This window comes from Spermophilus citellus (genome assembly GCF_964194105.1).
Source record: "Spermophilus citellus genome assembly, chromosome: 9".
Taxonomy (NCBI): domain Eukaryota; kingdom Metazoa; phylum Chordata; class Mammalia; order Rodentia; family Sciuridae; genus Spermophilus; species Spermophilus citellus.
The window spans coordinates 67,412,203-67,556,381 of NC_138191.1; the positions used below are offsets into that span (position 1 = coordinate 67,412,203).

At 39.9% G+C, this 144,179-nt stretch overlaps 1 protein-coding gene across 1 annotated transcript; it reads left to right on the top strand.

The window, feature by feature from the left end:
- The first annotated feature begins 6,283 nt into the window (after positions 1-6,283).
- LPAR3 (lysophosphatidic acid receptor 3) lies at positions 6,284-90,271 on the top strand. Its single transcript, XM_081308127.1, has 3 exons — positions 6,284-6,461; positions 35,530-36,286; positions 89,678-90,271. The coding sequence occupies exons 2-3, from the start codon at positions 35,551-35,553 to the stop codon at positions 90,004-90,006; spliced, it is 1,065 nt and encodes a 354-aa protein (XP_081164253.1). The 5' UTR covers positions 6,284-6,461; positions 35,530-35,550; the 3' UTR covers positions 90,007-90,271.
- Positions 90,272-144,179: the final 53,908 nt, after the last annotated feature.

A 144,179-nucleotide genomic window follows, 5' to 3' on the forward strand; every position in this document is an offset into this window, starting at 1 on the left:
ACTTTTCTAGGCTTCCTGGGTCAGCCCTGGAGCCATTCCACACCCTCTTCTCTCCTGGCCATGGGATCCAGCCTGATGGAGCTGGTATTCCTGATATCAGGGTAGAGGGAAAAGAGAATAAAATGAACCTTGTCCTGCTTAGTAAATCTCACACATTATTGGCCAAAGCAAATCAAGTGGATAGGCTTGAGAGCAATGCACAGATAAGTGTAAGTCTCTCCTAGAACAGCACAGGTTACAGTTCTAAATACAACTGACCACATTGTTCCTACATTCCTGAACTGAAGGGAGGATCTAAGATTCTCTAATAACTTAACCTGAGGAGTGGTGAGATGTCAGAAACCCCACACCCCTGGCTTTCAGTGTTGTTTCTTTTCCAAATTCTCCTCCTGGAGTCAGGAAACCCTATCTGGTCTCCAGGGAGGATCGTCGGGTTCTTCATCTGTTCTCTTCTCATGGATTGTTTGTGGACAGAAAGTTCATGTTCTGCTTCTTTCTGCAGTTGGCATTTTGAAGTTCCAGAGAACCCACCTTTTGCAAATCACCAATCTTGGTGTTTAAGATTATTATTTTTGTTATGAGTTTAAGAAAACCTAATTAGGAGCCAAGTAGCTGAAAATAAGCTTTCTTTGCTCTATTTCTTTTTCTTTTAAAGATCTGTTGTTTGTCTTTTTGTTTTGTATTGTCCCTTGATTAGTGGTGGGCTGAGGAGTCTCAGGGGCAACAAAGGAAGGTAATCAAAGAAAACCTCAATTATTATCTCCAGATGCAAGTCCATCACAATGGGAAATGGTGAAGTGTCTGAATGAAGCTGCCTGGGTGCTGGTACCCTGAGTGACTTCTAGAGCTGGCTTCCCTGGGTAGTGAATTGCTGTCACCCATCCTGCCATCTCCAAGGCTCATGGTGAAGAATGTGTAAAAGATTTACAATGCTGGCTTCCTGCTTTCTTTAGGACCTTTCCTTTAAGAATGACCATATTTGTCCATGGCAGAGGACTAGCCAAGCTCACAGGTATGCTCCACTAATACTCAAGTGAACCCACATGAGATTAGACTGAAGCAGAAAATGAGTAAAACAGGAACCTCAATTTAAGAGTCTGGTTTCTTGGACCATTTAAAAGTTAGCAAACCCTCAGATCTCCATTAGACTATATACATTTTCTTTTACTTATAATTATTTGTGAATAACTTAAAATATTATTTTAAGATTTGGAGTTATCAATTTTATACATGTTTGTTACAAAACATTTTGAATATATGGAGAAGTATATAATAAACAAAATATACATAATCCCACCTCCTCCAAATAATAACATTTAACAGATAAGATTATTTATTTGTGGTGCTTTTTCTCTCATACAAATAAACATAAGCTTTTAGAAAGGGAAAAAATTGATTATGTTGTTTTGTATTCTAAAAACAGAGTGATGAATATGTTCCTATGTTATTTTACTTTCTTTGAAATGTGATTGTTATAGCTGTGTAATCTTCCATCCTGTGGATGTATGATATTTTATGTGATCAATTTTGTATTAGACTTTTTGGTTAGATGTTTATGATATTTTTAACATTTCAATTATGTAAATCATACTGAAATGTTTACATTGGTATTAAAACATTGGTGTTTTATGATAACTTCATAGAAGTGAAATTACTGGATTAAATGTTATGAACATTGTTAGGCTCTTGATATATCATAGTTCATCATACCCAAAACCTCACAAATTATAAGATGTATCTTTATTATTTATGTATTTTACATCTGTAAGAAAAAAATGACAATTAAACCTAATGCTTTCTCATCACTTTCAGCTTTTATCATTATTGAAAGAATTTTCCTTATACTTATTTAAACATAAAATTAGTTTATATTTTATTCTTGTATATCCACAAAGGAGAAGCAAAAACCCTGGTTAAGGTATTTACTCCTAAACTTCCTCATTCTGAGTCACTCTACAACTTTGTGTGGTCTATGATCTGAGTGCCATCAGAAGCGCCTTGATGCATCATTAAGCAACAACAACAAAAAAAAAAAAAAAAAAAAAAAGAAAAAAAGAAAAGAAAAGAAAGAAAGAACATGCTCCTTTCTTTGCTCTAGAATTTCCTTCCAACCACTGCCCTACATTCTTAAAATTTGGTGCACATGGACAGGCAATGGCAGCTTAGCCACAATTGCTGCCTTGATAGCAATTGTGAAGCACTACTCAATTTAGAAATATTAAATATTCTGGGATGAATGAATATGTTGTATTGCAAATTGTCCATCACAAAGATTTTACCAATTTGTACTCTCACCAGCAGCACAAGTGCTACTCATATCCTTTAATTCTTAGTCAATATGGTGGGATCCTTAAAATAAAAACACCTTTACCAATTTGATAGGTGAAAAGTGATATCTCATTTTAACTTACACTTATTGTTAGACTAGCTGAAATTTATTTTTACATATTTCTGGTCACTTGAATTTTTTCTCCTGCCAATTGTACATATAGTTGGTTAATTTTTCTGTTTTGATGTTAATCTTAACTCTTAAGAGTTCCTGCATGATTCCCAGTTAGTAATGTAGTAAGCCAGTTAATCTTTCATCTATCATATGTTACAAATAATTTTCTCTCCTAGTTTAGTTTAATTTTTACTGCAATTTCTAGGATTATTTTTGTATTTATGTACAGATATATATATATATATATATATATATATATGTAGTTAATATTTTTATTTATGATTTCTTCCCTTGTTTTTATGTTTAAAAGTTCCTACTAAACTTGAAATCAAATAAACCCTTAATCTTTATTCCTTCTAATTACTTCATGGTTCTCTCTTCTTTTTGACACAATTAATTCATTAATGTGTATTAAAATTTCTTTAAGTATCTATCCTTATTTTTCCTCAACAATGACTTGTACCAGTGCCAGTAAGACTTACCTCTCCTAATTATTTAAATTTAAGATGTCAACTTATTCAAATATACTCTTATATTTCCTAGGATTTGTATGGCATAGCTTTTCTCTAGTCTTGCCCCAGTCTTAGGTATTAGTCAAGGTAACCACATAATTTAGTAACCAAATAGATACCTTTGCAAACAAATAATGCTTAGATGATAGATACAGATCTGGATTGTCCTGGACAAACACATTATGCTTTTAGTAATTTTAATATCTGTTAAACAAGATTCCCTTCATGACTTTTATTTTCAAAACCAGCCACTCTATTCTAAAGCATAAAAATAATGCGAAATTCAGAAGTGATAGGATGAATATCTAATATGTGTTTTTATTTCTTCATATGTAAACTTCTGCCATACTTCATGTGGGACATGGTTTGCACAACCTAAATGAATTTGCATTGATTTTGATTTTTTTTTATTTATGGTCTATTTCTATAACTTCCTGCTGTCTTCCACTTGGAAGTTACTCAGATGTGGTTGAGAAATACTGCACAGGTGACCTACTTGCTTACACCACCTCTTTTTTCCTTTGGTTTCTATGTAGTTACCTGTTCAATCCATCTTTTTTCAGAACCATATAGTTAACTGTGATTTCAGGTACCACTTAGGTCTCTCACTTCACATTATTTCAGTGTCTCACACCATTCACCTGCTGTAGGCATCCTCATCCATCATTAGTACATATAAGTGAGTTTCAACAGAGCCTTGGTTCAGATGCTCCCCAAAATAAAGGACAGAAAATCTGTGAATTCCAGCCCACATGACCTCAAGTCCACATGACCTCAAGTCCATGCTGAGTCGCTGGGCAGAGGAACATAGCCCTATTTCCATAGATCCAGAGAGGAGGTATCCCTGGAGTCCCATATTGCTTCTGACTGTGGCAGGAGGCAAACAATTTAAATTTTTATTTATTTACCTTATAGCATTTGTGCTCTAACATGTAAATGCTGTCTGGCACAGGCTCTCCAAGGTATTCCTTCAGCCATTAGGTTTCTGTTCTCTCCAGCACTACAGAATGTCCTGTTTTCCTCTTATAGAAACAATTTTATGAATCTTTGCATCTCCAGGAACATAAAAACACAAGGAAGTTGATCAGCAAATGTTTTTTTGGAAAAGTTTTGAAAGACTTTCCAGTTAGTGACCACTATTGGAAAGTAAAGATCTTCAGGCTTCAGGCCTGCCAATTTTGATGTTAATTTTAATGTGTTTTTTTTTTTCTAATATAAACATTTTGGTAGAGAAATGAGATATCCCAGACCCAACTAGGACTGAAAGAAAGTTTGGGTGGCTATTTACTGAGCTTCATGCCAAAAATTGGATTTGGGGCTCATCTTTCTTTTAGTTGTCTTTTACCTTTTGCCCATTTCCCCCCCTACTCCTGCTCCCAAGTCTTTATCACTGCACCTGTTTTCCTAAGTCACTTCTTGCCTTCCCCTCACAACTTACCCACATTTGTTAAAACAAACAAACAAACAATAACAACAACAACAACAACAACAACAACAAAAAAAAAAAAAAAACCAAACAATAGTAGCTAGAATGTCTTTCTCCTTTTGCAACAATAGGTCCCCAGACCTATTTTTCTTTTCTCCTTTAGGATTCATGAGTTAAATGTAGTTGCACCTGACTCTGGAGAATGCCTGTTCTCCTTTGCAGTGTTCAAGTTCAGGAAGTTCCCAAATTGCAACATAATGTGTTTCCAAAGTGCCTTTGTTAGTAAGCTGTTTGTAACTTGGAACAAGGCTCTAAGTGGTGTTTACAGTTCCCAGGCCAGCTTACAACTTACTTAACATACTACACATTTGTTGAGTCAAGTATTCACTAAGTACTGGTGGTTGAGAATTTTATGTCCACCAGGTTGCCTTTCAGCACCGTGCTGCTTGAGTTGTGTGGTTTACTTCCCTGATCCTATTCTCATATGTCACACGCAACATTCCTGCTTGTTCTGATAAACATACATATGATCTTTATTTGGCATTAGTTTCGAAAACTGTATCTCTCTCTACACAGTTCATTTGCAAACTACCGCAGCAATTTTCTGAATTCCCAAATGAACAACAATTATTTGCACATGCATCAAATTTTTTTGCCATGGCCCCATAAAGGGATGAGATCCATGGGGTAAAGAATCTAACATTAATAGAACATTGTCTTCAATGACAGCAGAATCGGGGGCTGGGGATGTGGCTCAAGCGGTAGCGCGCTCGCCTGGTATGCGTGTGGCCCGGGTTCGATCCTCAGCACCACATACCAACAGAGATGTTGTGTCCGCCGAGAACTAAAAAATAAATATTAAAAATTCTCTCTCTCTCCTCTCTCACTCTCTTTAAAAACAAACAAAAAAAAATATTAAAAAAAAAAAAGACAGCAGAATCTCTTTGGAGGTAGGAAGCGGATTGACAGGTTGTTTCCTCTACAGTGTGGTTCTTAGTAGGTACACCAAAGGGCTCAATATCAGTGTTGAATGCACAATGAAGGGAATGGCAAAGGGGTACAGGCACATATCTGTGAACATGCTTTTAGAGTTTCCTGGGTTTGAGGTATGCATAGGAAAGACTTTTTCACCTTAGGGCATTTCCTTCTTGTGAGTTTAGAAGACTCATCTTTAAGCATCTCTGTGACCTTGATTTTGTTTTGTAGGGTCCAGACAGAACAAACTCTTTATGACATCTGTTTTACATTGCATCTTTCTTTACCAAAGGTGGGTCATTGGAGGTTTTATGTCAGCTTTGAAAAAACAATGCATCCAGTACTGTTTATCCCAGGAGGCAAGAAGAGAAACTTAAATGTTTTGTTTCCTGCTGTAATAATAATCATTTTAAAAGATGCCTAGGATAGGCTCCAGGTCAGATGTACTTCAACGTCCTGGGCCTCTGGTGGTTGCCAGCACCCCTGGGGTAGCTTTGGGGTTCCAGTTTAAGAGCATTAGGTCTGGGCCTGGCAGTGAGCCTGCCTCCCACAGGTGGCGGGTGTGGGCTGAGCTTTCTCCCTCAGCCGCTTCAAACAAATACCTCCCTGGCGAGTAAGGAGTGGGACAGAGGGATTGCGTTTCAATCTGGATAATCCTTTGAGGTATGGCTCTGTAGAGGGAATGTTGGTGGTCCTTGGGTGGACTCTCTCCTCTCCTCGGGCCATCCTCCTGAGGATCAAGCCTCAGAAGAAGTTATTCTGCAGAAGGTTGCAGTCCCCTGGCTCCTGCGGACCCCTTACCCGCGGAGGGCGCTCTCCCGTGGGAACGTTCAGATCACTCGTCAGGGCGGGTCCAGGCTGGGAGGCAGCCTCCTCCATCCCCTCCCTCGCACAGCCAGACTTTGGTCTGGCTTTAGACGCGTTGCCGCGGCCGCTGGAGAGCAGGAGCTCGGCCGATCGGCCGCCGGTTCCCGCGTCCTCCACTGCTTCTCCGTGCCGGGTCGGAGCCAAGCGCCCGGTCGCCCCGTCGCGCTCGGCCCCGAGGGCATGCGGCAGTCTCAGGGGTCCCCGCTCCGGGGCTTGGAGGTGCGGGAGAGTATAAGCGGTGAGTGCAGCACGGGACAAAGAGAGGGTTCCCAGGGCCATGGCCTGCCTGGGCGCGCGTGGGGACACCGGGCGCAGGGGTCTCCGCCGACCCCAACTCGCACCTTTTCAGGGTTACCTGGCTTGTAGCCTGGACACCCCGAGTCCACTGCGAATTCCTGGGACAGAATTCTCTTAACGGGTGTGCGACTCAGCGGTGCTCTTTTCCACTCCCCGCACCCCCAGAAGCTTTAAAAAGCAATCAAGAGGCAAACTAGAGGTTGCCTCCGACTCAGCTGTGGGCTGGTGGGCCAGGCGCAAGGCGCGGAGGCGCGGAGAGCACAGCACAGGTGGCGCTCCGCCTGGATGCGGCTTTTCCAAACTCTGCCTGATTAAGGTCCTGTGGTTCTTAGGAAACTGAGATTCTTCCCTGGATCCTAGCGAGATAACATTTTCGGCTTCCAGTGATGCCCGATGGGATGGTTTGTCCGTTGAGAAACAGCTTGAACCATTCGAAGGCATCTAACGATTGGGGAAAGTTACTAACTTATAATGCTATCAGAATTGTGATGGGTAAGTAAAAGCATGAACCATCCGGGTGGACAGAAGTGCTTTGTTTTGTAGTAATGTTACTTTATTGCTTTCCCTTGGCAAGTTGTAACTACCCAAAATCTCTTAGAAAGTTCACAGGCATGTAATTTGAGAAGTGACTGTGAATACAATTTAGTCTTATTAAGGTAATCATTAAAACAGCCCTTCAAAGCATTTATAGGTCAACTTTTAAACAGTAATTTTCACAAAATGTTTTCTCCATAATTTGTTATTGTCACTGCAACTCTTTTCTCCTTCCTTATTACTTGGTCTTATCTTGGAACGTCACTTTAGAAGAAAAGGGCTGCTCAACTTCTCATGGTTCCTACTTTCCTTACATAAGTAGGAGTATGAAGTGAATGAACATCAGTCTCAGACAGGCAATCTCTTCTTTGCAAGTAGGTGATTATTCCATGCATACGCTGCATTTCATTAATCATGAACTTTTGTATTCTTAAGGAGAGTTGTTGGGTTTTTCTAGTAGGAACTATATCAATAGTTGCTAGCCCTGTTTCCCATAAGATGTTGGATTCAGGTTGGTATGGTGGTTTGGGTTCAGTGAATAGCTCCCCCCCCCCCCCACACACACACACTTTTTTTTTTTTTTTTTTGGTCCGAAAGTAATACAGTTAGAAATACACAATCTTGGCTAAACAATCTTTGTCTAAACAAATGGGGCCATTCTAAAAAAAAAAAAAAGTCCAGCAAGCAAACTCTGCTAGTGAGGCTTGGATACTCATAAGCTTTCAGAGCTCTCTCTTGTGTCTTGAGACTATAGACCTAGTGTCATATAGAGACCCGGATGTCTAAACATCTGGACAACACTTGTATTGATTGTCACTACCATATAACTAGTAAAATAGATCATTTTGGCAAATTTTTTCTTATTTTACTTGTTGGCTTTAGAATTCAAAGGTTTGAAGCTTTGATTCAGTTACAAATGACACTTTTCTAAATCTGGTCAATGCATTCATCAACTATAGTCTCTTTATACCAGATCAGATCTATTTTAGATATCTGGCTGTTTTACAAGATGCTTGATAGAACAGATCTGCATGTGTTTCCTATGAATGAAGACTGAAATGAAAATGTTACAATAGGGGATTGTTATTTGTGTATGCTCACCAGAATCTATTTGAGATATACAACATGTTAATTTGTATCTCGTTTTTCCAGAATACCAGTGTAGAGGAACAAATGCACACATAGCAGTGTAGCCAGGCATCAACCAAGGCACACACTCTCAAAGTCAGTTGAACATACATCTTTAAGACTTGCTGCTGTTTCTTGAAGTTTCCTAACTTCCTGCTGAGGTGCAGTAATCCACCATAAATCAAGCTCAACCTCTTATTTCTTTGGGCTGGGGCAAGGGGAATCACTATAACTCCAGTGGGAATTACTATAACTCAAATTACCCATTAGCCATTCTCCTTGGAGTATACATTAGTTCAAATGCTTTCTGGTCTCTGATTATACCCAGCAGAGTGGTTAAGTCTGGTTGCAAGTGTCTAAATGGGCAGAGATCAGGCCCAAGGCATTATTAGTGTGGAATAAAGAGAAGAGCAAGGATTTTCTAGCCTTTATTCCAGAAGGGCTTTCTGACCTTGGGAACATTGTTTCACCTCCCTAAGCCTTAATTTCCTCATCTGTAAAAATGAAGACTGTATCTACCTTCTAAGATTAAAAAAGAAAGCACTTAACAGGGTCTCAGTATACAGGAAGTACTTTGTGAATGGTGGTGGTCCTCTTTTCCTCCTAGATAAACATGCAAGTGTTGACATTTGTGTAAACATGGATGTAAATGTATATTATTCTACTGATTCCCAAGTTGTGGATGTTGGAGAGATGCATGACATACTCTTTGTATGTGCTGTCCCCTTTTCTAACACACCTTTTGCTTCTTCCTTCATCATTCCTCCTGCAGATCCTAAGCCTCCTCCTTCTGGCCTTGTTGATCCTTTGTCCCTTATCCTGGATTTTGTATGTAGGTGAAGGAGTCATCTGGAACTCAGTGCTGGCATTGATGGGGTTGATGGTGGTGCAGGTAGGGAGCTGTATGCAGAAGCACGGAGAATTTGTGCTTTTACAGATAATGGACCCAAGACATTTATAGTACAAGAGTCTGGGTTCTAATCCTAGCACCACTTTTATGAACTCTTGTGACCTTCAATGTATTACTTGTCATCCTTGATCAATTTTGTCATTTATACAATTGGGATAATAATTCCTTTTCTCTTGCCTGCATGGGTTATTGATAGGTCCCATTAAGTCATGTGTCTGAAAGAGCTTTGCACCCTGTGAAGGGCCATATAAATGTTGGAATTAAAAAGCATGACATTAAAATGTGAGACAACCCAGGTAGGCTCACTCATTGGCTGGAAATGGCAGGATCACATGTGGGTATCTTGTGTGCCAACTAGGCACTACTGTAGTCCATCCACTTCCCTCTCTGCTATCCTCTGAAGTCATACTAGACTTCAAAGGGGAAATTATAACCAGGAGTTGAGAAACTGCTCTGTGGAGAATATAAGATTAATATCAGGACTGAGACTACCCAATGCTATGTGATGGATGCACGGGAAAATGTTCCAAAGAAGCCCTAATTCCTTTTTATAATTGTATGTATTATCTACTCATCTCAGTTCCTAGTGGGCAAAAACAAAGAGCTAGCTACAGACACTGTAAGTGAGGAAGAGACTAACAATGGCAGTCATCAGCATTGATGTGTCTTTTTTGCTAAATCGGGTCTTTAAGCTTCACTCTGCAAAGCAACACGACTTAAAGACAATTTACTTATTTCATTCAATCTGTAAAATGTCATGTCATCTTGCTCTCAACGTGACAGCAAGTCAGGAGAGTACCCACTGAGAGAAAGTTTCCAACATCCTGGGTGGTCTCACCCCACCTCTTCATCGTCCCCTAGATCTATTCCTCTTCTCTCTTCCCTTGGCCTGGCCTAGCTTCTGTAGCACCTGACTCCTAACCTCCTGTCCTGGTGATGCTTTGAACTCCTACCTTGCACATGATCCCGGATACTGCCCCACTCCCAGTATCCTTGTCTCCCTTCCTCAAATGTGTATTATTCATACACCAGACGGCAGGTCATTCTGGAAAATAACCTACCCTTGTAGCTCACCCCATCCCTTCCTAAGAATGTTAATTAGTCTGTTTAGTTACTCATCAGCTAGTCCTAAGTCTTTGTTGCTCCCTAAACTATAGGCTGGAGGTTCTATTAGTCCTGTCCTTGACTAAGCCATGTGCAGATTGGGGGTGTTATCAAGGAAAAGCTCAGCAGGTGGCAAGATGTGGTTGGAGGGCACATTAACTCCCTTATAAGTGCACAAAACAGTTTAGCTAAAGGACTTTCAAGTAAATATGCAGTCTAAATAGAAGCAGTATACTTGCTTTTGTAAATGAAGCTTTAAAGCAAGCCCTTATCTCTCCATTAAGCCAGGTGTTATGGTTTAGATATGTGGTATCCCCCAAAAGGTCACATGTGAGACACTGCCAGAAAGTTTAGAGGTGAAATGATTGGTTTCTAAGATCCTTAACCTAATCAATTCATTGATCCACTTGAATGATTAACTGAGAAGTGACTTGGCAGGTAGGGTGTGGTTGGAGGAGGTGGGTCACTGGAGGCATGCCTTTGGGGTTTATATTTTGTCCATGGTGAGGGGAGCGTCTCTCTCTCTCTCTCTCTCTCTCTCTCTCTCTCTCTCCTTCCTAATTGTTATGTTCTGAGCTGCTTTTCTCTGCCACACTCTTCTGCCTTGACTCTGTCATGTTTTGCCTCACCCTGGACCCAGAGCAGTGGAGTTGGCCATCTGTGTGGACCAAAAACTCCGAAACCATAAGCACCAAATGACTTTTCTTCCTCTAAAATTATTCTTGTCAGGTCTTTTGGTCACAGCAGCAAAAAAAAAAAAAAAAAAAAAAAAAAGCTGACTAAAACATCAGGTTACTACAACCTCTCCCCTTTATGGAAATTCTGGAGTTTCCCTGCTGACATATTAGTCAGAAGTGGGCAGTGGGGACATGCAGAGACATTCACTACCCAATGAGAGCTAGAAACCCAAATTCAAGACTCACAGCCTTTGGCAGTGACTAGTTATTGAAGAGCCTATTGGGAGAACATCAAGGAATCATGTCCCGCTTGATTTTTAACCCATTAAATCCCAAGTTTTCAATTCTGTAAATATTTCAATGAAATTGACCCAAGTGGGGCTGGGGATATAGCTCAGTTGGTAGCGTGCTTTCCTCGCATGCCCAAGGTCCTAGATTCAATCCCCAGCACCACAAAAAAAAGAAAAAAGAAAAAAAAAGAGACAAAGAACAAAATTAACACAGGTTCATTAAAATAGGTTGGGGACATAATCTAAATATATATATATAATCATTAAGAACAAAAATACAAATTGTCCTGTAAATAAGGCACCAGAATAATATAGTATCTGATAATTTGAAATACAGAATATTTCTGAAAATAAAAGGACAATATAGTTCTAGAAAATACTTTCATGAATGGATTTTTTTTCTTTTTCTTTTTCTTTCTTTCTTTTGGTACCAGGGATTACCTCAAGGGTACTCAACCACAGAGCCACATCCCCAGCCCTATTTTGTATTTTATTTAGAGATAGGGTCTCACTGAGTTGCTTAGTGCCTCATTTTTGCTGAGGCTGTGTTTGAACTCGTGATCCTCCTGTCTCAGCCTCTGGAGCTGCTGGGATTACAGGCATGTGCCATGGTACCCAGCCCCATGAATGCATTTCTTACATTACATATCAGTTATGAAGTATTTCATTCCATTAAATATTTAAGTAGAAATAATGTTCACAGCAAAGTTTGTCATTTTTCACAATGAATTTAAAAATATTTTCAAATGCTCTAATTGCCTATTAGTTTTCTCAGAAGAATGGACCTCTAAAAACTTAATAATTATTTTAAAATTACCTTAAGTGGTATATTTGTTGTTTAAGTTGTTATAGGTGTTCCATATCTATGGATGAGACAAAATAATATGAGTTCCTTGACCAGGGCTCTTCCTCTGGACAAAAATTAACATATGGTTCTGACAAAAAGAAAATAAGCACACTTTCCCCTATGTATCCATGCATTCCATGTTTGCAGATACAATAAAAAATATTTTGGGAAAAAACTCCATTTGTGGCGAACATATATAGTCTTTCCTCCTTTTAATTAGTCCCTAAGCAATACTTTGTAACTATTTATATTCATAGTAGTTATCATAAATAATCTAGAAATGATTTAAACTATACAGGAAGATATGTGTAAGGTTATATACAAATACTATGCCATTTTATATGAGAATAATGAATTTTGGTAAAATCTATAAGGATCTCAAAACCAGTCCTCTAAAGATACCAAGGGACAACTGTATAATCTTCTTCTGTGTTCCCATAGAATTTGGATAAAAATGTCAGTCTCTGTCTCTGTCTTTTTCTATGTAATTTCAATATAAAATATATCTTATACATCCACATATATATGTGATGATTAGTCTTTATTCTGAATATTTGGGAGTAAAGTGCAGTTGTTATTCTCCACCACCCTTGAACCTTCCAGCATCTTTTTCCCTAAAGCAAGCACATTCTCTCCTATATTACCAGAACATAAACCACCAAATTAGGAAATGGGCATTGGTCCAAAATTTTCATCCAATCCATAGTGCCAATGCAGTGTCCCAGCAGATCACTATTCCCCACGTGATCTAGGCTTCATGTAGTATCTAGTTGTCATGTGTCTTCTGGAGTGGTTCTTCAGACATTCTGTTCCTAAAGTCCTGGCAGTTGTCTAAGTAGAGGGCAGGTTTTATCCTGTAGAATGACTCTCACCTGAATCTGCTGGGTGTCTCCTTGGAACTGAGCCCCACAGCATTAGCAGGGTACCACAGAAGTGAAACTGCTCTTCTCAGCTCCTGACAACATGGTACCCACCCATTCCACCACTGGAGTATTGACCTTGGTCACCTCATTCTGTTGGTGTCCACCAGATCTTTCTGCCTTAAATCCACCACTTTTTCTTCTGAAATTTATTGGTGATTGTGGGGAAATATTCTAAGATGATGTTAATGGCCTGTTCATTAAACCTTCACCTACAGACTTACCCTTCATTAATGACTTTTGCCCAAATCAGCTTCCTCTGAAGATTGTCAAAGGGTGATTATTTTTTTCCTCCCTCAACATATATTACTTAGAATTCTACTGTATGGAAGAATCTTATTTTCTCATGGTTTTAAAATCTGTTCTTTTAAGATATACATGACAATAGAGTGTATTTTCACATATTATACATACCTGGAGTATAAGGTTTTTATTGTTATGTGTTAATATATATTAAGAAACACACATGGGTTCCTTTTGTATTCATTACATTAAAATCTTTTACTATCTTTATTTATTTTGATGCTAAAATTGTGCTCAGTTTGGCTAGTAGAAACCCTGTGAAGCTGGCTCCTGTTTCTTTGACATATGTTTATCATTCATTAAACATTTATTTATTTTATGGCATCACAGATAATCCAGGTTAATCTTGTATTTTCCCTGACCTACTTAGTCCTCCCTTTTAGCATTTTTTCCTTTTAAATTTTATACATTTAAGGAGTAAGATATAGTATTTTGATATACTAACATTGGTATTCCTATACATAGTGATATCATTACTACAGTGGAGCAAATGAACATACCCATCATCTCATATAGTTGGCTAGGTTTTTGTTGCTGTTGTTTTCTACTCTCATGGAAAATTACCAGTATACAATACAATATAATGAACAATGGTCCTCAGGTCATACATGGCAGGGGAGAGGATGGGGGAAATGTGAAGATGCAGATCAAAAAGTACAAAGTTGCAATTAGGTAGGATGAATAATTCTAGAGAGCCAACGCAGAAGCTGAGAATAGTATGAAGACACCAAGATATAAAAGGTTGAGATGTCCATTGCTTTTAGGTGTTATTGCTTTTAGATTTCTCAGAGGACAGAACTAAGAAATACATACACAATGTGTGCACACGCGCACACACACACACAGATAAATTTTTCTATATTAGATCATGCATTGTAAAATTATGTTTACACTAATACTTCCAATTTCAATTCAAGGCCCAGGGGACATTTTTATTCTTCCCTCTTTGCATGTCTGTATATATCTTCTCTGGCAGTTAGAAAGTTGACTCTCATTGTCTTCAGTATTTTTACTTATTTGCTCAGAGTAACCAGTCTCCCAGACACAGAGGCCATTTTGCCTCCTCCATGTGTCTTTTTCCATTGTCTCTTATCCTTGGCTGACAGGACTCCTAGTCTGCATCTCTGTGCAGCTTCATCATCAGCCTCTGGTCCCTCCAGCTCACTGCCCTGTGTGGCTCCCAACTGTAGCTTGTGCCTTGTGCACCTACCCACAGTCCTCTTCATCATATTGCAGTCTCAGCCATAAGCTGACTACTCTGTTCAAGGGAGGGAGGAAAGGAAGAGAGAAGATGAGGATGGAAGGAAGGCAAAAATAGGAATAGTATGTACATTAAAATCTGTTGATATACATTGCTAAATTGCCCTCCCAAAAAGTTGTTTCAGTTTACATTCTCACCAACATGTTATAAAGGTGTCATTTGCACCATATCCTTGAGTATTACTCACCTGTTTAAATGTTGTCAATCGACTAGCACTTCAATTTTATCTCTATTTCAGTTCCTACCACACTTATCCCTGTATTACACTCTTCTGTCTTACATCATTCTCTAAGTCATGATTCCTCAACCTTGCCCCTGTAGGCATTTTAGTCTGATAATTCTTTGTGTGGAGGACTGTGCTGTACCTGTGGAGCAGTATCTCTAGCCTACCACCACATGCACCCCTGGTTATGAACAGTGTAAAGGTCTCTAGACATTGCCAGGTATTCTTGGGAAGAGGAGAGACTTAACCCTGGCTGGGAACCCACTGCTCTAGATTGTGAGCTTCCTGAGGACATTTTATATCCTCCTAAATGTTCATGCACATTTCTGTCTTTGTCTTGCTTATCATGAATGATGAGAAAGCTTTAACAAAGATGGGAAGAATCACTGACTGGGTAGAACCCACTATAACAGGACCCGTAGAACTTGTCCATGACATGCATACAATCCTGCATATATGTAAGTTCCAGGGACATCCAATACAGGAAAATGAAAAGGGATGCCAGAAAAGTTAAATTTCCATGGATTGTTACCACTCATGACTAGCCTTTCTCATGTTATTTTCACCCTTTTTCTTTTAGTCAAATAATTGAAGCCCTATACCCTTGATCAAATGGTAACCTCTGTTTTGTTGGTGGAAAAGATGTTAAGAACGTTACATCATTCATTGTGCTTGATGTGAACCAAGTTGCTTCTCTTCAGAGCTTTCTCTGAAACTAAGTGACTAAGCATTGCTATTTTCTATCACGTATTTAAAGTTTTATTTTGACATTCTCATTTAATTAGATGGACCTTTTCCCATAAACTTTTATCAAAAATTCTAAGGAGAGATGCACTTACAAATTTTTATTGACATTTAACCACAATCAGATTATATTTCTTCTGGAGTCACTGTATGTTTGCAGAAGGCATTATTGTTATTATGGAGAATAAATCTACATATTTCATTTCTTATGGGAGCAGAGAATTGGCTTCCAAAAGGAGTCTCCAGTGGTCAGTGTAAGGAAAAGAGCCCTGGGCTAGAAGGAGGAAAGCAGATCAGAGTGAACTGATCTCCCGGTGATAGTTTTATTCTATGTGGAAGCTACACTGCCCATCTCACTGGGGATCAGATGGAGCGAGAGATGTGAACTCACTTGGCAAGCTGTTTGGTGAGTGCATTTTGACAGGTTACTCTAATATCCCAATGGAGCAGTCTAGAGGAGCCATGGTCATGTACAAGTACTCCTCAACTTCCAATGGGATTATGTCTTGATAGATCCATCATAAGTATAAAGTGTTGTAGGTTGAAAATGCATTTAGGACACCTGACTTCCTGAACATTCTGGCTTAGCAGCACAGCATGCTGTAGAGTTTCCATTGTGGTCACATGGCAGGCAGGGGTCTGTAGCTCGCTGCCCCTGCCCAACACCGAGGGAGTATACTAATGCAGGAAAGAACTAACTTGGGGAAGGCTCAAGACTCAGAATTCAAGTTACAGTTTCCATTGAATGTGCATCACTTTCACACCATTGTAAAGTCAAAAAATCAAGTTGAACCATCTAAGGTTGTGAACCATCAGTAGTTAGAACATCAAACTTCAGGGTTTTGGCCCGGCTGGCTATTTCCCTCTTTCCTGATTGTGCATATTCATCTGGAACTATATGTTTTCAAGGGTGGTGAAAACATACCAGCTAAGTCTCTGAACAGGGTGGAAAAGGAGAGATTGTCTTGGCTTTTCAGTAGTCTTTCCGGTGACCCACCTCATCTGGGGGAGAGGATTCCTTTTTGGTTTCTCCTCCTCAGTTTTCTCTGTTGGTATCCCCCAGCCCAATGCCCCCTCACCTCTTGGGAATGGGCTCACCCTGGAGCTCACTCCACATTCTGACTCCTCTAGACCCAGCAGTGAACTGGGGCTGTACACTTGCTCTGCCATTCACTTCATCCCAATAGCCTAAATTAGATCTTGTCTCCCTTTTACAACAAAAGAAACTAAGGCTCAAAGAGGTTAAGTAATTTTATCCAGGCCCTACTGGTAACAACAGTAACTAAATTAGCACCACCATGTGTCAGAGGTTGTTCTAACTACCTTATTTAAATCTCCCAGTAGTCTTAGGAAGAAGGTATTCTTATTATTCCCATTTTGTAGAAGAGGAAATTAAGGCACAGAGAGGCTAACTAGCTTGCTAATTAGCAGGGCTTCACACTCAGGCTGGCTAGCTCCACAGGCCATGACTGTTTGTATACATATGTCAGTTTTCCTGACACTATTTGTTGAAGAGACTCCCTTTTCTTCATTGTGTATTCTTGGTACCTTGAAGATCAGATGATTGGATATGCCTGAGTTTATTTCTAGGATCTCTACAGAGTTCTACTGATCTATACAACTGTATTTATGCCAGTATTATACTATTTTAAGTACTGTAGCTTTGTAAAGTGGTTTGAAATCAGGAAGTGTGAGGCCTCCAGCTTTCGTCTTTCTCAAGGTTGTTTTGGCTATTCTGGGTCTTGTATGGTTCCACAGTATTATTATTTTTTCTATTTCTGCAAAAGATGCCATGAGGATTCTGATAGGGATTCCATTAAATCTGTAGATAACTTTGGATATTATGGAACATTATAATATTAAGCTTTCTGATCCACGACTAAAGATGCCTTTCCATTTATTTGTGTCTTCCTTATTATTATTTTTTTAATCACTGTTTCATAATTTTCAGCATACAAGTCTTCTTCTTGGTCAAGTTTTCCCTCATTTTTTTTCTTTTTGATGATATTGTAAATGTCAATGCTTTTTAAATTTTGATTTTGAATTGTTCATTGTTAGTGTGTAGAAATGCAACTTTTGTATGTTCAATTTGTATCTTGCAACTGTACTGAATTAGTTTAGTAATTCCAAGAGGGTTTTGTTACTGTTGTAACAAAAAGTTACTGTTGTAACTCTGTAGTGTTTTCTATATAATAGGTCATGTTATCTGTAATGGAGATAATTTTACTTTTTTTCCAATCTGTATACCATTTCTTTTTCTTACTAATTATTCTGGCTAGGATGTTTAATGGAAGTGAAAACAGGGGACATCCTTGCCTTGTTTCTGATCCTAGAGGAAAGCTTTCTATTTTTCACCATTGAACATGATGTTTGCTCTGAGAAGCAGGGGGGTCCTATTCTTTAACCTCTCAACTACCTGCTTTTCTGCTAGTATTTGAACCTTGAATACAAAATCTTGTGCTCTTCTACCACAATGCATTGCCTTCTTCTCCCTCCTCTTGCTCTTTCTACTGCTGCCTCCCTGCTGTGTTTTGAGTGGCAGGTCTGAGGGTTGGTCATCGTGGCAGTAAGTCTGTACTCAAGCAAGAGAAGGGCTTTTCTGGACTATCATTATTTTAGGGTAGTGTATAGGATGACTTTGTTATCATCCCTCATTTGAGCATGAGCAGTTAAACTCTCAGAATGCCGGTTGTATATTTCATTGAATTCTTAGAAATTTTGAGTCACCTCACCTTAGGAAGAACTGTCTGCAACCTACTGAGTACTATCTGGGCTCTGGCCTAGAAGGATTGCTTTCGTTAATCCTTTCAACCGCCTGTACAGTTGCTGTAGTGATGACATCACTTTCAGAGAAGGAAAAGGTCCTGGCCATATAGGTGGGGCACAGGGTTACAGCCACTGCTGCAAGTGAGGGGCTTACAGACCCAGGTCCAGCTGATGTCTCCTCGCCATCCTGCTCCTGCTCTGCATCATACCCTGCTGTGCTTTCTCTGTAGGTTGTAAGCTACTCCAGAACTCCACGGATGTAGCTCTCTGTTCTCTAACCTCTGTTTTAAATACAAATGCTAAAACATTCTCTTTTATTTTTCCTTTGTTCTGACTGATCAACACCTACTATATCATGAAGGAACAAAAAATAAGAGAACCACAAGAATAGCTTCCATTTAGAAAAAAGGGAAACAGAATAGTCACAGGTGCCTACAAATGATGCAGCCTGCTGGGTAGGAATTATGAAGACCTCTTTGCTTTGGCAGTGAGTGGAGTAGGTTCCGTGACTGTTCCCTGCTTCTGCTCTCAGGGTCAGGCCTCCCAGAGCTCCAGACTCTGGCTTTGCTGGGAAGTCTTTCCATGTCCTTGACCCTCTGTGGCCATATCTGAAGTGAGTATTGGAAGCCTGTTCTCCTTGTGAGAGGATGAACATGGGCCTTTCCAGACCAACTATGACCTCCCTGGAAATATAGTTCCTTAAAAACTCCACAGGCCTCTGGTCTGTTGGTTTCTGGCCAGTTCCATATACCAGTCACCTCATTTCCAAATTCCATTCTGATATAATTCTCAAGCATGCTTATTTCCCAGCTTTAGAGCTTGTCCCATCTCTTTCTTCTTCTCTTTACTATCTACTTTGACTTCCTTTGAAATATGGGTGTGGATGGGAAGATACCCCCTTACTCTGATCTTTACTGAAGGCCTACCTTACTTTGTTCCACTGCAATATCAAACTGAGAGATTTTTGGGAAAAGGCCATGAGACGTAGTGCTGTTTTCTACTGTTTGGGGTTACAGAAGCAGTTAGTTTTTCTGGCCTTCCGGGACTCTTTTTTTATTGATTATTTAAAACATTACATAGCTCATGATATATCATCTTTCATACATTTGACTCAAATTGGGCTTTGAACTCCCATTTTCACCCCAAATACAGATTGTAGAATCACATCTGTTACATATTCACATTTTAACATAATGGCATATTAGTGACTGTTGTATTCTGCTACCTTTCCTATTCCCTACTATCCCCCCTCCCCTCCCCTCCCATCTTCCCTCTCTACCTCCTCTGCTGTTGTTCAATTCTTTCCCTTTTTTCCCTCCCCCTTGCCCCTCATAACCTCTTATAATTTTATGTATCATTGAAGGTCTCCTACCATTTCCATATGCTTTCCCTTCTCTCTCCCTTTCTCTCCCCCCATTTGTCTTTGTTTACTGTAGTCTTTTCCTCATGCTCTTCCTTCCTGTTCTGTTCTTAGTTGCTCTCTTTATATCAAAGCAGACATTTGGAATTTGTTTTTTAGGGCTTGGCTAGCTTCACTTAGCATAATCTGCTCTAATGCCATCCATTTCCCTGCAAATTCTATGATTTTGTCATTTCTTAGTGCTGCATAATACTCCATTGTGTATAGATGCCACATTTTTTTGCCCAGATTGAGACAGGAAGACACATACAATTTAAACAGACCAATAATAAAGGAAGAAATAGAAGAAGCCATCAAAAGACTACCAACCAAGAAAAGCCCTGGACCGGATGGGTATACAGCGGAGTTCTACAAAACCTTCAAAGAAGAATTAATACCAATACTTTTCAAGCTATTTCAAGAAATAGAAAAAGAAGGAGCTCTTCCAAATTCATTCTATGAGGCCAACATCACTTTGATCCCAAAACCAGACAAAGATACTTCAAAGAAAGAAAACTACAGACCAATATCTCTAATGAACTTGGATGCAAAAATTCTCAATAAAATTCTGGCGAATCGAATACAAAAACATATCAGAAAACTTGTGCACCATGATCAAGTAGGATTCATTCCTGGGATGCAAGGCTGGTTCAATATACGGAAATCAATAAATGCTATTCACCACATCAATAGACTTAAAGACAAGAACCATATGATCATCTTGATAGATGCAGAAAAAGCATTTGACAAAGTACAGCATCCCTTTATGTTCAAAACACTAGAAAAACTAGGGATAACAGGAACTTACCTCAACATTGTAAAAGCTATCTATGCTAAGCCTCAGGCTAGCATCATTCTGAATGGACAAAAGTTAAAGGCATTCCCTCTAAAATCTGGAACAAGACAGGGATGCCCTCTATCACCACTTCTATTCAATATAGTTCTTGAAACACTGGCCAGAGCAATTAGACAGACAAAAGAAATTAAAGGCATAAAAATAGGAAAAGAAGAAATTAAATTATCGCTATTTGCGGATGACATGATAATATACTTAACAGACCCAAAAGGGTCTACAAAGAAGCTGCTAGAGTTAATAAATGAATTAAGCAAAGTGGCAGGTTATAAAATCAACACGCATAAATCAAAGGCATTCCTGTATATCAGCAACAAAACCTTTGAAATGGAAATAAGGAAAACCACTCCATTCACAATATCCTCAAACAAAATAAGATACTTGGGAATCAACCTAACAAAAGAGGTGAAAGACTTATACAATGAAAACTACAGAACCCTAAAGAGAGAGATAGAAGAAGATCTCAGAAGATGGAAAAATGTACCCTGTTCATGGATAGGCAGAACTAACATCATCAAAATGGCGATATTACCCAAAGTTCTCTACAGGTTTAATGCGATGCCAATCAAAATCCCAACGGCATTTCTTGTACAAATAGACAAAGCAATCATGAAATTCATATGGAAAAACAAAAGACCCAGAATAGCAAAAGCAATTCTAAGCAGGAAGTGTGAATCTGGAGGTATAGCGATACCAGAGGTCAAACTGTACTACAAAGCAATAGTAACAAAAACAGCATGGTACTGGTACCAAAACAGGCAGGTGGACCAATGGTACAGAATAGAGGACACAGAGACTAATCCACAAAGTTACAACTATCTTATATTTGATAAAGGGGCTAAAAACATGCAATGGAGAAAGGATAGCATCTTCAACAAATGGTGCTGGGAAAATTGGAAATCCATATGCAACAAAATGAAATTGAATCCCTTTCTCTCGCCATCCACAAAAATTAACTCAAAATGGATCAAGGAGCTAGATATCAAACCAGAGACACTGCGTCTGATAGAAGAAAAAGTTGGCTACGATCTACATATTGTGGGGTCGGGCTCCAAATTCCTTAATAGGACACCCATAGCCCAAGAGTTAATAACAAGAATAAACAAATGGGACTTACTTAAACTAAAAAGTTTTTTCTCAGCAAGAGAAACAATAAAAGAGGTAAATAGAGAGCCTACATCCTGGGAACAAATTTTTACCCCCCACACCTCAGATAGAGCCCTAATATCCAGAATGTACAAAGAACTCAAAAAATTAAACAATAAGATAACAAATAACCCAATCAACAAATGGGCCAAGGACCTGAACAGACACTTCTCAGAGGAGGATATACAATCAATCAACAAGTACATGAAAAAATGCTCACCATCTCTAGCAATCAGAGAAATGCAAATCAAAACCACCCTAAGATACCATCTCACTCCAGTAAGATTGGCAGCCATTATGAAGTCAAACAACAATAAGTGTTGGCGAGGATGTGGGGAAAAGGGTACACTTGTACACTGCTGGTGGGACTGCAAAATGGTGAGGACAATTTGGAAAGCAGTATGGAGATTCCTGGGAAAGCTGGGAATGGATCCACCATTTGACCCAGCTATCGCCCTTCTCAGACTATTCCCTGAGGACCTTAAAAGAGCGCACTACAGGGATACTGCCACATGGATGTTCATAGCAGCACAATTCACAATAGCTAGACTGTGGAACCAACCTAGATGCCCCTCAATAGATGAATGGATAAAAAAATGTGGCATCTTCCGGGACTCTTAGTTTCTGGATTCTGTCTATTCCTTTCCACCTCTGCTTACGAACTTATAGACAGTTCTTGCCTGAGCTCATCTCTTTCTGGCCATAACTTGCTAAATGCTGCAAGAAGCAGCCAACACTTGCTCATATTCTGGTTCTTTCCTTCACCTAGAGTCACAGTCTTCTTAGGCCAAGAGGCCTCAAAGACTGACTTGAAGAAAACAGAAGTTTACTTTTCTCTCATGTTAATAGTCCAGCAGTGTTTAGATCAGAGGGTTCCTTTCATCTCATTTCTCTGCCGTGACACTAGGACACTGCTTCTCAAATGCTTTCTGGCTAAAGCCAGGTTTCCCTTATGTCTAATAAATTATTTTGTAATTTCTGCCAAAGACTAATTCCTTTGTTTTTTTCAGAGAAAAATCCACTGATGGAGCATTTGTATCTCACAGCAATGTTAAATTGCTATAAACATTTCTAAGTGTTTATTCTCAATTTTTTTTTTTTTGGTACTGATTGCCTCATTAATGGAAACGAGTCTGTGAACTACTTTGATTTGTGTTGCCTGAGGGCTTGCCATGTCTGAAGGCTGAATGCCAGATTGCAGGCCTGTTGTGTTCCAACTTGCAGGAGGGGAAGAGAGCATGGAGGGGTGCACACATGGTGATGTAGAGCTGACCTGACATAGCATGTTTCATTTATGCTCATGATGCATTAGCAAGTGCTTACTCACACAGCCACCTCAGCTGCAAGGAGGCTGGGAAATGGAGTGTTCCTTCAGCTGGATATCCTGGTGCCCAGTTACAAGTGTGTTACTCTTTAAGAAAAAGACAACATGGGGGGCTGGGGATGTGGCTCAAGCGGTAGCGCGCTCGCCTGGCATGCGTGCGGCCCGGGTTCGATCCTCAGCACCACATACCAACAAAGATGTTGTGTCCGCCGAGAACTAAAAAATAAAATATTAAAAATTCTCTCTCTCTCTCTCTCTCTCTCTCTCTCCCCCCTCTCTCACTCTCTCTTAAAAAAAAATCCTGAGAGGTAGGAAGCATTTAAAAAAAAAGACAACATGATTTAACAGTCTGTGCTGCAGAACATAAGGCTAAAAAAATAATACAGAGAAATAATTACAAGAGAAGCAACAGGACAAAATACAATTATGGGCAAATGTGTTAGAAGATTGACTGTGAGTTCAGTGTCAGAACAGGGCTAAAATGATGGTGACTTCAGGTCATGCAGAAAAGGGTTTCTAGAAAAGGAGTTTGGAGTTCTGCTGGCCCTTTAACGCAGACTGACAGTCAAATACCAATGGTGTGGCGAGGTCGATAATGGGAAGTTCCTGTCAGAAGAAGCTGAGGCCCATTCTCAGGGGAAGTCTGGAAACCAAATTACTCATGTTGGGAACAGAGTTAGATTCCACAGAGCTATAACCAGAGTGTAGATCCAAAGGCAAGGATTACTACTGGAATGAAGATCCAAAAGTGCATGAACGACACTGGCTACAGTAGTCTACCCAGAGCCCCAGTACAACACTAGAGGGGGAGAAAAATAGTCCTAGCCAGTGTGGTTAGAAGGGTTTTCCCATTCTAAACTACCCTGCCAACTTGCTAATGCTGTCCTATAAACAACTAGGGGGACCTGAAGTCTTTGACTTTGTTTGCTGGGAAGTCTTTCCATGTCCTTGCCCTCTGTGGCCATATCTGAAGTGAGTATTGGCAGTCACCATCATTTTAGCCCTTACACTTGAAACTTATTTGGTAATGTGACCCCATTTTCCATCCACTGAGCTGAAGGAGGTTGTATTTCTCAGCCATTAAAAAAAAATGGCATGCATGCTGCCCACACGGGCCTCTTGGTTTTCTCCAAGGCACCTTGGGTTCCTGACATTCAGATGGAAACTCAGCCTTCGAGAGGGTATGAGAGATGTCAGAGCTGAAGGTGATTATTTAGGATCATCCAAATACAGGAAATAATTTAAATAATAATCTTTTTGGTAAGAGAGAATTTAAAGAGAAAAGAAGAGAGGACTGAGAACTGAGTCCAAGAGTGTCTCTACTTGATGATCAGTGGAAGAATAGGAGATAGATGAGAATATTGTGGGAGAAGAACTAGGACAGTAGAATCACAGAGGCTGAGAAAGGGGAAGAGAATAACCATTGTCAGTTCCCACAGGGAGATAAAAGAAAAGAAGTACTGGAATCAGAATATGGGACTCATTCAATCAGATTGAACATATTTTTTAAAATGCGTGCCTATTACAAGCCAGATTCTGTGTTTGTGCTTCAAAACATGGAGACAGGAGGATAACAGCTCTGCTTCCAGTAAATTTAGAAGTGTGGTTAAGACAAATAAATATTTAGTAAAGTATGTGGAATGCCATAGGAGAGGCATCAAATATTTCTCAGCCAATTTTTTTTAACAGAATAACCTATGCTTTTTTTTCCTACTTCTGTAGGAAAACAATCACCTCAGCATTGTTCAACATAACATATCTGGTTTCCACCTCCTCTACTTCCAAAAACTGAGACCCACCAACTGACTAGCACAGAAATTAAATGTACATTTACCACAGCTGCTATACTGAGCATTATGTGTACAAACATGAATGTTCTTGCCCTAAGAAGCTAAGAGTCTGGTGGTAAAGATGGACAAGCAGGAAAAAAATGCTCATACAGTACAGTACCTGGGGATCCCCCCCCCCACACCCCATCAGTGACTAAAAGAGAGCCCGAATATAGTAAATATAAGTCTGCATTAGGAGAATCAATTTATATATGTATTAAAGTTCCAGATTACAAAGGACCCAAAGTTGGGAATTGCCTCTGATCTTCCCCATAAGTGTCTGTCTTCTGATGGGAAGGAGTGGTCAGAAGAGCTAAATTAGATGAGGCTGAAAGTGCAGGGGAGGGGGCTGCCTGATAGTAGGTAACCCATCAATTCACAGCCACCTGGAGGGGAAGGAACAGGGGAAAGCTGTGTCTTGACCTCAGCCTCCTCCCTCCTTCCCATCTCTGGATGGTCCTCTCATCTGCAGAAGCTGGAAAGTGAAGAAGCTGGTTGATGAAGTCCGTAAGGACCATCCCTGTAGGATCGGAGCAATCAGAGATGGGTAGGGAGAGGAGCTGGAGGCAGCAACTGACATGATCAGGCACAGCATTCAGATGTCTTTTATGTTCACATACGTGACCTGGCTGTTTTCACTACCAGACAGGCAGGTGGGAGGAGCAGGCAGACCTGAGAGTTTGAGCCTCCCACTTCCATGATGAGAACTCCTGCTTCCTGGCCCAAGCCTAGCATTCTCACAGGCCCTCTGACTTACTTGTTTAGCAGTTCATAACAAAGCATTCTCCTTTAGGGACTATGAAGCTTGACTAGAAGAATCAAGAATCATGGCCACTGCAGCTGCCATGCTTTTAAAATATTGTTTTCCTCTCTATGGAGAGCTTGAGGATTCAGCTGGGCTCTGACATGGGAGGGGAGTAGCTCCAGAAGCATGGAGCCACTGCAGGTCACTGTTGGCCTTTTGACGGTCACTGTGGGAGATTATTTGTAGAGCAAGGGACTCCTGCACATCCTTCTCAGGACTAGAGGCAGGTCACGCAAGGCATTGCATGAGGGAGTGCAATACCGTGGTTGGGTTAGGACAGCTCAGGCCTCAAGTTTGTCCATTGTCAGTTTGAGAGTTTAAAGTCATGTGGTGTGAGCAAGCACTTAGAAATTTTCCAAACTACATTTTATAGATAACAAAAGTTCTTTGGGCAAGAATATCTATTTCAGTTATGACTGTTCACATATTAAATTTTGACATCCTTGACTCCTTCCACTGGCTAAACTACTGAAATGTGATTACAGAATGGCGTAAGAATGACTTGCTGCGTCCTAGCACATGTGGAGTTCTATATAAATAATATTCAATTTAAACATTTTGATTAACATCTTTACTTTTATGAGGGTCCACGAACAAAATATACCTCATCTTTCTAGCTCAATGAGTTAAAGATTAAAATTTCATAATAGATAAAGTAAAGACAATTAAAGATTGTATTATGCTTGGATAAACTAAGGGAATTTACTGTTCGCATCAAATCTGTGTGTCACTTCTTTTATTTAGTTCTGTATGTTTCCATGCCCGTCTTCCTGTTTAATCAAGAGGCTTAAGACAGTCTTCAGTCACCAGGAACATATGGGAAACAATACCTAGGGTTGTGGTTTGTTTATTAAACAAGTCCTAGGGAAGGAGCTGTGTGTATATACCACCTACTATAAACCCACCCACTTGATGGGGAGAGAGGGCAGTAGGTGTAGCAGCTGACATATCACAGACTATCTGACTTTCCTGACTAAAAGCTCATAGATGTGCTCTGCCACAATAACCTCTTCATTCAGCTAAGCTCAGGCCACAGTTTCCCCCTGCATGTCCTCACCTCTGAGCCAAAGCTGACTTGAGACATTTAAGTTTCTCGTTTGTACACACACCAGTGGATGCTTACCTCAGCTCCTGTGGCGGCCCCTCTGGGGACCTTCCCTGAGGGTGTAGATATGGTGGAGACTTTCTTGCTACATGAAGGACAGAGACTCTGGATCAGAGTGGTTTTTAGGTGTGTGTGTGGGTGGGTGGGGGTTAAGTTTTGTTCTTTAGAAATGGAACAAACCTGAGCAAAGTTTAGTTTTCTCAAGAGAAATTGTAATGTAATAAGATAAGGAAGCAGATTTGTAAGGGCCCTACCCTTAGCAAGCACCGCTAAAGTCAACAAATTAGCTTTATCCAAGATAATCGGTGTCTCCTAATACTCTATTATGAACAATGTCTGTTTCAGTTTAATTTGCCACCAATTGCTCCTCCTCTGTAAAGTAACTGTTTGTGAAACACAGGAGTATTATTTATTTTGAAATTATTGCCGTATAATAATATAATCCTTCCTCCTCCTTCAAAAACTTTAAATCCTTATTTATAGAACAGTTTTACATTTGCAGAAAAATTGAGCAGGTCGTACACCCCACCCCTACACATAGTGTCCCCTGTGACTAAATCTTACATTCATGTGGTACATTTATTATCATTAACAAACTGATATAAATTACTTTATTCAGACTTTCTTGTTTTCCCCCAATGTCCACCCAGAAGACACAGTGTATTTTGTCTTTCTATCTCTGTAGGATTCTCTTGGCGGTGATAGTTTCTCAGATTTTCCTTGTTTTTAATGACTTTAATAGTTTTGAAGAGTGCTGGTCAGGGTGTTGTAGAATGTCCCCTGACTAATATTTGTCTGATGTTTCTCTTATGATTAGCCTAGAGTTATAGTTATTGAGAGGAAGATCACAGAGTAAATTGTTAATTCCTAATGCATCATATCAAGACTACAGACTAGTAACACAACTTAGAGCTGATGATCTTGAACTTGATCATCTGGTTGAAATTGCGATTTTCAAGTTTCTTCTCCATTGAGAAGTCACTGCCCCACCCTATTTCCATACTGTAGTCTTGGGAAGGAGGTTACTAGGTAGCCACATTTTTTTTCGTTTGAATTTGTCTCAGTTTAAAATTTTTATTTTATTGGTTCTCCTTAGTTATATATGACAGTAGAATCCATTTTGATATTCTTACAAGCATAGGCTATATCTTATTCTGATTAGGACCCCGTTCTTGGTGGGTGGGCATGATGGTGGGGTTCACTTAGGTAACTTCATATGTGCACATAGGAAAATTATGTTAGATTTGTTCCACTGTATTTCCTATTCCTGGCCCACCTCCCTTCCTTTCGTTCCCCTTTGTCTATTCTACTGAATATATATCGAATATCTATTTGTCTAGTCTACTCCCCCCCCTTATTGTGGCTTAGCTTATCAGCAAAAACATTTGACCTTTGGGTTTGGGGGACTGGCTTATTTTACTTAGCATGATATTCTCCAGATCCATCCATTTACTGGCAAATGTCATAAAGGCATTCTTCTTTATAGCTGAGTAGTAGTCTATTGTGTATATGTACCACATTTTCTTTATCCATTCAGGTGTTAAAGGGCACCTAGGTTGGTTCCATAGCTTAGCTATTGTGAATTGTGCTACTATAAACATTGACATGGCTATGTCACTATAGTATGTTGATTTTAAATCTTTTGGCTGTATAATAAAAAATGGGATAACTGGGTCAAATAGTGGTTCCACACCAAAAGGGATGTTACACTCTTCTCCTCCAGGGTGGAGTACCTATGTAATTTATTAGGTACCTAAGAGATTTGTCCTTTCATTTCCATTGATTATTTTATTTAGCAATTTATTTCTATAAGTATAGACTCATGGGTATTTATTTTGCACTTTAGATTATAATCCTGTACTGCCTTACTTGTGTTACTACTTGAATTGATCTAGCTTTGGCTGTGGGGTCCACCTTTCTTTAGAGGCTGTGTTCACAGAGAAATCCTCCTTTCTATGTCCAACTCAAGAGGAGCAGCCTGTCACGGGACTGCCTTTCAGACCACCCAGACTTCTCTGTTCTGCTTATTCTGCTGCCAGGGTCAGTGAACACCACTCCTCACACCTCTCAGTCTGCAGGGCTTGGAGCCAAGTCTATCCAGGGAAATGAAAGAGTGGTGAGATCCAAATTACAGAGCACATTATACAGAAGAAGAAAGTAATGCTGGTCAGTTTGGGTAAAAGATTGGGAACATATGGGCAAGGGTGCCCAAGGATACTTGACATAAGTCTACACTTAACAAGTATCTACTGAGAGCCTATTGTGTGTTGGGCATTGCTGCAGGGATGTGTTGCAATAGGGATGTGTGGAAATAACACAAAATCTTGGTCTTCATAAGCAAAACTTCTATTGGGAGAGATAGACCATGACCCCAACTAGATAGTGTCAGGTAGAGAGAAATGCTGTAAAGAAAAAGAAAGCAAGTTTAATGGCTTAAGTGTTGCAGGGTAGGGTGGGGTACTTTTTAGAGAGTGGCAGGGAAAGGATCTCTGATGAAGTGATATTTGTGCAAGAATGAGGTAGAGGAATGAGCTCTTTGGGTGTCTGGGGGAAGAGGCTTCTGGAAAGACAGAATGGCAAATGCAAAGGCCTTGAAACTAATGGTTAAAGCGAGCCTCAGTGGTAGATTTAGAACTCCCAAGCTGTCCTGATTTTGCAATTACCATGCATTATTAAAACAAATTCAGTGAATAAACATGATTTTATCTTGGTGGTGTACACCCATAGGTGTACAGCAACTTGAGAGGCTAAGGAAGGAAGATCTAAGTTCAAGGCTAGCCTCAGCAACTTACCAAGACCTTGTCTCAAAATTAAAATTAAAAGAAAGAGTTAGGTATGTGCCAGCATTCACTTATCAGAGATGTGATTCAGTGGTAAAGCACCCAAGAGTGTTCAATCCCAGATGCCAAACAAAAACAAGAACAAAACCAAACCATGATTGCTTATGCAGGTTTTGTTGCTAAAGTACCAACTAACCTAACCTCCAACTCACATCTGGATGGGATTTCTAAAGAGGAAAGAACTGTCATGTACTTTGGAAAGAAGATTTGCAGAGCATCAACTGACCTTGTCTTTGGTGCGCCATGTTGCTTTCCAAGAGGGAGAGGAAGGTGTTATTGGAAGCCAACTAAACAGCCAGGCAGCAACTTGTCAGATGTAGCTAGAAATAAAAGCAGCCTGAGTGGTTTCCAGATGTCTTAATTTTCATAATTGTTTCCACATTCTGGGATGGCTGGACATTTTTTTTTTCAGAGAAACAAGTTTGGGAGAGTCTAAATGAAAGGTTTGCTCATGAAGTTTTCATTTGGAATCTACATATAGACATTCTAGACCATCATTTTATGAAGTCTTAAATTACCAGAGTTTGAAGTTGTGGTAATCACTCCAGAGTTTAGCATCTTTTGTTTCTGGGTCAGAACTATTAAACCTTCTAAACCTTTAGTATAAAACAAACAAACAAACAAACAAATAAAAAACAGCTTGGGATTTGGCAGAGTAAGATTTAGCAGTGCTAATGTGGTCTTGTAATTGACCATATCGCATTTCTACTCACCATAGAAGTTGGAAGCATATTTTCAGCAAAGTGCCTTTTCTACCTTTCTCAGGACTACTTAAAAAAAAAAAGACTAAAGACTATTTAGAATGCCTTTCTATTTTTTTATAGTGCAGGACAGTCTTTGAATATGACTTGATCAGATCATTTTATTTCAATAATGCTGTAATGTAAATTTAACTATAGTTCTTGGTTTGTCTGGTGTTTTGTTTGCATAGGAAGAGAAAGGATAATGTTATAGATAAGCATGCACATTTATGGAACAAATTTAACATAAACATAAGCTTATGCCTGAACAAATTTTTCCATTACCCTGAAGTCTGACCCTTGACAGGTGCTTCGGTTTCCTCATCTGCAGAATGGGAGTAATAATAGTATCTACATTATTTTTTTGGTAGATCAAATGAAATGATCCAGGTTAGATGCTTAATATGGCACAGAGTAAAGAATTCAAGCAATAATAATTAAAAGTCAGAAGAGAGTGGAGATATGAAGTAACTCACCTGAGAACACATAGTTAGTAAGTGAGGGAGCTCTCCAATTGTTATTTAGTCAGCAAAGCACTTAGCTGAAACTTTTCACTTGAAATGGGGGTTGGGGTGGAATGGAGTAGGACAGAGGATCATTCATTTATTACACTAAACATACTGATGCTGCCAAGGGAGCATAATAGGCAGGGAGCAGAGTGGTCTAGCGGTGGGAGTTGGACCATAAGGGCAAATGCCAAAGTAAATCCTGGGCAACACACATACAGCTGGGTAGCTGCATGGAAACTTAACCAGGGCTCTCAGAAAGCAACAGGGCTGCTTTGAACTGGTTAGAGAAGGTATCTTGTGGGGAGAACTTTTAGGCTAGGACTGAAATAACTTATTAAATTGTTTCAAATCACAGAATCATGTTTTAAGGTTTGAGAGAGATCAAGTGATGATAAATTGGTCATTTATTATAAGCTCACTAAAGTTTTTAGTAAATTCCAGCTTTAAAAAATGTGATCATCTATAGTAGAGACTGTCAGCAAGAACTGACCATAGGCTTAGTAGCATATGGCCAAGGAAGGAAAAAAAAATCAGAAGTTCTCATTGGAAAACTTTTAGTTACTAATTTTTGGGAGATCTAGGGTGATTAAGGAAATGGTTTATAGGAGAACTGATGAAAGTTATGTCCTGTTATACTCACTTGCCAGCAAGAAAAGTTTTATGGTTATATGAAGTTTTAAGTAGAAAACCAGTTTCTTTTTATTGTTACTGGAACTGTAAAGTGCTGTGTGGATAAGAGTGGATTTCATGAACATGGGCAGATCTTTGATCTTTTCCTTTGAACATGGAATTTCATTTTTCAGAACTACTGTTCTACAATAAAGGTACACTACATTGAGCAGAATGGATGCTCCTAAGACAGAATTTGCAAACTAATGTTTAAAATTCTATTTATTTACTAATTACAGAAAACCCAGAAAAGAACAATCAGGAAAGAATTTATGATCCAAAATTTCATGTTTCTTAATTGTTTACATTTTAGGATTTTTTTCCTTACCTTTTTCTATAACTTTAAAAGATGGTCAACACATACACAGAACTGAATGTGTGTTTCTCTGTGTATACATTAATTATTTGTATTTGTAACTAAAATAATGATGTGCATTTATTTGTATTACCACTTCATGGTAAACATGTATTTATTTGTTGTATAGTATTTTAATTCTGTGAATTTTTTTTAAAAAAATCAGTTCCCAATAAGAACTTTCTTACTCTCATTACCTGTTTCTCTCAAAAGTAGAATCTGGGCTGGCTGGCTGTTGGGGGACTGCTTAGTGAGAGTCTGGTTAATCCTGGTCTTCTGTGATTTCTCAACTTTGTAAACCAAACTACTTGTCAGTCTCAGAACAAAGTTTGCTAAAATGTGTCTAAGAATGTACAATTTTGGTTTTGATGAGGGGAAGTTGAATTTGAAGATTTTTGAAGTAACAGTCATTGAGGTTTTAGTGCATCATACAATTACAAATTTGACCAAATGTAAGAACCAAAACTAAAATGCTAAGATCCCTTTGAAAAATTAGAAAAAAAAATTTAACAGTATTTTTTGGTAATATCTGCATACCAAAATATTTGTGACATACTAATCAAGATGTTTCAGATAAGTTAATCAAAGATAATGTAACATTGAAATATGTTCCTCCTGGCTATCTAGAGCAAAATAAAATACATAAATCATTTTAATTAGTGAAAGGACACATGAAAATTGTATCGTTATAATTTCTCATGTGGTATGTTAGCATTACTAACATTCTAACAAAAATACCTTATAATTTATAAACAATAGCAATTTATTGGTCACTTTCTGGCAGCTGAGAACTCTAAGATCAAGGTGCCAGCACATGTGGTATAATACACATTATATCATCTGTATTTTTAATTTGGGGAAATTATCACAAGATAATATAGCTATATTGGCCTACTGTATGAAGTTACTAGATATTTATAGTTAAATATTGGCAGGTGTTTGCCAAAGAAAGCAATTTTGTTTTGTCTGGTGAGGGCCTGGTCTCTACTTCAAAGATGGAATCTCCTTGCTATGTCTTCTCATGGTAGAATGGCAAAAAAGGGATTCAAACTATTGTTTATATGTCTATCTACTTACATATTAGATAAATAAGTGGGCTTTTTTTATAGCCATAGGCACTAATCTAGTTTCGAGGACTGAGCCCTTATGACCCAATCCTCCCAAAGACCCTACCTATTAGTACTACCAAAATGGAGATAAAAGTTTCAACATGCATTAGGTGGAGAGGATGCAAACATTCAGATCAAAGCTGGTGGTTTTTGCATTGTTTGTCTTAAATTTTTATATACATTCAACATGGTTGAAAGATGGTTTTTCTCGTGGGATATTTAAATTAAATTTCACTAGATTAGTATCCTCTATTAACTCTCCTATGCTGCTGATGGGAATAGAAATATGAACCCTTTCAAGCACAGTTGGGCAAAATGCATCACAAACCTTTAAGTATACTTATATCAATTTGAAATTTATGGACTATTTCTAAAGAAAGAATTGTTCATACATATAAAGGTTACTGCTCAAGAATGTAGCTTGGACTGGGCACAGTGGCACATGCCTATAATCCCAGCAGCTCAGGAGGCTGAGAAAGTAAGATCATGAGTTCAAAGTCAGCCTCAGCAACAGTGTGGGGCTAAGAAACTCAGTGAGACCCTGTCTCTAAATAAAATATGAAAGTAGGGCTGGGGATGTGGCTCAGTGATCTATTATCTCTAAGTACAATTCCTAGTACCAAAAAAAAAAAAAAAAAGAAGAATGTAGCTTTGTTTACAAAAGTGAAATCGTGGGAACAACCTTAATGTCCAACATTTAGGGATAACTAAATAAAGTATAATATACTAATATAAGGAAATATTATGAAGCTATTAAAATTATACCATCTGTATTTTTAATTTGGGGAAATTATCACAAGATTATATAGCTATATTGGCCTACTGTATGAAGTTACGGGATATGTGTAGTTAAATATTGGCAGGTGTTTGCCAAAGAAAGCAATTTTGTTTTGTCTTTATTAAAACTGAGTCCCCCTTTCTTGTAATTGAAAGCCATGATAACCATTTGTCTCTTGAGACCACTCCTTGTTTGTTTAAGCATATACAATTATATTTTACCTACCATTTGCATGAAAGAGAAGCAAGTATCTAACTCATCTAAAAGTATCATTATACCATATAAAATATAAATTAGAAAATAGATTGAGATACGTTTCTAACTTAAAATTGTTATTTGGACTGCTTATCCTGATTCTGGATGTGGTATTGGATTCCAGATTTCTCAGAACCTTTAAAAGCCAAGACTTCAACTACATTCTTCTGTTAGAGCCACTTAACTCCCACAAGTGGATGGCTCAGCACTTAGGGCTATTGGGTCTCTGGCTATCCAGTAAATAAGCTGCGGCCTTGTTCCTTGGGAGAAACCTCACCGTCCTTCCACCTAGAGGTAGACTCCTGGCTTTAAACCCCAGTCTCCTTTTGATAGGCCCCTTCCTGGCTATGGCCATACCACTGTGAGGCTGAACTCTTGATTCTCCCCACCAATCATAGATAAATGGGGGTCCTTGGAGCCTTTGCCCATCCCTTCCTTGGCAGAATCTCATTTATCTTTTAGATCAATGAGCTCTTGTACCGGGAGCATTTCTGTCTTCCCTGTCTGTCCAATTTCACACACATGCCCCAAGGACTTTCCCCCTACTTGGCAGGTGTGTTCTCACATCCATCCTGAGTTGGATTTCTGTCCAAACTCTGGGTTTCAGTCTTGCCATGGAGGTCTGTCTCATCCTCCACACCTATTTGGTGGAGAGTGCCAGGGTTGGGGGACTGACCTGAAGTGACTGAATTGGAAAATCCAGTAAACAAACTCACATTAGTAGAGTTTGGATTAGGAAACTATAAGAAAGAAGTAAACAAAAAAGGTAAGGAAAAAGTATTGAGACCCAAGCTTCCTTCCCTCTACCACATGCTTAATAAGAAAATGTAATTGTATCTTGAGACTAAAATATGATCAGAGGAGGATCTGGAGTAGAATCAAAAGTGACAGAAACTTGATCTCTTTGAGAAGTCATTTGGTCATGTGATGAATAACTCATCACCCATTATCTTGGCAGGAATGTGCCTGGTATTACCAACCTGCTCTTGAGTAATCGACACTTCCCATAGGGGCTAGGGGTATAGCTCAGTTGGTAGAGTGTTTGCCTCGCATGCACAAGATCCTGGGTTCAGTCCCCAGCACCACAAAAACAACAAACAAACAACAAAAAGTGTTCCATAAATAAGAAGTGGGCTAGAAACCACCATGGGGAAGCATTCATTAATGTTTTATGCTGTATGGTAATTGTTTCTAGTGCAGAGTAGATTTTGTAGCACTCAGTGCATTTGGCATTGATGCCTCCATGATCATCCAGTCATTCCTTCAGCCAGCCACTCAGCAGTTACCTGTCATGAAGCAGGCAGGGCAACTGGATCCTGAGGTTATTTATAATAGTGAACCAAATAAACCCAAATCCTCCCTCACTGAGCTTGCAGCCTAGCTTGGGAAACCAATAACTAACATGCAAGCTCAATGCTGGGGTAGGAGGTTGGGTAGTAGTGTATTTGAGTAAGTGATATTTATGTTGATACATGAAATATTAATAGGAATTAGCCAGAAGAAAGGACCTAGCAGTGGTAATTGGTAGCTTAGTGACGAATTTCATAAAGAGTGATATTTGTTTTTTCTTTAAATTTCTCTTCTAGGATGTTCAACTCTTCTCCACAATGAATGAGTGTCACTATGACAAACGCATGGACTTTTTTTATAATAGGAGCAACACTGACACTCCCGATGAGTGGACAGGAACAAAGCTTGTGATTGTTTTGTGTGTTGGAACATTTTTCTGCCTGTTCATTTTTTTTTCTAATTCTCTGGTCATCGCAGCAGTGATCAAAAACAGAAAGTTCCATTTCCCCTTCTACTACCTGTTGGCTAATTTAGCTGCTGCAGATTTCTTTGCTGGAATTGCCTATGTATTCCTGATGTTTAACACTGGCCCAGTTTCAAAAACTTTGACTGTCAACCGCTGGTTTCTCCGTCAGGGGCTTCTGGACACCAGCTTGACAGCTTCTCTGACCAACTTACTGGTCATTGCTGTGGAAAGGCACATGTCAATCATGAGGATGCGAGTCCACAGCAACCTGACCAAAAAGAGGGTGACACTGCTCATTCTGCTTGTGTGGGCCATCGCCATCTTCATGGGGGCAGTCCCCACACTGGGCTGGAATTGCCTCTGCAACATCTCTGCCTGCTCTTCCTTGGCCCCCATTTACAGCAGGAGTTACCTCATATTCTGGACTGTGTCCAACCTTGTGGCCTTCTTCATCATGGTGGTGGTGTACCTGCGGATCTACATGTACGTCAAGAGGAAAACCAACGTCTTGTCTCCGCATACAAGTGGGTCCATCAGCCGCCGGAGGACGCCCATGAAGCTCATGAAGACAGTGATGACTGTCTTAGGTAAGAGGAACCAGGTGATCCATTATTCCCATTCATTCAGCAAGTTTTCACAGGGTTTCTACTTATGAGGCAGTTAGAAGGCAGCAGTGAAAAAGAACAGACATGAATCCCAACCCACCTGGAGTTTATACTATAATAGGGAAAGGTGAAAATAGCTATTCTAATGGAGGTAAGCAAAACAAGTCAGCCATAAAATAAGATGAGTTCCATATGGAAAAATAAGTCAGGGAAGAGATATAAAGAGTACTAGGCAAGTATAGTTTATAATTTTAAAGATGATAGCTTTTAAGCTGAGATGTGAAAGTGTAACTAATGAGAACATTTTTTTTTTTTAAAAAGAGAGAGATGGGAAGGTATGAGGGAGCAAACCACGTGGATGACTGGTGAAGAATTCCAGGTAGAAGACCTAGTAAACACAGGAGTCCAGATAGGAAAGAGGCTGGTGTGGCTGGAGAGGAGTGAGCAAGGGTCCGAGAGCTGATGGGGAGAGGGGGAGCCTCTCAATTTATGTAGGGCCATGTATTTACAAGGACTTTGGGATTTCTGAGTGACATGGGAAGCTATTGGAAGCTTTTGAACAAGGGGGTGACATGATCCAACTTCCTTTTGAGTGATGTTTCTCTGGCTGCTGTTTTTAGAAAATGCTGTGGGTCAAGGCAAGAAGCAGGAGAACTGTTTGAGAGGGTGTTTCAAAACTGGGGAGAATCACAGCAGCCAGAGGGACGTTGGAGATGATGGTCAGATCCTGGATAGCTTTTAAAGGTAGAAGTGATAGGTGTGCTGATGACAAAGGTGAAGGAAGAAGGGGAGGTGGGGGATGTCATTAACTAAGATGGGGAAAACATAAGTTGGGAGGGAAGGGCAGGAGTTTGGTTTTGGACATGTCCAATTTAGTATTCTATTAGACATCCAAATGGAGGGTCAATCCTAGTGAGTAGGCAGTTGAACATATGAATCAGAAATCCAGTATTTGGGTCTGGGCTTATATACCTTTGAGAGTTAATGGTGGGGAGGAAATGGTACTTTGAGCCACAAGACGACACCAGCTCACCATGAAAGTGAATGTTAATGTTGAAGAGAAGAAGGTCAAGGAAGGAGCCTTGGGGAACCCTGGTTTAGGGAGGTTGGGAAGCAAGGGGCAACCATCAGAGAAACTCCATGAGATTAGGGTGGCTTAGAAGCCAAGAGAAGAAAGCAACCAGGGGAAGCAGGTACAGGCTGAGAGTCCCTGACCTAAAATGTTTGAATGTTTCAAACTTTTTATGTGTTGGTGCTCAAAAAGTTTCAGATTGTGCTGTAATATGGGTTTTGGATTTTCAGATTAGGTATGTTCAACCTGTATTATCAGTCAATGCTCCTGAGAGGTGGAAGAAGACATGGTCTTACTGGGTTTAGCAGAGTGGTGGTTGTTTGGTGACATTGAGAGGATCGAATTTGGTATAGTTGAGAGCCTGATTAGAGTAAAACTAAGAAAGAAAAGGAGGAGGTGCTTAGGACAGGGAGCTTGGACAGCTCTGAAGAGATTTGCTTTGAACAGTGAGTCCTGTCCCAAGAAGATGAATGCAGTATTCTGAACTTTTCCCTTTGTTTTGTTTCCATTGCGGGTAGCCTATTGCTCAAATTCCAGTCCTGGCTACAGGTAGATTCTGTGATGTGTGGGCACATAAAATATTTTGTGATTTTGGTTATCTTGTCTTCTAAGGCAAAGAGATCTTTGCTCACCATGAGTGGTGGCTACTGCAGTGGGGACCATTATTGAGAGGTCTAGCTGTATATTCCTGCCATGTGCCAAAAGGAAGGGACTATACAATGACCTTCAGGGACTCCATTCATCCTGGAGGATGCAGAGCATTGTGGTGTGGGATGGAAACCATCACCATGTTTGCAGTCCTGATGCTACTTATAAGGTTTGGAGATCAGCAGATGCCCAGTGTGGTTGTCAACACAATTTCAAGCAGAGGGTTAATAAACATTTAAATAGTGCTTAGTATATGTTCTTAGCATTGTCCTAAGTGTTTTTATGAATATTAGCTTGTTTAGTCCTCATGACAACCCTGTGAGGTAGGTGCTCTTATTGTCCCCATTGACCAGATGAAGAGACTGAACAGAGATTAGGCAGTGTGCCCAGAGTCGTTTCAGTATTAGTGATGGGACCCTAACTCTCTGTGCAGCTGGCCTCCAGAACACACTTGCACCCTGCAGCTAGTTTTGCTTTATTTGGACTTTTTAACTGGTATCCTCTTTATCTGGTCTTCTGCTTTGACCACCTCATTCTCCATTTATAACCTTGACAAGAACAGAAAAAGTTACGTTTGCATTCATCAATATTTCCCTGCTTCAATTAGAGATGATACTGACATCTTTGGTAAAGAGTGAAGTTTGGCATTTATAAGTAGTGCCAAAGAACTGTGGTATGCATGTTCCCTGATTAACTTGTAGGCATAATCATTTGCTTGATATTGTGTCCTGATGAATTACCTGCTTACTTAAAGAAAAAACTTTCTTCTTTCAGCACATTATAAACAGCATGTAAGAGGAGATTGAAAAGTCGTTGTCCTTCTAGATAGAGAGAACAGGACTTCGTGTGGTGGTTATAACCATTAGCTTCAGTGTCATATGTAACTTTATCTGGAACAGTTATGGAAGAGTTTAAAATAAAGGATATGTGGTTTTGACAGATGTGGTGTTGGGTAAGAGAAAAAGAGGAATAAATAATGAAATAGGTAAGTAGGATAAGAGAAGTAGTGGGATTAATATGAAACAGCACTGGGGAATTGGTTTATAGCGGGAAGACAGCTTGGTGTTGAGGGCCTAGGGAAGTTCCTCAATGGTGAGAAAGAGAGATCTGGTGGAAGATGGGAAGTTTGGGGACAGGGGAAATGAAACTGAGCTAGGTAGTTTAAAGGTTTTTAAAACCTTGAACTCCTAATTTCTTTGGATAACAGAGATTTGGGGGTTGGCTCCAACCCTTTCATTTTTCTATACGGTGATCAGAAGAACATTATTTTTTTCTGCATTAAATATTCTTATCTGAGATGGAATAAGTAATCTTCAAGTTCTTTCCAAGTTATAAAGTTCAATGATCCCATTAAAACATAATTAATCAAAGATGGGGATAAGAAGAAAGAGAGGGTATAAGGGGTAGGGGGTGTAAGTCGGAGAGAAAGGGCTGGGAGAGGATGATAGAGAATGTTGTGGGGCAGCAACCAACACAGGTCTATGGATTGACTGTGGATCAAGGCAATAAATACATTGCAAGCAGATCCTCTTTCCACGAGAGCACCTACTGCAGTATTCTCCTAGGGAAGATGTTCCCAGATGCCCTATCTAATAAATATAAAAATTCAGTTGCCTAAAATGAGCATCTCCCAAAGGATAGTATATTAGAAAAACCAACACCATTGACATCTACCATCATTATATTGGTATATGGATATCAATAACTTAATATTAATTTCTTTAAGAATTACACGATTTGAGGGCTGGGGTTCTGGCTCAGTGGTAGTGAGTGCGCTTGCCTAGCATGTGTGAAGGACTGGGTTCAATCCCCAGAACCACATTAAAAAACTAAATAAACAAAATAAAGGTATTGTGTCCATCCAAAACTAAAATATTAAAAAATTACATGTTTTAAATATCTTTATGACAAAGTGCCAAACCTTTCTAACTACTCCTTGATATATATCCTGTAGGGAAAGGTAATTTAAAACACAATCCTAATGTTTCTTACAAATACTATTCTTTTTAAATGTTAGAAAGTCAGTCAGTAAATACATATTGACTGTCTACTAAACAGCATGCAGGAGGCAAGGCGTTTCATGGATTTAATGGGCTTAATCTCAGTTCTGAGAAGGAGGGAAGGATGAGCAGGGGCTGTCAAGTTTGGGGAAGCTGCTTAGCTTGGGGTATAATCAGGAAGGATAGATGGGATTTGTTTGAGCAGGAAGAAAGAAATTCTGAGTAGGAAAAACTGCACAATGAAAAGTGTGGTAGTAGAAACATCTGAAGCTTGTGTAGTACCAAAAGGAAGGGTCCATGAACACACATGATTGTCATGGCACAGTGGGAAACAGTATAATTGTGAAGCAGAGAAGTTTTATTGTCTGCTCTCTTTGGAAGGAAAGAGGTAGACCAGAAATCCATTGTGTTTCTTTGTAGTGTAAGATTTTGTTGAACACACACAGCAGGATGAGGAGCAGACTCTTTCTTTGAGGTTGTTGGTGATGATGATGGTGGTGTGAGTTTCAAATCTGTGCATGGGTGGAAAGGCATGTAGGCATCATGTTCCCATTTTAGCAGCCCTGAGGCAGAATGCTTGCTGGCTTCTGGGTTATGATGTGTGGTAGGGTCCTTTAGATGGAGAAAGAAGAAAGGAAGGAAGGAAGGAAGGAAGGAAGGAAGGAAGGAAGGAAGGAAGGAAGGAAGGAAGGAAGGAAGGAAGGAAGGAAGGAGAGAAGAGAAAGAGAAAGAAGAAGAAGGAGGAGGAGGAGAAGGAGGAGGAGGAGGAGGAGGAGGAGAGAGAGGGAAGGAGGGAGGGAGGGAGGAAGAAACTTGCATATTGGTTCTCATTGAAAAGACACTAGAGACATATGATCCTGCTTTTCAAAGGGCACTGAGGACCTGCCTCAGAGATTTTGAAATCCTACTTACATGTCAACAAGGCTAATTAGCTTCAGTTACTAAACACACACACACACACACACACACACACACACACACACACACCCCCCTTGTCTATTGTCAAACAACACATCATGTGAAATGTGCACACAGGGATCAGAAAATGGGCTGGACTTTCTTCTATTTTGCAATGTCTTGAAATACAAAAGAAAAGAAAGGGTGAAGAATTTGTGAACCATACTTTTGGAGCCTTTCACAAACCTTCCTGGTTCTCAGGATGATGTTTTTCAGATGGTGCATTGTTTAGTCCCCAGTTGTCCATGGGAGTATGTTCCAGATCCTCTAGTGAATGCCCCAAACTGTGGATGGTACAAAGCCTATATGCAGTGTTTTATTCTGTATGTGCATACCAAATATAAAGTTTAATTTATAATAATAGCAGAGTAAGAGATTAACAACAATAGCTTACAACTTCAGCATAAAGTTTTTCTTTTCTTTCCTTGTTAAGTTGAAATATCCATCTTTTCACATAGAAGAACTCACTTTGGCTCTCTTTGGCATACTCAGATTGTTTGCATGACTACTCTTGTCCCTTGAAGCTTCTGTTAAATTAAATAAGGGTTACTTGAACACGAGCACTGTGATACCATGACAGTTGACTTGGTCACCACGATGACTAAGTGACTGACAGACAGGTAGCACATATAGTGTGGACATGCTGGACAAAGGGATGATTCACATGTCAGGTGGGATGGGGGAAATTCACATCCCAGGTGGTAAGTCTCACATACATCATGCTAATCAGAATGTCACACATAAAAAGCTTACAAATTGTTTATTTCTGGAATTTTCCATTTAATATTTTCAGACTGGAATTAACAAGGTAATTGAAACTATGAAAAGGCAAAAATAAAATGGTGGTGGTAGTGGGTAAAGTAGTGGGATTTTTAGCCAACACATTTTTTAAATGACATCAAATAAAAAGTAATGTCATCATATCTTGCATTGAATAGGTATAAGTTCGTTTCATAACCTTTCTTTTCATGTGTGCATGTATACACTGGATCATGATAAAAATGTATTTCTTGCCACAGGATATAGTCAAGAACATTTGAAAAATCACGGTTTCTTTTGGGGGCAGTAAAAGGACCAAATTGTTAAAATATGAAACATTATTATTGTTAATGGGACTTTGAAAAGTTTTATTATAGTAGTTGAAACAAGAAACTAGGTTGTTTTTCTTCTCACTTCTTCCTTTCTTCTCTTCACTTAAATTGATGGTAAACAATCAATGCACTGAATTGTTTACATGCTTTTATTTTTACCTAGAGCACTTTGAAGTTGGGAAGTGTCCCTTTTTATCTGTCTTTGTGTCCCTAACATGTACTGCTATCTCTAGCACATGCTTGTTGAGCTCATGATAGAATGGATAAATGAGGAAATTGAGATTTAGGGAAGTTAAGTGACTTTTCAAAAGCTGGAACTCAAAGAAGAACCCAGGTTTCCTCAGCTCCAGTTTGACCTGTGGCAGGCTCTGGCTGGGACATGCTGGTGAGGTAGAGAGTGGAAGGGAATGGGTGGGTTTCCTGTTTTCAGTATGAGGAACCAAGGTCTCAGAAGGGTAAGAGATGGAACTGTCTTGGGAAGGAGAAATGAAAGGACCGGTGTTGGGTGCCCCTTATTACGAAGTCAGCATGTTCCTAGCTTTAAGCATTTTGTTTCACTTAACCCTCATGATAACTCTGTGCAGATTTAGCTTACAGACAGGAAAACTTGAGTGGACTTCCATATCTTGGCCCTAGACTCACACTGGTACAAACACTGAAATTTCATATCCATTGTGTGTTTTACATTCACTTATGTGTTTTATTCCATTTAATATTCATGCCCACTGTATGAGGGAGGTTCTATTATCATTACCAGATGAGCAAACTGAGGCCCAAAGAGGTTCAGGGTCTTGATCTTGCCCAAGGTTCAAATTCAAGTTTATTGGCTCCAGGACCCCACTTTTCACAGTCAATTAATGGCCTCTTACAAGTAATGGGGCTAGAATGACCCAGACTCAAGTCATGGGTTTCATAACTTATATCTCCCCTGAATTCTAGTTATTTCTAGTTTATTCCTATAATTCTCTTCCAACATTTAACTCACTCTTGATTTGTTCTAAAGATTTTGAAAAATGGTAGTGATGGTTATAACACCTCCAGGGGACCAACAACTCCATACTTGTCATACTCCATAAATTTTGTACTTATGAAAGTAGACTGTAAGAGTATGAGCTTTGGAGTCAGGGAGGGAAGTAGATTTAAATCCTGACTTTGTCACTTCCAAGTTATGTGACCCCCTCTCAAGCAATTTACCTAACCTCTCTGAGACTTCTTTTTTCTGTCTGTAAAATGGGAATAATATTAGCACGTTTGGCATGTTTGCTTTTTAATATTTTTTGTTGTTGATGGACCTTTATTTTATTTATTTGTATGTGGTGCTGAGAATCAAAGTTTTGCCTTGTGCTGTGAGCCAACTATTGGCATGCAAGGGCCTCTCTTTTCACTGTGTAGAGTTACATCACACATGCTAGGCAAGCGCTCTACCACTGAGCCACAACCCCAGCCCCTGGCATGGTGAGGTTTTGAGGATTCAGTGAGATAATATGCATAAAGCATACAGTATAGTGCTTAGTACACAGTAAGTACTAAGTAAATATTAGCTACTCTTCTTCAACTTTGATTCTGAAGAGCTTTTGCCTATTCAAGCCGAGTACTCTTTTATTTCTGGTAATGTTACCAAGTACCTTGGAGACAGTGAGGAAAGGCCTACTGTTGGTGTCATCCCAATGGCAGATTTTGTAATATAGACAGATAGCCAAAGGAAAGCTAACCAGGTGTACTTTGCAGAGGCTGCCTAACAGCTGGCAAATGGTACCAGTTTCGTTTCCAGAAACCCAGACCAATTTGAGCGCATAGTCACCACAAAACTGAGAAGCTTTGCGCTTGCATTGCTAGTTCCTCTGAACTAACTTCTCCCCCATGAAATTCTGTTAATGATTACTGTCTCTGACAGATGATCTTGCATTAATAATTCATTTCACTTTTGCAACATTTATGAATAAAACATTGTAAATAAGACCTTGATCACCAATAATTTGCTTGATTCAAGTCCTATAGTACAGCACCAGCATCTGTGTGTAGATATACTGGACATTCCTTGTATGAAATTGTCCCCATCTTGCAGGCAAATCCTACCAGGGTGCCTTGTTAGTCAACTGCCTTTATTTCCTTTGCTAGGATTAAAAAATTTGCCCTGAGTCTGCAAAGAACTGGGACCAGAACCTAGGCCTTTTGTCATTGTTCATGGCCTTCAATCAGTGAATTGTGTTTGCCCTATTGGATAGAAAGGGAGAGAGGGAGGAAGGAAAGGAAGGAAGAAGGAAGGAACAAACAAACAAACATGTGTGCTTATGCACACACACGCACATAGACACACATGCTTAACCAAGAGGCAGGGGAAGCTAACCAGGGAACCTGGGAATTCTGAGACATTTGTTTTCAGCTTTCATGTAGATTCTTGTAGTACCTCCACAGCACAGAAGTCTGCTTTCAGTGTTAGCCACCTTGCCCTACTGAACTCATAGCTGAAAAAAAAAATGAGCTCAAGTTTTTGCCTTGTGCTGTGAGCCAACTGTTGGCATGCAGGGCCTCTCTTATCACTGTGCAGAGTTATATCAGACAGAGAAAGAGTAAATCTTTTCAGAGTGAAGCCTTTGTGGCACCATTACTTAGTACATTGTGTCCAGGGCTGTTCTCTGGTCTTGAAACAACTACTCAGAGAACCTATGTGGCAGACTGTGACCTTCCTGCATCATGACGTGGCGACGGGGAAGGACGAATCTGTTTCCTGGGCAAGTTGTGAATGAGTAGATGTCACTGACTCTCAGCTGCTGCCCCAGCAACACAGTTTTGGACATATCCTTTCCCCTTGGGTCATGAGGATTGGGAAGACCTCAATATCTGATGTTAGAAGGAAATCACCTTCACATTTAAAAAACAAAAATCCATTGTCCCATGTTACTTCATCCTGCCTTTTCAGATGGCCACCTCACTGCCTCTTCTCAGTAGCACAGCACTGTTAGGAATCTATCTTTCTCTCTCTCTCTCTCTCTCTCTCTCTCTCTCTCTCTCTCTCTCTCTCTCTCTCTCTCTCTCTCTTTCCCCTCTACCATGTGTGGCTGTTGTCATCTCCACTCTGGCTTTTATTGGTCCTTCTTCCCCATTTCCCTGCTGCTAGTGCCTCCCTTTGCAGTCAGTTTGAAAGTCATTTTTTCCAAACCATTGTCCTTGTTTCTAGTGCTGTCACTGCTCTGCCTTCTGCCTTCTTCCCTTTCTTCCACATACCCTCAAGTTCTGTTGCATTAAATGCACTTCCGGTTTTGTTGCATTATTCAACTTTCATGTTCCCTTCTTTGAAACATTTTTTTTTCCTTTGCTTTTCTTCTTTTTATTTTTTAAAATAATTTTTATTTCTACATGGACACAATATCTTTATTTTGCTTGTTTATTTTTATGTGGTGCTGAGGACCAAACCCAGTACCTCACATGTGCAAGGCAAGGATTCTGCTACTGAGCCACAACCCCAGTCTGCTTTTCTTTCTTTCTTTCTTTCTTTCTTTCTTTCTTTCTTTCTTTCTTTCTTTCTTTCTTTCTCTTTTCTTTTCTTTTCTTTTCTTTTCTTTTTTTTAAGAAAACTGAGATCTTCCTCTTCAGCAGGAACAAACAATTATTGAGTATTTTCTGAGTGCAAGGGACAGAAACATTCCTCAATTTGACCTTTTTTGAGAAGAACATGCTTGGGGGAGAAGTTCCATTACCCAAACACATCCAACCTTCCTACTAACACCTGGCCTCCTAGAAGGCTCAGAATTCTAAAACTCAGCAAAGCCCTCTCTCAGGGCCTTGATTTCTGCTAAAGGAGAAAGTGATTATTATCTGTAATATAATATATTATATATTACCTGTAATATAATATATTATCAGGTCTCACATCAGCAGGCTCACTTAACATCTAGAATATTATGGTGTATTCTGACCTATGGAATTTTATCAAATTCATGTTAGCATTGTTTATACTTTGAAAATTTTAACTAGAGACTTCTGCATTCAGTGTGTAGCTTAGGCAAAAAATGTTCAGCAGGAATCCAGAATGAGAGGTGTTTTCTAGAATGAAAGCCTCTCATGGACCTGGGGTTCAACATGGAAGCTGGGTAAAGGGAAGGAGAATCAGGAAGTCTAAGCTATGAGGACACCACAGGCAAGCAGCCCTTCCCTCCTGCTCTGACAGTTGTCCCTCCAGCCCAGACACTTGCTCTCCTTTGCCACCAGATTGTTATCATGAGACCTGTGGAGTGTGTGCAGGAAAGATCCCATTGCCTTGAGGAATTAATATCAGTTGAGAGATTTAACCAAGTTCACCTTGTAAATCGTTGCTAGCTTTGGCCAGAGTCCTGGGTTTCCTAGTTCTTGCTGCTTCTAGTGAGTTCTACCTTCTTGTCTTGGAGAAATATACCTGCTCTTAGATGTCTGAGTAGTAGCGATATAACACAAAGATTATCTGTTTTTATCAGATCAGACAGGTTACCACCCAACTGTAGGTCTATTTTATTCTTTATATTTTCTCAACAAGAGATTTCTGCTTTTTTTTTTTCCTTCATCATATACATTTATTGACTCCCTCCTAGGTTTTAGGCAGTAGATAACTCTAAGACATGGCCTCCACCCTGAAGGGATTTTGACTCTGTACTTGCTCTGGTGGTTTATGGTTGTCGGGAGATGACCAAGGCTTGTGAGTCAGCAAGTTGTGTCTTGTGACAGAGCACACACAGGCAGGTCTGCTCCATGTGGCTTTTTCTTATGCCTGACTTATAAGGAACGCTGTTTATGAGCTTATCTGAGAAAATGAGATGGCTCCCCAAAAGATAACTAAAGGAACAAAGAAATGTATGCAATGGCCAAGTGAGGGGATCCAGGAAAATAAAACAGTTTGGATGGCTTTTGGAGGCTTTCCTGAGGAGATAGGATATATACCAGATCTTAGCAGAGGAAGCAAGAGACGAGAACAAGGCCTTGAAGACAGGAGGAGTGGCAGGGCAGGAGACAGGCATCCACAGATCAAGGGAGGTCATGCCAGGCCATGGGTTAGTATTGGGCAGCACAGACTGTTTCTGGAGTAAAGAACTAAGTAGCAATGCCAATTAAGTTTTAGAGGCATCCTGGAGTCAGAGAATGGAAAGCCTTGAATTCCAAGATAGTGTGGACTTTTTTTTTTTGCCAAAGGAAGAACAAAGACCAGGAAGATACATGAGTATACAAATTGGACCTGAGGTGGGCATAATGCAGTGAGGGGTGGTACCTGTGGCCAATTAGACAGATCATGTCCTATGCAATGACATTCAGATTTCAAGTGTTGCTAAAAGATCATGCAGACCGAATTAAAGTAGGTCTGTGACCAATCTTCAGGCCCTAGTGAAACTGCCCCACCTAGCAATGGAAAACTCTGTAGGATCTTGATGGGTATTGATGGGTTAACATGAAGGTGGCGTCTGAAAAGCACAAAGCAGAGTTTTAGAAAGGTGAGAGGTAGGTGGAAGAAAGAATGATATAGGAGACTCGTGGGAGAGGCCCAGGGCCCTACAGTGGTCAGCAGCTCAGGTGCCAGAGACAGACAGAGCTGGTTCTCATAGGAACCCCTGCAGGAAGGAGCCTCTGCCAGCAGCAGCACAGTGTATACCAGAGAGACCGCCGGCCAGGGAGGCCTATCAGGGGCTGCAGGGAGCAGACAGGGAGCAGGTCAGTAGAGTGTGGGCTTCTTGGAATCCTCTGGAAACTTGGCAGGAAGCAGAGATCCCAAAAGTAGATGGTAGAAACCAGAGAAACACAGAAGTAGGATTCTATTGTGGATACTGAGAGTCAGAGGCAGAGGACAGACAAGAACTAGATTGGACTCATCAAGCTGCCACTTTCCTTAAGGACTCTGAGCTGTGTCCTCTCTCACCTCCCAGCTGGCCTTGACACCCTCCCTTCCTTCATCTGGCATGGACCTTCCTACCCCCTGTCCTTACTTTCTAATTTTCTGCTGGAACCCATTACTTCCATCCAGGAGCTGGGGAGCCTGAAGCCTGCTCTCCTGTGTGTTTAACCAGTAGAGTCCAACCTCTGACATTATCTCCTCTTCTAATTACTGTCCTGTCTCCTTGCCATCATTACCAGAGTTTTTAACCCTTCATTATCTTATTTTCTTAAGACGTCAAACTGTGACAAGCTGGCTTCTTACCCTACCGCTCTAACAACACTTCTTAATTAAGCCTCCATTGCCACATTTAGCTGCCTAATTTGACTTCCCTGTGGTGTGACTGCTGCTTCATGTGACCCTTTGATGCTTTCTGTCTCCTCCTGCTCCTTTTCTGTTGCTTGTCCAGTCTCCTCCATTTCTGGCCATCCCTGAAGTTCCCTTTGTCCCTCTCCTCAGCTTTCCAAGTGCTTTCAAGGCGATCTTCCTCCCTCTTGAGGCTTGAGCCAACACATCCCCGTGAGTGCCTCTGGAGGGAATGTCTCCATCCTTGGACTCTCACATGGTATCCAGCTCCTTCTTTCCTGCTGCCTGTTGCAGGCACATCTGGATGTGCTACAGGCATCCTACCTTTTACCCACCCTATAATCTTGTTTCTTGTGTTGCTTTGGATCTCTGCAGAGGATGCCCCATCTGCCTTGGCTTCCAAATAGGAAAGCTTGCTCACCAAATCTATATCGTCAGATCCTGCCATGCATCCTTAAGACCTTTGTCTGGATCTGGATTACTTCCTCCAGGCTTTCTTGTTCCAGTCCTCATACTACCAACTGAGGCATCTTCCTAAAAAGCAGAGTGAACCCTGATCTTTTCATGTCTCCTCTTGTAAAGTAGATGAAGCTCCAATTCCTTAGCTGGAATTCAAGGCCCCTTTCCTATTTCTGTCCCCACACCACTTCTCCCCATTCTCCCCTTCACACACATGCAGCTCCTGTCACACCAAACTTGTCACAGTTCTGCAGATGTGCAATGACTGCGTCATGCTCCTCTCAATTCTTTTTTTTAAGTATGGCAAACGCATGTCCTTCCTTCAATATCCAACTAAAAATTCTCCTGTCTCCATATTTTCTTGGATTCCCTCAGGCAGAATTAATTATCCAATGCTTCTATAGTGCACTATCTATGTATGCAAAGTATTTAACTTGTTTTGTTATAATTTGTAATAAAATAACTTAAATAATTTTTGCTAAATTCAATTAAATTATCTTTGCTAAATGTCTACATCTCTTATGAGACTGTGAGCCTGTCAGATAAGACTGTGACTATCTGTTTTTATATCTGCAATCCCTGGCACACAGTAGGTACTCAACAAGTGCTTATATAATGAACTAACAAACACATGTATTGGTGACAAATGGGGTAGGAACCAACAGTTAATGAAGAGTCTGATCACAAGAACAAAGGGACAAAGAAGGAGAAGGTAGAACAGAATTGACATTTATTGAGCACCTTGAATTGTCATGCATTTGTATGTATGATTTTCTCATTTATTTCTTTTTTATTTTTTATTTGTTCTTTTTATTTGTATATGACAGTAGAATGTATTTTGACATATTATACATACACAGAGTAACTTCCATAACTTCCCATTCTTGAGGTTGTACACGATGTGGAGTTACACTGGTCATGAACATAGGAAAGTAATGTTCGATTCATTCTACTGTCTTTTGATTGTCTCATTTCTAATAACAACCTTATCAGGAAAAAAGAGAGGATTTTTATTGAATCAAGCACCACATTGTGCTTTCTAATCCTCTTGACAGCTCTGTAGGGAAGCCTTGTTGCCACCATTTCGAATATGAGGAAACAGAGGCTCAGAGATGGAAACCTGCCCCAGGTCAGACATCAAACTGTGGCCAAGCCTCCATTCCAACCCCACTGCCTGACCAGAGAGAGCTGTGCTACCCTCACAGTGCTGGAGCCCACCTCTTAGCAGCGCCACTCAGGAAATTGGAGAGCTGTGCAGTTGGTGAGAGGCAGGACTCTTCCCTTCAGGGCTCTTCTGCCCTGAGCAGCTTCCAGAACCTCAGTCCTTGTGCTGACCTTTACTGTGGGGACAGGTTCAACATCACTAAGGACCTGCCTTACTGATTCTGGACATCATGTCATGATTGTTTCCTAGCAGATAGCCCCTATGTCCTGGATCTTACCAGGGACCATCATTTTATGAGCTGGGCGTGGGGGTGGGGCAGTTCTGGGTAGAAAACCTAATTATCCTGGGACTAGAATTGGCTTTTGTGAGTGACCCTAAAGCATGAAATGAGATTTCTTTGGAAAAGTTAGGACTAGAATTGGGGGACCTCCAGGGTCCCTGGTGATGATTAGCATGATTCCCTCCTTCACAGGGTGGTGGTTACTTGGAAAAGGGTTATATTAATACTACTACAGGGTCTGCTATGTAATTTGTGGGTCCCTTGTTCAAAAAGCAGAGGGGAAATACACTAAAGATTCTAAAACATAAAGCTCTTTCCTTGTTCTTCGCTGGTCTCCCCTGACTCTCTTATGTTCCATTGCCCCCCTTACAAAAAATAAGTAAACTCAAAATTATTGAGGATTTCAAGACAGGTTAGTAGAGCCATAAACCAAGGTTTAGCTCTTGTGGGTGCTGACATCTTGTAACTGGGCCCAGCCCATGAGGCCCTCGTGGCTGAGAGGAGCCTCTTGGTCTATGCCAGACCAGGACCAACCCTACTAGGGTCCATGGCACTAGAGGAGACTTAGCTCTCATTAAAGTAGCTCCCCAGGATTAGGAGGGCCAGCTGTGTATGTTATCTTATGATCAACCTCAATTTAGAGCAGTATTTTCTTAGAGGATTCTTGTCTTCTCCAGGGCTGATATATACTTTTTTCAGACCAAGTTTCATTACCGACAGCCTGGAGCCCTGACAAGTGGCATCCAGCACTGTGTGGTTGAGGAATCCTGCACTCAACTGGTACTCCTAGGGCTCCACTTAGAATTTCTGTGTTTCTGAGCATGCGTAACTAGACTCACCAATGAGTCAGAGGACAGTCTGTTCTCACTCTGTATCTGTTCTGAGCCTTCCTATCAGGTTCAAGACAAGGCTTATGATATAAATGTTATATCCAAACTCGTCCTCCTTGTGACTGAGTTCACCTGAAGCAAAGTCCAAGGGGACTTTTTGTACAACATGGGCAGTTCCTGCCCTGGCAGGTCAGTGTCTTCCTCCCTAGGAAATGTTCCAAGCTCTTACTCCTAGGGCTTCTTATGCTGTTGAAGGCTCTGGGTCCAAGAGATGCCCTAAGGAGTTTGCTTTTCAGGGTCTAGATGCTGAAGAACATGTGGCAAAGGCAACTGACTATTTAGGAGGGTAGCGTTTGTGTAACCTTTCCTGCCTTTTCTTTGCTGGCCTCTGAATGCAGGGCCTCCTGCCTCAGGGAGTCTTTCTGAATGTGGTCCATATGGACAATGCCAAGAACCAACCACTGGGTTCTGGACTTCTGCCAAGTGGAAGGGAAAGTGACTGGCCTCAGGGCCCATCAGGGACAGTCTGAAGGTTCAAAAGTGGAAAGCTTTCTTGGATTCCTATAAAGCCAGGAATGAGATACATGAGAGAGTCAGGCCTTGTTCTGCTCCATGTGTTAAGGGGATGGTTGGCCTTGGTCTAGGGGGATCTAGTGATTGTGATGTGGAGGGGTTGTGACTGGTGGGAAGTGGCAGAGAAGGATGGAGATTTCTAAACTGAGAACCTTACTGAGATCTGGCTCTGCAGAACCTATAAAGCCTCTAGGGCTAGGCTCCAGGATCTGGGGACTTACAGACAGCCCCAAGAGGCTCAGGGCCTCTGGACAGGGCAGCCATCTTGGATGACTTAGAGACTGACATAACTAGGTCCTGGAGGTTCAGAGGACACAAATGAACCAGCTGAGCCCATTGGGTTCATGGGCCAGAGGCAACTTTGGATAAAAGAATGGAGGGTAGGCTAGGGCTTGAGGTTGCATCAGAGAGTCCTCATTCTCATAAGGTCCCTGGAGATTTATTGGGACATACTAATGGACATCCTGTATTTACCAGTGAGCAGAGAACCCCTGGTAGTGGAAGGAGAACCCCTTTCCAAGGGAAGTGTGAGACCAGATGCAAAAAACACAGTGTGCATTTCTCCGGGGAGGTAAAGTCCTCGGCATCTCTGGGCTCTGAGTTTCCCAGAAAGATCTCTGGCCAGTCCCTCAAGATAGAGGAAAGGAGTGCCTGAAAATCTGAGGGGCCCCTTTGTGGAGCTCTTTTAATACTCCAGGACAGCAAAAAAAGGGTCAAAGGTCATGGCAGGGCCTACATTTTAGATAAAGGAAGTAGTACAGATTGAAGATGGCCCATTGAGATGGACAGCACCCTTTCTGGTGCCACTGTGATTCTGCAGCAGTGGAAAGGCTGGAGTCTCAATTCTGATCAGAATGGCCAGATAATTCAGTGGAGGGGAGGGACCAGCTCTCTCTGGGCAGATTCCTAGAGGCTGTGCCTGCCTGGAGCATGACAACTGATCAATGTAAAGTGGCAGCTCCTAGATGACAAAGCACAATAACATGTACCCTAGAATGTGTCTAGGAGCCACCAAGAAAGCATGGGGATCTGGGAATGAGAGTCAGGGAGAATGAAATGTATTTCCTAACAATCAGGTGCTTAAGGGCACTTGGCAATCAGTAGTCGGATGTCAGCATCAAGGAAACTGCAGGTGATGGGGCCTGGCCCTTCACATGGGCCAGGATGGGAATTGGGATAAGTGGACATATCATTTGGAAGGACAGTGGGAGGCCCAGCATCAGGTTGTCCTGGAGATTCTAATTAGTGGGACTAGGACAGGAAGCAGACATCCAGGTCCTGGTCAGCCAGGTCTGCTAGGCCTGGGACTCCTGATCCCTCCTCATCAAAGGAAAGTTTGCTTCCTGGGCCTGCTGATGGGCTCTGACTGGCATTTGGATTTGGAAAGTTGACATTGTAGAAATGTATCTGTAGGAGGTGATGTGACTCTTTTTTGTCAAGATCACTAGGCAACATATTTAACATGCATGAGCCTCCCCCACCACACACACACATACACACACATGCACTCACATGCACACACACGCACACACATGCACACACACACCCCAGTTTCTAATTCAATGTTCTGCTGGTAGTGTCCTGGCAGGTGTACTCTGGAGTAATGACAGAGTTGTTCTGAATGCCCTCCTCCCAGGCAGAAGCATGCGAGAGGCAAGAGTAACTGTGATGGCAGTGAGAGAGGCAAAGAAGAGTGCACCTAAAAGACAATAAAAGGGCAGAAGCCTCAGGAGGTGGAGACACACTAGGCATGAGGAGAACAGCAAGAGCATGGATTCAGTTTGACTTTTAAATTCAGTTAACTAAAGAAAACGGTGGTTTAGAAATGAAAGAATTCCAGTGAAATAGGCCCAAAGTGGAATCTCTGCTATTCCCAGGGAACATAAGATATAAGCTCTTTCTAAAACCTCAATACCTAACTCCAGCCTTAATATAAACTGTAGAGTGGACCCCCTCACCCTAAATTTCCAGATTGCACTTTGAAGTTGCACTGTTTTGTTCTATTAGGATCCATCTGTTAAGTACATTTTTTTTGTCTTCTGCCTGTATATCATAAGAAAATTCTTTCCAAATTTTTGTCATTGTCTCATTCTTTTAGTTATTAGGAATAAACTATTTTAGGTTGAAGTTAGCCAGTTTGAATTTGTGTGAGATCTCATTTGCTCTAACACAATAATCCCTCTGTGGGTAATGAAAACAATTTAATGGTATGGTCTGAAGGAGAAAGCAGTATTACTCAAGCTATTAACACCAGGGGACTTCTTGCTGACCTCTTACAGTGACCTACAAACTGTGCTTCCAATATTATAGCACACCGAGGAAGCTTGGAATGAAGTCTTGCCTGAAAATATTTTAGAGAATGCTTCGTAGAGAAGACATAAAGAAAAGCAGAGCAGTATAAGTAGCTATAAATAAGAGGCAAGAAGTGCTTTCTAGAATTATTCTGATGGCAAGTTTTACTAGTTTTGAGTGGCATGCCATCAGGGTGTCTGAATTGGGCACAGGAGCTGTCACTGCAGCATTATGCAAATAAAAATTGTGTGGGGTTCCACAGTTTTGTGTTTTGAGACTCGTTGAGAGGACTGGAATGTTCCAGTGCATGAAAACTAGGCAGAACATTTCTGACTTTAACTGGGGCAATGTGACTGGTAGTTATCTACTGATCCCTTACAAAGCTGAAGCATCTTTAAGGTAACTTTTTTTAACACTTGGGGCAACTTACATTTGAAATCATCTTGGCAGTGTTTTATGATCAACAGACACTTTCCTGAATTGTGTATTATCCTACTAGAACTCTGGAACTGGGAATTTGAGAGAACTTTGTAATACTAGACTAAAATTAGTTGCTTACCTGAAGCTTAGGGGATTGAAGTCCACCCACCCACTGACTTCATGGTAAGAGTAGCAATTTGGTATTGTGTTGTGTGGACCTGGTAGAACATGTGGTCCTTTCCCCAGGTTGGTATACCTTGATATGTATAATGGTGGCATGACTGTAATAAGCAAACTTTGACAAATTTCTTGAGGATAAAGTATCCGTTTTGCAGTTTAGTAAACAAATTTCTGCTTTTTTTTCTAAAAGTTTAATTTTCCTCCAATAAAGGCATGCTTGTTTTATCAAAACCTACATTTTCTTTCTTCCTCCTCTTTCATCCCCTTCACTTTTCTCCATCTTCTCCAGCCCTCTCTCTCACTTTTTCTATATTCTTCATCATCATCTTGAATATTATGAAGAGGTTTTCCTAAACTGTTTTGGTTTCTGGTTTGGGGTGCCTCAAAGCATATCATCTGCACATAATTAAAATGATTGACTTGTTTTGGTAATAATGGACCAACACACTTTGCAAGATAAGAAACATAATTTTTTTCAGTACAGTTTTACTTTATTTTATAGTTCAAAGCAATGTGTCACTGCCATTTACTATGATCCTAGTCCCTTTGGTCCTGAACAGGTTTATAGTCTGTAGGGCCTTTGCACTACCTGCTTTCTGGGGAATATGGGAGATGGAACAAGGGCTTAAAGATGGAGAGTTTGAATCTAGTTCTGCTTTCTAGGAAAAAAATTAATGTTTTTACACCACAGTTTCCTCATCTGTAAGAGTTGTAACAGAGTGTATTCTTAGAGATAAATTAATTAGTAATGCTAACAAAGAGCTTAAACTATATACACAAAATTGCTTGGAATTTACTTAGTGGTTTTTAAATGTTTTCCATGAAGTTGATTTAGTCACTCAGTAACCCTAAGCAGTAGACAGGCAAGTATTCCATCTTATGGATCAAGAATAAATAAAACTACAGAGGTAACAACATTTGTTCATATAAACACTGGGACTAGAGCTCAGAATTTAAATAGTTTTTTAAATATTGAAGTACTTTGGCTCCAGAATTTAAATGAAGTCTAACATCTTTACTGTTTTTGTTATTGTGAATGTCATTTGCTTATTGTGAAAATGTAGATATTACAAAACTTATGATTTAGAAAGTGGAAGTCCTTCTCAGCTCTCTATTTAGAGATTCAAAACCACTACTAACAGCTTGATGCACCATTTTGCAGACATTTTGCCTCCAATATAAATTTTGTGTGTGTGTGTGTGTGTGTGTATGTGTATGTGGGTATGTGTGCATGAGTGTGCATGTGTATGTTGAGAGTTGTGGGGGTGTGCATACTACCAATGCACACAATGATCATTTTTGTATAGAAATATGTTCTTACTGTTTATGATAGTTTTCCAGCTTGCTTTTTAAACTTGAGAATATAGTAATTTTTTTTCATGTCACTATAGACACATATCTATATCTATAATTCTATGTATATAATTCTCTTCGGTGACTATGTAAGATTACATTGTATTCCACACTGTATTGTAGCTGTGTGAATTATTGATATTTCATGGACTATTTCTAATTTTTCGCCACTAAAACAATGCTACAATGAGCTTCCTTCTATATTCTTCTCCAAGCATTCATAAGCTATTTTTATGGACTGTATTATTTAGAATTAGTAGGTCAAGAAAATACCTGTTCTACAATTTTATTAGGTATTTATAAATTGTTCTCCAGTGAATCTCATTAATCTATACTCCCACAACCAGTTCAATAAATCTTTCTCTTTATGTTTTCCATGAATACTACATTTTTATAACTCATGTACCTTTAAATGAAGGATTCCTGCTTCAACACAAGGTGTTTGAAAGGAAAGAGCTATCCATCTATTGTCCCTGTCAGCAAAAAAGGGAGGAAGCATAAAAGGGTAAATTAAAGCTGTTGGGAAGACAAGCAGATGTTACACTAGAAATTGAGGTATTTGGCTTCCATTCCTATTCATTCATTCAAGTAACACTAACTGAGGGCTGCTATGGGCCAAGCCCTGTTTAGACCCTGGGAATAAAGTGTTAAACAAGACAAAGTCCCTCCTTCATGAGCTCACATTCTAGTGTGGGTTAACCATAAATAAATTAGAATGTAACATCAAGTACTGTTAAGATCTTCAATGAGAAAGAAGACAGAGAAAGAAATTAGTGGGGTATGGTAGTGGGTGGGGGGGTAGTGAAGCTACTTTCGACAGGGTGGCCCTGACAGGTTTCTCTGCTGATGTGACCCTGGAATAGAAACCCAAGCACAGTGAAGTCTGAGCCCACTGCTGTGACCTGGGAAAGCTCCATCTAGGCAGAGCTGACAGCAGCAAGTGCAAAAGGCCTGAGAAAGAAACCAGTTTGGCAACTTCTAGAAATAGCCCTGAAGCTGCACTGACTTTGATTGTCAGAAGAGGGAAAACTGGGCTACTCACTTTCTTTGTAGAATTTCACATTCAGGCAAATGAACTTGTGAACTCCTCATGTCTCTTTAGAAGAGTAATGCTGTTAATAAAAAGCAGGATGTTAACACTTAAATCTGCCAGCAAGTCTCTGCCAACAACCAGCAGATGCTGTGTTTTGTACAACCTCTCTACCTAGTGAAAGACTGTGCATGGCGAATTATATACAAGGGCAAAACAGGCCCACTGCACCTCTAGGGCAAAAGAGGTTAGATCAATACCCTCAGGACTGATGGGTCCTTCTTCCTGCTTTCTAACCTGGAGAGAAGAAATCACAGGTGCAGATGAAGTGTATTGGAAACTGGTCACAGAGCTTCCACTGACCAGCCTTGAGTCTCAGGATGGTTACCACCCCCTCCTTAGAGATCCCAGCATTGGCTGACAGCAGCAGGAATGGATGAGGTGAAAGAAAAAGGGCTGTTTTAAATGTGAAGATGGACTTGGAATTTCCTGCAGGCAGAGCCTCCATAGCAGTGGACTTATGGCTTAACCCTGTCACAAACCCAGGCTCAATGTCTTTCAGCAGCGTTAAGACCATGTCAGAAGTTCATGTTCTCTTCAGCATTTGGTCCCAGCCTATTAAACCTATATTAAGGAGAGGATGAAATTGACTTGATAGAAAGCTTATAGAGACTGAAGTATAGCTTATTGTGTGGTTTTATTTCCTGCACACTAATTCCTCCAGGTCTCAACATGTAGGGAATCTTTTTTATTTTTTTTCTTTGCTCGTTTCTCAGAGTGTTATGCAAGAGGAATCAAACAAGAAAAACCTCCTTGTGAATACAGCAGCACCCCTGGTAGACTTTGAAATCCGTGCCAAATGTGATATTGAACTTGAAATTCAAACATAGGACTGTTATAATTATCTTCTGCTCTAAAAGCAACTCCCAAATCCACCCTCATTTACCTACATAAAGAAAAAAATGTGCTTGCTCATGAGTCCTCCAACAGATAATTTTTTAAAGTGGACAATTTTTAAAGAGTGCTATGAATAAGCCGGTTGATGAGGTTTATAATTTGCACTAATACTTTTCATTTTATCAAAATGAAAACTAATCTACTTAAGTGCATTTCTTTTAAAACATCTCTTCAAAGCTCTAACTTATGAAGCGAAAGGAAATGTTAGGAAAATGGTGTCTTCTCGTTCGTTTACATACTACAATCACCCACATACCCATGCAAACTCTCTGGAAGCACTTTTTGCCTTTGACCAGTGACTGATTCTTTTATTTGGAACTTAACAATTACAACAAATGCTTGATTTGATATAGGTGGTAATGACTTATCTGGAATAAAAAGTTTATATTTCAGTTTGGGATCCTAGACTTAAATGACTTACATGTAGAGTTTCATTCATCTATCAATCATATTTTGATTGTAAAAATAGAAACAATGCCATGTCAGAGAGGAATAGGGGTGCCTCATACAACCCAAGGGCATAGAGATTACCTTTTCAAAGAATAGCCTGGAACCAGGCTTGGAAAGACCTATGTTATCCAGAAAATTTTTCTATTCATTTCTCATTTCAATTTCTCTCCACATACTTATTTTATTCTTCCTTTGCCAACTTACACCTCCCCTCCCCCTTCTATTTAAACAGTGGAAAACATGGCATACCTAGCTCCTATGTGCATATACCAAGGTCTCTCTCTTTCTCTGATTTGCATATTCTCGACAGAGGAATCCAGCTGGTCCAGCCTAGAATCAGTCTCACACCCTTAGACCATTCAAGTCTGGCCAGAAACTGGGGTCTAGGAAAGGGACTTTTATATTGGGTCCAGTGTAAAGAAAGAAGAAACTGATTTTGGTCAGGAGTAAGATTAGGAGTCTCCCCTGTGTAATTGTATAGATGAGGATGTGAGCGTGATTAATGGAGGAGTATGCAGAGAGCAGTAGTTACCCTAGAAGTGGGAATCTTTGACTTGTAGGTGCTCATTTTCATCTCAAAACATGGAGCTATACCCACTGAAAACCTGACAAGGCAGAGACAGAAAGTTGGAGACTAACATTGCCTAGAATCTTCATGGAGGCTTCATCCTCTCAAGGACAAATTCCTTTTTACTGAAATCCAAAAACTCTCCGGAGTTGTAGTAGCAATGGGGTTTTGTTTTTCAAAAGGCTTTGATTAAATTAATGAGTATATTAAAAACCATGTTACCTGGGGTTGTCCTTGAAAATCTCTTAGGTAAATATTTTCATGATTTTGCTAACATTTTAAGCAGGTCTTAATATGTATCACAAAAAAAATGGAAAAGGATATTTCAGAATTCATGTTTGATCTGTGATCTAGGACAAAAAAGATGTGAACCTCAGTAAATGCTGTATTATTTTCATAGAACAACTGTTCAGGACTGAGGGCCTGGGTTCCATTTATAGTAAAAGTTTTGGTTATCATTTCTTCACCAGTAAGTTGGAATGTGTCACAGACATGAAGACAAAGTCTTTGGATTGCTCAGAGGAGGATCAACTCAAATCTTTCAGATTTCTGTGTCTCCTTTGGTGAGAACCAGTCACTACTCTCAGAAAGAGAAGTCTCCATTCCAGTAAAAGACAGTGTCCCCAACAAGCGATCCAGTATTTAATTACTCCCCAAAACCCTGGCACACAGTTGTTGACTCCTTTGGTTATATCTTTTCTTAAACCAAATTATTGTTTTAATGAGACATCTGCTTTACTTTGAAGAGTATACCACTAAATCCTCTGTTGAGGTCTGAGGTTGCAAATTGTTCTGAAAATTTCCCCAGAGATGAAACTTCATTGGTCCTAAACATTCTCACAAACCTAAGGAAACATTTCCTTATAAGTTTCTTGTTAATTTTGTTCTTATGTGTAGGAGTTTATCTTTCGTATGAGTAAGTGGTGTGCTTGCGCTGAATGATACTTCTAGATCATTGCCTCTTTAGAGTTTGTTAGGATCCTACTCATTCATCTGCTGTTTGTTGTTGTTTCAAAAGTCTACTGATAAGGTATTTTGTAAGGAATCCTTAGGTTAAGTATTTGATGTTTTGTAACAAATCTTTGGGTGATGATATTTAATTCTAGGACCAGCATATATTTGAGGATTGTCACTTTATCTCTGTTATTCCTCTTGCCTGTAAAACTGAGCTAATGATATTCGTTCCATTTAACAAATGCTTTTTAGTTTCTTCATTATCATTAAATGCCTATAATAGCATAGCAAACACAGAATCCTTGCTATATGCCAGGCACTTAACTAAGCACTCCACAGATATTTACCCATTTAGTTCTTCTCTGAAGTACAGATTATCATTATCCCCATTCTAAGCAGAGAAGTCAAATAATTTGCTCAAGGTCACACAGTCAGTATTGGAAGAGCTGAGATTTGAATACAAACACGTTGGTACCAGAGTATGCTCCTAACACACCATATTACAGTGTGTTGTTATCATTTATTTATTTATTTCACAAACATTCATTAAGCTCCATCTATGAAGCTACCAAGAATCAGACTTGTCTTTTCCCTTAAGGACTTACAGTCCATGGTACAGAAAATTGTGAAAACAGATCACAGTCAGTTCTATGATCAACAAGGAACTCTGGAAGCACACAGAAGGAGCACCCCTGATTAGAGATCTCACACAAGCTTCCCAGACCAAGTGTCACCTAAACTGCCTAGACATCCTCATCTGTAAAAGGGTAACATGGTCATAATACTTCAAAGCATAGATGTAAGGACTAAATAACCAACTGTACAAAACTTTTTTCAATGGGACACCCCACAGTAAGCTACTATTTTTATTAAACCAAGTGGTTTAATAATGGCCAGACCAGGACACTACAAATAACACAGAAGACAGGTCTAAGGGTGAAAAGGGGGTTACTCAGAGGAGCAAGCAGGCTGGTGGGTCAATCCATTGGAGCAAAGTCATGAAGACCTGCCTGCCAGATTGTGGACTGTTGGTCTTTTCTAGAAGACTTCTCAACAGGGAAGAAGCTTTGTCAGACTTGATTTTTGTATACACTGTGAAAGGGGAGGGTGATCTGTGAATGACTCCACCATGGGTTCAGGTGTTCATACTGGCTGCTGCAGATTTCTTAGCATTCATGCTAAGACTACTGGCATAGGGTTGCTGGCAGCAGTGATCCTCCTCCTTAAACCTCCTGCCCTAAGCATCTCCTGCTTGTCCTTTAGCCTCCAGGGCCTGCCCAGGTGGGTGGTAAGTACAACTTGTATCTCCCAAAGTTGGCCTGATGCCCTCTATGCCCCAAAACATGCTAAAATGAGTGTTTTGCTGAGCTCTGGTGTTTTACCGAGATTTGTTAAATCACATCATATTACACCAGTGGCGACCCCAGGGGCTGTCTGATTCAACCATTCAAGGAAGATATTTCACAAGTAGATGTCATAATACGGGGACCTGTGTGTATTGCAAGGATGTCATTTCTGAATCACACCATTTTTCTTCTAGCTTCAAACAACAGTCTTGTCACTGATTTTTCTGCAAATAAGGACATAAGTTTCTACACAAAAGTAGAAACCATATCCCCACTGATTTTACAGTGGGCCAGATAAGAAGTGCTATGTAGAGGAAAGTGAAGGTTGCTTACAATCTGTACAAACTCTTCTGGTCTCGCTGCACTCCTGTGTCTTTATTTTGTTATCACTGTTAGCCATCCTTTTTAGTGTCCGCAAACTGATGTATTATTTGTGAAATATCTTCCTTGAATCAGACAGCCCCTGGAGTCCCCACTGGTGTAATAGGATGTGATTTAACAAATCTCCATAGAACACCATCCTTGCTAATCCCCGTGTGATAGACATCATTATCCAAAGTACATGTATGAAGACACAAATTGGCTGTCAAAATACTTTTTATACAAAGAGAGATATGAAAAATTGTGGTATATATGTGTAATAAGAATTATAATGCATTCAGCTATCTTTTTTATTGGTTGTTCAAAAAATTACATAGTTCTTGATATATCATATTTCACACTTTGATTCAAGTGGGTTATGAACTCCCATTTTTACCCCGTATACAGATTGCAGAGTCACATCAGTTACACTTCCACTGATTTACATATTGACATACTCATGTCTGTTGTATTCTGCTGCCTTTCCTATCCTCTACTATCCCCCCTCCCCTCGCCTCCCCTCCCCTCTTCTCTCTCTACCCCCTCTACTGTAATTCATTTCTCCCCCTTGTATTATTTTTCCCTTTCCCCTCACTTCCTCTTGTATGTAATTTTGTATAACCCTAAGGGTCTCCTTCCATTTCCAAGCAATTTCCCTTCTCTCTCCCTGTCCCTCCCACCTCTCATCCCTGTTTAATGTTAGTCATCTTCTCATGCTCTTCTTCCCTACTCTGTTCTTAGTTACTCTCCTTATATCAAAGAAGACACTTGGCATTTGTTTATTAGGGATTGGCTAGCTTCACTTAGCATAATCTGCTCTAATGCCATCCATTTCCCTCCAAATTCTATAATTTTGTCATTTTTTAATGCAGAGTAATACTCCATTGTGTATAAATGCCACATTTTTTTATCCATTTGTCTATTGAAGGGCATCTAGGTTGCTTCAACAGTCTTGCTATTGTGAATTGTACTGCTATGAATATCGATGTAGCAGTGTCCCTGTAGCATGCTGTTTTTAGGTCTTTAGGGAATAGACCCAGAAGGGGAATAGCTGGGTCAAATGGTGGTTCCATTCCCAGCTTTCCAAGAAATCTCCATACTGCTTTCCAAATTGGTTGCACCAATTTGCAGTCCCACCAACAATGTACAAGTGTACCCTTTTCCCCACATCCTCGCCAGCACTTGTTGTTGTTTGACTTCATAATGGCTGCCAATCTTACTGGAGTGAGATGATATCTTAGGGTGGTTTTGATTTGCATTTCTCTGACTGCTAGAGATGGTGAGCATTTTTTCATATACTTGTTGATTGATTGTATGTCCTCCTCTGAGAAGTGTCTGTTTAGGTCCTTGGCCCATTTGTTGATTGGGTTATTTGTTATCTTATTGTCTAATTTTTTGAGTTCTTTATATACTCTGGATATTAGGGGTCTATCTGAAGTGTGAGGAGTAAAGATTTGTTCCCATGATGTAGGCTCCCTATTTACCTCTCTTATTGTTTCTTTTGCTGAGAAAAAACTTTTTAGTTTGAGCAAGTCCCATTTGTTGATTCTAGATATTAATTCTTGTGCTATGGGTGTCCTATTGAGGAATTTGGAACCCGACCCCACAGTATGTAGGTCGTAGCCAACTTTTTCTTCTATCAGATGCCTTGTTTCTGGTTTGATATCAAGCTCCTTGATCCATTTTGAGTTAACTTTTGTGCATGGCGAGAGAAAGGGATTCAGTTTCATTTTGTTGCATATGGATTTCCAGTTTTCCCAGCACCATTTGTTGAAGATGCTATCCTTCCTCCATTGCATGCTTTTAGCCCCTTTATCAAATATAAGAAAGTTGTAGTTTTGTGGGTTGGTTTCTGTGTCCTCTATTCTGTACCATTGGTCCACCCGCCTGTTTTGGTACCAATACCATGCTGTTTTTGTTACTATTGCTCTGTAGTATAGTTTGAAGTCTGGTATCACTATACCACCTGATTCACACTTCCTGCTTAGCATTGTTTTTGCTATTCTGGGTCTTTTATTTTTCCATATGAATTTCATGATTGCTTTCTCTATGTCTACAAGAAATGCTATTGGGATTTTGATTGGCATTGCATTAAACCTATAGAGAACTTTTGGTAATATCGCCATTTTGATGATGTTAGTTCTGCCTATCCATGAACAGGGTACATTTTTCCATCTTCTAAGATCTTCTTCAATTTCTCTCTTTAGGGTTCTGTAGTTTTCATTGTATAAGTCTTTCACCTCTTTTGTTAGGTTGATTCCCAAGTATTTTATTATTTTTGAGGATATTGTGAATGGAGTGGTTGTCCTCATTTCCATTTCAGAGGGTTTGTCACTGATATACAGGAATGCCTTTGATTTATGCGTGTTGATTTTATATCCTGCCACTTTGCTAAATTCATTTATTAGCTCTAATAGTTTCTTTGTAGACCCTTTTGGGTCTGCTAGGTATGGAATCATGTCATCTGCAAATAGTGATAATTTAAGTTCTTCTTTTCCTATTTTTATGCCTTTAATTTCTTTCGTCTGTCTAATTGCTCTGGCCAGTGTTTCGAGAACTATGTTGAACAGAAGTGGTGAGAGAGGGCATCCCCGTCTTGTTCCAGATTTTAGAGGGAATGCCTTCAATTTTTCTCCATTCATAATGATGCTAGCCTGGGGCTTAGCGTAGATTGCTTTTACAATGTTGAGGTATGTTCCTGTTATCCCTATTTTTTCAAGAGTTTTGAACAAAAAGGGATGCTGTACTTTGTCGAATGCTTTTTCTGCATCTATGGAGATGATCATATGGTTCTTAATTTTAAGTCTATTGATGTGGTGGATAACATTTATTGATTTCCGTATATTGAACCAGCCTTGCATCCCAGGGATGAATCCTACTTGATCATGGTGTACATTTTTTTGATATGATTTTGTATCCGATTCGCCAGAATTTTATTGAGGATTTTTGCGTCTAGGTTCATTAGAGATATAGGTCTGTAGTTTTCTTTCTTTGAAGTGTCTCTGTCTGGTTTAGGAATCAGGGTGATGTTGGCCTCGTAGAATGAATTTTGAAGTTCTCCCTCTTTTTCTATTTCCTGAAATAGCTTGAAAAGTATTGGTATTAGTTCCTCTTTAAAGGTTTTGTAAAACTCTGCTGTATACCCATCCAGTCCTGTGCTTTTCTTAGTTGGTAGTCTTTTGATGGTTTCTTCTATTTCCTCAATTGATATTGGTCTGTTTAAGTTGTCTATATCCTCCTGTCTCAATCTGGGCAGATCATATGACTTAAGAAATTTATCGATGCCTTCACTATCTTCTATTTTATTGGACTATAAGGATTCAAAATAATTTCTGATTATCTTCTGTATTTTGGAAGTGTCTGTTGTGATATTGCCTTTTTCATCCTGTATGCTAGTAATTTGAGTTCTCTCTCTTCTTCTCTTCATTAGCATGGCTAAGGGTCTGTCGATCTTATTTATTTTTTCAAAGAACCAACTTTTAGTTTTGTCAATTTTTTCAGTTGTTTCTTCTGTTTTGATTTCATTAATTTCAGCTCTGATTTTAATTATTTCTTGCCTTCTACTTCTTTTGCTGTTATTTTGCTCTTCTTTTTCTAGGATTTTGAGATGAAGTATGAGATCATTTATTTGTTGGTTTTTTCTTTTTTTAAGGAATGAACTCCATGCAATGAATTTTCCTCTTAGAACTGCTTTCAATGTGTCCCATAGATTCCGATATGTTGTGTCTGTGTTTTCATTTATCTCTAAGAATTTTTTAATTTCCTCCTTAATGTCTTCTATAACCCATTGATCATTCAGTAATCTATTGTTCATTCTCCAAGTGATGCATGATTTTTCCTTCCTTCTTTTATCATTGATTTTCAGTTTCATTCCATTATGGTCAGATAAGATGCATGGTATTATCTCTACTCCTTTATATTGTCTAAGAGTTACCCTGTGACATAATATATGATCTATTTTTGAGAAGGATCCATGTGCTGCTGAGAAAAAAGTGTAACTGCTTGATGTTGGGTGGTATATTCTATATATGTCAGTTAAGTCTAGGTTGTTAATTGTGTTATTGAGTTCTATAGTTTCCTTATTCAACTTTTGTTTGGAAGATCTGTCCAGTGGTGAGAGAGTGTGTTGAAGTCTCCCATGATTATTGTATGGTGGTCTATTAGACTCTTGAACTTGAGAAGAGTTTGTTTGATGAACATAGCTGCACCATTGTTTGGGGCATATATATTTATGATTGTTATGTCTTGTTGGTGTATGGTTCCCTTGAGCAGTATGTAGTGTCCCTCTTTATCCCTTTTGATTAACTTTGGCTTGAAATCTATTTTATTTGATATGAGTATGGACACTCCTGCTTGTTTCCGAAGTCCATATGAGTGATATGATTTTTCCCAACCTTTCACCTTCAGTCTATGTATGTCTTTTCCTATCAAATGCATCTCCTGTAGGCAGCATATTGTTGGGTCTTGTTTTGTGATCCATTCTACTAGCCTGTGTCTCTTAATTGGTGAGTTTAAGCCATTAACATTTAGGGTTATTATTGAGATATGGGTTATCCTTCCAGCCATATTTGTTTATTTATGTTACTGAATATGGTTTGTTTTCCTCTTTGATTATTTTCCCCCCTTTACTGTCCTACCTCCCACTGTTGGTTTTCATTGTTATTTTCCATTTCCTCTTCCTGTAATGTTTTGCTGAGGATTTTTTGGAGAGATGGTTTTCTAGCTGCAAATTCTTTTAACTTTTGTTTATCGTGGAAGGTTTTAATTTCATCTTCCATCTTGAAGCTTAATTTTGCTGGATACACAATTCTTGGTTGGAACCCATTTTCTTTCACTGTTTGAAATATGTTATTCCAGGATCTTCTAGCTTTCAAAGTCTGTGTTGAGAGATCAGCTGTTATCCTGATTGGTTTACCCCTAAATGTAATCTGCTTCCTTTCTCTTGTAGCTTTTAAAATTCTCTCCTTATTCTGTATGTTGGGCATCTTCATTATAATGTGTCTAGGTGTGGATCTCTTATGATTATGCACATTCGGCATCCTGTAGGCTTCTAGGATTTGGGATTCTGTCTCGTTCTTCAAGTCTGGGAAGTTTTCTCATATTATTTCATTGAATAGATTGCTCATTCCTTTGGTTTGGAGCTCTGTGCCTTCCTGTATCCCAATGACTCTTAAGTTTGGTCTTTTAATGTTATCCCATATTTCTTGGATGTTCTGCTCATGGTTTCTTAACAGTCTTGCTGAGCTGTCTAAGTTCTTTTCAAGTTGAAATACTTTGTCTTCATTGTCTGATGTTCTATCTTCTAAGTGTTCTACTCTGCTGGTAGTATTCTCAATTGAGTTTTTAAGTTGGTTTATTGCTTCCTGCCTTTCTAGGATTTCTGTTTGTTTGTTTTTTATAACCCCTATCTCCCTGTATAGTTGATCTTTTGCTTCCTGGATTTGTTTATGTATTTCATTGTTGAAGAGATCTTTCATTGTCTGATTTTGCTGTCTAATGTCTTCCTTGAGATTCCAGATCATCTGAAGCATGTATCTCCTGAATTCTTTATCTGACATTCCATCTGCTGCAGATATTACCTCTTCTAACGTTGAGTTGACCTGCATTGCTTGTGGTCCTTTCTTTCCTTGTCTCTTCATACTGTTTGCGTTTCTTTCTGCTTACTGAGACTGTTGTGTTGTTGAATTTTCCCCCTATATATTTGTATTCCTCTTGTATAGTTGCAAAGTCTCCCATGCAGGCGCGGGCAGGGGCTCTGCTCCTCCTCCAATTGGGTCACTGTGCCTACCACATCGGCAGGCAGCTGGGCCTATTCTGCTGGTTGGTAGCAGGTGCGCCTACCTTGCAGGCGCGTGGGGTGGCTCTGCCACTCCCAGGTTGCTGGGCCTGACCTGCTGGTGGGTTGCAGGTCCGGCTACCTTGCAGGCGCGGGGGGAGGGCGCACACCTATTTGTATTTAGACAGTTACGCGAAATGGAGGACGTAATGCTTGGGATGAAAGTTGGGAGGAAGGGGAAGGTAGGTGCTCTTGAAAAGAAAGAAGGAGAGGGAGATAGATAGCATAGAGGAGAATGGAAAGAGCAGTAAAACTTGGAAGGGGAGAGAGAGAGGGAAAAGGGAGAGAAAAAATTAAAATGAAATAGGAAATAAAATTAGGTCTTAGAGGTCCATTTTCTTCTCTTCCCGTAGGCAAAGCTGTGCCCTCCGGGCTGAGTTTTGCCCTCAATGTGTCAACAGCAATCCCTGTAAGACGGTTCCTGGGAGTCTCTCAATCCTGTTGGTCCAGAGCCGTTTCACTTCTACGGCCCCTCCTCCCCTTCCTCCTGCCAGCCAGCCAGGTCCTGCTCACCGGAGGCAGTTCCCCAAGGATTTGGTTACACTTTCAGCCCCACCGAGTGCTCTATTTCCCTAACTACTGAGCACTCTCGCTGTCATTCATCTAAGCCCCAGTGCTGTGGAGCTGTGGTCTGGGAGTCAATTGTTTAATTTTTCCGGACCCCTTTGGTGGGCACACCTTCGGAATCTGGCAGCTAAGACCATTGGTGTCGCTGCTGGTGGTAATAGGAGTTGGGGGTCGAGGATCCCCTCTACTTCCCTCAGCCCCTATAGTCACAACCACACTGCTGGCGGTAGGAGGAGTTGGGGGTCTGGAGTGTCCTGTTTCCCTCCGCCCCTACCGTCACACCCTCTCAGTTCGCGGTTGGGGGATTTGGGGGTGGGGAGTCTTCTCTGCTTCCCTCTGCCCCTACAGTCACGCCCTCGTCACTGGCAGTAGGGGGAGTTGGGGGTCGAGAGTCCTTTGGCCCTTACGGTCACGCCCACGGAGAGATTTTGAAGTTTCCCGGTTGTTTGTATCTGATGTGGGTGGGAGTCACACACCTGCTAAAGTAGATTCCGCTGGGAAGGAATCTCTTTGGCGGAACTTTGGTGACTTCCCCTCTCTGCTATGGTGGGCCCCTGGCTCCTTGCCGGAGTGTCCGAAGGGAGGGGTGGAACTGGCATGTCTCTGGTCTGACACAATCTCTGGTTTTAGTTCCCAGTTCGCTATTTCGTAAAGGGTTGATTAGATTCCCTTCACGCTGTCTGGGGGGGGGGGGGGAGCCGTTCGCCGAGTGGGCGGGGCTGTTAGTAGAGCCGGGAGGGCATGGGCTGTCTGCTGGGCTAGGCGGGGACACTTCTCGCTGCGCCGGGCCACCGGGGGCTGCCTGTAGAGCCGGGCAGCTGCAGCCGCGTGGCTACGAGCCTGGCAGGCGTGGTGGCCGTTCGAAGAGCGAGAGCAGGGCCTCCCCAGGACAGCGGGATGGCGGGTGCCGTCTGCGGGTTCGGGCGGGCTGCGCCGCTCTGGGCCGCTGGCCGCTTGCAGAAGCAACTGGTGGCTTCAGGACTGGACCTACGCGCCCACATGGCCGGCCAAGATCCACTTGTCTGGGACAAACTGACACTTCTAATAAACCTACCAATTCTCGGCAGGTCCCCTCTTAACGGAATTTTGCTAGAAGTTCCTCAGTAGGTAGACTGCCGCTGTTCCAATGGGTCTTTCTGATCCCGTTAATGTGGAGACATTGGAATCGCTGCTTCCTCGCTGGCGGCCATGTTGGATCCCTGTCAGCTATCATTTTTAAAAATTTTTTTTTGTTGTAATTGAACACAATATCTCTATTTTATTTATTTATGTGGTGCTGAGGATGGAACCCAGGGCCTCACACGTGTGAGGGGAGCTCTCTACCGCTGAGCCACAACTCCAGCCCCACAGCAGTCATTTAAAAAATAAATAAATAAACAAAATTCTGTAATCCACTAAAATGCATATGTATATGTGTGTGTGTGTGTGTGTGTATTATATATAAATATATACACATATACACACACACACAAAATACAGATTTTGCTAATGGGCCACATTTCCATGTTTATGAAGAGAAATTCCAACCTCGGTTTAACATTTCACACATCCCTCTGTTGACTCTTATCAGAGTTGATGTCATCTTGTTTCTTTCTAGAATGGAAAAAGACACCCAATCCTTCTTTCGTGAGTCCCAAACTGGCTCAGATCCTATGAGAAAGTATATTTACTGACTAGATGGGATCAGCCTAGGGGAATTTTCTTTTTCTTTAAATAATTAAAATGATGTGTTCATATTAAGATTTTTATTTCCTCTTTTCCTTTTGGCTAGAATTTTTTTCTTAAGAATATGGGGCTTTTTTTTTCAGAATAGATGAGCTTTTGTTGTATTATTCACTAATAAGATTTCCTTATACCTCTGTGTATCAGTTTCCTCATCTATAAAATGAGATGATTAGAAAGCATACTCATTATTGTTACTATTGAACACAATGGTTTTAACACTTTAGTATTTTACACTGAATCCCAAAAAAGTTAATATAGTTAATAGAAAATGAAATAAGTTATTATTCTTTCCCAGGACAGAGTGTATATTTAAATAAGGAATGCTACAGTTTTGAAAAATAGAACTTTAATTTTTACATTCTGACCAACATTAGAAGATTTTGAATACTTGATAAATATAAGCAGTTTTGTATAAAGTCAGAAAATTATAACATGAATGTGTATTGCTTTTCTATTTTAATATTTTAAAAAGAATCTTAACTATTCAGCAAAATTACAAAATAGATATTATTAAAGTACCACATAAGTAACAAGTTAACCCAATTTACACTTTGTGTTATGGACTCTGATCAGGTAAAGAGAATCTATAGATGCTGTGTAGTGGGTGTTGAGAAGGGCTTTGGTAGTTGGACATCATGTTCTGGTGGCCGAGAAGAATTATAGGCAGGGTGATAGAACAGTCAGGATACTCATCAATAACTGAGCAATTACACCTGAAGATGACCTGAAGAGACAGGATCAAAGTCAACAAAGCAAGAATCTTAAAGTGTGCTGGAGAACCCTGCACTTGGTAAGTATTTCCTGAGCAAAACAGCAATGATTTAGGAAAGATATAAAAATAAATAAATAAATAAAGCTGTGTGTGGCAAAATACATGGGAGGTAAAAAGGGGAAGAATAACATGTAAGATAAGATATTTCAAACAGCCATCAATGGAGCAGAATGATATCTCCCCCAAATGATAGCATTTTGTAAGAATAGATACGGCCATTAAGTTTGGATAAGATGCACTTCCCAACTACATGAACACAAAGATGAGAACTCCTAAACAACAGTGCATGTTTGGAGGACACCAAAGACCTCAGTGTTTCTGTCACCACAAGTACACGGGAGAGGGCTCTTATCATCTGAAAGGGAAAGGCAGTCGTGGGCATGTATAGAATTCTGGATTGGACAAGATATAATTTTGCTTTTTTTCTGGATACAAATTAGACTATGGTGGCTCTTAAGGCCAGTTCTGCAGCTCATAGTTTAATAGGAATTTTGTTAGTGTAGTCAGTACCAATAGGAGCTGACTGGGGTTTTGAAGGATTCAGAACATATGAAGGAATTTGAAAAGTATCTCCAAAGAAGAAAAGATCCGAGGACACAACAATTACCTTAAAACATTTAAAGAACTGTTACTTGGAAAAATGAATTATTTTATTTCACAGGTTTGGGAGTTATAACTAGGAATAAAGTATAGAAAATAGGGGAAAATATTTTATTCCATTATCAGACTTTTCTAAAAATAGAGCTGCCTGCCTAGAGGAATGAATGCTTCCTTGGGTGTTAAGGTGGCCGTTAGATGACCCTTGTACATAGTGTTAGTTAGCAGATTCTTTCATAGAGTGGGAGGACAGATAGACAACTTGTACAAATTCTGGCAAGCCTTAGAGTCTATGATTCTACCAAAAAAATTTATTAGATTTATTAGTAAGCATTTTTTATAAGTATGGAAAAAAGATTTGAGCTCATTCAAACTAGGCATAAATACTTTAATTAGGTATGTATCATCTGCATAAAGCAAAATGATCTTTCCAAGGCCTATGAAGTGCCTTTGTTCTGACTGAACTGATTAGAATTGCCAAGCACACAAGATGATTCATAATATAACCTCTGTTTAGTAAAAATAGACACACAGCAGTTGCAAAATTGAGGTTCCAGGTTATAGGAATGGCACTCTTGTTCATCTGTCTTCTCATCTGCCATTAGCTCCCATCTGGTTACCCAAGGGTCAAATGCTGGTCCATTAATATTCAAAGTTCTTGCACTTGGGCAAATATCTACATGTATCATTAAATCATCCTTACATTCACTCATGTGATCATTCATTTGTGACTAAATATTGATCAAGTTCTTGCTGTATGGCAGGCATGCTAAAAACTGGAAGTAAGAAAGTAAATTTGCTATATATGGTCCCTGTCCTTGAGATACATATGGTCCAGTGGAGAAAATTGACATGAAAACTAAATAAATAAATTTTTGTTTTTTAAAAAAGCAGCTTTGTTAGTTCTGTAATAGAAGTGTGCTGACTGGGTAGATTCAGCATTTAGGTCTTTTTCACATCTTTCCATTTGTACAGCTTTGTTCTAAACAACTAAATTTATTATTTTTTAAAATCAATACCCCTCTAGGATTCCTTAGCAAGCAACAGCTAGTTTCTGCAACTCAGATAGCTCTAGTTTCTTAGCATTTTTCCAGCTTTATCCAAACTCTTGAGTTTGATTTTGACCATTGTTAAAGTTGGAGAGCAGCATCAACACCAAAAACAGCCTTATGTATAACTAAAAAGAAACATACACACACACACACACACACACACACACACAAAGCCTCATATAAGTAAGTCACTTGGCTCTTCCAACCACCTAGCAGGTAGGCATCCTTATCATCCCCAGGTGACAGCTAGGGTAGCTGAGATACATGTGGGTTCGTAGATCAAATAAACATGGGGCAGAGTTACCCATGAGCAGTGGGTAGACCCCGGGGTCTGGCTCTAGAGGCCTGGATGTTAAAACACTGCACCATATTGTGCTTCTGTCCAACTGTCCTAGGTTGCCAAGCATCAGATCAAAACAGGCATCTGGGAGTAATAGTAAGAGAGCCAGGGCCACCATCACAATTATGAGAGGAGCCAGTGCCAGATGCCACATGGAAGGGCCTTCTACCTGCCTTCTCACTCGGTCCTCTCCAGCCCTGGAGAGGGGTTTATTGACTGATTTGTGGCTGAGGAAACAAGGCTTAGAGGGTATTATCCAAGTTTACCTAACTAGTAAATCCACCAGTTATCTCTATCAGTGGGTAAAAATACCACATCAGTCACCGTACACAACAACAAACAGTTGTTTCATGAAAATAAAAAGGAACATGTTGAAAGAGGAAGTTTTGATGTGTTCTCCATGGGGAGAGGAGTCATAAGGGACCAGAAAATGAGATTTGTGCTATTTGAGTATCAAGATGTCTTCAGCTCCATGGTTTCAGTGAGAGAGTGTCCAGACTCCCTTTGTTGAAATTAGGGCATCTGATTTTTTCCATTACCTGAACCTATGTAGACCATCTCTAATTCAGAGAAAGACTCCCTTAAACCTTGAACAATCTCTCTTAGCATCTGTTTTTATGTCATTTAGAAGTTTCTTCTTCGTTGATTAATAGTTTGCAAAATATTTATTGTTGTTTACACATTTTGACTTACTAATCTCATTTGATTACTAGTTAAGTAATCAAATACTAGTAAATGAAATACTAGTAAAGTAACTTTTTAAACAGAGGATTCTTTCAAACCGCAATGTAATGTGATTTCAGTGTGTTTGATTTGCCCAAATGTGGAAACAGAGGGACTGGAAGAAAAGCTCCAGTCGCTTCTGTTGAAATCATGATAAACTCTTTCAAAATGGGAGAAGCCCTGGCTTCCCAGGGACCTGGTAACAGTCCCCAGTTCCTTTGGGTGACATACGTACTGGGAGTTATCCCAGCTTGTCATTCTTATAGCACCATATGTGGTGCCCCATCTTGAAGATGTTTGGTATATTTATATGTTTGGCCAGGGGATAGGGGACAAAACTGTGAATATTCTTCTTCCCTAATAATTCAATTCCTGTATTTCCTTCCTGATCCCCTCATGCCCTATCTTCTCCATCATGTCTTCTTCAATGGCCCCAATGTGCAATTTTTTCTTTTGAGTTCCTGACTCATCCACCCATTCTCTTCACTTAATATGTGTCATTTATTATCTTATGACAGTTATTTTCCTGTGTGAGTCCATTTTGCCCTACTAGAAGGCAAATACTGGAAGGGCAGGAATTGTCCCTTACATCATCTTGACTTCCCAACATGTATAACAGAGATTAAAAAATGTGTCGATAGTTATGAGAAGGAACAAGAGCAAGAAGTACTTTGGCATTTTCCATTAGTGTTCTGAAATGGGATATCATGATGGTTGGCAGTGTAGCATTGCCAGTGTGAGTACTCCTCATGGTTAAGCTCCCTGCCTACTTTCTAGAACAAAGTGATAGAAACTAAGTTCAGTTGAACCAGTAGGAACAATGTCTTAATGGGGAATAGTGTTCCCATCCAAGGGCCTGGAAGTTTCAGTCTTTCTCTAGAGGAAATTTATACCAGTACTCAATGTATCAACTCAATTATATACTTATTTATATATAACATAAGGCTAATATATATATATATATATATATATATATATATATATATATTGACTTTATATGTTGTATAAAATGTAGATGTATTATTTAGGGTGAAGAGAGTATTCCATTATGTGTGTGTATGTGTGTGTGTGTGTGTGTGTGTGTGTGTGTATATATATATATAGAGAGAGAGAGATTTTAATTTGTAGGTGAGCACACTACCTTTATTTTATTTTTATGTGGTGCTAAGGATCTAATCCAGTGCCTCATGCATGCTAGGCAAACATTCTACCACTGAACCACAACCCCAGCCCATCCATTGTGGGTGTTTTTTTTTTTTTTTTGGAGGGGGAGACCATGGTGGGGGCATACTGGGGATTGAACTCAAGGGCACTCGATCTCTGAGCCACATCCCTAGTCCTATTTTGTATTTTATTTAGAGATAGGGATCCACTGATGCTTAGGGCCTTGCTAAATTGTTAAGGCTGGCTTTGAACTTGAAATTCTCCTGCCTCAGCCTCCCAAGCCACTGGGATTATAGCCCAGCTATCCATTGTGTTTTGAGATTTAGTTTATCTTGTTTTCAAATACAGAGGCATCAAATGTATCTGGAATGGTGGGAAAGGACTGAAGGGCATTGAAGAAATAACCAGAGAGAGAGAGAGAGAGAGAGAGAGCACCTGGTGGGGCCTTACACAAAGTAAGGTTCACAGTTTAGAGAATAGTATGGGAAGTTTTTCTAAATATCAGTGAGGGTAAAAAGGATATAACTTGTCAAGCATAAATCAATGAATACAACCATGGCAAATGAAATCTCTCAAAGTCTGGAATTGCTTATAAAGTAATTAACTACAGGTGAGTGAAATAGGCTTTCATGAGAGACTTATGAGCCACATATATCAGTGTCCTCATAACAAAAGTGTGCTTTGAATTCTGACCAACCAACTTGCCAAGGGTGGGAACAGACCTGGCTACTGGGGGAATTCATCAGGTGGGACTCCTGAAGCGCTGGAGCCCTGACTGCACCAAAAAGTGATCAGTTGATTGCTTGGGAACTGTTTTGTCTGAGGATGGTACAGTGGGATGAGTCATTCTTGGTGGAAAACTGGCAGGGAAAACATTTTCGTTTCCATTGTGTTACCTTTGGGTATCCTCTCTGTGACATTTCAGCTTCCACGTCCTGATTCCCTGAAAACTGAGTCACCTACTAAACATTGGGCCAGATCAGGTGTGGGATTCCAAGGTGAATTTCTGCCCTTGAGGTGCTTTCCATCTAGCTGGCTACATGGGCAATAGCCCACAGATGCTTTGGAAAGGTGGCATGGGGAACATTTGACTCATCTGGGCGAGAGTGATGGGGAAGACATCACAGAAGACGTGGCAGAGGAACTGGCCTTTAAAGAATGAGATCACCAGGCAGTAATAGTGGCAGAGGGAAGAATGTGAAGGAAGAATGGAAATCAGAACTCATTTGCCTCTTTCCTTCCTCCCTTTGGCCTACTCCCTACCCCCACCCCCATGTGTGCATGTATGTGTTTAATGAGAATACCTTTTTTTTTTAACCAAAGGAAATATAATTACCAAGGGGTTCAGATACTCAATACCTAGCAAGTCCAATTAGAATGAGAAGTTGCCTTTTGAACAGAATCAGAACAACAAAAATATCCACCCAGCCCCAAGAACAGACTGACTTTGACCAAGGACTTTTCTCCCAGAGAGAAAAGGGTCTCTGTAGACATGGCTAGCCCCCATGAGTTGCTGTAGCCTTTGGTCTGATAGCAATGGAGGTTTTGCAGTTCTGAGGTCTAGAACAGCTCTGTCTGGTGAATTTGGTTTCAGGTTTAATTCACGGGGCAACCTTTTTTCTCTCATTTCCAGGTTATCCTGGAACTCCTCAATGGCATCTGCTTGTCATGTCTGTCCTTCCTTTCCTTTCCCTTTTATCTTATTGTCCTCTCCCTCACTTTCCATCTTCTGCTTTATTCCTTCTGCTTTATTCCTTACTGTATGCTTAATCCACTTTCCACTCTTCTCCCATATTCCTACGTCAAACTTTGGAAGTTTGCTCAGTACAAATCATGAAAATATTTCCAGATAATGTGTATTTTTCCTTTTTCTGGTTGCATAGTTTGCTCATCACAGTTATCAGCAGGATCATGTTCTTTTTCTTGAGCATGAGCCTAACTGACAATGACTTTTCACAAATTCCTATCGGCTCAGGACATTCATTATTACCAAATTACATTTCACAGGAGCCTCCAGAATATCTCAGCATTGAAGACATTTTTCTTCACAGCAAAAGGACCCCTGAGAAACCATTCCCATAGTGGGATGGAAGCAGATATGATCATAGATTTTTGGATTGTAGATGAGAGTTCAAGATCTAGGTTTGTAAAACAATCGGTACTTCCCACATTCCCTTAAGCATGAGGCTCTCTTGGGCCACTCGTTAAACATTCTTACTCTTGGGCCTCACTCCAGATTCATGAAATCAGAATTTTCAGAGGAGGACTCAGTGGGACTGAACACATGGGAAGTGCCTGTAGGGTGAAATAAATGGGCAAAGTCCCCACTTTCAAGTTTACTTTGCAACTGGGGTGCTGACAATAAATCACTCAACCAACCAACCCATAAACAAAATAACTGCCTAGAGTAATACAAAGAAACCAAACAGAATAATGTTTGGGGGATCTGTTGGACTGGATACTACTTTATTTGACACAAAATAAACCTCTCCAAAGAGGCAAATTTATATCTGAACTTTGAAAAGTTGCCAATGAAGTCAGAAACTGACTGGGAGAGAGCTGGTGTCTGTCTTGTTTTCTTGTGTCCTGAACAATTAGCACTAATGTTGGCCTCTCGTAGAGGCTCATTAAATATCTGTTAGGTAATGCATGAAATCCCTAGATGCCAATGTTGTACCCAGGTTCTGAACAATGGAAGCAAGTGAGTTTCGTTTAAGTTTGACGGAGTTACCTAGTTAGGTGGGGTTGCTATCACAAATAGGATACGATCGGAATTCCCGAGGAAAAACAGAAGATGAAGAAAAGTGAATAAATAAAAACATCTGAGAAGAATAGGTGGTGGAGAAGGCAGTAGGACAGCTAAGGAGTTGAGGCAAGAGATTGGGAAAGCAGTCGGTAGGCATACCTCTGGCATTACATGCTGCCCGCTAAGAAGTTAATCAGTGATTGTGGCCGTATTCTTGGGATTGAGTACTGTGCTCTTATTAGCATTGCTTTGTATATTACAAAGTTAACTTAGAAAAATAAGTCCTTAGAAAACAAAGATGAAGTTACATTACATTTCTTTGAAGCAAATTAGGGTAAATACAGTTACAACTAGCTTCGGGAAATGTCAGATATGATCAGAAGTAACAAGTGGGAGGTATTCAATAGAATTTGAATGGTCCTTTGAATCATACCCCTGCTGAGTTAAAAGTATAGGTCCTTGTTATTTGGATTCTCCCCCCCCCCCGCCACACACACACCTCTTGGCAACAAAAAGCATTAAAAAGCAAAATGAAAGTTATTGGAGAAGCTGGTTATTTAAGAATTAGTAGTGTGTGTACTCACAACAGGCTGTCTACATCTGCGTGTGTTCAGAGCTGGCTTAGCCTACATTCATACATGTGGGCTTAAAAAAAAAAGGTGAATATGTTTTCCTATGTTCTTGTACCAGTGTCCAGAGCTCAGATGGACCTCTGGAGCTGAGCTACCAACTACTTGCTTAATAACTTTTTTTTTCCTCTTGCAATGGGGGTAAGCTGTTTTATGTTTTGTTTTGTTTTGATTTGATTTTAAGTAGTCATAATTGTGGTACATTGCTTTTCTATCTTTTATGAGAGAAAGTCTTAAAATTAACCCATAAAGAGATGGATTGTGTTTTCCTGATGCCCCTGACAATCTTCTGGCACCAGCACTCATCATGGAAAATGGTCTCCAACACAAATAGTTGTCTTGATGTCTTTCAATATGCTTTATATATGATGTCACTCTTCAGGGCCTTATTGACTTTTTAATTGCAGTTCTTAGCAAATGTGTTTGCATTATAAGCCCACTATACCTTTGAAGTGGGCAGCAGGGCTTGTTAGAGGCACCTGGACTGCTGGATGTGGATAACTGAGAGCCAAGGAACAAGGGAAAGGAAGCTGTGGAGAGATATCACTCGCTCCACAGGTAATAGATGCTCACAGTAGTGCCATGATTATCAAGAAAAGCAGACTTGTGGTCAGTAGCCTCCACTTCTCAAAGAAAAATTTTAATCTTCAATTATCTGAGAGGTGGACTTGCATGAATGATCATCCTCTGAGAATAGATAAATGAAGGAGTCTAGCATCCCTCACACCCATAATAGGCAATCTGTGGCTTCCATCTCCCTCAGCCCTGGTTTCAGAGAGTGACCAGCTATAGTTTTGCTCTTAAGGGGAGAGGAGAAGTGATCCTTCAAGTCCTTTTGGCTCAGTATATAATAGAGGATGTTTTTTATTCTTCAACTTTTGTGCTTTTAGTAACTTAATGTACAACTCGTAAAAATTTTCCATTTAATAATACATTTTTCCAATTAATAATTTTTCTAATGAATAATGACAAATCTCACTTATATAATTGATTTCATAATTGGTTCTACTTTAAGGCTTATGGCATGGTTTTACCATGCAATGATTCCTTCATACTCTTGTTTTGCATTTTCCTATTTAGTGAATTAGCTGCAGACAAAATGGAGTGATCTTGCCATTAAAAGATTCACTGGGAAAGGTACTCATGACCTTATAGATTCTCAATGTGGAATCAATCTTATGGTGTTTCTCGCAGTAGTGAGTGAAAATGTACTTATTCCCATAATGGATACAGAAATGGTTTTAGTGAAGATGTATTACTTCAAAGACAGATATGCTCATGACAAAAAAATTAAGACAATGAAAAGTGTAAAGAAGAAGATAAAAATCATTTGGATCATGCTGCTTAGAGATTGTATCTGCTAGGGTTTTTGGATATCTGTTTTAGGATCTTTCCTAAGTACACAAATATACATGATATGTGCTTTATTGATTAATCAGTCTTTTTAATAAGTTAATAATTTATTTAGGCAGGATGCTGTCTTACTGCGCATAGTGTTTTGTAGTCTGTTTTTTGTTTTTAAATACCAATAAATTATGAACATATTTCACATGAGTATTATTGCTTTCAATAGCCACATGTTGTACCACTCTTTGGATAAATCATACATATATGTTAGTTGAGCCTTCATATGCAACACATTTTTAATCTTAGCTTTCTCAGGGCACTTAGCTACATTATAAGTACCTATATTTCTAAGGATTTTTTAAAATCTTAAAAAGAAAAAAAAAAAGAAAAAAGTACTTGGGACCTGAGAAAACAACCAGAAAAGAAAAAGGAGTTTGAAGACCTGCAGTACTCTTAGAATGTTTCTGACCAAAAATCTTAACCAACGTTCTTGTTGAATTTTCTGGTCAACATTTCATCTGAAATGACAAATGTGGAATTTATAAAGTGAGTTAGTAGATATTCTCCAGACTATCTGTAAAAATTGCACCTTTTTCTTTTTGAGATACAGCTACTGAGCACTACTTAGCTATTATGTATAATATATATGTAAAAATAATTAATATTTTTATATGAAATACCCATGGAGCTATTGAGTAGTAATGTTACCATTAGCACAGAATCATTGCATTGGATGACGTCAGGGGCAGCAGCATCATTGTATTTTCTGTGAATGACATTTTCTGGAATATTACAGTGCACACCTTGTGAAGCCTTACCCGTGAGTGATGTGATGTCCATATGGTGTGTATTTGCAGGCTTTTGCATTATTTAAATAGCCTGTGGGGTTCTGTTAGTACTTAGCCTGGTTGCTTTGTAACTTTTTCTGTTCATTCATTTGTTCCTTTACCCATTGTCAGATATTTCCGAGTACTCACTGTAAGCAGGAATTGGGATCCTGAGGGCTTGCCCATGTCTCTGATGGCCAACACAGACCAGACCCTGCCTCTTTGACTTTTCTGTGAGTTAAAAATTTCTTAGTCATTATCAAGCCTGGAAATATTTTGTTTAAAGATGTACTTGAAAGCAGAGGGAGCAAATAAACATAATGAAATGGAGTTGAGACTACATAGTAGAGCAGAGAGAAGTCCAGTCCTAGGGAAGGAGCTACAGTTCAGTGGTCCCCCTTTGTGTCTCCTTTATTTATAACTCATGACCAGAGGTAGTCTTAACATTTCTACCCATTTGAAAACTCAAGTGGTGGTAACCCCTACGGAGAACATTCATTATAATGGAGACCATTAGGCCCTGTACTGACAGCACCTTGTATACACCCAGCACAATAATCCCATATCCTCTACCTCTTTGTCTTGATGTTACCTGTGATTGGCAGTGTCTGACACTGAACAAATGTTCACTGTATGTTAAATTAATGTCAACTATCTGGTGCTCCATCAAGAAAACAGTTTCTTCTGGAATCACATGATATGCATCTTAAATTTAACACAAAATTATTTTGCCTGGCACCTTGCAGAGAATCCATTTTTGCCATTTTATTCAGTTGCTTGGACTATGTATCCACTATGATTAAAGGAAATCATTGACTGTAGGAGTCAGAAAGAGCCTTACAGGTCACTCTTTTCCAATCCCATTAATATACAGATGAAGAAACTGGAAGATTTAAAAAATCATACTGTAGTTTTAAGTCTGGACTTGAATCAAGATCCTTTACTCCTTTTTTCAACAAGAATTTATTAAGTACCTAGAGGATGTGTGGCACTTGGCTAACCACTGGGTGTCCCAAGTCGAATAAGATACAAAAAGAATCTTCCCCAAGGTTCTCAGTCTAGTAGGGCAGCCAAATGAATATAGAAACAGAGAAGAATGTAATAAATTTTTTGTGTGTGCATGTGCTATGGGTTGAACATCCCCTGCAAAACTCATGCTGAACCCAACTTGAATCACCACTGTACCAGGATTAAGAGGTAGGACCTTTAAGGGGTAATTATGTTAGGAGGGCTCTGCCATCAGGTTATGGTTTGGATATGAGGTATCCCCCAAAAGTCCTGTGTAAATGCAGGAATGTCCAGAAATGAAATGATTAGATTATGGGAACTGTGACCCAATCAGTGGATTAATCCATTTGATGGATTAGTAATTTGACTAGATGACTGGTTGGTAACTATAAGCATGGCTGGAGGAAGTGGGTCACTGGAGGTGGGGTGGGGGGTGTCCTGGGAGGGTTCATCTGCCCTGTGGCCCTCTCCTTTTGTTCTCTCTGCTTCCTGGAGGGTGGGAAGCATCTTTTCTCTGCCACCCTTCTGCTATGATGTTCTACCTTGGGCATAGAGCAACGGCATTGGCCAACCATGGACTGAGAACTCTGAAACCATGAGCCCCAAATGAACTTTTCTTCCTTCTCAAAGTTGCTCTTATTGATGTCATTATTCCAGGAGTGGGTTAGTTATTTCAAGAGTGGATTTGGTGTGAGTCCATCCCTGTCTTCCTGCTCTCTGTCTCATGCTTGCTTGCTTGCCCTTCTGCCATGTTATCAGGTAACACAGATGACAGTACCATGCTCCTGGACTCCCCAACCTCCAGAATCGTGAGCCAAATAAACTTCTATTGTTGGTAATTTCCCAAGTCTGTGGCAATCATCATAACAGCAGAAAATGATCTAAGACAGCACATGAGTGTGTTCATGCACGCAGTGAGCACACAACAGCAGCTAAAGCACTTTACCAGATCTGTTTGTAAATCATGCAAGAAGCACAGCACAGGAAGTAACCAACAGTATCTGGGCAGTCAGAACTAATGTTTTCTGGGTTGGGTTCTCTCCACCTAGTATCTCATTAAATTCTCACAAAAAATCCTGTCAGGTCACATCATCATGCTCATCTCACAATTTAAAAAAAAAACGAAGGCACAGGCAAATGAACTGATTTGCCCTGCCTCCTAAACCAGGATTTCAACTCAGGATTCACTTGATTTCAAGGCTGTGCTTTTTACTCTAACAGAAATGTTAAGGAGATTTCATCTCAAGGACAAAGTCTATTTGATTGCTAGAGGTTGTTTGGGCCCTGTGCTATAAGAGATTCATGAGGAGTTAGTGAGAGTGGCCATGGAGTAGGACAGAAAATGGTAGCTCTCCCAGGACTTTCTTTTTCCTAAGCTGTGCCATGCTGTAGTTCCTTCCAAGTTCATCTCTAACCTCATCATGGTTTCAACTCCTCCATTTCCTTCTACTTCCTGTTCCCTCTCTCTGAGCTCAGAATGGTGTTTTCAAATTTTATTTTATTTTATTTCATTACTTTATTAGTTCATTTTAGTTATACATGACAGCAGAATGTATTTTGACATACAAGTATGGAATATATCTTGTTCTAATTCAGTTCCCAGTACCTCTCCTTCTTCTTCCCGCTCCCCACCCCCTGCTCCTTTCCCTCTATTTATTTTTCTGCCATTTACTGTAGTTAATTTTTTAATTAATTTCTTGTGGATTTATATGATGGTAAGATTCACCAGTTATGTCAGATATATTCCACTATCTTTTCTTTTCCTATCCCCCTCCCTTCCCTTCATTCCTCTTTATCTAGTCTACAGAATTTCTATTCTTTGCCCCCCCCCACCTTATTGCGGATTAGCTTCCACATATCAGAGAAAGAATCTGACCTTTGTTTCAGGGAATTGGTTTATTTCACTTAGCATGATATTCTCCAGATCCATCCATTTACTGGCAAATATTATAAAGTCATTCTTTATGGCTGAGTAATACTCCATTGTATGTATATATACCACATTTTCTTTATCCATTCATCTATTGAAGGGTACCTAGGTTGGTTTCATAGCTTAGCTATTGTTAATTGTGCTGCTATAAACATTGATGTGGCTGTGTCAATGCAGTATGCTGATTTTAAATCCTTTGGATGTAAACCAAGGAGTGGGATAGCTGGGTCAAATGATGGTTTCATTCCTAGTTTTTTGAGGAATCTTCATGCTGCTTTCCAGAGTGGTTGCACTAGTTTGCAGTCCCACTGACAATCTATGAGTGTACCCTTTTCTGCACATCCTTGCCAATATTTATTGTTACTTGTATTCATGCTACTTGCCATTCGGAATGGCATTTTGTACCATCTGCATGTCCAGAATCTGGGTGAACTTTCCTGTGCAGTACCCCATGCTATAATCCTTTCAAAATTTTCAACCCCATCAAGGGTATTCCTTTTACATTCCCCAAGGTCCTGTTCTGTGCTAATGACAGTTCATGTGATAAAATAACACATGCCTTCATTCAGCGTTAGGTTTCCAAGTGAAGTGCAACAGAGGTGTTCCTAATCCAAAGGAATGACTGCACAAGGAGGCACTTGAGCTCCTTGGGCAGGTGGGTAGGGATCTGTCATTCTTTAAGGCAAACAGCTGCTGCTCTGCCAATGCATGCAGCTGACCTCACACCTTTTCTTGGAAGCTGGAGAGCCCTTGATAGAATAGTTAGTGAGATGCTGAGTATTGTTGGTCAATCCATACGATGCTTAAAGTAGAATCTGGAGGTGGAGATGGTGTTTCTTATTTATACAGTTTATGGTTTCCAGCTGTTGTCTAGAATTAAAACTAGAATTAGATCTTAGCTGTGGTTTAGGCTGTCATGCCTCTGCTTTAACCTTTACCTCATAACCTCTTGGCATCAAGATTTTCAATTTTCCAAAGCTGGCCACAAATTTAAAACAAGTGTCTAAAACTGGTTGTTGGAATCAAAAGACCCACCCCACAGTCATAACAATGGTGTCAAATGAATTATTTGTGGGAAGTTTAACTGCTCATCATTTATCTCAATACTTTAGTGCTTTCTTGTATTCTGCAATAAAAATAAGTCAGATTTACTAAAAGTATACATTTTCATATTATGAAAATGTATTCTTTCAATTATTGAACTTCTAAAACGTTGTGATTGAATGTGAATTGAATGCACATCACATCTAGATGTGTTATTTTCATTTTTTAAATTTTTTAAAAAATTTTTTTGTTGTAATGAACACAATATCTTTATTTATTTTTATGTAGTGCTGAGGATCGAACCCAGTGCCTCACACATGCTAGGCGAGTGCTCTACCACTGAGCCACAACCCCAGCTCTAGATGTACTATTTTTAAATTGAACAAATTTTTTAATGTCAAAGAGCATTTTCCCTTGAATATTCTGTTAATATGACTTCCACATTATGATGCTTCCAACCCCAAACAGCTATTTACTTTAAATTTTTACTTTTAAAGTTTCTTTTCAAATAAGAACAGCACTTCCCTAGGATGAGGTTCACAACCTGATTTTTATGTAGAGCTGTAATTTTCTATTTTAGTAAATCAGACAGCCCTGTGGCTTAGTAAGTTAGTATTATTGCTTGTGCATTGCTGTTTTTTCCTGGACCAAAAACAAAGAATAACAGAGTGAACAGATTTAAAATATATCTTCCTGTTTGATGAAATTAGTAGTCCATGTGCCAAAGTGAGACTATTTTGTGTGATTGTTTTTATCATTATGGATGTTTTGTGTGCCACTCACATGTCAAGATTTTTTTTGTTGTTAATTGCATGTGTGAATTTTTAAACAAATGAAAATATGGCTACAAGTCTAACTACATGGAATAGAAAAGTATGAGTCCTGAAGATCAGGTTACATGCAACTTAAAATCCCATCTTGTGTACATCCTATCTGTCACCAAAACCCCAGGAATGCTGAACTGTCTTAAATGTATTCCAGTGAGGCCACTTCTCCCAGCTAAAGTGCTCTTCTCTCTCACTATTTCCTACACTTTGGAGGGGAGGTGTTAGCCAGGGCATTATTTGAGATGTTTTGTAAACTTCCAAATTGGGGTGGGGGACATATAGATTATTTAAACTTCATATTGATTTAGAAACTTGGAAAGATCTTTTATTTCACTTGTCACCAATATTTTCATTTATAATTGTACCATCCAAAGAGTAAAATAGTCCTTAATTTGATGTTGCTGATTACTTAAATTGAAGTCATTAGAATGTCATCTCAGTACTGTAATTGAATATTCGAGTATATGATTCACTATACTTAAAAATTAACATTGAACTCATGTTATTGATTTTTGAAAATAGCATTCCAACTAGTTTATTTGATTATTGGCAGAAAGCTCATTTGTAGTCTAATTGGACTATTAGTGAGTCTCTTACACAGGTACTGAAAGAACATAAACCACCATTAAAACTAGAAGTAACTGTATCTGATCAATATAACTGACCTGTCACTTGGCAATGGAAGGAAGTGAGACTGCTTCATTATGAAGACATTCACTTTTATTAGCTGGCACAGGGAAGATGATTGCTTAGTAAATATTTATTAATGGAAGGACATATGGATTCACTTGCCATCTATTGCTGGTGACTCCCAAGTCAACATTTGTGTTTAGAGCGCTGAGTTCTGACCCAGGATTCTGGCTGCTTCCTGCCCATGAAGGAGCCACAGATACCCTTAAGTGCCTGATGCCTAAAACTGAACCACTGTCGCCTTCTGAATCTAGTCCTCCTCTGTCTCCTCCACTTGGTTTTCACAGCCAGATGCCACCCAGTCACCTTAGATTCTTTCCTCCCCCTCACTTCCTAGATCTGAGTACTCATCAAGTCTTTAGTGCCTTCCTGTTTACTCCCCCCTCAAACCCATCCACTTCTGTCCATCTCAGTCACTACCTCTTCAGGTCCTCATTGGATCCCCTGGGATTTTAGCCCTTCTTTAGATGTGTTTCCCTGCCTGGACCAGCGGTTCTCAAATCTTACCATGCTATAGCATTTCCCAGGGAGCTGGTTAAAACTGGAAATGCCCAGATCACACCTCCATCAGTTTCTCATTTGATTAGACTTGAGAGAAGGATCAGGAATCTGCATGGAAAGCGGACATCTAGGTGATTCTAACACAGGTGGGAACAGACATCTAGTTTCACATGCCTCCTGTCCACCCTGAGCATGTGAGTAAAACTTCACTTTAAAATAAAAGATTTATCCCACCCCTGATTAGAAATCTTCAAAGAACTATCATCCTATAGCAGTAGTTTTTAGACTATGGTCAGTGGAGTTGCCAAGGGTTCCTTAGAGGTATCTCAATATACATGTGTGTATGGGCACAGCGTTTGGAGTTGGAAGATAGAGGGAATTTTGCCCTGCAGGGCTTTATCCATACCCCCTTCCCCAGCTCTTTCTTTAGTCAGAGAAACCTGGCTTTTGAGTATAATGAGAGAGCTCCTTTGGGAAAAGTATTCCTCTACTTAAAACAAACAAACAGACAAAAAGTTTGTGATCTATAGAAGTAGATTTAAAACTTTTCTTTAAAAAAAAAAAGAAAAAAAGACTCATAGTAAGAAATAGTGTACATTCTGAATCACAGACTAACACACATTTGTGTGTGTGATGGAAACAAATTTCTTGAAGTAAACTTACAGCACCCTGATGTTTTCTGTTCTATATTGTTTCTTAAAAAAACTGCTGGTTGCAATCCACTAAATGGATTTCACAATGCATCAACTTGCTACTGAGTCTGAAAGACCTTTGATCTAACCTTTTTCATTTGGGTTTGCTTATGAATCATGGAACACAAATATTGTCCTAATCCTATCAAGGATAGTATATAAATCATACCACCTAGAAGCTTGGGAAAGAAGTTAATTCTTTACGTACAGTGGATGCCTGAAGGCATTTAGGCTCCGTTCCCTGGATCAACTCCTTTTTGAAAAAGGCTCTTAGTGTCTGATCTATACAATAAATCTTAATTTTTGCATCTTGCCTATGTTTTGCACCTTGGCCTATGTTGACCTCTCAGACTTCATCTTACTTCCTCAATCACATACCTGGGTTAAAACCATCCTGAACTATTTGGAATTCCCCATATGCCTCATGGTGTTTCTCACCTCTGTGGTCATTTTTTTTTTTTTTTTTGGTACTGGGGATTGCACTCAGGGGCACTCAACCACTGAGCCACATCCCCAGCTCTGCTTTGTATTTTTTTATTTAGAGACAGGGTCTCACTGAGTTGCTTGGCACCTCACTTTTTCTGAGGCTGGCTTTGAACTTGTGATCCTCCTGTCTCAGCCTTTCAAGCCACTGGGATTACAGATGTGCACAATGGCTCCCAGCTCAAAAAACATTACTTTTTTAATTTAATTTTTCTTTCACTTTTAAAGAGAATTTGTTTGTTTATTGATGTATTTATTTATTTTTGCTGTACTAAGGTTGAACTCCAGCATTCTAGGTAAGTGCTACACTAAGCTACATCCCCAGTCCAGAAATTTATTTTTAGCTTTTTTTTTCCCCTAGAATTTACTGAGAATTAGTAGGAGACTAAATGACCTGTATCTCCCAGGATTACTCCCTCTCTCTCTCACACACACACACACACACTCCCTTCCTCTTTTAAGAATTAGGACAATTGCTCATTTGTGTATTTCTGACATCCTCTAAGAATTCTCCAAGATTACAGATCCCCAGAACCAAAACCATTCCTGACATTTTGTCTTTGAAAGATTTTGGGGTGAAGACTCATATCTAAAAACTGACATATGGAAAAAAGCTCTAAAGAATGAACTGTTAGGTTAACTGTGCCTACCTCCAGAGATGTATTTGAGCTGAAACCTTGGCCTCTGGGTACCAGAGTGTTTCCCCAGGTGACTGCCATGGAGTGTCACTCTCAGTTCATGGCCATGTCTCTGAAGCATCTGTTCCCTAGTTTAGCAGCCTGGTGTGTTGGGGCCATTCTGTCAAAGAAAACTTGTCTTTCATTGGTCTTCTGAAGCACTATGAAGACAAGATCAGCAGATTCTTATTCTCTTCTTACCCTGTATCCAGACTCTCTCGTCCCATCCTTTCCTTTCTCCTCCGCTTCCCTCCCCATTTCTTCTCCTTCTTTCCTTTTTCTGGCCAGATAATCTTTCTTTAGCATGTCAAAGCATAACTTAGTTATGATATATGCAGCTTCATGGTCAGACGTGACATACCTCAAAAGGAACTTTAGATCCAGAAGTACCCCCGTCACTCACTTTAGTAATAAGACAGTTTCTGGCCCACCACTGAGCATCCCAGCTTAGGGACAGGAGTACAGCCTCTGGTGCTAATCCTGGGTGCAAATCCCGGCTCTGACACTTGACGCTGTGGAGGATGTCACCTAACGTCTCAGGGCCTTTGCTGCTTTGAGCATACTGGTGAGCAACATTTTCCATTACCTCTGATCCCCACAACCACCCCACATAGTTAACTTTATCGTCTTATTTTTTTAAAGGAGAGAATTAAGACTCAGAAAAATGAAGTAATTTGCCTATGTTGGGTGGCTCATAAAGTGAGCTCATGGTATTTTGCTTCATATTCTGTCTCTTAGAAGGAAAATAAAGCAACAAGAAGAAACTGCCCAAGATTAATTCTAACCACTAAGAGTAACTAGTTGTTGCTATGGTTTTACAGAATTATCTGCTTATTCTTTGTCCAGCATTAGCATTTTAGCTCCCTGAGTACATGACCGTCACCTCCTTTGCTGTCTAGTAGAGCTCCTCACATGAATAAGCAAGTGTATTTGGAAATGACAAGGACATTGAAAGAAGGTAACCACATCACACTATTGGGGTCAGGTCACATGATGGTCAAGAGCATAGCCCTTGGCAAAAGATTCCCTGCATTCAAAATTAAGTGTCCCTTAAGAGCTATTAAAACAAAGGCAAATTACATAACTTTCCTGGTGTCTCCATTTCCCAGAAATAATAATAATGCCGACCTCATATGGTAGTCCTGAGTTAATCAAGGGAAGTCATTCACACCAGTGCTAGCTCACTGAGCACTGTATAAAGTCTAGCTTCTACTTGGTTATAAGAACCAAGTACAGAATATTGCATCCTTGATTTATATTTTAAAAGAAAAATTTCAGGAAACTTGCAAGTAAGGTAAGAGTGCTCCAATAGCTAGAGACTTAGGCTACAGGGTAAGAAAGACAATAAGAATCTTCTGTTCTATTGTGGAGTCTCAAAAGCACTTTTCTACCCTCCCAGGAAAATTTTATTTCTGGCCAGATGATTAAGCAGATGACCTGTGGAGATGCCAAAAAAAAAAAATACAGTGCTTACCAAGCATTGGCATGAATCTGTAAAGAATAGCATTTTTGAATGGGTGACTTAGTTAAAACCTTAGGAGATACACCATGGATGCAATGTGTCCTATTTTCAAGAAAGCATTTAGAATGTCTGATTTAGAGAACAGCAGCAGATAGGGTTGGGTGTGTGATCCTAGTGTTAGAGAGGCTTCCCCCATGTTCCCCTGGAATTGAGTCTCAGTTTCCCCATCTGTCAAATGTGGATAATGATCGCATCAGCCTTCCAGTGTGGGTGGGTCAGAGAACTGCTGGAGATCATGTGGGTATAGGGCTTCCTAAGCAGGAGATTGGTGTAAGCTCTGAACAATAACAAGACCTGGGTTAGATAGTGAAACCTATATGATTGATAATCAAGGAGGTTCCCAGCTACTTGTCTCTCACAAATCCAGGTCTCAAATGCTCAGATGAAAGCTGAAAGTTTGTTTTGCAGTTGACAAATCCTTGCGGTCCCTTAGGAGAAAAGGATCCTGAATAAGTCTGAGTCCATGTTTCTTCCTCTTCTCTCCCTCCAGGGGCGTTCGTGGTGTGCTGGACCCCAGGTCTGGTGGTTCTGCTCCTGGATGGCCTGAGCTGCACACAGTGTGGCGTGCAGCATGTGAAACGCTGGTTCCTGCTGCTGGCGCTGCTCAACTCCGTCATGAACCCCATCATCTACTCCTACAAAGATGAGGACATGTACAGCACCATGAAGAAGATGATCTGCTGCTTTTCTCAGGAGAACAACCCAGAGAGGCGTCCCTCCCGCATCCCCTCCACAGTCCTCAGCAGGAGCGACACAGGCAGCCAGTATACGGAAGATAGTATTAGCCAAAGCACAGTCTGCAACAAAAACAGCTCCTAAGCTGTGGACACCTCTCCTTCAATCCAGGCCTCCCCTGGGGAAAGAGCTGTTAAGAATGGTTACCTGTCTCTAACAAAGCCCATGCACAGTGTTATTTGAGGTCTGAATTAACCACTGGTAAATTTAAATATATATATATATATTGTTTTTCATAGTTTAAAAGCATGGGCAGGGACGAGAAGACACAATGCATTTGGTGAAAATGCACAGAAAGAGAGAAGACAGCACAGTGTCTTCCTGCTTGTCCTGTGAACTGCTCAGAGCATCTGGCTGGCCAGCTGAGCATTCTGGGCTTTGCTGCCACCTTGTAGCCATTCTCCCTGGGTTTTTAAAAGATGTTGTTAAAGGGCTTAAGCTGAAATAAATAATAAATGATGTTACTTGAGCCATCTTATTTAGCTGCTAGAAAAACCTACATAGTTCTTTCTGCATGCATTCAAAATTTTCAGAAATGCTTCAGCAATTTGTATTTTTTTCTTTCCTCAAAGAAACTAGGCCAGTAGCAAGGTGTTCAATAGGAATCTAAGAATAACAAATCAGTGAGAGCTGCAGGATAAACGTGACTTTGAACCAAAAGAACGTTCTGAGGAAACCATTTACTTAAAAATAGCAACAAAAAGGCAAAGGTTTTAAAACCTTGTTGGAAATGGGGAAGGCTTCAGTGTGGTCCTCTGCATGGGCATGCCTACAGAAGCACATCTGCTTATCATGAACTCTGTGTCTGAAGACTCCAATGACAGTGGTGGTAGTGGAAAGTCACTGGACATCTAGACTTTTCAGTCCAGGACAGTAGCTATAGAATTAACCTATTATGCTCAAAAAAAAAAAAAAAGAGAAAGAGAGAAAGAAGTGTTCATTTAAGAGCAGACTTTTTAATAACAGCATAGTAAAAGGTATATAAACAAGTAGGCAGAATCCCTTCCATATAGGATCAAGTACAAGCATGACTAGAGTCCTGATTTTCAGTTACTTCCAGGTCGCTGTTGGCTTGTTAGATTTAGTGTGTGGAATAATTTCACATTTCATATTTTGCTCAAAGTTATCAACCTACTTCAGTACTTGTCCAACTTATGAACTGAATTTTGATATGGGTTCTATTTTGAATTTTTCTTCTTCAAAGACTTACGTGGGCAACATGAAAAAGCAAACCAGTAAAAAAAAAAGGAATATGATATGATATATAATATATAGGCTACTGACCAAGGTTTTCTGTGTAAGGCAGTTAGAACATATTCTGATTTAAAATAAGAATAACTTTAAGGCACATATTATAGTATTTATGTAGTTTGCAAAAGAAGTTTACATTTTTTTGCTATTGTGATGTAACATTTATGTGCAAGAACTACTTGTAATAATAGAATTTGAGAAGTAATGCTTTTAGATATAAAATAGAGAGTATTATGATTTGCAGGTGTAGATTTCATGAGCTCTGTGTTGTAAGAAGCTTATATCAAAGACACCTATAAAAATAAAATTTTAAAAAGATCTGTTCTCTCTTGTTGAGGTACATTACTGCTATGCATTTTTTTTTCTAAATAAAGATAAAGTTTGTGGTAACTATGGCACACATTTCTATTGCAAAAGAAAAATCAAATTTGCCATGAAGTACATACTCTGGATGTTTTATGTAAGCATTTTGAATCTACAGCTGGCCAAAGGGTGGAGAATTGAAATTGAATTCCAGTCCCCAAATAGCTACTAAGGGATCTTTAAAGGTTTTATTTTGAGGAAAGAACCATTTTTACTACCCTGCAGCCAACTGTCATATTCGGAATGGTGTCTGGAGGGGATCCAAAATGTGGAAATGCAGGGTAGATATATATATATAGTTTTTGTTTTTATGCACACACATATCTCAGTGATGGTACAAGAGTAGAAAAATCATGTATATTTGGAAATGACAGAACTCATCGAGACCTCTCAGCAAACCTGGCCTTAATAGGAAAGAAAAAATTTTTTAAATAATATTCCTCTGCAAATTCTAAGATCCCAAGCTTATCTGTAAGTCATTAAGATAGTAATACTGAAAATGTCACCCAGAATTTATCAGATCAGCCCTTGACTTTAAACATAGGTTATTCCCTAACCAAACAAGATTTCATATTCTTCTTAAATTTGCAGTACTCTCCAAGGTGTTCTGATCAATCTATATTGGTAAGAGAACTTGGTTATTCATGAAGACTGCCTGCTTGGAAAGAAGTAATTTTAAAAATAATAAACTGTTAAAATTTCTTGGCAAATTTTTTTAATTGAGTAGTACATTTGGGACAAGTTTGTGATAATCCAATTACAAGTAATACAAAACCATAAAGTAAATGTAGGATTTCAACAAAGTTCTAGTTACCCTCATAGTCAGCACTTTGATGATTTTTACAAATACTAAAATTTGCCAGGCTTAGTGGTGCACATCTGTAATCCCAGCCATTTGGGAGGCTGAGGCAGGAGGACTGCAAGTATAAAGACAGCCTCAGCAACTTAGCTAGACCCTAAGCAACTTAGGGAGACCCTATCTCAAAATAAAAAAAATTAAAAGGGCTGGGGACATAGCTCAGTGGTAGAGCACCCCGGGGTTCAATCCCTTGTGCTAGGGAAAAAAATTGAAATATATCAAATTTGAGGCCAGCTTCCCTGGAAATTTGAGCACATGCAGAGTTGATGTCCCAGGACCAAGGAATTGGCTGCAACAGCATCAGGTGGTGACGAGGGTGTGGCTCTATTCCCCTGTGGATATCACCCCACGAGGCCACAGTATTTGTTGTGTTCCTTAGGTTAAAAGTATTTTGTGCTTAGTAGCTCCTTAATCCTCTAACTTGGGGAGGGGAGGCAATACGATTGCTTGACCCTCTGTTTTAACTGGTTGAACAGGTACAGTGAAGGTAAGCTTGTGAAGACACCCACAAAGGTGACTTAGTGACAAATTCAAAACCTATTAGAGCCTGGACCAAATCTACCCACAGCATTATTCTACATGATGCTGCATTTCACTGTGTACTAGAAAAAATTAATAACACACAAAAACAGATCTAACTTCTGGAAAGCTTACCATAGACTTACATCCCCTTTGTGGATCACTAAATGTCATGTTCAATTGGAAACCCCCCGGGCTTCTAATTTTACACATTGTCTTTCAGGCATAGAGTTGGAATTAGAATCACTGAAAGACATCAAAAATTTTTAAAGTAAAGGAAGCTGCACTTTGTGTGAGGAATGCTGTCCTGAATATACCACATAATTTCAAATACTCATAACGTAAGACCAGTTTTCACAGAAAAAAATGTTAGGTGGGATGCTGTTGTGGTTTTTTGGCCCTACTTCTATATATCACCTTTACATCATTTTCTCCAGTGCTTTTAAGAGTATGCTGTCTCCTAAGTTAACCGTTGTTGCAGTGGTTAGGAGTTCAAGTGTTTTATCATTGGTAAGTTCTATGCTAAAAGTTTATAGTGCAAGCAATGGTATCATGGTCACTGACTCACACTGGAAGTTGCAGTGCCCATCAACTGGAGTGTGGGTCACTCTATATTGTGTGATGCACCACCTCTGCATGATGATCCATGAATCTAGTTTGCGTTTCACTGGGTTAGCCAGTTCGGAATTTGCAATTCTCGGCAGCTTTTTAAGAGATGTGTAGTTTTTGCAGTAAAACTTTGTTTTTGTAAAGTTTTTTTTTCCTGTTTCAGCAATCTCAAATTGTATAATTCAAATTTCCATAAAATGTATCTGTACTGTATGTTAGTGAGATTAGAGCCTGTAGATTGTATGTTAATAAAAAGGTATGCTTTTTATTAAAAGCTGAGAGGGGCTGCCGACCACAAACTTGTGTTACATCTTTGTACATATTAAAAAAATAGTATCCCTTCCTCAAGGGACTTCTGCATGTTTTGAAAAGTTAATACACTAATTATGTTTGAACTTTACTGCTATCTGGTCAAAAAAAAAACGTGCTAATGCATATGCTTGTCTGCAGCATAACTGGCATGTATAAAGTTGTGTAGTTCACCACTCCCACAAATGCACATGACAACCATGTTTTAAAAAGCACTGAATTGAAATTCACATAACTGCATTCTGATTTCTGTTCTGCTCAAAACTGTCTATGAACTCTAAATGTGATTGCTGACATCCTAAATGAGAGGCTAAAATTAAATGATCTGTAAGAATCTTTGCACCTTCAAAATTCTGATTCTATGCATCATCTCTCAGATGTGGATCCTGTGAAGAGCCCTAAGGCTTTGGATTCTTTAGATTTAACTCCTTGAATGACGATTTCAAAGAAACAAAGTTCTACTTTTATTTATTGCAGTGGTTCTCAAGTTTTAGTGTACACAAGAATCACTTACGGAGATAATCTAAAATCTGTTTTAAATAGGTGTGAAAGGTATAATCATAAATCCATCATGAATACAGGGGAGAAATAAATCCTAAAATAAAATGGACAGCTAACCCATTTGGAGAAACTGAGAGGCTTATTTTAGCTGAAATTTAACTCAAATTTGAAATGTGTGAACTGCTGTTTGCTCCAACAAAACAAGTAGAAAACCACCCATTAATTTTACGTTTAATTTAACCATATTTTTTTAACATTTCCTAGGAGCTGAGGACCCTCCTCTGCACCTCCAAAAAACCTTTCCTTAAAAGAATTGACAAAACATAAATCCAATAAATACACATATACGCAGAATAAAGTAAAAGGGAGCAGAAAAATATTAGGGATGGACATGTACATATTGTATCCCCCATCCTCAGGGTATCACCTTGGAACACTGGTGATGCTCGTATGGTAATTCTTTGATCTGGCCTCTGTGTTATGATTTGTGTTGCAGTATTCTATAAGACCTGGAGAAGAAATTGCAATCACACAAATGGGTTACTTCTTGGGTTAAAAAAAATATATTGCAAATTATGGGTTAGGGATCTGGTGCTGATAATCTAAACTAGACTTCTCTGTTTTGGTATGTTTTGCTTTGCTGAGGTGAATGCCTGACCACAGGTTTGCGTAAATACAAGAGCTAGGACATAGCAGTCAATCTTTAGTCAGAAAAACAGAAACTATTCTGGTATTTGAAGTAAGAAGATATTTAAAACAGGACATTAAGTGCTTATATATTCTTTTTGGATTTGCATCTTATTTATTTTTTAATTGTTTTTATTTTTTAAATGACAGTGGAATGCATCATAATTCTTATTATACATATAGAGCACAATTTTTCATATCTCTGTATATAAAGTATGTTCACACAATTCATGTCTTCATACACGTACTTTGGATAATGATGTCCATCACATTCCACCATTATTGCTAACCCCTTGCCCCCTCCCTTCCCCTCCCACCCCTCTGCCCTATCTAGAGTTTGTCTATTCCTCCCATGCTCCCTCTCCCTACCCCACTATGAGTCAGTCACCTTATATCATAGAAAACATTCACCATTTGTTTTTTGGGGATTGGCCAACTTCACTTAGCATTATCTTCTCCAATTATATCTATTTACCTGCAAATGCAATGGTTTTATTCTCTTTTATTACTGAGTAATATTCCATTGTGTATATATGCCACATTTTTAATCCATTCATCTACTGAAGGGCATCTAGATTGGTTCCACAGTTTAGCTATTGTGAATTATGCTGCTATAAACACTGATGTGGCTGTGTCCTTGTAGTATGCTGTTTTAAAGTCCTTTGGATATAGAATAAGGAGAGGGATGGCTGGGTCAAAAGTTGGTTCTTAGAAAAATAAATAAAATTGACAGCCCCTTAGCCATGCTAATGAAGAGAAGGAGAGAGAGAACTCAAATTACTAGCATATGTGATGAAAAAGGTAATGTCACAACAGACACTACAGAAATACAAAGGATAATTAGAAATTATTTCAAAAACTTATACTCCCATAAAATAGAATATTGAAGGCATCAGCGAATTTCTTAAATCATATTCATAAATTGAATTCCAGTCCCCAAAGTTTTCTTTCTTTGATGTGTCTTTGCCTTGCTTTGGAATCAGGGTGATATTGGCCTCATAGAATGAGTTTAGAAGTGCTGTCTCTTTTTCTATTTCCTGAAATAAATTGAAGAGTATTGGTATTCATTCTTCTTTAAAGGTCTTGTAGAACTCGGCTGTGTATCCACCCGGTCCTGGTCTTTTCTTGGTTGGTAAGATTCTGATGATGTCTTCTATTTCATCACTTGATATTGGTCTGTTTAAATTGTGTATATCTTCCTGATTCAATCTGGGCAAAAAGAAAACTACAGACCAATATTTCTAATGAACATAGATGCAAAAATTCTCAATAAAAATTCTGGCAAATCGAATACAAATCATATCAAAAATATCATGCACCATGATCAAGTGGGATTCATCCCAGGTATGCAAGGTTGGTTCAACATAAGGAAATCAATAAACATAATTCATCACATTTATAGACTCAAAGATAAAAATCACATGATCATCTCAATAGACGCAGAAAAAGCATTTGACAAAATACAGCACCCCTTCATGTTCAAAACACTAGAAAAACTAGGGATAACTGGAACATATCTCAACATTGTAAAAGCTACCTATGCTAAGCCCCAGGCCAACATCATTCTAAACGGAGAAAAATTGAAGGCATTCCCTCTAAAAACTGGAACAAGACAGGGATGCTCTCTTTCACCATTTCTATTCAACAAAGTTCTTCAAACACTAGCCAGAGCAATAAGACAGATGAAAGAAATTAAAGGGATACGTATAGGAAAAGAAGAACTTAAATTAGCACTATTTGCTGACAATATGATTCTATATTTAGAAGATCCAAAAAGCTCCACCAGAAAACTTCTAGAACTAGTAAATGAATTAAGTGCTTATAAAACAGGTGAAAAGGCAAACCCATAATTAGCTCTCAGGTTTCCAGCTAAATTTTAGGGAATTATTGCCCGAAGGTCAGGAGCTTCTGGAAAGGGCCTCCAGAGGCAGGAGATTTGTGGAGCAACACTATAAAGCCACTGCAAAATTTCAAATCTCAAATCTCTGTTGCTGGAAGAATACGGGCACTGTTTTCCTTCTGGTCTCTTCATCTTTCAGGATTGTCTGATGCTGACAGAATCCGACAGGGATGCTTACTGGGAAGTACTGGGAAGAGCAAAGAAGAATCTACAAAAGAGCAACTGCCAACCAACAAGCCAATGCACGCAGAAAGAAAAGCAAAGGTGGGGGCTTCCTGGCTTCTGGAACTTTCTCCTTTCTAAGAAAACACTTCTGTTAGGTTTTCTTGACTGAAGGAAGAAGATAATATAACTAGTTCTACCATAGGGATGAAAATTCTCTAAAAAATAAAGTGTTGGTACATATAACCAAGAAATTTTGCCTTATAATAATGGGGTTTTCTGAAGTCTGAAGACTAGATTTTTTAAAAAAAAAGCAGCATAGGTCACTTATTAGTAACTATTCTTTGTTCAAATCTATGATATTGAAATTGAGATAAGAGCACAATAATAAACTATGGTGGTCATAGTTGATACACAACCATGGCAAATCTATCACTATGATCGTTCCTTTAGGTCCAGAAGGAGAATAGAATGGGATTGTGAAACAGTAATGAACAAGCAAAGGTAGGTGTAAAATGCAGACACGCAGAGTCACTAAAAATCAGACTTTAGTGTTCCGTTGATCCTAAAGACTGCAGTGGACCAATCCCTTTTTAGGAAGAAGCAGAACTAGATCTAAGTTTCAGAGTTGGTGGCTTGTTTGGGGGAAAATAACACTACAGTTTCTACTTTGGTAGAAATGAGGGTCTGAGGAATGCACCTTGTAAGGAAGTTGTACTATCGGGATTATCTTTATTTTATACACAAGGAAACTAAACACCTTGTGAAAGAGTATTTTAAATACATTGTAACTAAATCAAGGATCATGTTTAGCTATCTAAGTTCTTTATATCTTCTCTATTAAAAAAACCTAATTTCCTAATAACTACATATAACTTCAGATTTCAAAGAGCCAATTTTACTAATAATAGCTTAGCTATTTTAGGAATTCAGAAGGTTTGCGTTCTTTAAATAACTCAGTTTCTGAGAATATATGCCCAAGAAATTATTCTAAATTAGAAAAGTCTTTGAACACAAAAGTGATTAAAACTCCATGATTTATAGCAACTAGAAACTTCTAACCACTCTAAGTATTCAAGTGTAGAATAACTGGATGACTTTGGTGACTTAGTTTATCTATAAAATGGAGATAATAATCGTACCTATGTTGAAGTATTTTATGAAGATTAGATAACTTATATGTAAAGCACTTAGAACAGTCCTGGGCCCCGTCTGTGTAGTTCTTATTATACATGAATGCTATTTGGCAATTTAAATTTTATGTATGTGCTGAGTAAGGTGACACATGCCTGTAATCCAGCAACTCGGGAGGCCGAAGCAGGAGGATCCAAAGTTCAAAGTCAGTCTGAGCAATTTAGCAAGACCTTGTCTCAAGATGAAAAACAAAAAGGACTGGGAATACAGCTCAGTGGTAAAGCATCCCTGGGTTCAATTTCCAGCATCACATACACACAAAAAAAAAATGAATGAATGAATGAATAAGTAAATAAATAAATAAAATTATATATATGGATAATAATATTGAAAAACATATATAATATAGAATTTGCTGATGGGTATGTTAAGAGATGAGCATTAAGCATGACTTCAAGGGCATAGCTCTGAACTTCTACAAAGGTAGAAATGCCTTTTACTGAGATAGAGAAGGTGGTGGAAGCAGCCAATATAGCAGTAGGTGGGAATCAGGAATTTGGTTTTAGCTATGTGATATTTGATGTTGCAGAGACAGAATCAGGTGAAGATGTCAAGATAAACAAATGTGGAGTTCAGGAAAGAGGTCCAGACAGGAGATATCAATCTCAGAGTCACCAGTATATGGGAAGTATTTAAAGCCATGAGATTAGAAAAAATCACTTGGACAGCAAGTTAAGTAGAGATAAGAACAGGTCCGAGAATTGACCCTGAGGATTTCCAATGTCTGAAGTTATAGAAATGAGAAGTCAGTTAAGGAGACTGAGAAGGAGAAGTCAGTGGTGCACAAAAAGAACCAGAAGTCAGTGGTGACCTGGGAGTGAATGATTGTGTCAAAAGGCATAAATCAAAGCTTGAGATTTGACTTGATTTGGTCTTAGAAGTTATTGATGACCTTGACCGTGCTGTTCAGTGGCATGGTGGGGGTGAAAGCCTGACTGGAATGGTTCAAGGGAGAAAGGGAGGAGAGGTTTGGAAACAGTGAAGACAGGCTATTTTCAAGGTGTTTTTTGTTTTGTTACTTTCTTTCTTTCTTTATTTATTTATTTATTTATTTATTTGTTTGTTTCCTTGAAAAGGAACCAGAGAAAGGGGGCAGGCTGGAGGGGTATGTGAGGTCTGGGAGGGATTTAAGATGGGAAGTATTATAGCGGTGGGATGGTCCAGAGGTGGAATAAATGATAGAATGAGCTCCAGGGTATGAGCAGAGGGGGTGGATCTTCAACCCATACAGGGACATTCCATCCATAGTAAGAGGAGGGAAGGTGGGGTATGCATGCAGGGGATTGGAAGTCGTTGTGACAGACACTTGCTTCCTCCTATCGTATGGGTGAATGTGTGTTCCAAGTTAGCAGCATATAGTAATGAGAAGGCAGGAGGTGTTGGGGGTTTGAGCAGAGGAGAAGAAATCACAGTCCAAAGGAGTGGGGTGGCAGTTAGTCAAACTCCTGGGTAGGGCTGCCAGGCCAAGGTGCACCATGAGGGGAGCAGGCACAGACTCAGGGTGAGACCATTCAGAAAGGTCAGGTGCTTCTCCTCAGCCTATCTAACTCCCTGGCTGTTGTCATGGTATAGACAGAGAATTGAATTGTTTTGTCAGACAAAGCCAGGACTCTACCAGCTAAAACCAAATCTCTGGAACTTGGGCATGCAAAGTGATTATCCTGTGCAGCCAAGATTGAGAACCATGAATGCAAGCAAGAAGGTGACGGGAAGGTACACTGAAGAGGCTGAGATCCAGGAAAAGAAATCCAGCCATAAAAATTCAACATCTGCTTAATTACCTAAGTGTCGGCTATAATTTTAACCGCTATCATCATTCATAGACTAGGAGCCAAGGGTGGAGAACCAACCCTGAATGGGAACCTATTGTGGATTAGGAACTGTGCTATGCCTTTTACATGCTTGGTCTTGAAATAACTCTCGATGAGGATTTTCAGCCTCTATTCTAGAGTGAATAAACGGGGACTCAGAAAGGTGATGTGAGTTACTCACAACTGAACAGCTAAGAAGTAGTAAAGCCAGGATTTGAATCCAGAACCAATGTAGTCTAACTTTTTGCTTTTGAAGACTATAAACAGAGTGCAGTGGAGCACACCTGTAATCCCAGTGACTCCGGAGGCTGTGGCAACAGGATCACAAGTTGAAGGCCAGGCTCAGCAACTTAGGGAGGTCCTCAGCAACTTAGTGAGACCCTGTCTCAAAATTTAAAAAATAAATAAATAAAGAGAACTGTCTATGTAACTTGGTGGTAAAGCACCCTGGGTTCAATCCCTTATACAAAAAAAAAAAAAAAAAAACCAGGGGAAGGATGTGTCCTGCAGCCAGGTGGGTTGGAGTAAATGAAGGAGCTAATAACCCACCCTACCACCCCCCAAAAAAATGGATTGGGAGAGTGTCTGCTCTCAATAGCCAGATAGCTGGGCAGCCGACAATATACTTGGGGCCCAAGGAAGCTGCACTGCAAAACTGCTAAGCAAACATTCCCTGCATTGTTTGTTCAATTCATTATTCTAAAAAAATGATAGCTGTTGGGTTCCTTTGAGATAAAAGATGGCCTCTGAGTAGAAGCTCATTATCATCTGTCACCATAGCTTGGTTGCTTTATGTGTCCACAGAATCTCAGAATCTATATTTCTCCAGCTTTAATCTCAGGGTCGATATCCCAACACAACACTGCTCATAACAAATAGCTAGTATTAAATGATAAAGTAGGCTACTGTGTTTTATTTTATTGGGATTTCAAGCCAATCCATTTTATGCTGTCTGTCTGAATGCAGAAGAAAAGTCTAGAGACAGCTAAGAATCATGAAAAACTAGAACACACCAAGAAATGAATCTCTATCTCCCCCACTTCTGATTCAGAAAGAGGCCCAGGGTAGACTGTTGATTGTGCATACAAGTAGGCAGCTGCTCGTGACAGGGTCCTTTTGATGGGTTGCAGAGTCACTCAAGCTTTTGCCCTCCTGGCCAGTGGAGTCACGTGCATCTGTTTGATGAGCTCAGTAATGACATTGGTTTGCTTGCCTTCTCACAGAGGTATTTTTTTTTACTTTGATAATATAGAAAATCATAATTCCTGGAATGGTAGCAAAAAAATTGTGATATATGGAAAGCAAACTAGCATCTGTCATCAATAGTACTGCTGATTAGAAAGCTGCATCTCCAATCTCTCTGCCTAGTTATTCCTCTCAGAAATGTCTCTGGTTCAAATAAGGTGGAAAAAAAATCTTGCTTATCCTCCAGTGGAAAGCATTCATTTTTGAGTTTTGATGTTATGGATGGAAAAAAAGAAGAACCAATGATTTTTACCTAAAAGTATGCGATAAATCCAATATAAAAGGCAGCTTCTGAGTATAATGGTTATGTTTGTTTTAAGTTTCAGTTTCTGCCCAAGAAAGTCTTTTTAGTTTGAGACATTCATTGATGCAGCATACACTTTTCAATCATTCACTGAGCAAACTTTTATAGAGTGACTACCAAACAGTGTGATGGGGATTATGATACCAAGGAAAATAAAATGAACCCTGAACTCAAAAAAAAAAAAAAAAAGGAACTTACACTAGTGACTAAAGCTCTTCCAGTAGATATTCATGGGGCAAGAAGGGGCTTCATATGAATGGATTGCCCTCACTGTCCAAAATGTGTGACCAAGTCCAAGTCTCTCCCCAGACTCCTGACTCTCCCACAGTGCCACTGGATTGCCTTTTTAGAAGTTGCATAGTAAGGCACAAAGTTTATCATTGCTATGGAACCAGCCAGCATTTTTCTACTACCAGGGTATTTGAATGTGAAGAGCACATTTTATGTAGATTGAGTTGCAGGCATACTTTTAAGAGTGATTATTGCTATCCTAAAGCGTATTCCTTGATTTTTATTTTCTTTGCTAGTTTTTAATTGTTAAAAATCCTTTGATTCCGGGCCGGGGCTGTGGCTCAGCAGTAGCACACTTGCCTGGCATGTGTGAGGCCCTGGGTTTGATTCTCAGCACCACATATGAATAAATAATAAATAAATAAATAAATAAAGGTCTATCAACAACTTAAAAAAATATTTGAAAAAAATCCTTTGATTCCCTGATAGAAATCTGTGCAGAAAGTCAACAGACATTAACTAGAGAGGAAGACCAGGGGGTGCTGGGAGGGCCAGGACAAGTCACAAATAGACTGCTAAGGAGCTCAGAGTAACCACATGGAGGACTTTCCCAGAGTCACATGCAGACTGCAGCACCATTGAGAGCACAGCTCCTTGCTTTCCAGGGCCCTGCATTCTCTTGGTTGCCCCTCGCAAGACTCTTACCAGTCTTGCTCTTCTCCCTGGTTTCTGGATGCTGGAGGTTCTTTTCCTGGTCCGGTTCTCCTCTCTTGGTTCTGCCCTCTCTTGGTGATCTCAGTTAGTCATGTAGCTCTAAGTATCTTTTCCATGCTGACAACTCCCAAATTTATATCTACAGCCAAGTCCTCTCCCTCTTAAGCTCCAAACTCATAGATAAAATTCCACTAGGAGGTCTGGTCAACATTCCCTCTCACCCGAGCCTGCTCTACTCACAGCTCTCCCCTCCTCGGCTGATGGTAACACAGTCTCAAAGCCTCCCTCTCTCCTCTTTATCTCTCACCCTCACATTGAGAATGGCCTTGCCTCTATTTCACCTAGAAGGAAAATCTGCCTACTTTTCACCACCTCCCGTGCTAATTCCTGGTCCAAACTGTCTCCATTGCTTACCTGGACTCCTACATATCCTCAGATCATCCTCCCAGCTTTTACTTTTCCCATCTTAAAGTCTATTCTGCACACTGCAGCCAAGGTGATCCTTTTAAAATTCAAATTCAATCATGTCACTTCTCTGCTCTGAAACTTGCAATGGCTTCCCATCTTATTTAAGTGATGCCAAGGCCTTCACGATCTACCCTCTCACCTCTCTACCTCTTCTCCTTCTCTACCCACCCCCACAACACTCTAGTTACACAACTACTAGGGACACGAACTCTGGTACCCTAATCGCTAACATTATGTGTGCTCACTATAAGTTGGGCACTAGGGGAAGCACATGATATGCACCATCTCTTTTAATCCTCACAACCCAGTGAAGTACCTTGGAGTGATTTTCCTCCATAGCATGGACAGGAATATACCACCTCAGAAAGGTTAAGTCATTTCCCAAGCCACACAACACACGCATGCATACACACATATACATGTGTGTGTATATATATATATATATATATATATATATATATATATATATACACACACACACACATTTATTTGTATATATGTGTATATAGGTATGTATATATTTTTATTAATATATATTTCTTATTTATATATTTATTTTAAATATATATATTTCTTAACCACTCTTCAATTCCACTTCCTTTAAGCAAAAAACTTTATTGTCAGAATTGGTTCTTTGAGATTCCTTTTGCAACACTTGTTTCAAAACTCTGAGAGCATTACTACCCAACTGTTTGAAACTAACAGTGGGAAAAAACCTCAGAAGTGTGATGATCAGTCAGGCAAAGCCATCAGTGAGGTGCCAGAATTCAATGGATGATCCTGACAGATTGGAATGCTACGAAAAGAAAGCAGGATTTTGTCATTTAAATGTAGTTATATATGTTTAGTATTAACAAATGTAAACGTAATCAAGTGAAGTATGCAGTCTGAAGGTGAGAGTTTGGTCCAAATTTCTGTGGGGAGATAAATAGATTTAATAAAGCAGATGAGAATTTGAGGTCAGGGACTGGAAGACAACTTCACCTGAAGGACATGGACAGCACTGCTATAAATAGAACAAAGCGTGTGTCCTTAGGGGTGCTACCAGAAAGGCAGGAGATCTCCAGCTACTAGCTCTGGGCATTCCCACGACCTGCTGGAATGATAGCTCTTTTGTGGATTAAGTGGATTGAATGAGGACCCCTAAAAATATACACCTGTGTCCAAATATCTGAAAACTGGGCATATTACCTTACTTAGAGAAAAATCTTTGCAGATGTAATAAAGTTATTCTTGAAATAAGAGTATCTGGAATGTACATAGATGCTCCATTGTTTGGGCCATAAATATTTACAATTGCTATGTCTTGCTGATATGTACTTCCCAAAGAAGTATGAAATGTCCTTCTTTGTCTCTTCTGATTAACTTTGGCTTGAAGTGTACTTTATCTGAAATGAGGATGGAAATCTCTGCTTGTTTAGGCAATCCCTATGAGTCATATGTTTTTTTCCCATCCTTTCACCTTCAGCCTGTGGATGTCGTTGACCATGAAGTGAGTGTCTTGAAGGCAGCATATTGTTGATTTAATCTTTTCTGTCAGTCTATGTCTTTTGATTTATGAGTTCAGGCTGTTAACTTTCAAGGTTATTATTGAGATATGATTTGTATTCCCTGTCATTTTGATTTATTTATTGTTTTTAATTTGACTTAGTTTCTCTTTGGTTAAATAATTCTTTAGTGTAATTCCTCCCTTTGCTGGTTTTCATTTTTTTTTTCACTTCATCCTCATGGACTATTTTATTGAGAATGCTCTGTAGTGCATGCTTTCTAGTTGTAAATTCTTTTAATTTTTGTTTACCATGGAAGGTTTTAATTTCATCTTCAAATCTGAAACTTAATTTTGCTGAATATAAAATTCTTAATTGGCATCCATTTTCTTTCAGAGCTTGAAATATATTATTCCAGGACCTCCTAGCTTTGAGTATCTGGGACATATTAAAAAAAATAGTGGGCTGGGGATGTGGCTCAAGCGGTAGCGCGCTCGACTGGCATGCGTGCGGCCCGGGTTCGATCCTCAGCACCACATACCAACAAAGATGTTGTGTCTGCCGAGAACTAAAAAATAAATATTAAAAATTCTCTCTCTCTCTCTCTCTCTCTCTCTCTCTCTCTCTCTCTCTATCTCTCTCTCCCCCCTCTCTCACTCTCTCTTTAAAAAAAAAAAAAATAGTGCACCACGAACAAGTGGGGTTCATCCCAGGGATGCAGGGTTGGTTCAACATATGAAAATCAGTAAACATAATTCATCATATTAATAGACTTAAAATCAAGAATCATATGATCATCTCAATTGATGCAGAAAAAGCATTCGACAAAATACAGCACAACTTCATGTTCGAAACACTAAAAAAACTAGGGATAGCAGGAACATACCTCAACATCGCAAAAGCTATATATGCTAAACCCAAGGACAGCATCATTCTAAATAGACAAAATCTTAAAGCATTCCCTCTAAAAACTGGAACAAGACAAGGATGTCCTCTTTCACCACTTCAACTCAACATCATCCTTGACACTCTAGCCAGAGCAATTAGACAAAAGAAAGGAATTAAAGGGATACATATAGGTAAAGAACTCAAACTATCACTATTTGCTGATGACATGATTCTATATATAGAAGACCCCAAAAAATTCCACCAGAAAACTTCTAGAATAAATATATTTAACAAAGTAGCAGGATATAAAATCAACACCCATAAATCAAACAAATTCAATGATGAATCCACTGAAAGAGAAATTAGGGAAACTACCCCATTCACAATAGCCTCAAAAAAAAAAAAAAAAAAAACTCTGGGAATCAACCTTTCAAAAGAAGTGAAAGATCTCAGAAATGAAAACTATAGAACACTAAAGAAATAAATTGAAGAAAACCTCAGAAGATAGAAAGAACTCCCATGCTCCTGGATAGGCAGAATTAATATTGTCAAAATGTCCACACTATCAAAAGCATTATACAGATTTAATTAGATTCTTATTAAAATCCCAGTGGCATTCTTCATAGAAATATGAAAAGCAATCAAGAAATTCGTTTGGAAAAATAAAAGACCCAGAATAGCCAAAGCAATTCTTAGCAAGAAAAATGAAGCAGGAGGCATCAAAATACCAGAACTTAAACTATACTACAAAGCTATAGTAGCAAAAATGGCATGGTATTGGCACCAAAATAGACATGTAGACCAATGGCACAGAATAGAAGACACAAAGACAAACCCACACAAATACATTTATCTCATACTAGACAAAGATGCCAAAAACATTCACTGGAGAAAAGATAGCCTATTCAACAAATGATGCTGGCAAAACTGGAAATCCATATGTAGCAAAATGAAATTATACCTCTATTTCTCATCCTGCACAAAAATCAACTTATATTGGTTCAAAGACTTAGGCACTAGAACAGAGACGCTGCACCTAATTAGAAGAAAAAGTAGGCCCAAATCTTCACCACATCAGCCTAGGATCTGACTTCCTTAACAAGACCCTTAAAGAGCAAGAAGTAAAATCAAGGATCAATAAATGGGATGGATTCAAATTAAAAAACTTCTTCTCGGCAAAGGAAACAATAACATAAGGACAGAGCCTACAGATTGGGAGAAAAATCTTTACCACATACACTTCCGATTAAGAATTAATCTCTAAGATACATGAAGAACTCAAAAAAACAAATAACACCAATCAACAAATGGGATAAGAAATGAACAGAAACTTCACAGAAGAAGAAATACAATCGATTAACAAATATATAAAAAAGCATTCAACATCTCTAGCAATTAGAGAAATGCAAATCAAAAACTAAGATTTCTTACTCCAGTCAGAATGGCAATCATCAAGAATGCAGGCAACAATAAAAGTTGGTGAGGATGTGGGGAAAAAGTACACTCATACATTGTTGGTGGTACTGCAAATTGGTACAACCAATATGGAAAGTAGTATGGAGATTTCTCAGAAAACTTGGAATGGAACCACCTTTTATCTCAGCTATCCCACTCTTCGGTTTACTCCTAGGGGACTTAAAATCAGCATACTATAGTGATGTAGCCACATCAATGTTTATAGAAGCTCAATTCACAATAGCTAAATTATGGAACCAACCTAGGTGTCCTTCAATAGATAAATGGATAAAGAAAATGTGGCATATATATTCAAAGGAATATTACTCAGCTTTAAAGAAGAATGAAATTATGGCATTTGCTAGTAAATGGATGGAGTTAGAGAATACCATTCTAAGCAAAATAAGCCAGTCCCCAAAAAACCAAAGGCCAAATGTTTTCTCTAATATGCAGATGCTAATTCACAGTAAGTAGTGAGGGGTCACTAGAGAAGAATAGAGTTACCTTAGATTAGGTAGAGGGAAGTAAAGAAAGGGGAGGAGAAGGGATGTGGAGATAAGAAGATAGTAGAATGAAACTGACATTATTATTTTATGTATATATATGACTGCATGACCAATGTGATTCTACAACATGTACACTCAGAAAAATGAGAAATTATATCCCATCTATGTATGAAATATCAAAGTGCATAAATGCATTCTACTGTCATGTATAACTAATTAAAACAAATTTAAAAATTAAAATTTTAAAATTAAAAAAAAAGAGTATCTGAAATAACTGAACGGGCCCTGAAGCCAATGACAAGTGACTTTGTACGAGACAGGAGAGAAGACACACAAGACGGTGAGGTGGAGATGGACCCAGAGATCAAAATGATGTAGCTACAAGCAAAGGAAGCCAAGGAACACTGGCAACCTCCTTCCCCGCACCACCACCAAAAGTGTAGGGGGCGAGGAAAGGATTCCAGTCTCCAGAATCCAGAGGGGGCAGACCTCTGCTGACACTGGGTCTCAGACTTCTGGCCTCCGGAACTGTGAGGTAACAAATTTCTGTTGTTTTAAGCCACCCAGTTTGTGGTGACTTGTTAGGGCAGCCCTAAGAAACTATGACAGTGAGTAAGCATCATTAAACCCCAGGTCAATTTAGATTTAAGTATGAATGTGTTTAAGGAAATCAACCCATTGTGTACTAATATTTTATGTGGGGGAGAAGCACATCTTTGATATCTCATGGGCCCGTATGTTGAAGACAATTTGAGCTAATATTAGAATGAAGAGTTTTGAAATTCCAATTTATAACATGGATAATTGATTCAAATGTTTAAATGATAATTCGTTGCTTATACACAGTTTTAAAATATTTCAAAGAAGTCAAGGTTGACCCTATTTATGAGTTTGATCTACTGATGTTCTGTATTGAGTACTCAGAAAGGTTACACTAACTTAATCAAAACAGAGAAGAAATGTTTTAAAAAGAAATAGCATACACTGGTTTAAAATGTTTGAAGGTGTTGAATTATCTAAGCTTATTAGTAGAATCACATCCCATTCAAAGGCCCTTAGCAGGGTTTTAAAGACTACAACTGGCTATGTACAGTATATAAAGAACACTAAGATGTGTTGCAGGACTTAAAAACATTGGGAAAAAAATTAAATTTCTTACTCTGTAACTTTAATAAATTGAAATTAATTTTTAAAAGCAACATTAACCTCTGAATAGTTTTTACTGCCCTCAAAAAACCACTTGAGGGCACCAAAAAGCTCATATTTAATAGAAACAGCATAAAAGAAACTTTTTAATTATTCCATCCTTCAGGAACTGGGCCAGGGGAGGCGGTCAGTAGAAATGAATCAGAGTGCAAAGGTGATCTACACTGCAGTGGTAGCAGCACCTGGTTGTGAACTTCACTCTGAGTACCTTTGTCCTGAATGAAAGCGTCCCTTGCCAAATGGAGGAACATCAGGTCCAAAGGCCTCTAGTGACTGAGCAGATAACGTGCATTCCATCAAAGCTTGGCTTCTGCTCACCCCTGCCTCTCTTCCCCAAATGTGTGGTGAATGTGGGGTTCAGGCAAGCGTTTGATTTTTTTTTAAATTTGTTTGTTTAATTTTATGAATCAACTCTGTTCCCACAGAGAAAACCACAGGATAAGTATCTTGAAATAGAAACCAATTCTAGTTTTAGGACTATAGTTCCCATTCATTGTTGACAGGATACAGTGAAGTTGACAGAATTTCCCCTCTGGATTATGTTATAAGTGACAGTAATGCCCGTCTTGCCAGGAGACACTTTCCTTCACTAGCTGCAGAGATGCCAGCTGCCATGTTTTGAGCATGGATGGAGATACAAGGAATAGAGGGCAGGCAACAGCCGACAACCAGGACGAAATGAAGGCCCTCATTCCACAAGAACCAAAGACTATCAACAGCTGCGTGAGTTGGAGGTGGCTCTTTACCCAGTCAGGTTGAGGGGTGAGAACCCAGCCCTGACTGATTTTAGACTATAATGACTTGGAAGCCCAGGACCCAGTTTAACCTGCCTGGACCTGCCTGGACTCCTGACCCACTGAAATTGTGAGAAAATAAATGTGTGTGGTTTGAAGCTGCTAATTGGGTGGCTCTGTTGTAATGAAGTGACAAATAACTAATATAGCTGGTTAGGGACAGAATCTCAGGTGATGTATACATTATGCTACCTTGGGAAAATCCTCAGAACAGTGTATTGCAATGTCTGTCTCTACTCTTAAAGTCACTGGTCGTGTTTTATTCTCTTCATATGTAAAATTGGATAATAATAGTACACACTGCTTGGGGTTACAAGTGAAATCATTTAAATCATGGGTTTAACCCTGTGCCTGACACTTATGAAGTGCTCATTAAATGCTACCTCTAACTTTTCTGGGCTTACTCCAGTATGTGGCACATGCTTTATATATTTTTATTGGATGAATGGTTAAATGCAAGAATTGATAAAGAAAAACAACATATCGGTACCTCATGTCAAAAGGAAAAGTGAAGTTGGGCTATCATTCCTCAAGGTCTGCCAGAAGGAACTGAAGACATATCAGACATTGCCACCGGATGCCTCAGGAAACCCAGACAGAAGCAGCTTGGTTAAGGCCATGTCTCTTTGGTTTTGCCCACTCTGGACACAAGTTTTCTGCCTGGTGTAGATATGCAGTTTTCACCCAGGGGTTCTTTTAATTCAGGGATTTATAACTCCAGGCTTTGTACTGAGAACAATAAATAGAGTTCATATCTTAATACAATGAAATCTACAAGATCATGAGTAGATTCCAATATTCCACTTTTCGTAGGATCTGATAATAACCTTTAATATCTCCCTTTGCTACTTATTTCATTCATTATACATTCCACCCACAAACATTTCCTGAGAACAACTCTATGGCAGTCACTGGGGTAAGCCCTGGAAATAACAGCAACGAGCAAAGCAGATCTGTCACTCTGCCAGGACTCGCTTAGTGACGGATCTGGTTGAGATCTCTTCTGAATGTACTGTGCGGTGCTTCCAGCCTCCAGCTGCTTCTGTTATTGCTGAAATGTCCTGCTTCTTGTTTCCGGGTCCTCAGATTCTTTGCAGTCTTCGCTTATGTACTTGCCTCAAGTAATGTCTTGAGATATTGTGTCTTCACCAAGTAAAGTGATTTTGCACTCATCACCTTTTTAATCTGGATGTACTTTGTGTTCTCTCTGTTTTCTCTTAGGCGTGTGAGCTGGGGAGATGGAGGGACCTTCAATGCTTGAAAATTCGTTTATAGTTTGAAACTTGAGCTTAATGTGGATCCTCAGTGGCATAACACTCCACACTTCCGGACACCGTGAAAGGTAGATGGTGGGAAACCCAATCTAGCAGATTCCGGCAAGGGCTATTTCGTTATGAATGGAGTGAGGTAATCACTACAGGACTGTGGAGAGAGATAAGAAGAAAACCCAACTACAAACAATGTAACCTGTCCCCAGATGGCCAGGGAGGACAGCACAGCCCACAAACTGATGCTTTTTTTTTTTTTAACCAAAGCTTTGGATCCACTAAATTGAATTATAAACAATAAGACTTAATCTTCCATGAGCCTACCACCCTATTTAAGTAATAGAACATCATAAATAAAATTGATGGTCTCTGAGTAGGGTTGCCAGACTTAGCTCAAAATAAACAACAGTGAAAAAGGTGTTCAACTAACTTTGAGTTTCAGATAGACAATGACTAATGTTTAGCATAAGTTTGTTTTATGCACTATCTAGGACATACTTACACTAAAAACACTTATTCATTGTTTAAATTCAAAATTACCTGGGCCTCCTGACTTTTACCTGGCAACACCTATGAGATTCTCACCAGTCACAATTCCAAAATCCCTCCCTGGTAGATAACTGTTACCTTAACAGGTAACCTGTTTTGTCATGGCAGGGGTTGATGATAGTTTCAGCACATTTATATGAATTACTAAACAAAATATCACTTCTTTTCCAAGTTTATTAAAATTTCATATTTCACGTAACGGTTTTTCCTTTCAACATTATATATCTAAGACTCAATTATATACTTGATTCATTTCCATTGCTCCAGCTGATTTTTTAGTGTATCATAATTGATTTGTCCATTCTCTTATTGGTGTAAAGTTGGGTTGTATTCAGTTTGTTGTTAATACAAACAAGCCTGCCTTGAACTTGACACCTGGTGTTTATATGCAAGATTCTTCATAGGACATAATCCTAGGAATCAGAGATGTGCAGTCTCAACTGTACTGGATCATGGGAAGTTTTTTCCCAAAGTAATTGTATCACCCATTGCCAGTGTTTAGGAGACCCCATTATACTGCATCTTGTTAACACTTAAAATTGTCAAACTTTTAGTTTATACCAATTTCATGTATATAAAATTATCCTTCATTGTGATTTCACCTTGCTTTTTCTTGATTACTAATAAAATTAAGCTATTTTGTATATCAATTGGCCATTCTTATTTCCTATTTCTGGGACGGGGGAAACCATTTCATTTCTTTTGTTCATTTTACCAAGTATTTATTTTATTTATTTATTTATTTGTTTGTTTATTTATTTATTTATTTATTTATTTATTTATTTGAGGCTATTGTAAATGGGGTAGTTTTCCTCATTTCCCTTTCAGAGAATTTGTCACTAATATTCAGAAATGCATTTGATTTATGGGTGTTTATTTCATATCCTGCTACTTTGCTTAATTCATTTATTAGTTCCAGAAGTTTTCTGGTGGAACTTTTAGGGTCTTCTAGGTATAGAATCATGTCGTCAGCAAATAGTGCCAATTTAAGTTCTTCTTTTCCTATGTATATCCCTTTAGTTGACTTTTGCCTATTTTCTATTCAGTAATTGTTATTTTTTTGTACTAGTTTTTAATAGTTTTTCATGAATCCTGCATACTAACCTTGTGATAATAGTATGCATGGCAAATATGCCCTCTTAATTTTGGGCTTGTCTTTTCATTCTGTTTACGATATCTTTTGAAGAAAGAATCCAATTATCAGGGTTTTTTTCAATATGTATAAACTCTCATTCTACTCTTTTTATTTAACCGTTCATTTCCTGCCACGCCCTTTACCCTCCCACACCCCAGCTGCTCTACAATGCCCGTTATCACTCTTCACATATTCATGGGTCCATTTTTGGGCTCATTATTCTTTCTATTGGTCTATTTGCCTATCCCCTACCACATTTTTACACAGATTTATTATGATTTACATAGATTTACCTCAAATTTCAGGGAAGCTCCCCATCTCTCTCTCTCTTTCTCATACACACACATTCATATTCTCTCTCTCTCTCTCTCTCTCTCTCTCTCTCTCTCTCTCTCTCTCTCTCTCTCTCTCCTTATTCTTATTCCTCTAAAATATTGACCATTTTGTGGGGGCTTTCACTATTCCATGTAAATTTTGAAATCAGATTAATAAGGATCATGATAAACTAAGTATTGACTGTAATCACATTCTTTTGGGGAAGAGTCAACACATTTATGAAACTATGTCTATTTATGAACATGATATATTGGGTATTTTAAATTTTTTTGACAAAGCCTTTCTATAAATTTATTGCTCTTATTTTATTATAATTTTATTTCTATTATAATGATATCTTTAAAAATTATATTACTACAATTTTATGATCATTGAATGAAAATGCTATTGGTTTTTGTATACCCTGCCAATCTCCTAAACTTTTAAGTCAAACAATTTAACTTTTTATGCTTCAGAATATTCTCCATAAGCAATCATATAATAATGATTATTTTATTCCTTCCTTTCTAATTTGTGTATCTTTATTTATTTTATTTTTAAATTTTTTCTAATGAGAATCACTAGAATAATGTGGACTAGAATGATGATACTGGATATCCTCAACTTGTTCCTGATTTTTAAAGAGAATACTTACTTGTAAATTTTGCAATTAAAAATTAAGCTGCCATAAGTTTTTGGTTTTGGCCTTTATCTTGTTAAAAAAGTTAGCTTCTTATTTACAATTCTCAATTTTTCTATCCCAATTTGGTTTTTTTTCCCCTCAAATGCATTTTCTCCATTTATTGAAATGATCAAATGGTCTTCCTTTTCTAATCTGTTAATATAATTAATTACATAAATCTTATAATGGTAACGCAGCTTTGCATTCCTGGGACAAATCCAACTTAGTATGATAGTTAAATTTTTTTCATACCATGCTGAATTTAGTTGATAATAGTTTGCTTAGAAATTTTGCTTATGAATAAGATTGGTCTATAATCTTCCTTTCTAGTACTACTTTATTTTAGGATCAACATTATACTAATTTCATGAAGAATGGGAAAAATTTAGGATTGGTGTAAGATAATGTTAAATTAAGTTTCAATTGAGCATCAAGATTCAAAAGGTATAATCTTCCAAAGTGAAATGCTAGACCAAAATAGTCAAAGAAAATGTCCAGGAAATCAGTTTCTCCCCATGTCAAGCATGTAAATGGCTGGAGAGAGTGGAGTTTAATGGAGACTTCTCAAGAGAATATCTTTGGAAAACATTCCTTGTATGAATTGTGCCAGTTGAGAAGGAATTCTGTAGTTCCTGTCTGAGAGTTCCATAGAGAGACAGGTCCAGTGAACTTGTATTTGGCTCCCAGTTAGAACAGAGAAGGCAAGAGAAGAACTGGCCTGCTGTCTTGGTAATCTAGTGAAATAAAAGTGCAACTGGGCTTGAATCAGCTTGCAATTTCACAATTTGCCCAGGCAAGACATGTATGTTTCCTTGGCTTATACACAGCCAGATATGCACAAAAGAGCTGGCATTGGGTCTGTCAGATTATCCCAAATAGGTCAGTTAGAGAGGTGAACAGGTTTCATTATGGGGAGGCTGGAGGTGGATACTGCTTTCCTTGGCACTAAGGGTGGCAAATAGGCAATTTCCAGAATACAATGCATTCATTCAGATTAAAGGAAATCAGCAGTGGTGAGGTAAGAAAATAGGTATAAAGTCCACACAAAACAGTCCAGGAAAGAAAGAACTGACTTCAAATATCTGACGGATCCAGCTTGAGCAGAACACTTTGAAACCAGTATCAGTTAGGTAAGGACTTTCTGTTTCCTTCCTGCCCCATCTCCCAAACCTGGAGAGGATCACAAAAGCAGTGAGGGAATTGGGGGGAGTGTCAGTAAGTGATTGTCTTTCAGCACCAAGTTCATCCTTTAATGCTCTGCTCTGTGATGCTAAAGCCAGAACCCTGAAAATCACATTTTGCCTGCTATTCCCTGTTAGGCTCTGCCAGTTGGCATGCTAGAGGGAGATAAGAAGGCCAGAGAAGCCAGAGGGGACGTGGTCCTACTGGTCTGATGCGTGAGGGCATTCTGTCTGCTCTTGGTTTCTATGAGCTCCCAGTACGGGACCACCTACCTCCATGGTAATTTCTTCCATAGCAGCTGCTGATCCAGTTTGGAGTTTCTACAAAACTTTAGGAGTAGACTCATCACATCTACCCCTTTATCCTGAGATGGTCCCACATGCTGGCCACAACCTCTTCTTCAGACTCTACGACCCAGCCTCCCAGGATTGCTCCTCTGAGCTCAGAGACCCCAGCACCAGCCACGCATCACGCCCTCCTCAGGGGTCAGAGTTTTAGCTCTGCAGGATGCTTTGTCTAAGCTTTAAGAATTCTAACCTCTTCCTTGCATTCCCTCAGCTTGGGAGATGGTAGGTGCTTCCTGAAATTATTGCTTAGGATATCTTAAGAGTTCTTTTCTTGTCTCTTCAGCTATCTGGTTAATAGCTTTGCATTTATTTAATAATTCTTTACATTAAATTCCTTCTCAGATAACAAGTGTGTTTTCTGTATCCTCACTACACCCTGGCTAGTACAGGGGAAGGGTGAGTCAGAAGGTGAGAGAGAAAAAGAGAAGACTGACTCCATTTCCTTTCTACTCTAACAAGTGATCAGCCAGCCACAGGTGGTATTGAGAAAGGGATGGTGCAACACACCTTAACTGTTAAAATGGAAGCCTGGCTAGTATATCAGACTGGACATTCAAGCTCTTCATTTGAGTCTGGGTTTGCTGCTAAAAGTAAATATAGGTATAATAACCATAAAAACCAAGGAACTTGCCTTGGCTTTCATCCAATGCCAGAGGATGATTTAAAGGGATAGTAGAAGACAAAACTGTAATAACTTTCTTGATTATATCTCATAAATTCTATTTATTTAACATACCAGTTATAATCTGAGGCTGTAATTGAATGTCTTTAAAACTCAAATAAAACTCTAGGCCTAAATTTTTTGTTTGTTTGTTTGTTTGGGGTTTTTTTATGTGTGGGTGGATTTTTGCTGCTGATTGATTACCCAAGCTATTTATTTATTTATTTATTATTCTTTTTGGTAAATTATATTTTTCAAAGGAATTTGTTTTAATGCACATTTTCAAATTTATTGGCAATTTCTATTATCACTTTGATTTTTTAATTTTTTAAAAAAAATTTAGTTGTATATAGATACGATACCTTCGTTTTATTTATTTTTTAATGTGGTGTTGAGAATCAAACCCAGTGCCTCACATGTGCTAGGCAAGTGCTCTACTACTGAGCTACAACCTCAGCCCCTCTCTTTGATCTTTTTGTATTCTCCTTTTTCATTCCTAATATTATTTGTGCCCCTCTACACACACACACACACACACACACACACACACACACACACACACACACAAATTTAAAAATCTGTATATATTTTAATTTCCTTAGTTTTTCAAAGGCTAATCTCTTCAAAGAGTCTTTTTTTGGCTTTATCCATCATCCTTATCATATCTGTTGTCTGTTTAATTTCAAGTTGTTATTTCTTTGTTTTACTTTTTATGGAAATATTCTGTTTTTATCTTCTTATATTTGATGCTTACTGTATTAATTTAGGCCTTTCTTCTTTTTCCAATTAAACATTTTAGGCTCTAAGTTTTCTTTCATGTGTACTCTGGGGAAGCCATTACTATCTTGTCTCCACTGCTTTCCCACCTGTAGATCTCCTGGCCTGAATGAATGTGCTGCATACCACAAAAGTTTGAGTGTAGTTGTCAAGCAGTTATTAGCGTTTTATATATTATAGTAGGACTTTTGACCCATTAGTTATTAAGTAATATGTCTTTTAAATTTTTAAAACTCTTTTGAAACATAATATAGAAAATATAAATACATATAATACAGAAAAGTGCATATCATAAGTGCATATAGCTTGAGCAAGTTTCACAAACTATACATGCATCCACACATTAGGATATAAGCACAAGGAGATGAACATTTTTTTTTAATTGGGGAGAAATTCATATAGCATGAAGCTAGCCATATTAAAGTGTACAATTCAGTGGCATTTGCTGCATTCACAATGTTATGCCACTACCACCTCTACCCGGTGTCCACATGTTGCCATCAGCACAGAAACAAACCCTGTACCAGATCCGGTAGTTACTCCCCAATCTCTTCCCCTCTAAGCCCCTGGCAATCAGCAATCTACTTTCTGTTTATGGATTTTTAAATAATGTGTTTTTAAATTTCTAAATGTATGGGGATTTTATTTTATAATTTTCAGTGGTTTCTAACTCAGTTATGATATGCCCTCTTAGGATGCTGATTCCTTGAAACTTAATTTGAAATTTGAGATTTGCTCTAGGCCCTAGTCAGTTTTCATACGTGTACTGTGTGATTTTGAAAAGAATGTGCATTCTCAGATGTTTGAATGCAGTGCTCTATATAAGTCTTTTCTATCAAACTTGCTAATCATATTGTTTAAAGTCTTTATAACTTCACTGGATTTTTTTTGGCGACTTGATCTGTCAGTTACTAAGAAAGACATGCTAAACCTCCCACTCTGATCACAGTTTTGTCAATTACTCCTTGACGTGCTGTCAGTATCTGCTTTTGTGATAGACTTTTCAGATAACAGAGGCACTAATCAACACAGAAACTTCACATGTGCTAAGTGTGCAAAAGGACTGACAGCTGCATCAGTCTCTTCTGCCACATTAGTCCAATTTGGTCATAGTCTTTCTAGAAAAAAGAAGGCCCTTGTTTTTGCTTTCTTACCACCTTTCTTTTCCTTTGCAGAAACACACCTACATAAAATCAAAAGATGGTCTGAGAAGATATTGAATAAAAATATTCTAGATCCTCAGAATTCCCTTATTTCATTTCAGCAAGAAGCCAAACAAAACAAAACAAAAATCAGGAAGTTGTTGATTGCTAACACACAACCTTGTAGTTTTCCATTTTCCAAAAGAGCCGCTGTGTACCACGGAGTGTGGGACCAAGGGTGGATCAAACACTATTGGCATCTTATATCCATCTCATGTCCATGTGGTCCATGTGGTGACATTGTGGCATCTCTTCATAAGACAGTGAAGGGTGAATTGTGACTTGGTCCTCCTGGCAGGAGAAGCTCCTATGGCTTCTGAGTGAATCCACTCAGTTTATCACTACCTCAACCAGAGCAAGAAAGAGAAATAAATGAAGTGAATTATTGGGCTGGCTTCAGCATTTTATTCCTTACTACCTGCTATATCTAATACAATTGCTAATTGAAATAAATACTGTCTGGTAGCAATACTCTATGTCGCTCATAAGGCTGAGTGACTGGTGTGCTTTGAAAATGCAGCAAAAAAAAATCTTTTACTAGGCTTGGATTCATTTCCCTTAGCAGATGATTTCCATAACTTCACATCATTATTCATCTGGCAAGTAAAAGGAAGCCAAGATTTGAAGGAAATGAAGCTGATTCCTGGGAGTGGAATGGCCTCGTCTTCCACACAGATGTGTGTGCCCAACTCGTACTTGCGGAGAGGTGCCTGGATTTGCTCAAATCAACCTGTGGTGCTCATGCTAATTGGTTGTTTGAAACACAGGGTCCAACTGGCAGTTGTCTGGGCCGCTGGAATGGCCCTAGGGCTGCTGATTCATTTCTCTCCCCAAGACTCAATGGCATATTATTTTGAAGGGAGGCTGGAGCCAACTTAATCTACCCCAACTTCTTATAGGGGATGCCTAAGGAAAAGCCTCTCCAGTTCTTCTGCTGACCTTCAGAGCCTCATCTGCACTTTGGCAAAGCAAATAGCCTGGGGAACCAGAGCTGCATCCCGGACCTCAAGACTGGAGGTGAGGGAAGATCACTGTTTGATGGTCTGTTGTACAGTGTGTGTAAGGAAGAAAGATGTGATGATAAGCCAGGTGTGTGAACTGGTCAGGCAGCATAGTCTTTAGTCCTTTGTGCTCATCACCCACCTCCTGAAACACTGTCCGGATCGTCTTCCTGAGATAGTAAGTAGTGGTAAAGCAAAGGCCTGGGGAATAGATAATCACTTGCTGTGTACTGTGGAGATCAACACTTTAATACTCGAATCCGTCTAGCATTTAGTCAATCTAGATATTACATTTATTGAGTACCTATCACGTACAAGAAACGGTGCTAGATTCTAGAGGATGTAAAAATAGAAATCCAACAGGATCCTTGCCTTCAAATTCTTTGTAGTCTAAGTAGGGGACCAAGAAATAAACACAAAAAGTTAAAGAACAATAGAAGCATTAAATAAAGCCAAAATAATCCACATTTTAAAAACCAACAAACTTATTTCTCATAGTAAGTATTTCAATTCATCCCTGGAAGTGTAAACAATGCAACTCCGCCAAGGAACTATTCCTGTTTACAGTGATGGACATGAACGTGATGGACAACTGGGCAAGAGCATTTTTAAGCACTTAACTCATTTTTCCATTTAATCTTCAGAAAAATCACTAAAATGTAACAAAACTCTTTAAAAGTGATACATGATTCAGGCTTAAGATTAGACATTACAACAAACACCACTTCATTGTATTTTATATGTGGCCCAATTTGTGCCCAAGCCTGGAATGAAGTCTTTTCTCTGCTGTAACATGCTGCTTATTCCACTTGAGAAGTGGATCCAGGCTGTAGACCCAAATAGGACTGTGTGCTCATGACTATGATGGTGGAAGGTTAAGGACAGGCAGTGGGAACAAACCCTTATTAATAGGAGCTGTTCATAAAAGAGAAAGCATCTCAATAAAAATCAAAAGCTGTTTCCAGTTTGGGAACTAAAGTAGAGGTTGAAAATTTCACCCTATAAACTTCTGACCAAGTGTCTCAAGACTAAATATTTGATTATCAAATAACAAAAACCAGGAAGTTATTGATTATTAACAATAACTTTTCTTTTTCTTTCTTTCTTTTTTTTTTTTTTTTTTTTAGTAAACCGAACTTCAAAGCAAAAGCTGGCTGGGGTCACATGGAGGGTGTTGTATCCAAGGTCCCCTAGGAGAGGTGGGGGGTAAATGGGGCAGTGTGTGTGTTAAGTGACTTAGTGTTCATTTCCTAGGTGCTGGTAGCAGGCCTTCCCTGGCCCCTGGGGCCCAGCCCCCAGTTCCTTGTTCTGCATGTCAAAGTGGCCAGCTCACAGGGTCGTGATGCAGGCTTGCGGTTTCATGTTTATCTGCCTCAGACATATGTGCCTTTTTGGGAACATCTTGGCCTTCTCGGAGCTTCCTGATAAGGGACGGTCACGGTAACCCAAGAGTAGCAGGTGTTATTCCTCCCCTGTTTTGGCTAAATTTCCACTGCAGTTATAGAAAGTATATAAGGGAACAAACTTGGGTAATAAAGAGGCACACATGCCTCCTCCTGGATGAAGAACCTTGGTGTCCTGTGAACTCTTTTAACCCCGACGTCTCTCGCCGGACTCGGTCCATTTTGCCGGACGCGGCACCTAGGGAGGGCTATAATGTAGAATACCTGGTGCAAAAGAAGCTATGCTTTCTGTGGGCTCATCTCCATGCCTATCAGAGGCAAGTCCCATTCTACAGGGTCGGTAGAACTAGGCCTGGCCTCTCCTTTCCTCGTTGGGGATGGGAGGAGAATGGAGTAAGTATTACTGACCTACATGGACCAAAATCGAGGCTGCAAAATAGGAAGGATGGAGGTTTGGGTCCACAATCCAGCTGTGGCTGGTCATGTGGTTATTGTCAGGAAGCCCAGTTTGGAAAATTGAAAAGGGATTAAAAACTCCTCCAAATTCTGTGGTCCACTGTCTGCCAATTGGTAGCAATAACAATAGTGGAACCAGTCAACACCTCTAGAGGACTACCTCGGGGGAAGCTTTGTTCTAAGTGCTTTGTGTACACACTGAATAGGAGTAGCAGGGGCAGGTCTGTCAGGGTCCATGAAGGGTCCACTGGAACAGGCACACTGCAGAGAGAAGAATTAGCTCAGAGCCAGAAGGGCAGGGGATGTGGGGAGTAGAGGGAAGGAGGCCTTGTGTAACCCCTAAGCCTGTCTTCACAAGGTGTCTAAGAAGCTGCTCATCCCCTGCCTGCAGCCTGGCCTGGCAGCCAGGCCTCTGGTAGGGACAGCCTTTCCTTCCACCTAGTCCACATGTTCCACTGACCTCACAGCAGCCCCCTTTGGAAGGGCCCTTGAAAGCCCCGGCCCTGGAATCTGCCCTTCAGGATTTACATTCTCTGCTGGGAGAAATATAAATATGGAGAGCGCATGGCATCTTTAAACACTGTACAAGAAGAGAGGAACAACCGGGTCCAAATGATAATATTTTGAAAAACCACAGGGAGCCTCTGCCGTTGTTGAGTTAGAGTTGCTCCTCTTTCATGTGATTAAAGAAGCCCTTGTGGGTTTTTTTCTTTTCCTTAGAGACATACCATGGCTTCTCCCTCCCACTACAGCATAAGCGATTTTTAAGATTTCCAAGTGCACTGCATTTACATTTACTACTCATTCTCTAATGAAAGGCAAAAACACATTAATGAGCCTCCTGATGACTGCAGCCCTTGAGAAATTAATTAACGACAATGCGGCATACACTTAGCCTTTCTCCTCCTCTGCCTGGAGAGCTGGAGGAGCTGCTCTTCAACCCACACCTAGCCAGAGCCCCGCCTGCACATCTCCAGCCTAAGAAATGCTTTTCCAGGAAGCATTTTTTGGTTCCTTTTCCTAAAGAAAATCTGTTTCTTGAATAATTGAGGGACTGCATCTTCTTTGTGGCCAAGGCTTGCTTTTTGTCTTTCTTTCTAACTCTAAACTAGGTAGTTTTAGATGGAATATCCTTGAGTGTGCCTTTTCTTCTTCTTCTTCTTCTTCTTCTTCTTCTTGTTTCTCTTTTCCATTGTTCCTTCCTTCCATTTTTTCTGTTGCTTTTCCCTTTTCTTTTTAATTTTTTAAGTAAACATTAGCATTTACCTAGCCCTTCCTTTACAATAATAGAAAACACTTAAATGTTGCTTAATTTTTTAGGGTGTGTTCCAAGTGGGGTGTGTGTGTGTGTGCGCGTGCGCATGTGCATGTTTGTATATACACACTTATTTATTGTTACTCACAGTAACCCTGGGGTAGGTGCTGTTATTTCTCAGTTTTACAAAGGATGAAATAAAGGTTCAGAGATATCAATTTACTTTTTACATATCATGATCTGAACATAAAGGAGTATCTCAGAATTCATTCCTCTAATGACATCCATGTGTATCTTGGATATTTTAATACAAATGCATTTATTTTTATTATATGTATTTGAGGTATAAAACAGGATGCTTTTATATACATACACATATACAGGTAATCAAATTAATATAACCATCAATTTTCCTACTTTCTCCAGTTCTGTGTATGTGTTAAAAGCACCTAAAGCCTACTCCCAGCATATTTTTAATATATAACACACTATTATCAGCTGAGAATTAATTAACTTTCTAGACTTATCTGTTCTATGCAACCACAAGTTGTACCCTTTGGCAAGCACATCCATTTTTGTCCCCCTCCCCACCTGTGGTAACCATGATTCTTTTCTCTGTTTCTACATATTGGACTTTTTCATTTTTTTAAGATTTTGATATTATGCAGTATTTGTCTATTTCTGACTTATTGCACTTAGTATGAAATCTTTCAAGTTCATCCATGTTGTGGCAAATGAGAGTAACTCCTTTTTAAAGTCTGAATTATATTCCATTGTATATCTGTGTCACAATTTCTTTATCCATTTATCCATCGTTGGATGTTTAGATAATTTTCATTGCTTGACTATTGTAAATAACGCTGCAATGAATGTTCAAAATTTATTTCTTGAGATGTTTCCAACTATGTGACCTGAGGCAAACTCAGTGACCTCTCCACCTGATAAAATGGCTATATTTATGGCACAGGACTGTTGACACCATGGTTGTAAGGAGCATATGTGGTATGCAAAGTGCTTGATATATTGGGAGCTCTTCATTAAAATTACCTGTTTTAGAGAGTGTCTGGTGCTCTTTGATGGATCAGCACTTGCTGCCTCCTCTGAAATGCTCTGCCCTAGGCAGCCAAGTCTCACTCCCCTCTAGTCAGACATCTGCTCAAAGGCCAGCAGCTCAGTAGCCTCCCCAACCACCCAGGCCAAAGTAGCTGCCGCCACCCATCTCACTTTTTGCTTTTCATGGACCTGGCCTAGAGGCTATACAATATATTCATGTGTTTATTTGCTTATTTTCTGTCTCCTCCCACTACAGTATGAGCCTCATGGTGACAGCAAATATGTTGTGTTCACTGCTGGATTCTTGGTGCCTAGCTCAGGGTCTGGCATACAAAGTAAATTCTTATTGAATGCATGTGAACTTGTGACATTCTCCTATGTATTTGTGATTCCACACAGTGGTGCAGCTGAAAACTGTTCATCTGTTACAGGAGCTATTGCATATCTGGGACAAGCCTTGGGCTTCAGAGCCACTGATGTAGTGACTGAGAAGGCCTAACCCACCAAGGAACTGAGCTATGCTTGGTGAGCCCTACAGCCCAGAAGTCCAAAGCAATCATTGATCCAGGCTGGAGGGGATCCCAAATGGCTCAGCAGTTTGCTAGAAAAGTTATAGCCTGTAGTGACAACAAGCAAGCTCAATGCTTCCCAGCTTCTGCCTCCCCATCTCCCTCCAGGATTCTTTATTGGGTCATGGCCCTTTCTCAAGGACAAGAAGCATGTCTTCAAACTAACCTATGGCAATGGATAGTTTACTGCTTTTAAACTTGGGAATTATTTTTTAATGGTAGTACATAGCTTGGCTCATGGTTTTCAATAAGTAAAAGAAAAGTGGATTTTGCTTCTAGCTCTACCTGGCTGCCACTGAAGTAGAGCAGCTTGTGATTCATAAGTTGTGATCTACATATCACAGCCTTGTGGGTAGCAGCTGTACAGAGGCATAGCAGCTCTGTGGACAAACAGCAGCCTCTTTACTGCTGCTGTTTAGTGAAGGCCAGAGCAACTGAGGTCAGAGAGTGCTAGATGTCCTGACCCTGCCTTGCCAAGCTCCTGGGCTCACCCACTCCAGGGAAGAGCCAGATGGAAGGTGAACTGCATGGGGGTCATTTGAGCTGCACAATAATGCATCTCAGCCACCAGTGGAGATTGGTTTAGAGGCAATTCTAAAGGGCGTGGAGTCTTTCCTAAATGCAAGGCTTGTAAATTCCAAACACTTTCAGAGGTTCTAATAAGCAGATGTGTAGCTTTCCAAAGCCTTTGTAAAGCAGAGAGATGAGGGAAAAAGAGAAAAAAAATAAATTAAATAACAGATATCAAAAAGGAAAGCATGCTCCATGAACTTTCCATGACCTAGCAGTTGCAATAACTCATGTTAGGATTGAGTTTCTCTGTATGTGCAATGAGCAGCAAGATCTGCAGGCTAAAGAGGAAGCTGCCTCTGCTCCTTAGCTGTGAATTATCATCTATGAGGTAGACATTATTTCCGTGTTAATGTACATGATGTATCAGGTAACTATGACAGTAACTCTACTGGATAAAGCCCATAGATAGATGCAGTCATTAAGAGCTTTAATAACCCAAATAATGGACTTGGGTGTTGGGAGAATCCAACTTGCCATGCCCATATGGTGGGGCAGGCACAGACATGTGCAGTAGAAGTGTGTTTCCTTTGTCATTTCACATGAAGTCACACGTCAGTAGACTCACTGGACCAGCCTTGCTGGGTTCCTGGTAAGGTTCAGGTCTCTGGTTATGGATGAGTCTTTTTTTTTCCCTTTTATTTCCTTTATCTTCTGCCTGGTTTGAAGCGTTTCTTAGAAAAACATAGCTCTTATTGAAGAAAACCTCTCTTTGGGGTTCCTAAGCAGCCTCTCTCCAGGGGCTATGGTCTCATAGGCACACACAGACCTCCCACTGTGCAATCCCAGAAAACTGATAAGCTATTGTCCATCCATCTCCTGGGACCTTGCAGAACTTAACCCATCTGCAGATGCTGGTCCCCACGAGGGTGGCAGGTAGACAGCCTATGGCTTCAGGTCCAAAACCTGGCAAGTGGAGCTAAGAGTCTAGGTAAGAGTCCATATTTTATCTTGCACTCCAAGCAACTGCAGGTGCTGGGAGACTTCCCCCCTCATTTCAACCTTCTCCCCAAGGAGGAAATGACCCTGCCCTCCACTGCATCCCCACTGAGCCCAATACTTAACTGCTAACATGGCACCTGTATTATTTTGCACTTTATTTTCATATCTGAAGGTTTTTGAGGACCTGTGGGGGAAACTGAGTCTGACATAGTGCCTAGATAGCAAAGAAATTATTGCTGAATACATGAAACTTTCACTTATTTGTCTGAGGACTTTCCTTCTGAGGGTAGCAGAGAGTCTACTTATGCACAGAAACAACCTCTGCCTTACCCCAGAAATGCAAAGAACTCCATGATGGGTCTGAACATGTCTTGTGGCCAGGTGTGTAAAGAAACCTGACTCAATGTTACCACGCGTGACTGTCTGCTCACTGCACAACTGGTCCATGAAGTCAAACAACAAGGTGTTGACACAAGGAAAGCAACTTTATACCAAGATCTGGCTGACCAAGACATTGGAGGATGATCGTCCAAAGTCCATCTAGCTGGGAAGGTAAATTAGCAACAGTAAATATAGGCTTTGGGCTGCTTGTGGATGGTTCAGGGTTTGTGGCCAGATGATGTACTGATCTTAATTACCATCATCAGATGTTTTTTGGCTCTGCAAATTTCAAGAAAAACAGTGATCATTTTTGTTTACTGATTAGTTTGCCTACATGTGGTTCCTGACACATTACACAAGGGAGAGGCTGGAGTGAGTAGCTCCCAGAGAAGGACATCGTCAAGTGAAGTTAAACATGAAGTCCTTAGCACTTGGCTTCAATGACAGCTCGGGTCAGGAATGCTTACAAATACCACCTTATCTGATCCCAAGGGCAAGAATGGCTTGAGGAGCTGGGATTCATCTTGGCCTCACCCACAAGTGCTTCCTCCTCTCTTGTAGGTTCCTCCATGGAGTCCTTGGAGACAGAAATATTCACCCCAGCCAGCCAGGTCATAACAAGCTCACCTTTGATTAGTCTAAGACCTCTTGAGTCCCAAATCACATTCAGATCATGACCTCTTGGCAACTATCACAATGGAGAAATAAACACAGCCCAAGCATGGCAGAATCCCAGCCTCATGGGCTTCCTTGTTAGAGGAGTGTATGATGATGGTGACTAGCCTCACAGATGGAGGACAAGGCACCTGGGAGCATGATTAGCAACTGGGTTCCTTTCAACATCAGAGGGCTTGGACCTGTAACCTGAGGAGCTCTAGAGAGGATGGAAAGGACTCGTCCTGGGCACTGACTGGAAGGTGAATTACTCTAGAAAAATCTGAGGACTTTGATCCAGAGCTTCTCCTCTGAATGCCATTGAGAAGGGTCTGGCCATTCCTTACTTCTGAGCTGCTGCCTGGGAAGGAAGGTGTATGTGTTGGGGTTGGTGATGGGGAATCCCCCAGCATCAAGAGCCAGGCCCAGGCTTTCCTGTAGAGGGCTGCCAGCAATTCCTGAGCTATAAGCCCTTTTCAGGGAGGCTGAAGCCATTGCTGCCTAGCAGTCCAGCAACCACATCCCATTTACCTAGGATTGTGGCAGCCTGAATGCTTTTTCAAAGGGCAGATTTTATTTCATTACAAGCAAAAGAGGCATTCAGGCTCTGGGCCCTAATTACCCTGGCAGCATCTTGCCTGATCTGGTGAGAAAGCTCCCGGCACAGGCTCAAGCAGTCGCACGGCCTCCCAAACGAAGGACAGAAAGATGAATGAGCCGCCGTAGGCAAGCTTGCTCTGTGGGAACACCAAGCCCAGGCATCTGCTCGAGGCAGAAGCTCCAGGGGCTCAGTGAGAGAGCATTGGGCCAACGGTGTGCAGTCAGGGGAAGCTGATGGTCTGGGCACTCATTGCCAGCCGGAGAGCACAGAATGTTCCTCCCCAGTACAGCATGCCCATCTGGGCGGAGAGCCCCTACAATTGGCCTCTCTGGGAATGTGCCTTTGCCATTTGAAAGGCTATGAGCCATCATTGTTCATTCAGATGCCCCCTGTAAGGCTGAGAAGGCTGGTTTCATTGTCCCCCCACCCATCCTCCCACCTCCAGCCCAGGTCCACCTTTCCTCCTGCTGCCACCAGCCAGTTGTGCAAGGCTCATCATCATCATATCCTCCTCATCAGAAAGCACCTTCTAAGCACCGATTGCCACCATTCTGACTAAAGAGACTTGAGTATAAGCCAAACTTAAAAAGAGGAGGGCAGGATTCTGGGTCCTGCTCAGCTTTTAAGCAGCTCTGTGCCTTTGTACCTGGCATGGTTTCCCTCATCCTCTCCATTCTGCAGTGCTATCTACATATGGCCCTCGCCCTCTACCGTTACCAGCCCCTCCCAGGGCAGATGTGCTAATCAATCGCTCTCCCACAGAGCCTTGGAGCTTGGCCTTGGCCACCTTCACAGAGAGTTTCTACAGCCAACTCCTATGTGCTGATTTTAAGGACAATGGAGAGGAAACCTATTTGCACTCACTGCTCTTAAAGAAAGCATCATCTGGAAAGGGAATTCTGTACCCAGAACAGGCAAAGCCACTCAAAAACATAACAAACTAAATAAACAAGGTTAAAAATCAAGAAGGCAATAAACCCACCTGAATAATCTGGACTAGCCAACGAGTGATACTCATTACTAAGCAAAGATATCCTTGCTCTATCATTGTATGTGGATAAATTCAAGGGTAGAGATATTGAGACACTGGAAATGAGAACTGCCCTTTCCTTGTAGGTATGGAGTTCTGGGAGAGAGAGGACATTCATCCTGTCCTATCCTCCCCAGGAAAGGGAGGCCTCAGTGGCTGTGACCTCCTGGGTCACTGGCTTGGTGGTGGTCATGTCAGACAAGAGCCCAGGCTTTCTGATTCCCCAACCCAGTGCTTCCTCCACTTACTGATTATAGTGTCCAGTTTAGCAAGGAAAAAACATGCTATTTTTAAGGCAGAGGCAATTAATGGTTTTCAATAGTGTTTGTGGTAAAAATTAATGAACCAATGGACCCTCACGGAGACCATAAAAAACAAATTCCCGAACACTGCATGATTGAACAAGGGAGTCAGCACACCTTCTTTTTAGTATAACTCTAACCCTCCCTCTTTGGAGACCTGGGGAGTCACCTAGTCCCCTCCCTTTTTTTTTATTAGAGCTTTATAGTTATATACTGTTATTGGGTTCATTCCAAATAAGTCATTCATGCATGGAATTTGATTTCAGTTTAAGATCTGACCCTTTCCCTCTCCCTTTTCCCTCCCATCCTCTCTCCCCTCCCCTCTCCTATTGTTGTTTCTTTGCTCTGCTAGATTTCCTTTCATTCATCTATTTATTTATATTTGGTTGGTTCTTTTTACTTACACATAAATGTAAAATTCTCTGTGGTATATTTATATATGCACAAAATATGATTTTTTTAAAAGAATTTATTCCACAGTGTCTCCCCTTATCCATCCCTCCGCTCTGCCACTCGATCTCCTTCTTGTGCGTTACATTCATCTTTATGATATCCTATCCTGCCCTCATTTCCTTTATTTTGCTCTAGTTTCCACACATGAGAAGAAACATTTGACCTTTGAGTTTCTGAACATTCCTCATTTTACTTAGCATGATGTTCTCCATTTCTGTCCATTTACCAGCCAATGCCATAATTTTATTCATTTTATGGCTGAGTAGAACTCCATTGTGTATATATGTACCATAATTTCTTAATCTGTCCATCTATTGGCAGGCACTTGAGCCTAACCCATTTTCTTGTTTTGTTTTGTTTCAGTTTTAGGTACTGGGGATTGAACCCTGGGGCACTTTTCCACTGAACTACATTCCAGTCCTTTTTATTTTGAGACAGGGTTTGACCAAGTTGCTAAGGCTGGCCTTGAACTTGCAATCCTCCTGTCTCAGCCTCCCAAGTAGCTGGGATTACCAGCATGCACCACTGCACCCAACTCTAACCTGTTTTTAAACCTTAGTTTTCTTGCCTGTGCAATGGACACCAACAGTACTGTCCGCGCTTGCCTCACTGAACTTAGACACCAAAAGCAAAAGACATACAACTTCTGGATCCAGCTGAACAGCAGTCACCATGAGAAGATGACGAGCAGTGAGGTAGTGAGATGTAATCCCAGGATCAGTGGCAATTTTCCACAAATACCAAGATGCCAGGCATAAATGCCCCACAGCTCAGAGGGTTCAAACTCTGCAGGTCAGGCAGGCTTTCCACATGGTTTTTATTTGAATGATATTGTCAGGGAAAGGAAAACTGCAGAGGGACCTTCCACAGGATGAAGAATTGTTCCAGACCCACAGGAGACCCAGGGGACCTTCTTTCTACTTCAGACTCTGGAGGAGGGTCTGACAGCCGCCCCAGGATAAAAGCACTGCATGCATGCTTAATGAGTGTTAACTGGGGAGCAGCTGAAAGCATTAAGGACCAGCGTGTAACAGATTAGCTCATGGGGAGTAACCCAAACACATCTCCTCTGGGTTGCGTTTATCAGGGCACCTCGCTGAGCGTTCTTGACATGGGGAGCCTGCTTTGTAACCATATGCCCACTGCACCAAGGCCTTTGCCATAGAAAGCGGCGTGGGTTCACCCAGCATAACTTTCTAGGACATGAATTAACATGTGCTCCTCCCAGCTCTGGCAGTTGGCTGAGCTCCTGCAAAGGAAGGGCTGAAATGACTCTGTGCTGTAATTGATACAAGACCTGGGAGCAGAAGGCATTTAGGGAGAACGAAGCCTCTGGATTAGCCACTGGGTGGCGCAGAAGCTCTACCAATGCCCTCTTAGGAAATGGGAAGGAATTTGTAGCTTCCAAAGATTTCAAAGCAGGTTGGGGCCTTAGAGGTCATCTAATCCAATCCTATCATTTTATGAGCTCAGAGATGAAAGAGCTAGTCCAGAGTAAACAACTGGTTCAGCGCAAACCAGGACTAGAAGCCAGTCTCCCCACTTCTGAATCAATCTCATTCAACAAGCCACCAATTTTTCCCTCCCTAGGTATGTTTGTCTTCAATTCTTAGCTCCAGAGCTCAGTGAGAAAGCCCTCAGATTCAGATTCAGTGGAACCAACAAGGCACAGAGAATCCTCCTGGGGCCTTGTCTGTCCAGGGCTCAGTCTTTTTTTTTTTTTTTTTTTTAGTGTTTGACTTTTTTTTTTTTATTGTTGGTTGTTCAAAACATTACATAGTTCTTGATATATCATATTTCACATTTTGATTCAAGTGGGTTATGAACTCCCATTTTTACCCCGTATACAGATTGCAGAATCACATCAGTTACACGTCCATTGATTTACATATATTGCCATACTAGTGTCTGTTGTATTCTGCTGCCTTTCCTATCCTCTACTATCCCCCCTCCCCTCCCCTCCCCTCCCCTCTTCTCTCTCTACCCCGTCTACTGTAATTCATTTCTCCCCCTTGTATTATTTTTCCCTTTCCCTTCACTTCCTCTTGTATATAATTTTGTATAACCATGAGGGTCTCCTTCCATTTCCATGCAATTTCCCTTCCCTCTCGCTTTCCCTCCAACCTCTTATCCCTGTTTAATGTTAATCTTCTTCTCATGCTCTTCGTCCCTACTCTGTTCTTAGTTACTCTCCTTATATCAAAGAAGACATTTGGCATTTGTTTTTTAGGGATTGGCTGGCTTCACTTAGCATAATCTGCTCTAATGCCATCCATTTCCCTCCAAATTCTATGATATTGTCATTTTTTAATGCAGAGTAATACTCCATTGTGTATACATACCACATTTTTTTATCCATTCATCTATTGAAGGGCATCTAGGTTGGTTCCACAGTCTTGCTATTGTGAATTGTGCTGCTATGAACATCGATGTAGCAGTGTCCCTGTAGCATGCTCTTTTTAGGTCTTTAGGGAATAGACCGAGAAGGGGAATAGCTGGGTCAAATGGTGGTTGCATTCCCAGCTTTCCAAGAAATCTCCATACTGCTTTCCAAATTGGTTGCACCAATTTGCAGTCCCACCAACAATGAGCAAGTGTACCCTTTACCCCACATCCTCGCCAGCACTTGTTGTTGTTTGACTTCCTAATGGCTGCCAATCTTACTGGAGTGAGATGGTATCTTAGGGTGGTTTTGATTTGCATTTCTCTGACTGCTAGCGATGCTGAGCATTTTTTCATGTGCTTGTTGATTGATAGTATGTCCTCCTCTGAGAATTGTCTGTTCAGGTCCTTGGCCCATCTGTTGACTGGGTTATTTGTTATCTTATTGTCTAATTTTTTGAGTTCTTTGTATACTCTGGATATTAGGGCTCTATCTGAAGTGTGAGGAGTAAAGATTTGTTCCCAGGACGTAGGCTCCCTATTTACCTCTCTTATTGTTTCTTTTGCTGAGAAAAAACTTTTCAGTTTGAGTAAGTCACATATGTTGATTCTAGTTATTAACTCTTGGGCTATGGGTGTCCTATTGAGGAATTTGGGGCCCGACCCCACAGTATGTAGATCGTAGCCAACTTTTTCTTCTATCAGGTGCAGAGTCTCTGATTTGATATCAAGCTCCTTGATCCATTTTGAGTTAACTTTTGTGCATGGCGAGAGAAAGGGATTCAGTTTCATTTTGATGCATATGGATTTCCAGTTTTCCCAGCACCATTTGTTGAAGATGCTATCCTTCCTCCATTGCATGCTTTTAGCCCCTTTATCAAATAAAGATAGTTGTAGTTTTGTGGATTGGTTTCTGTGTCCCCTATTCTGTACCATTGGTCCACCCGCCTGTTTTGGTACCAGTACCATACTGTTTTTGTTACTATTGCTCTGTAGTATAGTTTGAAGTCTGGTATCGCTATACCGCCTGATTCACACTTCCTGCTTAGCATTGTTTTTGCTATTCTGGGTCTTTTGTTTTTCCATATGAATTTCATGATTGCTTTCTCTATTTCTACAAGAAATGCCGTTGGGATTTTCATTGGCATTGCATTAAACCTATAGAGAACTTTTGTAATATCGCCATTTTGATGATGTTAATTCTGCCTATCCATGAACAGGGTATATTTTTCCATCTTCTAAGATCTTCTTCTATTTCTCTCTTTAGGGTTCTGTAGTTTTCATTGTATAAGTCTTTCACCTCTTTTGTTAGGTTGATTCCCAAGTATTTTATTTTTTTTTGAGGATATTGTGAATGGAGTGTTTTTCCTCATTTCCATTTCAGAGGATTTGTCGCTGATATACAGGAATGCCTTTGATTTATGCGTGTTGATTTTATATCCTGCCACTTTGCTGAATTCATTTATTAGCTCTAATAGTTTCTTTGTAGACCCTTTTGGGAACCCTTTTATGGAATCATGTCATCTGCAAATACTAATAATTTAAGTTCTTCTTTTCCTATTTTTATGCCTTTAATTTCTTTCATCTGTCTAATTGCTCTGGCCAGTGTTTCGAGAACTATGTTGAACAGAAGTGATGAGAGAGGGCATCCCTGTCTTGTTCCAGATTTTAGAGGGAATGCCTTCAATTTTTCTCCATTCAGAATAATGCTAGCCTGAGGCTTAGCATAGATTGCTTTTACAATGTTGAGGTATGTTCCTGTTATCCCTAGTTTTTCTAGAGTTTTGAACATAAAGGGATGCTGTCCTTTGTCCAATGCTTTTTCTGCATCTATGGAGATGATCATATGGTTCTTAATTTTAAGTCTATTGATGTGGTGAATAACATTTATTGATTTCCGTATATTGAACCAGCCTTGCATCCCAGGGATGAATCCTACGTGATCATGATGCACAATTTTTTTGATATGTTTTTTAATCCGATTCACCAGAATTTTATTGAGGATTTTTGCATCTAGGTTCATTAGAGATATTGGTCTGTAGTTTTCTTTCTTTGAAGTGTCTTTGTCTGGTTTAGGAATCAGGGTGATGTTGGCCTCGTAGAATGAATTTTGAAGTTCTCCCTCTTTTTCTATTTCCTGAAATAGCTTGAAAAGTATTGGTATTAGTTCCTCTTTAAAGGTTTTGTAAAACTCTGCTGTATACCCATCCAGTCCTGGGCTTTTCTTAGTTGGTAGTCTTTTGATGGTTTCTTCTATTTCCTCAATTGATATTGGTCTGTTTAAGTTGTCTATATCCTCCTGACTCAATCTGGGCAGATCATATGACTTAAGAAATTTATCGATGCCTTCACTATCTTCTATTTTATTGGAGTATAAGGATTCAAAATAATTTCTGATTATCTTCTGTATTTCTGAAGTGTCTGTTGTGATGTTGCCTTTTTCATCCCGTATGCTAGTAATTTGAGTTTTCTCTCTTCTTCTCTTCGTTAGCATGGCTAAGGGTCTGTCGATTTTATTTATTTTTTCAAAGAACCAACTTTTAGTTTTGTCAATTTTTTCAATTGTTTCTTTTGTTTCAATTTCATTAATTTCAGCTCTGATTTTAATTATTTATTGCCTTCTACTTCTTTTGCTGTTGTTTTGCTCTTCTTTTTTAGGATTTTGAGATGAAGTATGAGATCATTTATTTGTTGGTTTTTTCTTTTTTTAAGGAATGAACTCCAAGCAATGAATTTTCCTCTTAGAACTGCTTTCAATGTATCCCATAGATTCTGATATGTTGTGTCTGTGTTTTCATTTATCTCTAAGAATTTTTTAATTTCCTCCTTGATGTCTTCTATAACCCATTGATCATTCAGTAACCTATTGTTCATTCTCCAAGTGTTGCATGATTTTTCCTTCCTTCTTTTATCGTTCATTTTCAGTTTCATTCTATTATGATCAGATAAGATGCATGGTATTATCTCTACTTCTTTATATTGTCTAAGAGTTGCCCTGTGACATAATATATGATCTATTTTTGTGAAGGATCCACGTGCTGCTGAGAAAAAAGTGTAACTGCTTGATGTTGGGTGGTATATTCTATATATGTCAATTAATTCTAGGTTATTAATTGTGTTATTGAGTTCTATAGTTTCCTTATTCAACTTTTGTTTGGAAGATCTGTCCAGTGGTGAGAGAGGTGTGTTGAAGTCTCCCATTATTATTGTATGGTGGTCTATTAGACTCTTGAACTTGAGAAGAGTTTGCTTGATGAACATAGCTGCGCCATTATTTGGGGCATATATATTTATGATTGTTATGTCTTGTTGGTGTATGGTTCCCTTGAGCAGTATGTAGTGTCCCTCTTTATCCCTTTTGATTAACTTTGGCTTGAAATCTATTTTATTTGATATGAGTATGGACACTCCTGCTTGTTTCCGAAGTCCATATGAGTGATATGATTTTTCCCAACCTTTCACCTTCAGTCTATGTATGTCTTTTTCTATCAAATGCGTCTCCTCTAGGCAGCATATTGTTGGGTCTTGTTTTGTGATCCATTCTACTAGCCTGTGTCTCTTAATTGGTGAGTTTAAGCCATTAACATTTAGGGTTATTATAGAGATATGGGTTGTTCTTCCAGCCATATTTGTTTATCTATGTTACTAAACATGGTTTGTCTTCCTCTTTGATTATTTTCCCCCCTTTACTGTCCTACCTCCCACTGTTGGTTTTCATTGTTATTTTCCATTTCCTCTTCCTGAAATATTTTGCCAAGGATGTTTTGAAGAGATGGTTTTCTAGCTGCAAATTCTTTTAACTTTTGTTTATCGTGGAAGGTTTTAATTTCATCTTCCATCCTGAAGCTTAATTTCGCTGGATACACGATTCTTGGTTGGAACCCATTTTCTTTCAGAGTTTGAAATATGTTATTCCAGGATCTTCTAGCTTTCAGAGTCTGTGTTGAATGATCAGCTGTTATCCTGATTGGCTTACCCCTAAATGTAATCTGCTTCCTTTCTCTTGTAGCTTTTAAAATTCTCTCCTTATTCTGTATGCTGGGCATCTTCATTATAATGTGTCTAGGTGTGGATCTCTTATGATTTTGCACATTCGGCGTCCTGTAGGCTTCTAGGATTTGGGATTCTGTCTCATTCTTCAAGTTTTGGAAGTTTTCTCATATTATTTCATTGAATAGATTGCTCATTCCTTTGGTTTGGACCTCTATACCTTCCTGTATCCCAATGACTCTTAAGTTTGGTCTCTTTATGTTGTCCCATATTTCTTGAATGTTCTGCTCATGGTTCCTTAACAGTCTTGCTGAGCTGTCTATGTTCTTTTCAAGTTGAAATACTTTGTCTTCATTGTCTGATGTTCTATCTTCTAAGTGTTCTACTCTGCTGGTAGTATTCTCAATTGAGTTTTTAAGTTGGTTTATTGCTTCCTGCATTTCTAGGATTTCTGTTTGTTTGTTTTTTATTACCTCTATCTCCCTGTATGGTTGATCTTTTGCTTCTTGGATTTGTTTATGTAATTCATTGTCAAGGTGATCTTTCATTGACTGATTTTGCTGTCTAATGTCTTCCTTGAGACTCCAGATTATCTGAAGCGTGTATATCCTGAATTCTTTATCTGACAGTCCATCTGCTGCAGCTATTACCTCTTCTAAAGTTGAGTTGACCTTCATTGCTTGTGGTCCTTTCTTTCCTTGTCGTTTCATACTGCTCGTGTTTCTTTCTGCTTGGTGAAACTGTTGTCTTTTTGAAATTTTCCCCCTATATATTTATATTACTCTTGTATAGTTGAAAAGTCTCCCTTGCAGGGCAGGGAAGCGGCTGTGCTCCTCCTCCAGTTGGTGTGACGTGTCTACTACGCCCGCGGACCCCTGGGGCTGTTCTGCCGGTCGGTCGCAGGTCTGCCTACCTTGTGGGCGTGGGCGGCAGCTCTGCTCTGCCCTTACACCAATTGGGGTGACGTGTCTACCACGCCGGGGGGTCACTGGGCCTGTTCCGGGCGCGGGAGGCGGCTCTGCTCTGCCCTTACACCAATTGGTGTGACGTGTCTACCACTCCAGCAGGTCACTGGGCCTGTTCCGGGCGTGGGCAGCGGCTCTGCTCTGCCCCTACTCCAATTGGGGTGACGTGACTACCACGCCGGCGGGCCTCTGGGCCTGTCCCAGGCGCGGGTGGCGGCTCTCCTCTGCCCCTCCTCCAATTGGTGTGATGTGTCTACCACACCTGCGGACCGCTGGGCCTGTTGTGCCGGTGGGTCGCAGGTCTGCCTACCTTGCGGGCGCGGGTGGCGGCTCTGCTCTGCCCCTTCTCCAATTGGGGTGACGTGTCTACCACGCCAGCAGGCCGCTGGGCCTGTCCCGCTGGACGGTCGCAGGTCTGCCTACCTTGCGGGCTCGGGCGGCAGCTCTGCTCGGCCCCCACTGCAGTTGGGGTGAAGCGATACCACTCCGGTGGGTCACTAGGCCCACTCCGGGTGCGGGCGGCGGCCCTGCTCTGCCCCTACTCCCATTGGTGTGACGTGTCTACCACACTGGCAGGCCGCTGGGCCCATTCCGCCAATCAGCCAGTGGTCTGCCTTCCTTGTGGGCTCGGGCGGCAGCTCTGCTCAGCCCCCACCGCAGTTGGGGTGAAGTGATACCACGCCGGCAGGTCGCTGGGGCTGTTCTGGACGCGGGCTGCAGCTCTGCTCTGCCCCTCTGGCCCCCACAGCACTCAGCAGGATCCAGACCAAGAAGCAGTCTCCACGGGCTCCTTAGCCCTGGGCCAGAGCAGTTCCGGCCGCCCCGGGCTCCGTGTATGTTCTGATAGGAGCAGGCCCCAAGAAGCAGTTTCCGCGGGTTCTTTAGCACTGCGCCTGAGTAATTTGTCTGCGAGGCGCAGGCAAATGGCAGCCTGAAATTACGTGTTCTATGGTTGAATAAGCTGCGATCAGTCGAAAACAGGGATGATGACGTCAACTCTCCCAGGGCTCAGTCTTGACATGGTGAAAGTCGAGCGCAGACAGGAATTCATCCTGCAGACCGGGTCTCTTTTTTTTTCTTTTTAATTTTTTTTCTTGTAGTTGTAGGTGGACAGAATGCCTTTATTTTATTTATATGTGGTGCTGAGGATTGAACCCAGTGCTTCACACATGCTAAGCAAGCTGCTGAGCTACAGAACGGGTTTCTAGCTCCACTTTGCTTACCACTCACCAAATGTAAATCACTCCCAGCCCTGAGCCTTGGTTTCTTGCTTACTAAAACCACAGGAGAGGGGCAGGGATACTTCATCAAATGTGCACCCAATGACCTAGGAGTTCTAGAAAGTGAAACTTCCGTGATTTTTATTTTGTTATTTTATTTTTCTGTGTTTTTTACAACTTTATATCTGCCCTATCATATTTTTCTTTTAAAAAATGAAAGTACAACCAAAGAGCCAGGGAAATTTCACAGAAATCAAGAAATACTTGAGCATACTGATGATTCATTCAACAAAACCTATCCAGAAATATTTACTGGATGCCAAGTTTAGTTTTGTGTATTAGTTACTTTATCTAATATTCTGTCAACGAGAAATCACCTTTTTCTGGCACATCTGCACTTTTTACTGCCAAGTAATAATTCATATTTCTAATAGACACAGTATTTACCATTGTGTGAAGATTACGAGCATAGGATTTGCCCCAGCTCAACATTTTTCTGCCACTTCTGAACTGTGTGACCGTCGGCCATCATGTGACCTCTCACTCACTGGTCTCTACATTTCCCATCTCTAAATTTTGGGTTATATTTTTTATATAATTGCTTCCAAATTATCTTAGAATGACAGCTGATGCCACTTATACTCCGACTGTATTTCCTGAAATACCATTTTCTACCGTAAAAGGGACTCAGGGTCTCTTTGGGGAAATAGTTGATTATTGGACTGGAACTGTGAAAAATCCAAAATGAACCCGGAAACTTTGGTGGTGCCAGAAAGTAAATACCCCAATAAAAACAAGGGCATGCCAGGAGGTCCTGAGAACTAACCTGGTAGGGTTTCCAGTGGACAGAGCTGGAACAATTTACATAGCAAAATAAGTACTGATAATGTTACATTATAATTCATAGAATAAAACAAGTATTTATCTGTACTGGCATAAATAATTGGTTACATAAATACGTAGGGAAAAGGGACAAAACTTCCTTCCAGAGTCACTATCAATAAATGAGGAATGGGAAACATATAAAATCACTTTTAGAATACCACAGGCAAGATCCTGTGGATGCTAAAATTAAGGAAAAGAGGTTTGAAGGGAAACAGGATATATGAATAGTCTCAGGTGTTTCCTCTAAGACACTCATTAATTACTAAGGGAAAATTAGTAAGTTCATAGTGGGGAAACACAGCAAAAGGTCAGAGTCCAGATCGCCAATAATAAGAGGCCCTGGCATCCTGTGCCCCCTGATACGATGGGCTGGGAAGGACACATCACTTTTATGGCATTCCTGCTAAAAATGTGTAACCTCAATCTAATCACAAGAAAGCATCAATCAAACCCAACTTGATAGACATTCTACAAAAATAACTGAGTGGTACCCTCAAAAGTGTCAAGGTAATGAAAGACTAGGAAGGACCGGGGGCGTCACACACCGGAGGAGACTGACAACTATATGCAATGTGGGATCCTGGATTGGGTCCTAAAACAGGAAAAGGGCACTTGTGTTCCTGGCAGAGGGGACAATAAGAGAAAAGGTCATGAGACCAGCCAAGATGTGGACTCCTTTATCTCTGGCAGGAGGGGATTCAGATCAGCCTCTGCCAGCTCTGGGCTGTACAGAGAGTGTCACCTTTTATATGTGCCACAATAGGAAAGAAATTGGGCAGCACCCAGGCTGAAGGCTAGAACAACGCTGAACCTTTCTACTTTTTTCCATTTTGCAGAGTGAAAAAGAGCTAAGAGCAGCCTCTGAAATTAGTAACTCCAAGTAGACTGGGGCTGTTGTGTTCTGGGCACATCTCCACATCTAGTAGGCTTCAGTTTGGGACTAGCCTCACTTTCCCAAGACAGCCCAAAATTTACTAAAACATAGTACAGCAGGAAAAGCTCTGGAATAGAACATACCCAAATTTAAATCCCACACACAACTGAATGTGACTTTGTACAACTTACTTAACCTCTCTGATCCTCGGTTTCCTCATCCATAAAATGGAGGTTAATAATAGCACTCACCTCATAGTGATGCAGGTTGTAAGGATTAAATGAGGCACAATAAAGGCTCAGTTATCAGGTTGTCTGCTTCTTTCTGTATTTGTGTTTTCAAAGACACTGTTGGCTAATTAACAGCAAGTTACCCTAGGGGAATTTGGCTTCTTTTTGGGGGGTGGGGAGGGGTAACCAGGGATTGAACTCCGGGGCACTCGACCACTGAGCTACATCCCCAGCCCTATTTTGTATTTTTTTTAGAGACAGGGTCTCACTGAGTTGCTTAGCACCTCACTGAGGCTGAGGCTGGCTTTGAACTTGTGATCCTCCTGCCTCAGTCTCCCGAGCTGCTGGGATTACAGGCTTGTGCCACCATGCCCAGCTGGGATTTAGCTTCTGCTTACAGAGACAGTGCAGCCCTGTTGGGTGGAGTTGCTCTGTCTAGTTGAAGTGTGTCATTAACAGTGTCACAAATGGCTAATCCATGCAGAGAACAGGCATTAAAGGTAAGACACTGATGTAAGGAAAAACCAATTCCAAGCAAATCAGAGGTCACACTTAGATGGTTCTTGGAGGTGACAGGGGACTAGCAGAGTGAAGATAGGGCAAGGCATATACTGATTGTTTCTATTGGTATCCCATCTCTCCTACTCCCTTAGTTAGGAGCATGGTTTTATGCATGGTGACAACATACCTAGCAAAATGACTGCATTTCCCAGTTTCCCCTGCAGATGGTTAATACAGGACAACTTCTGGTCCGTGGAATACAAATGAAAGAATTTTGGACGATGAAGACAGATAATGACAGTATAAAGGGCAAGAAGAAGAAATTCCTTTGTCTTGACCTGTAGTTTCTGTGCATAAGAAAACTTGGAGGCAAGAATGACCTGAAAACAACACACACACACACACACACACACACACACACACCATCATGGTTCTGCATAGAGGAAGGATATCAGGCCAGTCAGAAGAACACGTGATATCGCCTGAGCTAATAGTCCAGTAGCTTTGAAGTATTCTGTGTCTTGCTTTCATCCTCAACCCTTGATTCAACATCTATTCACAAATTTAGCAATCTTTTTGCAAATGACAGAGTAACTACAATCATTTGGGAATCAGATTATCTTGTCTAGCAGAAGCTCTAACAGAAGTTTGTTATTGGAAACAATTTTTCCGCCCCCCACCCCCCCCGCCCCCTGTTGTATAATAAAAACATCATCACTTTTTCTTTACAGTAGGTAATTTTCCTAAAATTCCACTGTGTAAATCCTCTCCTTCCTATTGGAAAAAAAAAGTTACAGCATATTTAGATATTTCATCAAAGTAGTAGATAGACATATTGGTTCATGCTGGGCAGGGAGAACTCTGAACTGTATTCATATTCCAAATAGGAAGCTCCCTGAGCAGACTATAAATCATCATTGGTTAGGGTTTTAAGGTTAGAAGCACCAAATTCTATAAAAATCTAATTTGGGTTTTCATTTTTTAATGCGTTTTATAGAACAACAGGCTACCAGACTAATCTGGGATAAGAAGATATTCTGCAAAGGCTCTGGGGTTAGTTTACTTGTCCATCTGTCCCACCCATCCATTCATCCATATATCCACTTACCTCTTCATTTATCTGTCCATCCATCCACCAAGACCAACTACTGAGGAGACTCCATGCACCAGATGAACAAGACACAGCCTCTAGTGCTGTGAGAAGTGGCTGTCCTAGGTCCCCAAATAAGGACATAAATTACTCAACAGATGCCATTGAACCTGAGATTTCACCTCATTTTCCAGTACAAACATAAATGAATGAGCTGGTGATATTGAAAAGTAGGAAGTAAAAAGCAATTAATATAGCTATCCCACTCCGTGGTTTATACCCGAAGGGCTTAAAATCAGCATACTACAGTAATGCCGCAATATCAATGTTTATAGCAGCTCAACTCAAATAGCTAACCTATGGAACCAACCTAGGTGACCTTCAATAGATGAATGGATAAAGAAAATGTGGTATGTATACACAATGGAATATTACTCAGTCCTAAATAAGAATGAAATTATGGCATTTTCCAGTAAATGAATGGAGTTAGAGAACATCATTCTAAGCGAAATAAGCCAATCCCCCAAAAAACTAAAGGCCGGATGTTTTCACTGACATGAGGATGCTAACTCAGAATAGAAGCAGGGGGTGCTAGGTAGAATAGAGATACTTTGGATTAGACAGAGGGAGGTGAAGGGAAGGGAGGGGGTATGAGGATAGGAAGGATAGTAGAATGAATCAGTCATTATTACCCTATGTACATATATGATTACACAACCAGTGTGACACTACATTATGTACAACCAGAAGAATGGAAGTTATACTCCATTTATGTATGATGTGTCAAAATGCATTCTATTGTCATGTATAACTAATTAGAACAAATTTTTTAAAGTAATTAATATTACATTTTAATTTTTGCTGCTTATTAATAGTAGTAATTATGGGTTGCCATTTATGGGATGATACCTTCATGCCACGAAGAAAGATTTGCACTATCTCAGTTAATCTTTCCAGTGGACCCTCAGAGATAGGAATTCATATTGATTGGAATGCTTAAATCACAAAAATTTGAATACACAGCCTTTTAATCTTCTTAACAAAGAGAAGAGCATTTCAGGGCAGGTAAAAGCCAAAGTACTAAGGAGAATCTGTAATGATTTGAATGTCCCTTCTGAAATTTATGGTGAAATTTAATTGCTATTGCCACAGTATTAAGAGGTGAGACATTCAAAGGTTGATTAGGACCAGAGGACATCACCCTCACAAATGGATGAGTGCCACTCTGGACGGAGTGGGTCAGTTATTGCAAGAGTGCATATGTGACCAGGTCAGCTCACTTTTTCCCTCTCAGTCTCTCCTGAGTGCTCTACCCATGTGATGTATCCTGCCATCTTATGACTTGGCAAGAAGACTGTCACCAAATATGACCCCTCAATTTTGGATTTCCCAGCCTTTAGAACTACGAGCCAAAGAAATCTTTTTTCATTATAAATTACTGAGTTGTGGTAATCTGACAGAAGATCAATTAATGTTCTTGGTCTTCCCTTCATGGTAACTTGTTTATAGCAGCCCCAAATATCATATTCTCACATGACAGCATCCAAAGCAGGAAAAGAGAAAAGCAGAATAGCAACTCCTTTAGTGCCTGTAATGATAAAGAAACAGTTTCCCCAGGTTCCCCAGAAGATTTCCACTTCCAACCCATTGGCTAGAGGCAGGTGGCACGGCCATCCCTTCAGGCCAAAGCATGTATCCCCTATATTGAAGGCAAAGAAGATGGAATCAGGCGTTGGTCTGCAGTCAATTGGTTTCTGCTGAGTACCATTGTTATCTCCCTTTTACAGACAAGGAAGCTGAGGCATGGGAGGTTACACTTATATTTGCCCAAGTCACATAGCTACAAATGGCAGAATTAGGATTAAAATTCAGGAAAGTCTGATCTTGAGCCCAGACTCAATCACCACCAGACACTTTCCTCCTATGCTGCACAAGACTACATTGAGTTTAACAACTTACCCATTTATTGTACTTTCTGCTCTTCCCATTAACCTTTCATTGAAGCCTCGGTGTTATAAAATATTTCTATAAGACAAAGAGACCTATACAATATTTGCAGCATAGTGAGGAAACCAAAGCTACCATTGAAATATAAAGCTCCTAGGAAGGGAGCAATTTAACAGAGCAATAGCAGAGGCAGGAGTTTGAGCAGGCTATGCAGTGAAATAGTTCCACACGGTAACTAGGAAACCATCATTCAGACAGAGCTGGCTGATGAATGTCTGCTGTTAGATAGCATTTTTGCCATAGAAATAAAATTTAAGGTGAAGGGCAGATCTCAGCCACATAACTAGTTTCTTTAAGACAACATGTACCTTGTGCATAGTACACTTTCATTGATTTCTCCATGATAATACTATTTTCATTGAAAAATGCAGTTTAATTTCCAATAGGGTATGCCAAGACTCAAATGCCCCTGTGTTATGGTGATTCAAGGGCCATTTCTAGCAAGTGGATGAGAAAGAGAGGATAAGAAAAATAGTTCATTAATGTACAAGGCCTAGTGGGAAGAAGCATAACAGAGAAGAGCTATGCACAGCCCCCCAAGGAGGGTAAACTCTTGGACATGAGCAGAGAGGATCCAAGCTCCAAGTGATTTGTCCACCCAGAAAGTGGCAGAAGATGAATTTTTCCTAGGAGTCCCAACTCCTCCTCCCTTGCTGCTGAGAAACTGCAAATCTGGCTGCTGAAATTAGACCCTAAGGAGATATTGTAGGCAGAACAATGCTTTCCCAAGGATGTCCATGTCCTAGTCCTCCAAACCTGACGTGACAAAAGGAGCTTTGCAGACATGATTAAGCTAAGGATTTAAAGATGGGAATTTTATCCTGGATTATCTGGGTGGGCTTAATGTAATCACAGGGGTTCTTATAAGGGGGAAAGGGAGAGAGATTTGAAGATGCTGTGCTACTGGCCTGGTAGGTAGATGAAAGGAGCTGTGAGCCAAGAACTGTTAGTATCTTCTAGGAGCCAGAAAAGACAAGGAAATAGTTTCTCCCTTGGAGCCTCCAGAAGAGACAAGTCCTGACAATACCTTGACTTTTGCTAGCTAAGACACATTTTGGACTTTTGACCTATTAGAAAGAAAAATGCATTTGTTTTAAGCCACTCAGTATGTGGCAGTGTGTTATGGCAGCCATGGAAACTAATTCAGGAGACTGAGGTGCAACAGGTACCAGGTGAGACCCACAGACAAGGGTGAGATGACCAGATGTGCACACAGGCAGGTAGGGGTCCGTGTGAGGATGTAACCCAGCTGCCCTGTGCTCTCCCCACATCCCTGATTGCAATCTGGGATTGTGAGCTCTGCTCACCTGCCCAGAGGTTTCCTCAAGGCCCACAAGATCTTCTGTTTGGGATAAATCATGCTAGAGATAAACAGGGATACAGAGCTGACCACTAGGCCCTGATTTCAGGACTTGTGGGCCTTGCTGTTTCACTTTTCTGTTTCTCTGCCAAAGCATTTCCTTGCTCTAGTTCTGAATGATCCAGTTAGTTGATGGGTCGGCTTTCTCCGCTTCCCTGGGAGGCTTGGTTCATTACATCCATTAGCACTTTCCCCATTTTTTCCCAGCAAGAGATTTTTAAAAGCATTAGTTCAAATGGCAGGCATCTCCCCTCAGTGGAGCACTGGCATCCCCTCCTGTGTTCTGGTTCGCCTTCCCCTTAGCGGTGGAGACGTTCCCAGGTGGCCTCTCCACACTGTGAGGCGTGTTTCTGGTTAGAGAAACCTGTGTGCCCTTGGGCTTTACAAGGATTGCATTCCTTTGCCGTGGTTGTTCCCTGATTGAGAAGATAATCGCTTTCAGTGCCTATGGAGAAAATAAAAAAAAAAAAAATCCAGAGTGAATAAAACCTGCTTTCAACCT

What these genes read in the sequence shown, in the direction of transcription:
- LPAR3 (XM_081308127.1), top strand. Translation starts at nt 35,551, where the DNA reads ATGAATGAGTGTCACTATGACAAACGCATGGACTTTTTTTATAATAGG. An exon ending in GACAGTGATGACTGTCTTAG is followed by an intron (nt 36,287 to 89,677) that starts GTAAGAGGAACC and finishes CTCTCCCTCCAG; the next exon opens with GGGCGTTCGTGGTGTGCTGG.